Source organism: Nansenia antarctica (assembly GCF_963989245.1).
Source record: "Nansenia antarctica genome assembly, chromosome: 6".
NCBI classification, from domain to species: Eukaryota; Metazoa; Chordata; class Actinopteri; order Argentiniformes; family Microstomatidae; genus Nansenia; species Nansenia antarctica.
In genome coordinates, this window is record NC_137676.1 from 62864774 (window position 1) to 63008952 (window position 144179).

Genomic DNA, 144179 nt, shown 5'->3' on the forward strand with positions numbered 1-144179 from the left:
GGAAGGATGGGTGAGAGAGAGAGGAGGGATGACATGCAGGATATGTCCCCGGCCGGAATCAAACCGGGGACCCTGCGGTTACATGGTCAACACTTAACCCGCTACGCCACCTAAGCGGCCGGAGATCTTTTCCATTCTCTGGTCATGTGTGAGCCGATCAGGTCATGTGTGAGTCTGCCAGGTCAACCACTTGTTTAACAGAAAGGCCATAGTAGGGGGCTGATTCATTTCCCTCGGATGGCCTTTGTCCAGCAGGCCTCAGGGGTATCGTAATTATATTTACCCTTCAAAGCTGGCCTATGTCTTTACTGACCATGATGGCAGGAGGATGAAGTCAGCGGCCCATGAACAAATGTCTTCCTCCAGCACAAAACCATGACAGTGCATCATGCAGAAAGTCATTGATCCCAGATATGATCATCTGTTCTACTGTGATCCGGAAGGTAATAATTGACAGCTTGTCAGAGACAAAAGCAACCCAGGCTTTTTAAATCATCGTTTTAAATCGTCTCGAATAGCTCTTTTTTCATGGGTTGCTCTCTCTCACCCGGGGGCAACGGTTAGCCTTTAGCATAGGGAGGCCAGTAAACGGGAACGTGTGTGTGTGTCTCAGGGGGTCATGTAAAAAGATGAATTTCTGTTTCCTTGCGTAATGGATAATTAAAGTATTCTTCGCTCTAACACTCTCTCTAACACGTCCGAGACCATTTTAAATTGAAGAATGACTCAAATGTGGTATGTAAAACATTTAGCACAAATTAGTTTTCTTTTTTTCATCATTATACTTTTCACAGTGACACTGCACTGAAAAATAAATTACTCAATTACTCCAACCCCTCAACACTTGGAGCGTCACTATAGTCCCTAAATCAATCAAAATCTATAAATCACCTAATAGACTCAATAGAACTGACAGTGAGAAATCAACTACAGCAACACCAGCCACAGATGACAGGGTAGGTCAGAGACCGTCAGGCATACAACGTCCCTGATTGGCCAGGGGCGAGACATATAGTCATGTCTGAGAGCACCAATAGACTGTTAGTCCCTGGAGACTTTCTATAGACGTTCCACCATGCCGAGGAAGCTCGCCTGGAGTGGTTGTGTTCTGATTCTCCCCGACTACGTCTCCATCTGTCAGGCTGCCACACAGACAGTGTAGCTGGTGGCGCTCTCTACAGAGAACGTCGCTGACACATCACATCACAGAGGTAGCACAAAGACGCCAGAACAACTCTTACATCCAGCCCTAACTACAACGGAGGCACTCACTCTCAATGGGAGGAATATTCTCTTCAGAGTATTCTGCACTATTGGCAATAAATGCCTTTAGGTGCTGAATGTGACAGCGTTGTGTGGTTGGAGCCCAGGGACAAAATGTGTTGAGAAACAGCACTTATCAGGAGCTGATAAGAAACATGCGCGGCGTAGGACTGATAACCCCATGCCAAGAATCCAGAATGGTACAACAGTGAAGAGCTCAGGGTTAATTAACAAATGCATGTGAGTCGAGGGTGAGCTCGTCCTGGGGTCATAGATGGCCCTGGGCTAGGGAAGTGGTAATCTCTGGCTCGGTTGGTAGAGCATGGTGCTAACAATGGGGTTCAATTCCCACTGGGACCATATACACTGAAAAATGTATGCACTCACTGCAATGTAAGTCGCTTTGGATAAAAGCGTCAGCTAAATGGCATAAAGTCCAATATTTGGTTCCAGCAGGGCACTTTATGATGGACAGGGCAAAGGGACAGAGACTCAAGCCAACCTTGAGCCTTACCTGTGCTTGTGCCTGGCTCCATCAGTTAGCAATTAATGACAGCTTAACACAGATAAACACAACCAGTGCGAATTGAAGTCTATCCATGAATTGAAGTCTATCCATGAATTGAAGTCTATCCATGAATTGAAGTCTATCCTATCTTGAAGTCTGACCATGTTCAGAGACACCTTTCAGGGTAATGAACAAAATATGTGATTTTGTAATTTGGGTTAAGTACTATTGTCTATGGGGTGAGTAGAGCAACTAGCTGTAAAGTGTAAAGTGTTTAAAGTAGTTAAAACAATAAGACAACTCCAGCACACATGACTCACAAGCAAAGTGTGCAGGTCTTTTATTTCCATTTTAACTCCACTGTACCTAGCAACAACCTTATTTAGATTGCGGTCAATTTAGATTTTAATTCAGACAATGCAAAGAAGTTCATTGAAATTGGATTGGTGACAAATTGAAACAAGAAAAATCCTCAGGGAAAACAAAGGTGCCATCTTCAAACCATTCACCTTGCATCAAGTGATGTTTTTTGACCCAAATGTTTTTTAATTGACTCCCAACCCTCATAGTTATATAATACTACTTACCAGAAGAGTCTGATTGAGAGTTGTCATTCTTCTCAAGGAAGTAGATGGTCACCAGACCGATGCAGGCTCCGGTGAGGATGACGAACAGCAGGATCAGGCTCTTCTCCAGGGTGGAGAGGCCCTTCTTCTTCTGCTGGTCCTCACCCATGCTGATCACAGCGGTGGAGATGCAGCAAATGTGCCAGGTTTCTGGTGCTTCAGCTTCTTATGGTTATTAACTATCTACAATCGTCGGTGTGTGTGTGTGTGTGTGTGTGTGTGTGTGTGTGTGTGTGTGTGTGTGTGTGAGTGTGTGTGTGTGTGTGTACGACCTTTGATAACGTATACCTTTGGACTTACTTTGGATTTTGACAAGCTATGGACATCGCTGTGTGAGATGAGAATCCACGACACTGTCGAGATGAATCATTATTGCAGCGAATGTGAGGACACCGTAACGAGCGTTTGACGATGTTGTTTTACGTTTCCAAATCTTTATGATGTCTTTTTATACAGCTCCAGGGGAGACTAGAGATATGATAGTGTAGGCAACAGATACATTCACCTACAACTTGCCCAGTACAGTATTGGCCCAGGACAGTTCAGAACATTCAGCCTCCTTGGGTTTTTGAAAGGCGCTATATAAATGAAAGTTATTATTATTATTATTATTATTATTATTATTACATCTGCCTTATTCATATGAACACTGCACCCAAATCCCATTTCGAAATATTGAATGCCTCAACTTCTGCAATTAAGTAAAAAGGCGGTCCGTCATACAATGCACTGCAATCATTGTCAAGCTTTCCTAATGGGTTCATGTATCAAGGGAACACTCCTCCTGGTGGGTGTAATTCTTTAATGTAACCCAAGTGCCGATAGCACTTAGCATCAGAGCGATGGATCTGATTAGAGGAGGAGGAATGGACTGGGTCCCTCCAGAGGGACATGTTGTGGAGTTTAATCTAAGTCCCCTGTGAGTTGCCAAACGTGACCTGGCAATCAATTAAGAGTGGAGAGTAAGACTACGGGTCTTTCCCAAGATGCTTTCTTGCATTGCATTACGGGACGTTCTTTTGGCTGACACAATAGAAACAGGCCTCGGATCCTGTCTTTGGATTCAGGGTATCCTTTTTTTCCACACACAGACTCAAATCTGGAATGAGATCCCATATTATATTAGAGCAACAACCTCTATCTCATATTTCAAACAGGCGCATAAACACCATCTGATGGAAGGATACACCTGCAACCACTAATCCAACTCACATATACCATCTTACTCACTCCCGTAAGTCCTCTCCTGTGTAGCTGTTTATGTTTTCCTGTTGTCTTCCTTCTGTAAACCAGGTTTAACTGAGTCAGGCTAGTCTAAATGGAACACATTTGAACATCTGTAAATGTTACTTTTAATCTTTTCCTGTAAGTAAGAAAGAAAGAAAGAGAGAAAGAAAGGGTAGCCATGAAACAGGAGTCTTGGCTAACACTGCTGTAAAGCCTGGACTGTCAATGCCTGTAATATCTGGACTGTAACACCTGCCAGAGAGCCTCATTCTGCGTCCATCAGCTCTTGCACTATTATCAATGGGTAGATAGTGTAGCAAGTGTTATTTACAGGCTCCCATAAACATTAACTGAGGCCCTCATAATAATTTTGAGCAGATTGCATTGAGAACGTGAAGCCTTGACCAGTCATCATAATCATAATCTTTAGATATTAATTTCACCTTACAAGGCATATTAAAGATTAAAGACAGTATGGTGGAGAACAGTAAGAATAGGTGGAACGTGTGATTAGTAATGTACTATTGTACCTGTTATCTGGCGTGGGAATACACTGTGGAGGTATGAGTTGTTATCTGAGGTAGAAGTGAGGCCATCTTGCTTAAAGGGACAGTTCACTCGAAAAATCAAGGTTTGTCAGATAGTTTCAGCACTCAAAAGTGGTCTGATGTTGACAATGAGTCTTTGTCCCACACCATCTGTTGTGTAGATCCAATTACATCCCTAAACTCCAAACAAATGGGAAATATGGATACCATCTGATGTCATCATTTTACCAGATGCCTAGTCCTAACCTCAGAGCGATGGTATGTTACAGTAGGGGGGCATCTCAAAGTTGTTGGAGAGCAGAACAGGGGCATTAATGAAAATGGACAGTAACCCCAACCCAAAGCCCTTTTCATGAATAACCTAAATCTTGTTTCACACGGCCCTAACCTGGCTGGCAGAGGTTAAAAATAACTTTGGTGCAGATTTGCATACAATGTGATATGGGAGGCCCTGAGGTCGAAGCTAATGAGTTGGATGAGGAAGATGTTCAAATTGGGTAAATCTCCACAGAATAAGATGACGAAGTCCTTATCTAATAAAGGGCTTTTGGATTCAGTTCAGCCATATTAAAAAAGAGATACAAACTCGGTCAGTAGTTGCCATTTAAAAACCTCATCTCTCTCAAGAAGATAAGGCATTTTACTGTCCCTCCATTTTGTTTCATTTTCCCTCCATTTCTCTCCCTTTGGGAAGAAGTGAGGTAACGGAAGCCTTTTATCTCTCCACAGGGAGCATTTTAGCATTTAAGACGAGTGTTCAAAAAGTGTTCTTGAATGTAGAATAATAGTAGTTCTGTAACAGAGCCAAATTCTTCAAGACATTCTTCAAAATCTGAATCCTGTTTATTGTTACATCCCATTATACAAGTATAAGAAAGTAAAATCCTTAGGTTTCTGTTCCTCAACATTGCAGCAACAAGAGAAAATGGCAATAGTTATAATTGCGATTTCGAAGAAAAAAAAAAAGTATGAACATATGGTCGGGTGGCGACTTGTTCCCGGTTTCACCAGCTGCAGTCACATATTTGCTTCGTTGCTCCACATTTCACGTCTTGGAGAACCCCACTTCACTACTCCTGGAGAACTGCCACTGAGGAGCCTGCCAAAGTAAGGTATCTGTGAGATGACCCATTAAAAGGCTTTGCAACTCCCAAAGCATCCACCACTCAGTACAATCACCACAGCATGCTAATGCTGCCAACAGAACTCACACACATCTGGAGCTGTGTACTCCACTGCTATGTACTATGTACTCCACTGCTATGTACTATGTACTCCACTGCATACAAAAACACCAGTGACAGAGTATGTTCTGATCCTGGTTCTGGTGGTGGAGTCAGCTAAAACTCAAACAGATCTGGGACCAGATGTGTGTGTGTGTCAGGGGGGGGGGATACTAGGCAGTGTGTGTGTGTGTGTGTGTGTGTCACCTCAATCAGTGTTGTGTTTGTTTTTGAGCCCTCACTCTACCGGGGGACCAATGATTTATGGTCACATCTGTCAGCTATAATAAAGCGGTCTCTAATGAAGCCATGGAAGGTGACCTTCCTGTGTGTGTGTGTGTGTGTGTGTGTGTGTGTGTGTGTGTGTGGGAGAGATAGTACAGGCAGTGATATAGACTCAGAGCCCCACCTATGCTAGAGAAGAGGGGGATGGGGATATGGAAATCAAGTGATACGTAAGGGTGCGCGCGCACACGCATACACACACACACACACACACACACACACACACCGACCTAGGCTAACACTGCACTGCAAACAAATGTAGGCCACCTATTCCACTGGGGCAGGCAGTGGACAAGAGGAAGTGCCTTCCTGTACAACACTGGCTGTTACGTAATGCAACAGTGGGGTAAACACAAGGTTAGCACAGAGAAGCTGCATCTATACACGCAAGACTGGTCTGGTCTGGGAGAGAGATGCTGGGAGAGAAGGGAGGCTTTAGCCACCCTCCTGCTGTCCCTGGCTTATGGTGCTTTTATATGATATCATCATCATCACAGACAGAGAGAGAGAGAGAGAGAGAGAGAGAGAGAGAGAGAGAGGAGGAGGAGGTAGATAGAGAGGCTGGGGGGAGAGGGAGAGAGGGGGGGGGGGTAGGGGAAGAGAGAGCGGGAGAGAGAGAGAGAGAGAGAGAGAGAGAGAGAGAGAGAGAGAAGCAGACATAAATGTGATTCATTACACCAGGCGGAGAGTATCAAGTCTGAGTGTTATAACCATGAAGAAGAGGTCAAGAAGCATGTAAGCCAACATCCCCCACTCCAACTCATGATTACCAACTTAAAACAATCTCCTGATACAATCAGTAAACAGTAATTAACACTCGCCCTGATGATAAGACTGAGTCTGAGTGTGGCTGATGTATGCCGAAAAAGATCAAGAGGAAGAAGAATTATCGGTGATTTTAATGATATGTATCATTGTCATGGTTTGAGGATTCTCTCTGAGCGGCTTAAACTGTAGAAGTTGTGTGTTTATAAAGCTAACTAGGTCAGAGAGGGAAGCTTCACCATTTTTTCAAACCATGTTTCAGAGGGAAAGACTGTATCTGGAGCACGAGTGGGACTCTTGATAAACTGTGGCTCAAAAACATTCAGTCCAAACCCCCTCAAGAGCCCAAAGAAGGATCACAGATAGTGAGTTCAGCTCAGAGAAAGGGGAAGACTATTAACTGTAAAAGGGAAGGATCTATCCACACACACACACACACACACACACACGCGCGCGCACCAATCCATCATACTGTATACCAAGATATAATTGTATCTTTCCACTAGAGCATAATTTTATAATGTAAAGCACACCAACACATTAAAATGTTAATGACAATAAATTACCCAACTGTTTATGAATACAAGTTCTCAGTAGAAGCATGTTTTGGCTCCCTGCCTAATTCATTTCTCTCTCGAAAAATAATCAACAGATATCTGCGAGTCAAATATTCCTGTTTAGGCAGATATTTCCAGTCATCTCACCCTTAACCCTAACCCAGATCCGTCTCCCTACATTTCTTCTGACAAAACACCCGAATTCATTCCCCAACAAACAAAAAATGACCTTTTCAACATCAGTCAGGTATTTCGAAAGACGTTTGTCACGCATTGATGCAGTCATCTATAAAACCACTCCCCAAGCACTCCTAGCCCTGTACTTTGTGAAATCTTTCTACGCATTGCACCACCGTTCCCCTCTAGCTGTACGAGACCAGACTGTACCACCGCTGGGGGACTCCTGGCCTCGTCTGTCCCTGGCCGGGGAGCTCCTAGGGCTGCTATACCACCACCTCTGACTGGGGGGACAGGTGAGGTAGTGAGGGTAGTGGTGGCCCAGTGGATAGTGAGTTGGACTGGTGATCATGAGTTCAAATGGTAAATGCCACAGTTCAAATGCCGCCTGGAAACACCACCACCAGTGTGCCCTTGAGTAAGGCACTTAGCCCTAAGTTACTCCAGGGAGACTGTCTCTGTAATTCTAAATTGTACAAGGTTTCAGCGTTAGCATTATCATTTACCATGTATCCTGTCTGGGGGGGGTTTCCCGGGAGGGCTAGCCTATTTGGAAACACTTTACATGGCAGTTGCTTTTGAACTGACACAGCGTGCTAATTGTGTACTGGGACTACTCTAGACACAACATAGTACATTATTAACATTAACTGCAATAACTAATTAATCACCTAAAATATGCATCAACATGTAGAGTAACTACGGTAACTTGAGCAATTGCAGTTTTACAAAACTCTGTCCAAGAGGAATTTCACATCAATATTACATTGTACCCTTGAATCATTTCACGTTGTCCTGAATATTCAAAGCGACACACGATTTCCTTCGACTGCCTAAGATGATGCATGTGATAAGAATACTGAAACCTGTCTGAATAGGGGAGGGGTGGGGGGGGGGTATACTCATAGTGACAGTGGGAGGCATTATCTCTCTCTCAGAGTCTCAGAGCCATCTCCCTCTCCGTATGACCTGTCATTTTGGATGAATCTCCCCCTGTGTTACCCATCACCTTGGTCCAAATCTCATCTGCACTTCCGAATGAACCAGACACAGCGACACAGGGAGTGAGGGTGACATTAAATATTGAAACACAGCTAATTAAAGCTTGGATGAGGAAGTGGGAATTTAGGCTGAGGGACTGGACCGGTGCTGCAGTGAGCTGTGAGGGTTAGCAATGTAGTTAACTCTGGCACTGTAACAAGTCAATATTGTCTGAAAATGTGATTACTGAGCATTGTCTCGGTTAAATAAATAGACAAAGAGAAGAATGAAGAAAGAACAAAGAAAGACAAAGGATAAGGGTAGGAAGGGAGGGAGGAGTTGGAGGGGGTTGCACTGAGTCTGTACACTGGTGATCCAATTGAATAAATCTCCTCCAAGAGGTCACGAAACAACACAATTGGCTGGGGATGCACTTCATTGTGACACCCCCTTCAATCAGTAACAGATGATTGTCTGGTTGCAGGTTGAATAGCAGGGTGATAGAGAGTATAGTGGTGTGTGTGTGTGTGTGTGTGTGTGTGTGTGTGTGTGTGTGTGTGTGTGTGCGTGTGTGTGTGTAGTAGGGGATGCCTTTGTCTGGAAACAGAATCTCCCAGACACCCGAGCATCCCCACTGTGATCAGAACAGTGGTGAGAGAAGCTATTCTCCGACAACAAGTGAATGATATTTACAGTGACACGCTTGTTGTAAAAATAACAGCACAGTCCTTTGGAATCAGTGCATCACAGTACGGTTTGCTGAAACAGCAGTTTAGCCTGAATCCTCAAACAAATGAGTTTGGCTATTCCTCACGACAATGGTACAGTATACTATGTGGAACCAGATTTACTTGGTCATTTTAAACATTGAATCATTTAATTATTCGTATATATTTATTTTTTTTACTTTAAGTTATAGAAGGAGCCATTTCTAATTCCTTAAAATGATGTCTCTGATTGTAAAATAGATTCCATATTAACATGGACACAAGTAGACAGATCATGAATGCATTTCTTCAGAGTGTCTTCAACTTCACATAGCTGGACTAAGGAATGTGCTTGTTTTTTCCCCCTCAACTGCTGGAATGTTATATGGAATTAATCCGAAAACCCTGAAAATTGTCTTGATATGTTTAGTCTAAACAATAAGTTGGCAATGCTAATGTACTTAATCCGAATAAAACTGAAATCCAGACAGCAAGAAAAAAATAAAAATAAATGTTTGATTCCAAAAATAGTACAGTTTGGCGTTGGCGATTATGAAAATGAACTGGTTTTGATTTTGAAATAAGTCTTTGGTGGCACTTATATTTCCACTGTCTGCAAAATGTTTGATCTGTCTAATTTTGAAGTGATTCCTTTGTCCTAGCTCTGATAAGCATGGGCTTATTTAATAAGGGATTAGGAATGGTAAAGTGCCTTGAATAATTTAGGCAACACACTAATTTGTGCTTTGGTCAATTTCACCACTGTATCAAGGACATCCTTTCGGGAGAAAGCAGCCGTGTCGACACACAGAACATTGACTGACTCATTTGAGCACACTGAACCTCTCCATTACAAAGAGCGCGCACACACACGCACATGCGCACACACTCGCACGCACAACCTCTTTTGTTCCCTTTCTACTGATAACTGAACATGGTCCCTGATGATTTCAGGCTTCCCTCTGCAGCAGTTTCCTGCAGGGTTGTAAAATGAAGGGAGCTTAGTTCAGGCAGGACACTCTAAGTCAGTGCTAGCCGTCTGTCAGCTGATAGATCAGCTGTTTACACCCGACACAATCATGTTACATGGTGATATGGTGGCCTATTTAAGTGATCAGACTACATATCTCTGTGTAGCCTACTTATTGTTGCTGGTACTATTGGTGGTTACTCTGCTAAGAGTGTTGCTGTTGTTTCTGTTTCCCCCACCCCCACCTGCTCTGTCTGTAGCGATCAGGAGGGATTGACAGGTGTATGGGCTCCCTGCCATGTAATACACACACACACACACACACACACACACACACACACACACACACACACACACACACACACCCTAATTGCATAACCATTTTATATTCAATAAATAGTTGAATTACAGTTAATTGATTTAGACACAAGTGTTCCAGACTGAAGATCTCAGTTTTATTACGCTCAATGATTACATAGAAACATAAAGGGGCATTTTACCAGAACCAGATTAAGACAGCTCTGGGACAAAAAAACACAATCAATGGAGATTCTCCAGTGAACATGGCTTTAAGGTTATTAATCCAGGACAAGGTTTAATCTGAGTCTGAGAAACCAGGCCATACACAAAGAAAAACAGGATTAAAAAGAAGAATCCAATGAAAGACACAGGACTGGACTATGGACGCTGGACTATGAAGATGGCAGACAGGTGAAATAATAGATGTGTGATGTACAGATGGAGAGATGATACAGTAGCAAGACATTCATTCTCTCAGTCATTTCCATTCCCTCAGATCAGTCGGTTGGAATATTGTTTGTAAAAAGCCCTTCACAGCTTCTCAAGCACAGTCTGAGGACGGAGCTGTAGGACTGAATGTAGAAAACATTTGATGCATCCCTGCCTGAAACAACTAAGAAACGGTGCTCATTTCATCTTCAAGGAGCGCTGGAAGATATGCCTGATAATAAGGCTGTAAAAGGGATCGTAATAAACAACAACAACACAGACATGTTTCGCTTTACCTTAGTTACTTTTTTAATACAAAACAAAAGAGAACAGAGGTGAAACAGCTAAATGTACACAGGCCCAATGTTGTTGTTTTACGACATACAGAAACGAGCACAGCAGTTTTTTTTCTTTATCAAGACAAAATAAGGACCCATTCAAAATAAAGTCTGCAAAATAAAAAAACAAACAAACAAAAAAAACAATATCCATTATATAAATAGAGGATCAATACACCCTCATATACCAAAATGCAATGACTGCACTGTAAAGTCAACTTAATAGGGTTTTAGTTGCACAAGATTTTTTGCAAAAAGAGAATAATGTATTGACAGTAACATATGTACCCCCAGCTGATCAGTACCATGTGTTGTATAGATCTGGACTTCATAGGTGGGGGGTGGGGGGTTCGTACTGTACTGTGACTGTCAATGAGTGAGTACTAACACACATGCGTTTCACAAGATATTATTGCCATTTTTCATTTTTAAATACTGTTTTAAACTCTTCTCACTCTTTATAATATCATCTATTTCTAAAAATAAGTTAACAGTTGTTCATGTTCAGTTTTTTTTTGCTTTTTGTGTTCTCTCTCTCTCTCTCTTTCTCCCTCTCTTTTTGACCACCATCACTTATCTAAGGGACTTAGATGTAGTGCACAGCGCTGTATACTACGACATTCCATCAGTACGTTTAGGGAAAGCTCCCCATCCGCTGCTTGGCATCAGACCCATCACTAGGGAACAGGGGGGATAGGGACAGATAAACAACTTGGTTTACGGGGGAGGCGGCAGACAGCAGCTGAGCTAACCCTGCATCTCACTCCAACACAGAGGAAGGGGGAGGGCGGGCGCAGCAGTTGGGCCGCCTGACATTTTGCAGCAGTGACCTGATAACGTTCTGCTGCCTCCTCTTGTTTTTCCTGCCCTTTCCCAGGGGCGAGTCTGCCGGTGCTGACTTTTTGATGGAAGCCTGAGCCACGATCTTCTTCTCCTGCTCCTTGATCTTACACTGCAGGTGACTCTGGATGGCGAAGCCCAGGGATTCTGGGTCCACGGAGGCCCCGTAGACCTCCCAGGTCATCCCCTGGTCGTCCCACAGCACGTCGTGCACGCTCTTCACTCTCGGCTTCCCCTCGTCCTCGTCACCCCCCTGTTTCCGATTCGGCTCCAGCTTCTGCTTCTTCGCGGCAGACTTCGCTGGATCCTTTTTGCTTTTTTCCTTTGTGATGCCTGTCAACAAGCCAGACAGCAAAGACTTGGGTTTGGGGTCTTCTGTTTTCCTGGACGTTGCCAGGTCTTTGCTGGGCTGGGTTGAGGAGGCTGCTGGCTGAGAAGGTGCAGCAGTAGCCTTATTGACATCGGATTTGGATTTGGACTTGCTCTCGGTGCTTGCCGAGGGATGAGATTCTAATTGTGAGGAGGAAGCTTTAGCAGCGGGGGGCTTGGCGTGCTGCGTTGGCTGAGCTGGCGTTTCCGATAGCGTAGGTTTCTTGTCCTCTGCTGCACAGGGTTTGCATTGGGGTTTTGCCACCTGCCCTCGATGGTGACTAATGTTAGCGACTTGCTCATTTTGGCTGCATGACTCGATGTTGATCTGGTAGACAGGCTGTAATGGTGATATCCCTTTCTGGATGTTGCATAGCACTGTGCCTGGCTCCTTGGGCTTGGCTCCTAGCCTGGCATCCTGCTGCAAGGCCACCGTAGCCTCTGTATGGAGAACCACCCCAGCGGATTGACTGGAGCACAACCCAGCCTCCAGGGTGAGACTCTCTGGCCCAAGACTAGCGTTGTTGGTAGGGGCAGGGGCCGGGCAGCTGCCCATGTGGATCTGCGAGGGCACCAGTGGACGGACCCCCACCCCATCCATCTGACAGACTACAGCCAGGCTCTCTGCCTCCTCCCTCTGGGCGGCGCAGCCCATGCTGGTCCTCTGCAGGGGAGCTAGCGGAAACAGGCTGGGGCTGGTGGACACAGCCCGGCTGCATACATTAGCCACTGCCTGTACCTCGACGTCCTGGCATTGCTTGCTATGGGTGGGGGTGGCGGTGGGAGTCATGGTGGAGGTCATGGTGGAGGCCTCCCTGTAGAGTTTATGGTGAGGTCTCTGCTTCTCCTCTAAGCCGGGGGCGGTCTGGATCGCTTCATCGACCACCTGTGCCTCGGTGTGGACCTGGGCCAACTGGCTCCGCTGGGCCTGGGGCAATGCGGAGGAGGAGGAGTCCTTCTGTGACGCCTGCGGATGGTGTTTATCTAAGCATAGCTCTTTGTTTTCCGGGGGTTTTAAATCTGTCTCGGGATGAGCAGGACTTGAGGGCTTATTTGATGATTCCTTATGTGTAAGCCCAGCGTCTGCCTTTCGGCTCTTCGACGGAGCCATGGCAGTGGGAATGGCTGGAGTAGAGGCAGTCTCCTTGCTCTGTTCCCGCTGCAACGGCTCTGCCACTTTATATTCCATTTCAGGAGCAGTGGCTTTTGATACCTGCGAGGAGAGCTTTGATTCTGAGGTGGTGGTGTTGGCAGGACTTGATGAGAGCCTCTCGGAGTTATTATTATCAAGCTTTTTTGATTTCAAGGGTAGTGGTGGCGGAGGGTCCTTTGCGGTGGCCCCAGTACCCTCAGCCGCAGTATCATGTTTAGACGCGCGCACTTCAGAGGCGGCATGCTCCAGATCAGAGGCCTGGTTGGGTTTTTGATTATTCGGAACAGCAGTGTTTTTGTTGCCGTCCTTCACCAGTGACTCTTTAGCTGTGGAAGCCCCTGCACTCTTGGCTGTGACTGTGGGCTCTGCACAGCCCTCCCCTGTGCCGCCCGGCCCCTTGTCTCTGCAGTCATTAGTTTTTATGTCAACCTCTGATGATGTAACAGTGGACATCAGGCCGGCCTTATAGATATTCTTCTCCTGCTCAACGGCGGCGGTTAATGCGTTCATATTAGTGTTGTCATTCCTACGGACGGCGCCCGCCTCTCCCACACCTCGACATGGCATCTGCTGCTTCTCTCCTCCAGTCACAAGCTCTGATTTCCCCTGGTCGCCAATGGTAGGGAGGGGGGTGTTGACCTTGGACACCCCACCCCCACCCAGTGGCTCTCCTTGGCCCGCCGTTGGGATCCTAGAGGTGGCGTTGGCGTTAGAGGTGGTCAGGCTGATGTTGTCTTGCGTGTGTTCTGTAGAGATAGGGGCAGAGGTGGGGGTAGAGTGATCCTGGGTGAGGTTCAGGTTGGGGTCCTTGGTCCAGTTGGCGTTAGCCTCCATGTTCCCCAGACTGTCCACCTCAGCCAGCTGAGTCACCATCTGGACTGTAACTGTCCTTTTGGGGTTCGTTCCCATCCTGTATTGTACTCACTTCCCAGCAGACACCTAGCACTTTACGGGATCCAAAGTTGAAAGCTGGTGTGTAGACTCCTAAACACTGTCCATGTGCGTATTTCCCTAAAGTAGGAAAATGGAAATATGTAAATGAGTGGGACATGACATCATCATCATCATCATCATCAAAGAATAAAGGAAGATTATTATTATTAGTTATCTTAACTATATATTTCTTTCTCACAACTGAATGATACATCAAGTCCAGCAAAACTGGAAAAAAAAATAAATACAGAGCAATTGGCCACTGCATTGTCCTTCAGTGAAAAGCACAGACATGTCTGGACATTTCATGTTCCTTCTTGTCACCAAGACAGCTGATAAGAGTGAACAATGAGGCGACACTTTTAAACCATGAGAGTTGAAACAACATATTAAAAAGGCAACAACAAACACCTGCACCTGACACACCTGCGCTTATTCCTGACTCGTCATTCTATTACTATTAGGAGTCTGAGTCTGAAAATACTGCAACTGATTGATAATGAGCAGTAATAACTCCCAAGGTATAAACAATAAGCCCAAAGCAACGTTGACTATCTCTGAGCAGCATCCTTTTTTCGAGTCTCTTGATTCCGAATGCATTTCATTTGTATGTGCCTCGGCGGAAGGCTGTAAATAAATAGATTTGAAATGATGGATCATAAGCAGTCTCTTTAGAGCAGAGTAGATTCATACAGCAAGGCCAAATCGAACATTAACTATGTCAAAATGATGTGGCCCAAAAATAGATCAGAAGACAGTTCCAGCAGACACACAGTCAGACACTTACCAGGCACTTCAACAAGGTCGAGTGATTCAAGGAATTACTCCCCAGGAAAAACTATGTCCAATTTATTTATACAGAGGCTAGAGGTTGACTGCAGCTAAAACAACTAATAATTCTGCCAGTCCCACGTTTAACTGTATATTAAACCATTAGGCACCACAGCCTCACTATGCAAGTCCTCAAGAGATGAGGTGCCATGCAAGAGATGCTACAGGATTGCTGTCGAATTACAGCCACTAGTTAGCGTTCACAAGCCAAAAATGGGGTGCCGAAATAGACAAATACTCTCAAGAAGTTACATAGCTGGACACCTCCCCACTCCCTTGAGGATTTTTTTTTGGGGGGGCCTTAAACTGAAGACTGTGTGGTCTAATGAGATAAGTAATTGATTAACATGATATCATGACTCATGCAGTCAACACTTTGATGTAAAGAATTAGCAACAGAAATCCTGTAGCATCACCGCACACACACACACACACACACACACATCTGCTTAGCCTAAAACACCTGAATTGTGTGTTTGGTAGCCGGTGTTTCTACACCGGCCCAGGGGGCTAATGGTGCCGTTTGTTGTGCAAATAGTGTACAGAACAGGGAGTCATTTTGAAAATATATTTATGAGCCAATTGTTTTCCCAGTATGTCCTCGGTGTGATACCAGCAGTGGTAGGCAGGGAGAGCCCTCTGATAAGACTAATGGATGTGTAGGAAAGAGAGGGAAGGAGAGAATCAACATTGTGCAGTATGTAGACTGGAATAAACACTACTGAATTATGACTAAAGGGTCATTATTGCAACAGCACATCATTTATATAATGTTAACCTGTAGTTGCTGTTCCTGGTGTTCGCTGGTGAGCGGGGGAAAATGAATGAAATGTGCCTATTACAGCATGGCAGCCTCATGCAAACCATGCCCATTCAGATTATGTGTAGACTCGACAACCTCAACCGGAGGTTTGTGCAGTCTGTAGCGTGCAACAGTGCATGTGCTGCATGGCCATGGACCGTAACAAAGCCTCAATTCTCATTATAATAATACTATAATGATAATGATATAATCAACATTCAAATAAAAGACTAATCTACTAAAGATTAATATAGGTTGTGGAAACCGCCAAAAATGTGTCTGATTTGATTGCAGACGGTTATGTGACTAGAATGTGCTTTGATTTCATGAAAGTACACTCAGCTACACAGAAACTACAACTTAGACTGTCTAAGCTTTGAAACAAGAAAATACTAAACAGTGCTTGACCGGTGGCACCCGGGGCGCTTTAAAGTTGTGTGTGTGTGTGTGTGTGTGTGTGTGTGTGTGTGTGTGTGTGTGTGTGTGTGTGAATGTGAGTGTGTTTTTAGAAAAAAAAGAAAGTGCTAGGTTCTGTCAGAGGAAATCAAATTCATCCCCTTCAAGAGTTGGTTTTGGATTTCTTAACCACACCTATGCATTCCACTTAGCAGCAGTGCTGTCGATCGATGGGTACTGTTTTGGAACCCGTCTATGCTGTCATTCACCTTCACCGGATAGCATTTTCCTCGTGAGCCGAAACACTACTGCAAGTAGGGGCGGCTGTGGCTCAGGAGGTACAGCCGGCATCTAATGATCGCACAGTGGTGGTTCGGCGGTTCGATCCCTGGCTGGCCACGTGTAATTTTAAATTTTGCCATTTAGCAGACGCTTTTATCCAAAGCGACTTACAATTACGAATTACAGGGACATTCCCCCTGGAGTAACTGAGGGCTAAGTGCCTTACCCAAGGGCACACTAGTAGTGGTGTGGCTTCAGGCGGGATTTGAACTCACAACCTTCCGATCCCAAGTCCAACTCACTATCCACTAGACCACCACTACACGTGTCACGGTGTCCTTGGGCTAGAGACATTGAAACCCAAGTTGCTCCCAATGAGCATGGTAACTTGCCATCATTGGTGTGTGTGAATGTGTATGAGAATGAGTGAATGACAGGCCATTGTAAAGCGCTTTGGAATAAAGCGCTATATAGGCTAAGTGCAGTCCATTTAGACAGGGCTACAAGTTCAGTCTGTCCAAAAAGCACCCAGACTCCACATGACGCTTACAACTAATAATACTGTATATCATTGGCAGTCTATTGAATCTAAATAGATTTTTTAATACAATCACTTTGAAGTGAAATGAACATTCAGTCCATTACTTTGTGGTGGAACATATTACTGTGTAATGTTAACATTAATGTGTCCCTCCACACAGCAGCTGTACCTACACTCTCAGGCTACAAGATCTCGCTCCGCAGCGAATGCATACTTAGACAGAAAAAATGACTTCCAACACAAATTAATGGATTGAATGTTAATTTGACTTCACAGCTATGATATTAAACATCAAATTAGCTCTGAGGGACTGCCACTGCTTTATTATTAGTTTGTAAGTGTCATGTGAACTGCCCGTCTACTTGCAGTAGCATTGTGGTTCATGAGGAAAAGGCTATCGGGTGAAAGCACCCAAAAAAACTGTATCGATATTGATCGTCAGCACTGCTGGTAGTGTAGAATACATCTGGTATTGGATATGGTTCAGAAGTCCTGATTCAGATGTTTCAGAGGTGTGAAGTGATGGTTCCCTGTTAAGTCGTTCTTCAACGACCAAGATTTTAGCCATCAAGAACTGCAATAACTGCCTTGGCCAGTTGAAATGATGACGACCCTGCACTAGCACAGGTGTGTGCGTGCACACACAATCATATATATATATACACACACACACACACACACACACACACACACGTGTACATAATTGCCTAAACAGACAACATCAATTACGCAGTGTTTCCTTTCACTGTCATTGTGAAATGATCTGTAGTTTTAAGTAAATCAAAAATTAGATGCAAGCTTATCCTGGGGGCAATTCCCTCTGCCTCATGTTGAATCAGGCTGGCAAAATCATTGATGAACCATCATCATTAAATGTGTTCTGCGAATGGAATGATCAAAATAGACCCATTGTGACTATGACAATGCTGGACTCAAAACAGACATTGTAGATATAAATGGGCATGCATTTCTTGAAGATAAGTGGATATTTTAGTACATTTAATACATTTAGTTGTATTGATTGTTGTCTCTGTAACTGCAGAGAAGGGTGATATATACTATGGACTTCCCAGTGCTTCCATCACCCATACGTATGTGTATACTAGGACCAGTGAGCAAATAAATCCTGGTTTGCAATTAGATTACTCTCATTTCTCAGAGAGATAGTAAATCGGTAGAATAAATTATGCCGATAAATCACTGAGACAATAAATAAGGCCTACTAAGATAGATCATTCCCAATCAATACTATATGACACACCAGATAGGATAGAAATTGTGAAAACTTGACAGCATAGTTGCCTGCAAATAAATATGACTTAGGCTAGAAAGGATAAAGGACACTATATCATAGGTACAGTATATAACTATATTACTAATAAATACCAATATTGCCTTTTTTTTGGACGCCATTAGGGCACAATAAGTACATGCTGGCTGATTAGAAAGCATGCGTTTCATATAGAAATAATCATTTGAATCTAACTTTGCAATGACTGCAGGCATGACCATTTCCAGAGGCATGGCATAAGGAATGCTATAGAGCATCTACTCGTTTACAAATGCCTGGTTAGGTTCCATCGGTTCCATTAGGCCCAGTGACACCCGGGGGCCAGTATTCTGCTCTGAACTTGAGCATGCATTCGTAATCACGCAGGGGTCTCTCCACTCCCGGACAAGATGTAATTAAACAACCCAATAATGATCTCTTACCTATATGAAAAGAGATGCAGAGAGAGAGAGAGAGAGAGAGAGAGAGAGAGAGAGAGAGAGAGAGAGAGAGAGAGAGAGAGAGAGAGAGAGAGAGAGAGAGAGAGAGTGGGGAAAAAACCAATAGAATTGACATAATTGCCGAACAACAAGGAAAATGGATGAATATAACGAAAATGTGTCAGGTAACAGAGACACGGCAGCCAGAGAGAGCAGGTCAATTATGATGCCCAGACCATCCCACCCTTATTAGCAGAGATCTACGCTATTCAGGTATATAGGATATGACCTTGCGGACGAATTGATCATCTGGCACACAACATATTTGGATGACACTTTGAAACAAACAATAAACAGTGCTTACCTGATGCTGCGTAGCCGCCGTGTCATACCATGTTGTCGGGTTGATTACTGCGCTATTTAGGCACCGTTAGTTTCACCGTGCAGATGAGGCGCCCGCCGGAATATCAATGAAAGAATTTCAAGCAAGTGTCGCTGACACAAAGCCACGCCTTCTTTTCGGAGCGCGTCGGAATATGGGTCTGATCCGGGGAGGCTAATGATAATTGGGTCAAACACGGGCTATTGATTTCTTTCTCGGAGAGGGTGAACGAAGATTTAAGATTCAAGCAGCCTTACCCCATGACTGAGCGCTGTGACTCACGCTTGTCAGGTCGGGTCCTCCTCTGGCAACTCCAGTTATCATATCAAACTTGCAGCTTTGCGCTTCACCAAAGCGAAGCATTGCGCTTGGAAACCGTTCTCCTCTCCCTCCTCTCTCCGCGCGTTCGGGGTGTCCCCGGGGATATCCTCCACACTGCATTTTGTTTTTGTCGGGTCTGCTGAGTAGAGAAATTATATGGAGTTACAGGAGCATGAATTCACAATGCACCACTTGGGTAGTATCAATGAAACCATCGTCTCAACATTGCAAGAAAAAAAAAATGAATTGGGGCATGATTAGGGCACTGCAGAACTCATGCATATTAGCCTACAACAATTACTGTCTGAATTTGAGCAATCTGTCACACAGAAGACCGTGACTGTCATCGCACTCGCAGGACTGTCTCATTGAGTCAGTGGCAATTCCCTATCCAATGAGAAACATCCGATTTTCATCAGGTTACTGTAGCCTACTTTTATGGCTCCATCTGGCCACCATCACAGGCATGCTGTAGTGATCAGTATACATTGGTTCGTTTACACTGGCTGTGGGTGGAGCTCAACTGCAGCCGACGTTAGACACTACAGACCTATAGGAATAGATTCACAGCCAAGCAAACGGAAAATGATTCAGCATCTACTGTCCTTACATATAACAATTATTTACAGTGGTATTGTAGCATATTTTGACAGCCATATAGAATATTTTAGGAATTACTGGTAGACTATTGGATGTCAAATATCCTCACTTGTCAGTAAAAACACACTGAGGACCCTATCAGGAGCTCTCATTCAATGTCACTTCGACTATGCCGTAACATCATGGTACTATAGAACCACAAAGGCCCATAAAACAAGACTCCAGACAGCCCAAAATAAACTGGTTAGGCTTCTGCTAGGCCTCAACCCTAGGACACATCTAACCGCTGCTCATGTTTTGAGCCTTGATTGGCTACGAGTAGTTGACAGAGTGCAGCAGCTTGCACTGGGCCTGGTCTTCAAGATACGCTACACCACAAAGACACCCAAGTACCTGTCAACATACTTCCAAAAAGTGAACAACGTCCACACATACAATACCAGAGGAAGCTCCACGAACCACGTTCAACCGCGTTGCACCACAAACAAGGGGATAAACTCGTTTGCAAACTATGCAGTAAAAATGTGGAACGCCCTTCCTATAATCTTAAAGGAGTGCAAAACACTGCCCACCTTCAAAACCACTCTCAAAAAACATTTACAGGAGGCTGCAATCCGTAACTGGACCCTCTAAATCAAAAATCAGATTAAAAGACCCGAACTACCCACTGTACATACTTTGTGTTTTGTCCCCCGCCCCCACCTGTGGTGTATGTCCCCACCTGTCCTACCCGCTGTACATACCTAATGTTTTGTTGTATTGTTCTTCCCATGATGGATGTATATTTATCTTGTAGATAGTACTAGTCATTTGTCTGTATTATCTTGTAGATAGTACTAGTTTTTTTTTGTCTGTCTTACATGTAACGATGAATTGAGAATCAAGGACCCCAATTGAAATAAGCCAGTGGCTTTCTTGGGTTTTTATCCTGTTAGTTGACCTTGTATGTAATATGTACTTTCATGTACCTACTTCTGCAAATCTTCTAATAAAGTTTTCAATCAATCAATCAATCAATCAATGTTTTCCCCAGTCCCGCAGCACAGTGTAGGCCCTATACTGTCTGTAAACCATAGAGGATAAACAATTAATGAATCTGAATATATTGTGAGACAGTCCACCATGGGTGGCTTTCCCTGTTGTTGTTGTGTTTATGTTACCGTTATTGTTGATTGGTTACTGTATGTCACATGATCACCCAGAGAGAGAGATAGCTCGTTACCTTGGTTACGTAAACAGGAGTAAAGGGAACAACGCTCATCGGTATGGACAGCAAAGCTGCTGTTCTGTGCCAGAGCTAGTTTTCCCGTCATCTATTAACCTGCCATCTGGGACACAATTAGTTGTATCTTGTATTGTGTATTGTGTTAAGAAGAAGTTCACTAAAGAACCAGAAACGGAGAATCCCTTGTCGTGTGAGTCATTATACCCACGCACATCAGACGGACGAAACACGACAACTGGTGTCTGAAGTAGCGATCATCCGTGAGTACATCCACCTGACAGAGGAAAAGCTAACAGAAGCTAACGGAAGATAATAAAGTTATAAGAGCCAAAGCTAACGGGAGCTAATAGGGGCTAACAGGAGACAGCTAGCTAGCCAGCTGACTGGATTCAGGAGTTACTACAACAACTGGTTGAGTACTGCCACCTGGTGGTGTTTGGGCAGACTGTACTCCCGTTAGACTCAACTAAATTAAGCGGACAATTCCATTAATAAACAACTCAACAAAATCAAAGAGACAATTATATAAATAAACAACTAAATAATACAAAGAGACAACTACATGAATGAGAACAAGACAAGTGGAACAGACAATCCACCGAAAATAAAAGGACAATTACATGAACAGAAAACTCAATAAAATGACAGAGGAACAAGGAGCTACAGTAGGACCTACTGAGCCTGATAGAGCCCCAACATGGCTACAAGCTTTGTTGGATAGCCAAAATCAGCAGACAAAACACCTGCAAATGATGCTAGCCCCCGTACTAACACACATAACAGGAGGAAATCCCGTTACACAGCAAGCCTCACCACCACTTGCTGCTTCCAGTCGAAATGGGGATAAGATCTTACAGCGCCCCACATTGGACAGGCATGCTTCTGAGCCTGAAGCTATACCTTCAGCCTCTTGGGATATACCAGTAAGACCAAAAACTCGTGTTGGTGCCCCCTTTGCAGCTGAGTTGGATGTCATCAATCAGCGCACTCGCAACTTTGGTCCCACCAGGAGGGGCGGCAATGCTGAACCTGACAGTAGATGGAGAGACACTAGAGACTCTGAGAATGAAACCCAACGCTCATTTCCCTATGGTGAGCAGAGACTGAATAGTTCTGGTCACAACAGTCAGCACACTCTGCAAGAAGTGCGTAGACCTAAACTTGCCACATTTGAAGGAAATGATGACTGGGACTCTTTCTTGTTGCCATTTGAGCGCCAGGCCAGGAAGTATGGATGGAGTACTACAGAAAGAGTGGACAGGCTGCATGAATGCTTAAGAGGAGCTGCAATACGATATGTCTGCTCACTGCCAGAACGTACACGGGAGGATTATGCTCTCTTAGTGGAGGAGCTTACTCAGCGCTTTGGGAAAAGAGACCCCCCTACCACAGTAAGGAGAAAGTTGGGAGAACTTCGGCAAGGTAGAGAGGCGTCAGCTGAATTTGCAGAAGAGGTGAGACGCCTCGTCACACTTGCATATCCAGGAGTGGATCTCCAGCTGCAAGATCAACTTGCAACTGATGCCTTTCTTAAAGGTCTAAAAAATCAAAAAGTGGCCTATGAAGTTATGAACCGAGATCCATGCTCCCTTGCAGAGGCTCAAAAGTGTGTAGAGGCTCATGAACACAACTTCAAAGCTACGGTGGGACGTGAAACAGAAATAAAGAACAGAACACGACGCATTTCTTGGGCTGATGATGGAGACATCTGTGAGGACTTTACTCCTACCTCTCGTAGGGTACAGACCCCTCAGTATGTAACTGCTGAACAGTTTGCTACACTAACGGACCAAGTCAAGACCCTCGTACATACAGTAGGGAATCTACAGCTGCAGTTTGAACATCATAAAACTAGAGCAACAACACAACGTCCCCTGTCACTAGAGAGGACACAGAACCATTATCAGGTGCAGCCCGGCCGGATCCGCTCCCAGTCACCAAGCCCAACCCGGGGAGCAGCTGGCCCATGTTATAAATGTGGAGAACAAGGACACTTCAGGAGGGACTGCAGTAGATCGCCGAGCCCAACAGCTGCACGTAACCGCGGTGACAAAGGCCCAGACCAACGGGGGCGGTCAGAAGGGAGACTACATGCAGATCACAAACCACAAGGGCTACAGATTGGCTGCACCAAAAACAAGGGTGAGAGTCTACAGATTCCGGTGACAGTAAACGGCATTCCAACACAGGCTGTGGTGGACACGGGAGCCCAGACAACAGTAATCTCAGAGGAGCTGTATAGGAGTTTCTCTGGAGGTGATCCGACAAGCCTACGTAAGACCTACCTTCTAAATGCGGGAGTTGGAGATGGCATGGAAGCAAAACGTGGACTGAACGTCACCTTTAAAATTGCAGCCAAAACAATCGACTGGGACGTACACGTAGCCCCCATACGTGACTCTGTCCTCATAGGATTGGATCTGATGAAGACTCATGATGTTGTCATCCACACCCGTGGTAAGGTGTTCATCGGTAACGAACTTGTGCCCTCCAAAATAGTACGAGGGGATGGATCAGACTATCATGTTGCCAGAGTGACCCTAGGAGAGACCACCACCATACCACCTACATCTGAATGTGTGGTCTGGGGCGAGGTGGAAGAACCAAGGCCAGGTGTTCCAGCTGTACTAGAGCCTTTGAACATCACAGAAAATGTAGTCTCCGGGAGTGTTGTTACCACTATGGAGAAGCGGGTGCCAGTCCGGCTATGCAACTTCTCGACCAGCAAAGCGGCCCTGCCAAGAGGAGCATGCCTTGGACTCTTAGTTGAAGCTTATCCTGAGGAGCCATCATGTTCACCTGAGCAAAGTGTAGAGCCCATCATAGAGGGAGAGTCAGAGAGTGTGCCATCACTGGTGGTTGGAAGAGTAGCAGCAATCTCTGAGCTACCTGAACATCTCCAAAGCCTGGTTGGTGCTACTAGTGAGGCACTCAGTGAGGAGCAACAAGAACAATTTATCCAACTGCTAGTGACCTACCAATCCCTCTTTGCCAAAAGTGATTCCGACCTGGGTTACATGTCTGCTGTCACACACAAGATTGACACAGGATCGGCTAAGCCTGTGCGCCAGCGAGTGAGAAGGGCACCTCTTGGATTTCAAAGTGAAGAGCAAACACATCTTCAAGACATGCTTAAAGCCGGTGTCGTTACACCATCATCATCGGAGTGGGCCTCTCCGGTCGTCTTAGTACGCAAGAAGGATGGAGGAGTACGGTGGTGCATAGATTACCGCGGCTTGAACAGTCTGACGGTAAAGGACGCATATCCTTTGCCCAAGATTGAAGAGTGTCTTGATGTTCTTGGGGAAGCTACAATGTTCTCAACACTTGACCTTCAGTCTGGCTATTGGCAGATAGCAGTGGATGACCAAGACCGCGGGAAGACAGCATTCATCACCAAATGGGGCCTCTATGAATACACCCGCATGCCATTTGGGCTCTGCAATGCCCCAAGCACCTTTCAGAGGGCAATGGAGCTCGTCCTCAGGGGACTCCAATGGGAAACATTGCTGATCTACCTTGACGACGTCATTGTCATTGGCAGGGGAGTGGATGAAAGCCTGGACCGGCTCGCACAGGTCTTCAAGTGTCTCCACAGCTATGGGTTGAAGCTGAAGCCTTCTAAATGTCACTTGCTTCAAGAGGAAGTTCTCTTCCTGGGCCACATTGTGAGTGGAGATGGGATCTGTCCAAACCCAGCTCTGGTCAAGGATGTACAGCGCTGGGAGCCACCCAACAACCTGAAGGAGCTGCAAGCTTTTCTTGGACTGTGTAACTACTACCGCAAGTTTGTTCCAGCTTTTGCAGAACTGGCAAGCCCTCTCCACAGCCTTTCAAAGAAGGGGGCTACATTCCTGTGGACAAATGAGCACCAAGATGCTTTTACAAAGCTGAAAGAAAAACTGACAACTACACCAGTGCTGGGATACCCCACTGTTGGAGGCAAGTACATTCTAGACACTGATGCCTCGAACCACAGTATTGGAGCTGTTCTGTCACAACTCCAGTGGGGAGAAGAGCGAGTCCTAACATACGCCAGCAGCCATCTTACACCAGCTCAGCAGAGGTACTGTGTTACCAGACGTGAGTTACTTGCTGTCGTCCGCTACACTCGTCAGTTCCGCCACTACCTACTGGGCAAGAAGTTTCTGCTACGAACAGATCATGGCAGTCTCACCTGGCTGTTTCGGTTCAAAAACCCTGAAGGTCAGTTGGCTCGCTGGCTGGAAGAGTTGAGCCAATATGACTTTGACATAGAGCATCGAGCGGGCCGGCAACACTGCAATGCTGATGCCATGTCAAGGCAAACCAGAGAACATTCAGACAAATGTGACTGTTACCAAGCTGGAAAGAACTTGTCTGATCTACCATGTCAAGGATGTAAGTACTGCCGAAGACTTCATGAGCAGTGGACAAGATTTGAAGACGATGTTGATGATGTTGTGCCGCTCGCAGTTAGGAGTATTGAGTCTGGTGAGACCAGTGGTGATAACACTCAGTCGATGGAAACAGATCCACCACATACAACCATGCTGGAGACTCCAGTAGTTAACTGGCTGCAGTCAGTCAGATTGGAAGAGCTTGCCAAACTTCAGAAAGCTGATCCTGTCCTCTCCACCCTCCACACATGGAAAGAATCAGGAACCCTCCCTACTAAAGATCAGGTGATGCTTGAGAGCCCTGCAGTGAGGAAGTTCTGGCTCTGCTGGCCTCAGGTCATGCTGCAGCAAGGAGTTCTCTACTACTCCTGGGAGAGAGTAGGAGCCCAACAACCAACCGTGTTGCTACTAGTTCCAGCTTCCATGCAAAGAGAGGTCCTGCAGGCTTGCCATAATCCTCCTCAATCTGGTCATCTTGGGGAAGCAAAAACACTGGAGCGCTTACGCCAGAGCTATCACTGGTATGGAATGGGTGAAGAAGTCCATCTGTTTGTGAAGAGATGCCAGCACTGCAATGCATGCAAAACTACGGGACCAGTGAAACGAGCCAAGTTGCAAAGCTACCAAGCTGGAGCACCTTTGGACCGTCTCCACGTAGACATCCTCGGGCCATTCCCTGTATCCAGCTCTGGAAACAAGTACATTCTCGTCATAATTGACCAGTTTACTCGATGGGTCGAAGCCTTTGCTGTTCCTGACCAAGGGGCGGAAACAACAGCAAGGAGGCTTGTGTATGACTTTATCGCCCGATTTGGAGCCCCCCTCGAGTTGCACACTGACCAAGGTCGCAATTTTGAGAGTTCCCTGTTCCAGAATGTATGCAAGCTCCTACAGATCACAAAGACAAGGACCACCCCCTACCACCCTGCCTCTAACGGACAGGTGGAAAGGTTCAACAGAACTTTACTCCAGATGATCCGATGCTACGTGGACCAGAACCAAAAGAACTGGGATGAGCATCTGTCACTACTCACCTCAGCCTACCGCAGCTCACGCCATGCAATCACAGGGTTCACACCTAACAGGCTCATGTTTGGCCGAGAAGTTCATCAACCACAGGATATCCAGTCTGGGGCTGCAGAACTCAAATCTGACCGAATGGAGGTAGCAGATTTCCTTCATAACCTGGGAGAAGGACTTAAGGAGGCACAAAGCACAGCGAGGGAGCACCTCCGCACTGCACAAGAACGTCAGAAGAAGATGTATGATGTCCGAGCACGAGAACATTCTTACAGCGTTGGAGATTTGGTGTATGTAAAGGATGACACGAAAAAGAAGGGATTAAGCCCCAAGCTTCAAGCACCTTGGAAGGGCCCCTTGATTGTGGCTGGATGCCGTGGTCCTGTCCTCTACGATATTCAAGGGTTGAAGCGCAGAAAGATAATGCACCATGATCGGCTTAAACCATACAATAGTGAGGTGGTCCCTGCTGGGATAAAACGTCAAAGGAGTCAAGTGCTGCAGCAGTGCCAAGACCCAGCTACACAGCTACCTGAAGAGGATGTCCCGTTGGTACCAGAGCTGCCACTACAGAAAGACAATGATAAAGATCCAGCAGGGGAAGGAGCTTCTCGAGAGTCATGTGATCAAGAGGAGAAACCTCATCTCAAAGCTCCAAGGTGTCAGCAGAAAAAAAGACAAGAGGACACTCCAAAAAATACTGTTAAAACATCTAAGGGACGCATGGTTAATAAGCCAGAGAGATTCAGGAACTAGTTATTGAAAGAGAGACTGTTTAGTTTATCGGCAGATTGGTTACTTCATCCAAGAAGTTTTGCATTATAAAGAAAAAAAAAATGTTTTACTGTAAAAATTGTTTACAAGTAGTTAAGTGTTTTAATTGTTTCACTGTTGTTTAGCTATAGGGCCTACGAGTTTGCAAAGAATGTGATGTAAGTAATCAAATAATTTAGACATGTTCATTGAGTCAACTGTTCTATTCCTAGACATGTTAATGTTAAGTCACCTGTACTGAAGGGACTCAGTACTCTTGGAGGGGGATAGTGTGAGACAGTCCACCATGGGTGGCTTTCCCTGTTGTTGTTGTGTTTATGTTACCGTTATTGTTGATTGGTTACTGTATGTCACATGATCACCCAGAGAGAGAGATAGCTCGTTACCTTGGTTACGTAAACAGGAGTAAAGGGAACAACGCTCATCGGTATGGACAGCAAAGCTGCTGTTCTGTGCCAGAGCTAGTTTTCCCGTCATCTATTAACCTGCCATCTGGGACACAATTAGTTGTATCTTGTATTGTGTATTGTGTTAAGAAGAAGTTCACTAAAGAACCAGAAACGGAGAATCCCTTGTCGTGTGAGTCATTATACCCACGCACATCAGACGGACGAAACACGACAATATCAATGCTGGAATCAGGCCATTCATCTTGATCAAAGGAAATGGGAAGTCCCATGTCTCCCAAACTCATTGTGTAGGCACCACATTCAGTTTCTTATCTAGAATATTTTATTTCTTCTTCTTTTTTTTTTAAATGGGTGGCTGCACTGAAAAAATGGGAAATAGCAGGACTTTGAATTTACAAAAATGAAATCACTATATGCAACACAATTAATTCATATTCCTTTTGTGAACATGGTTTAATCAAGTAGACTTCAATCGTTTATGGAAAATGTTGAATGTACTTGTTTCACTCGCGTTGATTGAACCGGAAATGGGATATTCAAAAGGCGCCAGGAAGTGACGGTGGTCACTCTCGAGCAGAAGGTAAAGACATATCTTTGCCCGCGCACATTTAGGAAGATTCTCTGCAGCCAGCCACTCACGCAGAATTAACGGAGAAAGTAAGTTCATCACACTGTTTTTTGTGCGTGTTCACGTAGGCGACATTCCCACTAGATTGCTCTTTTCGTACAATAGGTAACAGTTACAACAGTCTGTCGAATTGTTCCTGTATGTATAGGCACTTTTTTTTTGCTTTTCAACATGCTAGTTAGCTAGCTACGTTAGTTTCGTTAGCTAGCTATGTTGAATGCACTTATTGTAAGTCACTTTGGATCAAAGCTTCTGATAAATGACTGAAGTAATGCTAGCTGTCCATATATTTTCTGTTGTGCAATAGCTAATGTTATAAAAATGTATAAGCTAGCTAACGTTAGCAGCTAGCTAACTTGTGACCAAGTTACTTCAACCTAGCTAACTCAAAATCGTCATACCACTTGTACAGGGTATCCGCGGTGTCTTGAAAAGTATTAAAAGTTGATAAATCAATTTTGGGAAAATCAAGACCCTTAATAAGTATTAAAAAGTCTTATCACGATTTTATGAGGTCTTGAATTTTGTAGGTATTTTTCTGAATTAGACTCTGTCCAAAGAGTTTGAGTCCTAAAAACTATTAGTAAAAGTTCGTGAATTTATTAGTTTTATTAAAAAACAAAGATGAACCGGAAATTCTGTTGTATGATAGTGGTCTAGTCCAGTGTTTCTCAACCCTCTCCTCGGGGCGCCCCAGCCGCACCACATATTTGATCTGTTCCACCACCAGCTCACCTGATTCCACTAATCAAGTACAAAGCAATTATGGTTTGTACTTGATTAGTTGAATCAGGTGAGCTGGTGGTGGATCAGATCAAATATGTGGAGCGGCTGGGGCGCCCCGAGGAGAGGGTTAAGAAACACTGGTCTAGTCTATTGCAAACTAAACATGTTAAGTTAAAGGTGTCACTGATGTCAACGGTTACAGCTCCAAGTGGCGGTGAGGTCTGGAAAAATATTGACAAGGTCTTTAAAAAGTCTTAGAAAGGTATTGAAATTAACCTCAAGATTCCTGTATATACCCTGGATAAGAATACCAGATAGAAAAGTCTGAGGCCTGGAGCTCATCACCCAGATGATGCACCGATTCGCGGCGTTTGCATCCGAAGCATAGAGGGAAACCATAATTAATTATCCACGATCGTTGCTTAGCAACAAACGGCCAGTAAAAGAAAGTTGACCAAAACAAACGTATGAAACGATAATGATGGGTCTTATCTACACAACATTTCGGATGGAGGTATTATTAGGCAGTGTAAACTTTCCACCTAGGACATAGCCTATAAGGCCTAACTAACATTAGGTGTCACCAAAGTTTTACATGAGAAATGTAACTGTTTTATTGATAACCAGGATAGCCTTTGATGGATCACATCAAGCTTTTAAAATCACTCATCTCTTTCAAAAGATGAAATCCCCTCTTGCTTTGCAGCCTAACATGGGTAAGAAGCAGAATGGAAAGGGGAAGAAGGACACGCAGGAGCCACCAGAGGAGTTTGTTGTAGAGAAGGTGATGGACCAACGCATCGTCAATGGGAAGGTTGAATTCTTTCTCAAATGGAAAGGATTTACAGAGTGAGTACAACCTGGAAGTGCTTCCCTGGTATGGGGCTATGTTTGTAGAATTAAATGTGAATTATTGGCTTGGTGATCTTTTTTTATATATTTCAGTACGGATAACACATGGGAGCCTGAGGAAAACCTTGACTGTCCGGAGCTGATTTCAGCGTTCCTTGAATCTCAGAAGAATGTAGTGGAGAAGCCTGATTCCAACAAAAGGAAGTCCTCCACTGAGGAGCCAGAGACTGAGGAAAACAAAGCTAAGAAGAAGAAGGATACGGTGGGTGTGCTGACTGATCTGCAGCTGTGGTTATCAAGTGGATGTGCATTCAGAGTGAAAAGCCACGGGGCTTTGCCAGGAACCTTGACCCAGAGAGGATCATCGGCGCAACAGACAGCAGTGGTGAACTGATGTTATTGATGAAATGGTGAGTCTCACATGCACAAATGCCGACCTTGTACTTGTTGTCCCCACTCAAATCACACATTCACTCGTATTGCTTTTTGTAGTCACTTTGGAACCCAACTTTGTTTGGAACCCAACTCTACATGGCAATACTTGAAATTGGGGGTGTTCATGATTAACAGTTATTAGATTACGTCTAATGATCGCAAGGTCGGCAGATCGTTGGTTCGAACCCCGGCTGGCTACATGTCGAGGTGTCATGGGCAAGACACTGAACCCCAAATTGCTCCCAATGAGCAGGTCAGCACCTTGCATGGTAGCTTGCCACCATTGGTGTATGAATGGGTGAATGAGAGGCCATTGTAAAGCGCTATGGAATAAGGCGCTTTAAGTCAGTCCATTTACCATTTAGATTAACCGTTGACTAGAAATGTAACCGGTTATTCTTATTGATTGATTTGATTAATTTAGTAAAATAACATTGGCAGATGGTGGTGGGTTGATAAAACCAGAGGTGTAAGTTTGATAATAAAAAAATGTGACTTTCTGCTGGGTTTTTCCCTAACTGAAAAAGGGTCTTAGATGGGGTCAGGGGAGAGTTATGGCTGCTAGGGGGGTTTTAGGACGGCTTTTAAGGCCCATTCCCGATTCCCTTCCCTACGGCTCGTTTTGGAGTGCTGCTCACTTTGGAGCCAAGGCCTCTGAACAGAGCCACAAGGCGTAGGTAGTGGTTGAAATCTTTCCTAATTAAATGGGACAACCCTTCAAGACCCTGATGGGTCATCAGTAGTGTCATAGAAAAACATTGACGTTAGTGATTCATTCACAATTTAAGTTTTACACTATCAATCGATCAAACACGTCAAATCAAGTCATCAAATAACAAATAACAATGCTTCATTATCAGACCATGACAGAATAACAGTGCTCTGTAGGCTATCAACTGTGCTCCTACCGTGCCAGTCTGCACTGATATAGGACAACCGTGCAACAACTTCGTGGCTTTAGTTAAATTCGGGTGTCATATGCCATCAAAGGGGGGAAATACGACATGGAAATATGTCAAAATGCATGACTATCATGCCCAAATCAGCCGTAAAATATGTAACATTAGGTAGATAACGTTAGTAGACACGGAGCGCAGTTTTAGTTTAATAAGTGCAATAGCCTCATATGCCATCAAAGGGGGGAAATGCGACATGAAATGTTAAAATGCACCACTATCATGCACAAAACATGTAACGTCAGATAGATAACATTAGACACAGAGCGCAGATTTATTTTTATGGAGTTCTAAAATCCGATATGACAGGAACGCTGGAGAAACAGCCGCTGTCCATGTTATTAGTCAGCTACATGATATAACCCATCAATAATATGGCATAATAACAACTGTTCGGATTAGATTGCGTGTTTTGGTTCAAGAAGTGCCATAGCTATAGCTTCATGCCATCGAAGGGGGAAAATGCGACATGGAAAAATAGTTGTGCTTGTTATAAAGAAAAGGTCTATAATACATTGAAAGGACATTAAACTAAGATAATAATATAGTTAGTGTTGTTCCGATACCATTTTTTGATCCCGATACCGATACCGATACCTGACCGTGCAGTACTTGCCGATACCGAGTACCGATCCGATACCGGTTTTTGAAAAGGAAAAAAAAAAAAATAATAAAATAAAAATTTTGGAGCCGCATACTCACCTCGATGTAAAATTATTGCTAACACTTAGTCTGGCACTGCTCAAAACCTTTGTAAAACAGGAAAAAATACCAACAGAGAGTGAATACTATAGAACTTTTTTTTATTGTCTACCTGGTATGGTGACAAGAAAATCAACCCCTTATAAAACCTGAAATGTGGCTCTCACAGATGCCAATCAGTGCAATATCCATTTAAGATATAAAACAGTCGTAGTAGTAGTGCAACAGCAAGTGAACATTTACAAACAAAATAACTTTAGTACTTAAAAAAAAAAAAAAAAAAAAAAAAAAAAAATCGGATTTTTTTTTTGTTAGTACTCGCCGATACCGATACCAGCATTTTTGTGCGTATCGGTGGCCATGCCGATACTAGTATCGGTATCGGAACAACACTAAATATAGTTATCATTTTTCAAATCTTTATTAACAAGTAATTACAGAGAAACTAATGACTGAATTTGTGGTTGTCTTCCACATTGCCTAGAGCAAAATCTGATTTCTGATGATTCGCAAGGCATCCTGGGAGGTCGGGCCATGGCTCTGAATGTAGTCTTGTCATGAAAAATCTCCAAACAGAGCCATACTCTAAATGAAAACAAGAATTGGGACACCCCTACACGTGAACGTTCAAAACTGAGCCGAAGGGGTGTAATGGGATTGGCCCTAAATGGTCGATTCTGGTGGCTCGTAATGAATACTGGACATTAATCACAGACAATTTGATTGCCATTAAGTTGGCTGGTATACAGGCTATATGGTTTTACATCCATACTATAGAATTACTAAAACTGAATCATAACCCATCCCTGCGTACTCCCTGCCTTTTGAAGTCCTCCTTACTATGCACTTCCAACTTTTGTTTACACTTATGTGAATCTGCCTTTTTATTAGGGACATTTTCAGAAATGTCTTAAATAAATATGCTTCTGTCCTTGCTAGTTTGTAAGCTTTGGGTTGCCATGGAAATGAGAGCATGACTGACATGATGGAAGTTTATCAAACTTGCTGTTAAAGGTCTATAATTAGTATGAGTCCTGAGCTATTCTTTTTCTCCCTCTGCTCTACAGGAAGAGCTCAGACAAGGCTGATCTGGTTCCGGCCCGTGAGGCAAACACTCGCTGTCCTCAGGTGGTCATATCCTTCTATGAGGAGAGGCTCACCTGGCCCTCCTGTCCTGAGGATGAGTCACAGTAGCACCCCATCACCTGACAAATGTCACATTGAGGCTAAATCTTCTCCGCGACCACCATCTTGTCTTGTTGAGAGTTCGCTGGCCGTGTTTTCTTTCTCAATTCCTTGCTTAGGATTGCCTCATAATCCATAACCTCCTTTCTTGTTTTTGTCTCCTTCCATTGTTATATAAATATATTTCAATTTGAATTAATAAAAGTTCTTGAATTCGGGGTAATTTAAAGCTGACTCAGGAGCTCTGTTGTTAAGCTGTCATCGCTTGTGGTTTGCCACCGGAAGCCCCTCTTGAAGACCTCTTGACCAGCCGTCTATCCGTCGTGTGCATGCTGAACAGCAGATGTAGATGAAGTCGTAATTGACTGCTGGTCAGGCATTCATTAGCCGAGAGATACATGTTCCTACGAGCGTCCTGACACACACACACACACACACACACACACACACATCTCAAAACTACTACTACTACTACTACTACTACTACTACTACTAGAATAGAATAGACTTTATTGTCCTTGTACAGTTGCCTATACAATGAAATTGTAGTGGTTCTTCTGAAGGTGCAAAGACAGAAAACATATTCACATATTCACAAACATATACACAAATAACATATCACAAATATTACACACTAGACAATTAAAAAGCGAAAATGCTATAAAACAAGCTAAGAGACAATGAGGACCGTGGTGTCAAGTGCAAATAAAGACAACAATCTTAAGAAAATAAAAACAACTATAAAAGCAAGCTAAAAGACATGAGGTCAGTGTCTACTACTACTACTGCTACTACTACTACTACTACTACTACTACTACTACTACTGATAATAATAATAATAATAACAACAACAATAATAATAATTATTATTATTATTCTTATAATAGGAGGAGAATGAAATGGAACAGAAAAGAAAATGGAACCCAATGAATCAGACCATCTGTCATTTTGGGTCTAAGTAACATACAGTACGCCTAGTTGTGAAGTACTACTTTATTGTCAAAGCCTTAAACATGTTGATTCACAGCCTGAGTTACCACACAACCAAATAGATTTTTTCAGAACAGTTAAAATGCTGACTATGTGAAGGAATGGAAGGAACAAACCAGGTAATTATTGAAATCGACTGACAGTCCTAATCTGAATCCATCAATGATGTGGATATATGAGTTATTTGATGCTCGTTAGGATATTTCATCTGGCACAGACGCTACACATTCTCAAAAGCACATGAAGGAAGAATTGGTCCTTTGATGGGATTAGGATACAGATGTGGTGGGTATAGGAGACTATGTACTTCAGTGTGCACTTATCTGAGTCGACACTGAGACTGCTGTACCTTTGTATTGGGTAATTGTGTAGGTTTTACCTCTGACCTTAAAAGTGCCCAAGGGAGGTGGTGAGGGAGAAACAGAGCCCTGAGCTATCTGGTACAAGCCCTAATTACTGCCAACTCACCTCAACAAGAATGTGGTTATTATGGGCTATTGGTGCACACAGCACGTTAATGGTGTGACTAGCATCACAAGATAGATAAAGACTTGCATAGGTTTTGTATATTGTGCCAAGTTTAATAAAAAACATTTTAAGGAATGACATATTAATGCACATTTTTATTTGGTTTTGCAAGTTAGAGTTTAGCTCATCAGATACAGTACATTGCAATTATTCAAGTAGGGATGAACAACCTTATTCTCGTGTTGGTAAGATATTTTCCATACTTAGAGTATGTAACATCTGCATCCTCTTGTGGTTTGTATAGAAAATACATTTGATTAAGGAAAAAAATACAACTGTAACATGAACTGCAATTGCACTGTGCACTGTTACACACCTGATCCCACTCAACAAATCAAATCAATAGTTTAGTGGGGCAGTCCCACTCTCGTATCTTTCATTTTTACTGGATAGACATATTGAAGAAAGACAGGGTATGTCAGCAGGGCATGGGCTGGATTTGAAACTATGCCAACATGGGCAGATGCACTGTAGGCCATGGTGCTAGACCACTGGACAACCATAAAGGCTAGTTGATCAGTTTGCACACCCTGTAGGTCTAATATTGAGGACCACTTTACACTTAGAACACATTTTGGTACAGCACTACAGTACAGATTTAGGGAATTACTACTGCCCCTTGACACTGAAAAGCATGCCCTTCAACACATTGATTTTGCTTATGCCAATAACTTGTAAAGATGAAAATGTGACTGGTTGTGCATGGTGTACTTCATGATTTACTGAGTGTTGTTTCAATAAGGCTTGTTGACGAGGACTCCATGCGAATGCTAGGTCCTGTCCTCATTCAATGTCATTTTGATTATGCTGGTACTTCATGGTTTGGGGGCTTTTCTAAACTACTGAATAATAAGCTCTAGATAGCCCAGAATAAGTTGATAAGGCCAGTCAGGTACGCACATAGAGCTGCTTTCAGAAGCTTACCTGGCCGCCTGTTGAGGCGAGGCTGTCCTAGATCAGGTTTGGTTTGGTTTATAGGATTATTTATGTATTTGGCTAATTACTTTCCCCATGTCAGAGATGCACACGACCACAACACCAGAGCTGGACCAACCCAAAGCCAAATAATTGTACTCTTGTTCCCTAGCCCCCCCCCCCCAAGTTCTATTCCAACCTCAGTAAATGACCTTCTACACGATTTCAACTTAAAGATCACAAAAAACATTGATGATATTGCACCCATTAGATCCAAATGCATCTCTGGTAAGCAAAAAGCTCCCTGGAGAACTGCCCCATCTGTAAAGACCCAAAAAAGAGAATGTCGTAAAGCAGAGCGCAGATGGAGAAAAACTAACCTTCAAGTCCACTATGATAAAGAGAATCTTCAAAACTATAACTTAGAAATAAGAAGCACCAGGCAATCATTTTTCTCTAAGATCATAAACATCAATAATGCCTGCATCCTTTTCAGAACTGTTGACAGACTAACAAATCCCCCAACACCCATTGCTCAGGAATTTCACTCGACTAGTAAATGCAATGAGCTTGCATCCTTTTTTAACAATAATGCGCGTGTGTGTGTGTGTGTGTGTGTGTGTGTGTGTGTGTGTGTGTGTGTGTGTGTGCGTACATGTTCGGGAGGATGGCACATTCCTGTATTCAGAGCAGCCTTTACCCATAAAAACAACATTCTCACTATTCAGATTCAAAAAAGTTAAAAACGGGCTTGTGAGTTGTGTGCCCCTGTGATTGAATCCTCCTGCTGATTTGTAAACTATAAATAATTCAACAGAAGTGGTTATTCTCTATTATATGTTATATCTCTTACTTTCCATTCTTCCATTATCTGCTTTGACAATTTTGAGTGATATTGCCATACTGAGGACCACAATAGAAATAGTTTTGGGATGTAATTAGATAGATAGGTAGATAGATAAGTATCCCCGGGGGGAAATTAAGAATTGTGTAATATCCTCTATGGTTTTATTCATCTCATGTAGGCTATGCTGTGTATTAGGATGTGTCTTCTGTATGAAACGGTCAAATAAAAATTAAAGAGTTGAATGCCTACTTTTGGGCTCGAACAAAAGCACCATGTGGGTCTCCCGATACCAACCACCATTAATACACTCTCTCAGATAAGACTCGGATAACATAAGACTCGGATAACATTTGAATGACAACACATGAGACTATAGAAAGGGTTAGTGAGGTGAGGTATCAATCAGTATTGCCCGGCCTGGTACCACAATATTATGCAAATATGACCTTTTTCAGACAGTGGGGTAAGTCTATGTGATGACCTGTCTCTCTATCTGTGATGATGAACTAACTGTATTCAGTGTCTGATCACCCCCCAGCCCGGGCAGTAGGTGGCGGTATACCAACAGTTGCGGAGACACTAGTGGCGGAAAGTCCAATCTCACAGAAGAAGCGCTTCGAGATCTCAATGCTTTTTGGGTTAGCAACAGAAACATCCTTTCTTGCTTTACAAACTGGACATTGGGCATTCTGTCTATCCTAGGCAAAGTATAAAAAAACAACTAAAAAACAGATAAGGACGTCTTCTCTTTGGCATCTTCTCTCAAATAAAGGAGACACTTCTGACAAACACCAGCTGTTTGCTCGAGGTAAATATTGTTGCCAACCTGTTGTGACAGGTAGCTAGCTAACAGTGAGCTAGCCAGCCAGCCAGCCAGCCAGCCACACAGACAAGGGGAGCTAGTTAGCTAGACGTGGCTAGCCAGACCCATGCCTCTCTCACTCCATAGCTACTAGGCTTTTATTGATAACTGGAGCTTATTCGCTAACGTCATTTGTAGACAAAAATGATTGACCTAACACTGTTAGTGTGTTAGCTCCAATGGTTTTTCCTAGCTAACAATAATTAGGCTAACAATAGTTAGTACAACATATAGTTGAACTAGTTGAATACAATACAATTGACAGCTACACGGTTAGACATCTGTTGAATGCAGGCAGTTGGTTGATCAAATATGTTCTGCTCCTTGCCTATCAGATAACATTGTGATAAAATTGTGTTTTTGTTTAATAACAAGCCACTTGCCACTGTCCTTCTGTCTTTTGGATGACATGATTATTAAACTATGTAAGGCTATAGGCTACAGCAGCTAACATTTGCTTGTCACTGCCAGCTGCCAAACAATAGCAGCTTGTTTCCTTGCCAAACAAAAGCCCATCTGATTAAGGCACCTTGCCTGCCACTGTACAAGCAGCTAGCTGGCTCCAAATAGCAGTATGATCAGTTTCAGAGTTCTTATTATCACCTATTCTGCTGTTATATTTGCTGTAAGTTATACAGTAACAGTGACTGTTTTCAGGGACTTGAGCAAACAGACAGTATTTGATATAGGAGACATGGGGCCGGTTTCACAGACAAGGCTTAAGCCTAACCCTAGACTAAAAAACATCTTCAATGGAGATTTTACATTGAAACGTGTGATTTAGTCCAGGACTAGGCTTCAGCCTTGTGAAACTGGCCTATAGTTCTTAATCAACCACTCCTATTGAATGACTAACGATTCGTATTTGGGAAGTCTTGGCAGTGTGTGTTTAAACAGATGGCTTGGACATCATTGGCACAGTGACTGTCTTCATCTGTCTCTGCCAGTTTCATTAACACTGAAAGAGCTGTTGTCCTAGGTGTTCTGTCTATTGCGTCTTAATGGAGGACAAATGCAGAGTCTTCTCTGGAGTTCAGGGGGGTCCCGTACTGAATGGACGTTGTTTAGTCAGTTAAGTCAGTTTAGCAGCTCAGACATGGTCAACAACTGTCAAACCTTTCTTGAATAGATGGCTTCAGATAGATAGATACTTTACTGATCCCCAAGGGGAAATTAAGGTGTTACAGCAGCTGACACCACCAACAACAACAACTAAATAAAGTGACTAGAATAAAATAAACATCTGAAACATTATATACAGTAACAACAGTCCAGTATGATTGGACATCCCCCCCAGCCTGACTCTTATCACCCAAATCGAGCCAGCTGGAGGAGGAGTTGTGTCTTATTGCGGCAGGCTTATTAAAATAGGTATTTGTAACCCAATAGGTTTTCTATTCAGGAACTGTCTGCTGACCTGTCTTGTCTTATTCCTGTTGTTTTGTGATTAGAACATGCTGGGGTGTATCTGGCAGTACTTCTACACGTCCTTCCTTAGGTACTGGCTGAAGTGGTTCATCAGACATGCGACGGGGAAATGCGAGCTGCAGAGGATATGCGCCCAGTACAAGCCTGGGGCCTCCAGGACAACAAGAGCGGGTGAGAAGTGGACGGTTGCTTCCTCTCCGGAAGTGTGCATGTGTGTTGTGTGGTGCACTTTCTCCCCGTCACTTGCATTGAAAAGCATAGGCTTTGGTTTCCGCTACCCTATCTAGCCTATACCAGTGCAAGGTTGCACAAGTGAACACATTAGGAAAAGGGTGGAGAAACAGGACGTAGTACCTAGGCCTAATTCAAGCCTTATTTGTCGCCATCGCTGTGCAATATGAGCTCCTTTGGAACCTTTTTAACCTTTCAATTGTTTTGTCCCCTAATTCAGAGTACTCCCTCCGATCCTCAAAAAATAAGGTAAGCAATCACTACTTATAGCCTTTCTCCAGACATTTTCGCACCCTTATCTGGTTGGTCATGCTCAACATATCTTGGCTTAGCGTGTAGGACGAGGTCAGTCAGTTATCAAACATTGTATTTTTTTTTATTTTTTCGTTCTGGTCCCAGCTAAGCACATTCCAATAACAGGGCTATCTGTAGAAAACCCTGGGAAGTAATGAATCATTTCTATAGAGGGATTGGGTAGCTTTGGATGAAGCAGTCATGTAACATGTAGCTCATCATTTTTGACACACTTTCCTCCTCTCTGTCCCTCCTCCCACCACCCGTGTCTCTCTCTCCCTCTCCCTCTCTCCGTACCTCCAGGTCTTAAGAGCGGCCGTGAACGTCGAGGAGGAGGGTGGTGTGGAGGAGTGTGTGGATCGAATAATAAAGGAGAAGAATGCCAAAGCGCAGAGAGATCCCACGTAAGTCTTCAAGAGACGACAGACCATTCCCACCACCAGTTTCACCATTCACTTAAATACATTCCACTGGTTATTTCGTTTTTTGAAAATATTTTTAATGTCTGCCTTGTGCATGTCTCTTTGGTCCTAGGTTTAAGATGAATCTCCACATATGTCTACTACAAATAACAGGATACGGGAAGCTGTTCACCTCCGTGGAAGAGTTAAGGAAGGAGGTTTATGACTCGGATAAAGTACAGCATGAGGATATGCTCTTGAAGGTACCACGGCTGTTTAATGTCCTTCTTATGAATCTATGCATTTTGAGAGACCATTTAGTTTATAGGAGAGCGGGAGGTCCACTCTCCTCTTGTATTTGTATGTTTATTCAAAAGTTCCGGACGATTGAGAGTGAAGGATGTAAGGATCGTAGTATAGAAAGTGGCGAAATCAAGACTTATGGTAAAAACACACCGCAAGCGTTAACTTCAGCAGCGCGTGTACGTTTCATTACGGCGCCCATGTTAATGGGTTAGAGCAGCCATACCGTGGCATGCCATCTAGAGCAGCGGTTCCCAACCTTTTAGGACTCACGGCCCACTTTACAGATCTCTCCAGTATTCGCGGCCCACTCTGCAGCGCGCAAAGCATGAAACGCGCACGAGCGCTCCAAACAACGACGTGGCAAAAAAATAAATAGCGGTTAAACCATTAAAGCCGAGCGGCAATGTTTTATATAGCAGGTGATCAAATACCAAGATCGTAAATGTTGTATGTGTTCAATACGACCAAACATCCTTGTGTGTGGGCAACTCCCGACTAGGGTTGCCAGATGGGCTCGGGTTTTTTTGGTGAAATTAGCGGTTTTAGACTGTGGTTAGGGTGGAAAATGTCGATCCCATCTGGCAACCCTGTTCGCGAGTCCGGGATGGAATGTAGCCAATCAAGAAGCGAGCTGACTTCTTCTTTTCGGATGGAAATATCGGCGGCACACCACACACAATACGATCAAGGCTGTTCAATCCAAGATTTTTTAATCTTTTTAAAATTAAAACGTTTTTGTAACAAAAAAACGTCAATAAAACAATTTTTTTGCCCATGATTTGGCGGCCCACTTGCAGTACTCTCGCGGACCACCAGTGGGCCGCGGCCCATAGGTTGGGAACCGCTGATCTAGAGATTAGAACTTGCCTATTTTCTTCGCATGCCATGAATGTGTGTGTCAAGTATGAGGGTTTCTTAACTGGTGTGTTTACCTCCGACTCCCCAGTTGTGGGACCTGTTGATGCCAACAACCAAACTGGAGTCCAGGGTCACCAAACAGTGGGGTGACATTGGTTTCCAAGGTGATGACCCCAAGACTGACTTCAGGGGAATGGGCATGTTAGGCCTCACCAACCTCGTGTGAGTTAACTTCTTCTCTAGTAACATAACATTACATGATACTAAATGATTCACTTACTTAGAGAAATGTATTTGTTGGAAGTCACTTTGGATAAAGGTGTCTGCTAAATATAAAAAATGTAATGTATGTAACGTTGGAAGTTAATGTTTTGCACAATGTTTAATTGTGTTTATTCAATTGTTTCTATTCTGTTTATTGCAGTTTCTTCAGTGAGAACTACACTGAGGAGGCTCGCCAGGTGCTATCCCACGCTAACCATCCTAAACTGGGGTAAGCCTTAGTTCCACAGTTGATCGGACATTTTAACTCTGGATCGCGTTCATCAGCTACGGTGTCACGCAACATTGTCATTTCCTTGCCCACTACCAGCCAATCACAAGGATCATCATCGCAACCGGTCTCAAACGTCAACGTATAAACGACGGGTGAGGTTTTGACTCAAACTTCCTGTCCCCACTCGTTAACGGATGTCCTATATTCCAGATACTCTTATGCCATCGTGGGGATCAACCTGACTGAGATGGCCTACAGTTTACTGAAGAGTGGCGTTCTGAAGCCCCACTTCTACAACGCCGCCCCGCGGAGTCCCCAAATGCAGCACTTTCATCAGCTCTACTGTGAGTGAATGAGAATCAGAATCCTTCTTCGAGCATTATGAGTGCCAATGGCCCCTGGCCCCAGATATAGGGGTGTATGTCCACCAGGGGAGGCTGTTGAAGGTAGAAACAGGAGGACAGGCTCATTGTGATGCGTGGAATGGAATGAGGAATGATACCAAAGTGTGTCTTCATTCCATTCCATGCGTTACGATGAGCCCACCCTCCAGTTTCTACCTCCAACAGCCTCCCCTGGTGGACATACACCCCTACAACTCATTACAGCTGTTGCGAATCAGGCATCAGTAAACCTACAACCGTCACAGCTGTTTGTGTCTATTCAGCAAGCACAGGCAAGCTAAGCTATCGGCATTCTGAACTGTGTGGAAGAAATTGAGAATGTGAGATATTCATTCAATGTGTCATTTCTGTCATGGTGCCTGAGAGAGAGGGCGGTCCGTTCTCACCTGCGTCTGGCTTCTGTCTTTGTACCGGCAGCGTAGGATAACCTTTCGTTCAGTGTTTTAGTTTTTGGTTCAAAGTTGAGGTCAAAACTATATAGAAACATAATAACTTGTACAGGGGACAGCTGCCCCGCGTTTCACGTCCATAGTTGTCCAAATCGCACTTTCCATTTGCCAAACAAAAGGCTATAATCCCCAGCCTCATGGCAGGTGGGTGTCCAGGCCAGACTGAATAGAGAACCAGAGCCACGCCCATCCCCTTTTTATAAACTCAGACAGGAAGTACCTACCTCCTGACAGGATGTTACTTCTGAGCAAACACTGCCCCTCTGCTCCACTGTGCTGCTGCTTCTGCTGTTGCCATGGATACAACCCCTTAAACCCTCATTCTCCTGTCACCTCCTCAGGTTACCTGGTGTACGAGTTTGATAAATTCTGGGTGGAGGAGGAACCGGAGAGCATCATGGAGTTCAACCACTACAGGGAAAAGTTCCACGACAAAGTCAAGAACCAGCTGCTGGATCCTCACGTTGCCCTCACGTTGACGGTCAACTCCAAGAAGTAACGGACCGAGCAAGGGAATCGTCTGGGACCACCTCGACGCGACAGTGTTCTTCCAACCTTTCCAAACCGACATTGAACTTAATCCCTTTTTTGTTTGTTTTATCTTTAGACCCAATCAACACACTTGGATTTGTTTTCCTTTTACAGAGACAGAAGCTTCTAGAAGCTTTAGAACAGTAGAACCAGAGACTTGAACCCTATACCTCAAACTATAATGACCATTCCAAACTCTCAATAAATGTCAATAAAGGTGAAATGAGAAAGAAGGTTACCGTCGTGGTTTGTACCGTAGTTGACGGTGTGTGCACTTTTCAGTGGACCAGGGAAAGGAATTGCACACTAGAGTTGTGGAGAGTAATATTAAAACTAGCTGGTGATTAGGTTTGGACTTATTTAACAATGTCAAGAGCTATCTCGCATGTATGTATTTATATATAACAATGCCTACTCGTTCTCATATTTGTACCTCTGCTCAGGAATTCAATATTTATGTCCAGAGAAAGAGAGAAACATTTTATAGGATTAATCAAATAAGGAATACTTTGTTGTTGTCATGTCTGATTCTCAATTGTGTTGTACCCACAGACGATGGAAGCTCTGTGCATGTTTTAATGCGTTTTAATGGATACCATCATTGTCATCACTGCATTTCAATAGCAGGTAGCGCTTCGATCATAATGGTTGTATAGTTACCACTGGTTCTGTATCCCACTTCTCCACCCTTCTCCTGAACCAATGTATGTATGCAATTGCGCCCTTCCCCAACATGGATTTAAAAGCATAGGATTGGACAAAGCATGGGCCCTTAAACCAATCAATTCCCTTTTAAATCCCCCCCCGTGGGGGGAGTGCCCAAGTACATACTTCAGGATAAGGTTGTGGAAATGGGACATACACTTGTACGGTTTTGTGTGCACTAAAGCTGACTTTGTAGTGTCTTTGTCTGTTATTTATACAGTATGCAGTGTTCTGCTTTTGAAGATGATTTGTAATTTTTGTAGACCCAATACAGATTCCTATATAATGACTGACAACATGCCCAATGTTAATAAATTGAACCTCTGGTGTGAAGTTTTGAGGTGTGTGTGTGTGTGTGTGTGTGTGTGTGTGTGTGTGTGTGTGTGTGTACGTACGTACGTACAACAAACACAGACAAATAAAGCAAGTGTCTAATGTATAGTTCAATGTATATCATATACATAAATATATGTCTTTTTATTAAGCATTTTAACATGTTAAGTATGTAAACATGTACATCTCTTATTAAGTTGTTTTTTGAGGGTCATTTGTACAATAAGGAAAAGCAACTATACTGTATCATACATAAGGTCAGACAGAATTGCTGAAAAGGACCTGGGCAGCCCAGTCAAAAATAAATATAAAATCCCATTTTCTCCAATACAGCATAAATATGTTCAGCATAAACCACATCCACACTCCTTTTTTAAACAAAGGATAATACGTTATCGCATTTAGACAGCTGAACACAAATTATTTCCACCTTCACTCAGAACAGAACAACATTGTGGGTTGGTGATCAGTGTCCTTCTCATCCCAGTCAGGATGGCTTGTTCCACAGTCCACTCCTTCACTGTAAAGAATCTTCTTTGCTACTGACAGTCTAACTGGTCTCCTCATACCAGTCTAACTGGTCTCATACTTCTTCTTAGAGGCCATCATGGCCCTCTTGAGCTGCTCGAACGACACAAACATCACCACGTTCCAGGAGCCCAGCCTCAGGAAGGACGGCACAAACCTACAGGGAGCAGGAGAGGACAAAGTACATGTGAGTTGGCCTCCTTCGGAATTGAGCCCCTTCAAAAATGTCTTTAGCCTGGCCAATTACAGATTACAAAAGGAGTACATTTTTAAAGAACAGGTCCTTTGAGAAAACAGAAAAACTGCAACATATGCTACAAAGTTATTGATGTGAATCCTAAAATGTGAAATAAAACTATCTATCCAGCTGCTTCCGTATTGCATCAGTAGGTACAAAGGCACGTTAGTACAGTGTGAGAGGGTGTGGGTGTGTGTGTGTGTGTGTGTGAGAGAGAGAGGGTGTGTGTGAGAAAGAGAGGGTGTGTATGTGTGAGTGTGTGTGTGTGTCCTCACCCTTTGTAGAAGGCTGTGGGACCCTCTTTAGTGGCCATGGTCCAGGCACAGTTAATGGCACTCTTATACTGGCCCGGTGGTGAGTTCATGTACCGCGTCTTCACCACGTCCACCGGAGAGGCAATCACCGTGGTTACGAACCCAGCGCCGAACGCAGACACAAAATGACACGGAAAGTTGTCTGAGAGGGAAAGCAAAGACATTTTGCATTAAACATTAAACATTGTGACAAAGATATCCAATTTCAAAGTCATAAACCAGATAAATACAGCACTAAGTTAATATTCAATGGTAACGCCATGAAAATACATTACGCCTATGTTCTTAGGCCGTAGCATATGAGGAAGCATATCTCTTTTTTACTGTACACCGCTGTCTTGTGAATGGTGCAATAAAACATTAAGATAACTTTAGATAAATGTGGCATTCACTGACAAGACAGCAAGGTGTTCCAGTATGACATTCTGTTATCATGGTTACCAGTACAAAAGAGCAAGAGGGTGTGTGAAAATCTGTCCAATCAGCTGTCTGTTTGCGATAGTGTGTGTGTGTGTGTGTGTGTGTGTGTGTGTGTGTGTGTGTGTGTGTCCTCACTCACCGGACAAGAGGTTGTGTTTGAGGATGGCCTCCTTGATGAGGTCATAGGTCACCAGCTCTGTGCAGTTGACCAGTGCGTTCCTGGTGATGTTGGGTAGCGTGCCTGAGGTAAACAAGTGGGCAGGTTGCTTAGTAACACTAATCAGCATTCTACACCTTCTAGTGTATACTAGTATTGTCATTCCCAATCCCCAGAGATATTAGAAAAATCAACAACATCCCAATGAGCCAACTTCATGTCGCCCGCAGATGCACTCACAGTCTGTCTCACAGTGTCAGAACATTGCAGCATCTGTCCCCATATCTTTTCTCAGTATACACCAACGACTGTAAAAGTAACCACCCAAGCAACCATATTATAAAATATGCTGACAACACTGCAATTCTAAGTCTCCTTGATAAAGATACAGACCCCTCGGTGCTCCATGATGAGATTAACATATTCACTAAATGGTGCGACAGCAACCATCTCATCTTAAACCTCACCAAAACTCAGGAGGTTGTGTTAGACCCAAGGCAGGTAACTGACCATGAGCCTGTGGTCGTTAAAGACCAAACAATCATCCAGGTGCCCTCTTATAAGTACTTAGGTATTCAATTAGACAACCATCTCTGCTGGAATACACACTTAGACAGCTTATGTAACAAACTACAGCAGAGGCTTTATCACCTGAGGCGACTCAGACTTTATTGGGTGAGAAAGCAGAATGAGAATTTTCTATCAGTCCATTGTTGAAAGTGTAATCAGATATGGAATAATTGTGTGGTTTGGCAACTTAACTGTACAACAAAAAAACAGACTAGTCAGCATTCACAAAACAGCCATGAAAATTGTAGGTGAAAGAGACTATGTGATCCTAAATAAACTATATGAAAAAACTGTCCTGGACAAGGCTAATAAGATCATCGCAGACCCCCAACATCCGCTCTCCACAGAATACGAAGTTCTCCCCCTAGGTAGAAGGCTTCGCATGCCAAGATGTAATTATAAGCTCTTAAAACTATAATTTGTCCCATTCTCCATTAAAAACTAATCAATTCGCTCAAGCAGAAACGATGATTAGGACATGATCACCAGCACCTGCACTTTATCTTAGACACCACTTGAAGGGCCATGTGCAATATTAGAAAACACCACTTGAAGGGTTATGTGTAATATATATTTATACCAAATGATGCCATGTCCAGGTGGAAACTGCTGCCAATGTCACTCAATGTTTGTTGCTGTCCTGTTGTTTACTTTGCCTACTGTATGTTGTATGTATCGTCTCTGTTGCACTTGAAGCATGAAAGTACCATGCCCAAGGCAAGTTTCCCCTCGGGGACAATAAAGTATAATCAATCAATCAATCAATCTGCTCCAAGCCTCCAGTGCATTTCAGTGTATGCAGCTTATAGATAATGTTCTATCTATTCATGTCTCCGTATGCAGCTTGGAAGTAAACATTCTAGGGACCTCGCAACCAAAAGGTCATTGACGTTCCAGAGAACTTAAGTGTGTGTATGTGCGCTCGTGTGTGCGTGTGTGTGTGTATGTATGTGTGTCCAAACATACCTTTCCAGAGTCCTCGGAGGCCCTCGTGGTTGAAGATGTGTTTGTAGGCCTGCATGGTGCCTTTGTAGCGGCGTTCCACCCCGTTCAGGCTCACCTGGGCCTGGAAACGAACCTTCACCACGTCTGTGGGCTGGGCGAAGGACACGGCCATGGCCCCCGTGGTGCAGCCGGCCAAGATACGCACCCCTATGCTTGCATCTGAGGACAGGGGAGATGGGGGGGGGGGGGGGCAAAGGCAGAGTTAGGGGAGGCAAACACACAGGGGTAGTAGGGGGGTAGAGGGGGCAGAGAGCAGTCAGAGAACAAGGCAAGGGTTAGCGCAGCCTACACAAGGTTTATTATGTTGCTTTTGCACTGATTCAGGTACAGTATAGGTAAGCTTCTAACCTTCTCCAGAGATTAATAATAACATATTGATATGCGTCACATACGACAGTACAGTATATTCGCTTTTTATAGTAATTTATTTATATTCACTATACCTTATACTGTAATCAAATCAAATCAGTTTTATTTGTATAGCTAATTTCTCACAAAATTTTTTTGTGACCCAATGCGCTTCACAGAGAGCAAAGAAGATAAAGCACTAAGATGGATATTTAAAACCACATGATGACAGAACATGCAAGCAGGCAAAGGCAAAAAACCTGCACACTGTGCATCCAGGAAAATTCCCTTGCAGCCCTCTACTCATAGAGCGACTACCTCCAGTTTGCCTACCAGCACACAGCAGCGGCCCCCGAACCCCCCCCCCCCCCCGGCGCCCAGCCGCCCCACACACCTGGCCCACCCCACCACCAGCACACCCGACCCAACCAACCAAGCACAGACCACAATTGCCCTGCACTTGACTAGCTGAACCAGGTGCGCCGGTGGCGCAACAGACCAAACACGCTGAGTGGCCGGGGGCCCCCCCCCGAGGAGAGGACCACCGGCGCACAGCAAGCAAGCAAGGGGGAAAAACCTGTACACTGTGCATCCAGGAAAATTCCCCTGCAGCCCTCTACTCATAGAGTGACTACCTCCAGTTTGCTTATCAGCGTACACACTGTCCCCAAGTCAATAAAGTCATTTCCTTGGTTGACACCCAGCTGAATTCATCTGGCTCATGCCGGCCACTGGCCACCAGTAATATCATTTTGCACCATGCCCCTATTTGCAGGTTAGATGCCAAACTACATTTCATTGTCTCAGTACTCGTACTCTGTGTAATGGCAATAAAGTTTAATCTAATCTAATCTAATCTCATCTCATCTAATCTAATCTAATCTAATCTAAATAAGAGCATTAGCTCGTAGCATCCCTCTCTCTCTCTCTCTCTCATGTAGTCACTTACTCTCTTTGCCGCCGGTGTAGAAGTTCTTGACGTTGTCGTAGAGGCCGATCCTGATGGAGGCGAAGCAGGCTTGTCTCTGCAGGCCCGCCACCAGACCGTTGTAGAGGGACCGCGGCCCCTCTGTCCGTATCATGGTAGTCATGGTCCCAAACACCCCCTTGTAGCGGATCCCCTTCATAGCCTCCGACGTCTTCTCACCCTGGATCTGGGGGGTCACACAACAGGATGTGTTCAACACGGAACCTACAAGATGTCACAACGTTATGGTGAGAATTCTAGTTTTTCAAGACTAAATATAGAAGCAAAGTACCCGCAAGTAACCACAATAGCCAACTGTCCAGCAGTTCTGGGAGCAATCATGAAAGCCACAATGTAATTCATAAAAGAAAAACACAAATTTGACAGTAAACTTGGAGTCTGTCATACACATCTGTCCTGTACAGCAGGCAGGAGGGTAGCAGCTAGGTAGCAGTCCTACAGAGTAGGCAGATAGGGTAGCTTACACTTTAACTGTCCCTCCTGAGACATCTACTACCCCCTGTACTGCTTCTCCTGAGACATCTACTACCCCCTGTACTGCTTCTCCTGAGACATCTACTACCCCCTGTACTGCTTCTCCTGAGACATCTACTACCCCCTGTACTGCTTCTCCTGAGACATCTACTACCCCCTGTACTGCTTCTCCTGAGACATCTACTACCCCCTGTACTGCTTCTCCTGAGACATCTACTACCCCCCCTGTACTGTTTCACCTGTGTCATTTTTTTTTTTTTTAAGATTTAAAAAAATGGCCCCTTGATTGAGCATAGATTACTTTTTCCTGCTATGACTGATGGACAGGGGATTCACATACCTTGTCAAATGTATTTGTTGCAAGTCGCTTTGGAATAAGGTGTCTGCTAAATGGCAAAAATGTAAATGTAAAAATGTAGCTGTCTTACAAAGTAGGCAGACAGGGTGGTAGCTAGGGAGGTACCTGCAGTCTGACTTTGGCCGTGTCCAGGGGGAAGGTGACGAGGTCAGCGATGCAGGCTGCTGCCCCGGCGCTCATCATTTTCACCCCCAGGGGAGGGGGCACGTCGGACGGCTTCAGGCCCACCATGGTGCCCTCTGTAGAGGGAGAGAGAGAGAGATACATGTAGGGGGAGGGGGGTGGGAGAGAGAGAGAGGGCAGTTAGCTCCTCCACATCCTACCTCAACATCCCAAGGTTCTCACACCATATATGGGCTGCTGAAGTTTAGGGAAAGATCAATTAAGGGAGAATTACTCAATGTACAATAAATCTATGAATATAAATGTATTATATGCAACAATGAACACCTTATCTCAGGGAAGAACATCACCAGTTTAAAGAGGCATCAATATGATGTGCATCAATACAGATTCATTACAACAACCAATACAATCAACCACATAACATAAATGAAAGGCAGTTATTCCTGTTACTTACAGTGTAAAATCCAAGGGATAGAATTCCTGCAGGATTCTTGCTACTGTAGTGGTTGGTTTATCGCTGGATCAGAGAGGTTCCAGTTTATAATCCCGGGGGAGCCTAACTGAAGAGAAAGGAGCCTTGCATCTCTTTCTGTATTTATATGATTTTGTGCTGACTTTTTTATGACACCCCTCAAAGAGAGGCGTAAACTGTGTACCAAAGCACGGGCCGAATCAAAGTCCACGGACTGTCAGGGAAGTCAATGTCCAATGCATCACTTACCCCACACAACAGCAGACATTTGGGGAGAACACACCACATTCAGATTATGCTCTAATGTCCGTATTACAACAGACAGATAATAAAATATCCGTCCAAGTGCAGAGTTACAACATGTTTCCAAGATTGCTGTGACTACCAGCATGCCAGTAGGCCATCTACAGTACTGTCACAATACCCTACCCAATATTGAGTAACTGAACTATGTTAAATGGTCAAGGTTGCTCATACTGTATATTCTACTAATCACAATGGATAGTGCATTTGGGGATAACCCCTAGGTCTATCTCTTTCTGTACAGGAGCAGTAGGTAAGAGGGTTTGCTTGGATATAATCATATACTCATTTACTTAATTAATCACCTAGAAACCTTAGAAATGGCCTACCGACAGGGGTTTTACACACAACAGGGAAATAATGTTACTCCGTGGTGAGCGGCAGCCAATGGCAGTTAGGGTGTGGAGGACAGGGCTGAGGGTCGCAGATTGTGATTGGCTCACTGACAGACTCATGTGTCTGCAGTGTCCCTGGCACAGCTGTTCCTAACATGATTTACAGGCAAGGTCATTTCTGTGTGTTTAGCTGAAGTTTCTCAAATAAATTCTCAAAGATTATACGTCAACATGCTATATAAGGATAGCATACGAATGACATGATAATGTTGTCCAACGTAGCCTGGGTCGATAGTAAGGTTGCCCGGGGTGGGAGGGTAGTGACGTGAACTAGTGACTAAAGGTCGATGGAAGACCGATAAGAGAGTTGCCTCACTGGTGGTTTTATCCCTCTCCAGCCCGGTTATGTAGAAGCGGCGCCCCTCGTTGTGTAATAAGCCCCCCTTTGCTCATCCAGATTCAGAAACTCCTGCTGCTGAGAGACTCAGAGCGTCACACTCAGCTCATATAGCTGAATCTCGCCTCACCTCCCATCTCAAAGTCTGTAGGTTCTTTTACAAATAAAGGTTGAATCAAAATAAAAAATCTCCCTCAAAACGCATCGGTGAAGGACATCTCTGAGGTCCCTCCCGCTTCTCGCTTTGGACCTTCTCCTCCAATCCACTTTGAGGAATCGAGGAAGGAGTTTGACACTTGGCTGCATACGCACGGTGGGGAGAAACGTGCAGTTGGGTCTCAAAAGGAGCATCCAAGGTTCATTGTGAAACCATCGAACTGCTGTTGTTGTTGAGGTGGAGAAAAGGAGAAGACAATAGGTCAGATGTTGGTCTACATATGACCTATTAATGGGGACAAAAACAGATGTTACAAGATTGTGAGACAACAGTTTAAAACAAAAGAAGAAGAAAACAGGGCAGTGGGTACATATCTGCACGAACGACACTTATCCAACACCATCTACGACAGGATCTGACTTGAAGTCAACTCCGAACTATCCTACATGTGCACATGCATAGCAAAAGACAAGTGATTGCACACAGGCACGAGCTGGGGAAGGAATGGTCCCAAAATAACTCAATAGACACCTGATCATATCACACATTCCTACTCATCATTTGAAGTAGTGCTAGATGGTTAAAGAGCTTGGACAGATGAATCCTTCATCATTTAAGGGGGGACATGACGATGCTTTTTCTGGCACAGAGATAAGACTTTGTTTGCGTAATCACTGTGTGAGTGAGGGAGGGAGGTCAGCAAATGACGTCCTAATAAACCAGTTACAGCTAGAAATCAGCTGTCTCTTCATTCAGCCTGGATCATTACTATGTCTGGATGACTCTGGATAGGAGACCCAGTTGGAAGGCACACTCCCAAGGCAAGCTCTGATTGGTTGTAGTCAGACACCCCCCCCCCCAGGGGGCCACCCCCAGCCAATAAGGGAAGAGAGAGAGAGAGAGAGAGAGAGAGAGAGAGAGAGAGAGAGAGAGAGAGAGAGAGAGAGAGAGAGAGAGAGAGAAAGAGAAAGAGAGAGAGAGAGAGGTGTAGAGAGAGAGAGTGGTGTAGAGAGAAGAGAGAGAGCAGTGTAGAGATAAAGGTGTACTGAGAGAGAGAGGTTCGAGAGAGACAGAGAGAGAGAGAGCATGCATCTGAGGGAGATATCACCAAACACCGATATTTATTGTGACAAAGTCTGATTCTTCTTTTACAAGTCTCCCACTAAGGATGTCACACTCTGTGCCCCACTGTCAGATGAAGGCAGATGCCAGGATCTACTGTACGCTGTACCCCATACCCCTCTCATACCTGACAGACACCAGACCCCTGTACCCACTAAGCCTCTCACACCTGACACACACACCAGACCCCTGTACCCCATACCCCTCTCACACCTGACAGACACACCAGACCTCTGTACCCACTAACCCTCTCACACCTGACAGACACACCAGACCTCTGTACCCACTAACCCTCTCACACCTGACAAACACACCAGACTCCTGTACCCACTAACCCTCTCACACCTGACAGACACACCAGACTCCTGGGCACCAGCACAGCAGCAGAGGTAGCACAGCACACAACCCATCAATCTACATTATTAAAGGAAAGTCCTGATTCCACTGATTCACAATAACCATGACCTGATAACCAACCAGAGAAAACGTCACCCACTGCAACACAAACGTCACACACTGCCTGCAACATTGCAGACTGTGAAACGAGGAGGTGAACATTCCCAATTGCACCACCAAGGGGAGCTGTGTCTTCATCCTGACAGCACAGGTATGAGCATTGATGCCATTGAATCAAATGTATAAAGACACTTTGAGGCATTTCTATTATGTAGCATAGGATGGTTTCCTCTATACTTTTAATTAGTTGAAGTGGTACACGACACTTAAAAAATCAGGAGCCATGTACAACAGGACACTTAAAACCATTCACGTCGCAAAAATAAAAACAGCAGCAATACAAATATACAGAGCAAAAAGGTAAAAACTTTTTTTTGTTTTTTGTTTTTTAAAGAACAACTTGTGGTTTGTGCAGAGGAGACAATTGGAACATGAGTGTCAGAAAGGCAAGCAGAACACATGCAAGTGGAGGGATAAATAAAAGACAAAATTGTAAACTTTCTTTCTTTCTTTCAGATAAAATAAAATAAAGTGCGGGTGCTCTTTTAGTTCAAGAGACGGTGAGCAGAAACGTCCAGTAATGTTAGCTACCACACATAAAACCTGTGAAGGGTTAAAACGTAGTGACTTTGAAGAAGTAGTAGTATCTCGTGTCAGAAACGGTTTCCACCACCTCATCGAGTTGTGTACTTCTAGTCCAGTGCAAAGTGTGGGTTGTCCCGAAACACCCTCATCTACTTCCTAATTCTCACACGGTAATTTAAGATGTAGGCGAAGAGGTGCTACCTGACTGACCCATTAAGATTCTAGTGTGAATTACCGGCTAACAGACTAGCAGCAGTTAACCTAGAGATTTACCAGAGCAGGGTCATTTGGTGAATTAGCCGCTAACGTGTTAGCGCTGAGAGAACCTTTATGAAATGTTCGTCTACCAATGATTAGTCCTCAGAGACTGGGATTAGCCTACTCCAGAGCTCGGTTGGATGGATCTGTATAGAGACCAAAACACCATGATACATAGTCTTACTGGATTAGAGATAATTAGTAGCATGTACGTATACTCAATCTTATTATAAAGGACAGTAAGCTCAGCTATTACATGTACAGTTACACCACAGCTCTGCCTGAGTCCCTTTAAGAGGTCAACATTCCATACCCCTGTTTGTCCTTCCTGGTTGCGTCCTGGTTGGCTGGGCAGAATCCTCTCATCGCTAATAATAAAACGAGGTCGTTCACACATCTGATAAAATACGTAGCTAATAGCAAGTTTTTTTAAAGTACATACAGTATCGTACACAAACAGACGACGACCTGATTCCCACAGACTGCCATCCTGTTTCCCTCCCCACGGCCCCAAAAAGTGGATAAGACATTTTTTTACACGTTGTACTTATACATAACAGATAGTTAACTGTGTTTTCCAGTTGCAAACAGCCTAGCCATAGCACCAGAGTCTCTGTATAAAGTATCTCTGTGTTTCCATTGAGGTGCAGTTACCCAGACAGGGAAATCTCATAGTCACTGACAGACAGCAGGGGGCGCCCTACTTTCCTCACATTCTTGGCGTTGGTGATACGAGCCTCCACCTCCGCCGGCTTCTCGAAGTAGAGCACCAGGGCGTGCTCGGTGAGCACGGAGGCCAGGAACTGCTCGAAGGTGATGGCCCAGTCCTTATCTATGCTGGTGCTATGGGGGAGACCGCCTCCGCCGTGGGGCCCACCTCCACCCCGGGGCCCGTTCCCACCTCCACCACGGGGACCGTCGCCGCCGCTGCGCACCAGGACGGTGTCGTCGGCGATGTCCTCGCACTGCAGCTTGTCGTCGAGCTCGTGGGAGCCGGCGCTGAGCACCGAGTAGGACGACATCGATGTGTCGTCTTTGGTCTCGTCGTCCGAAATCAACATGGCCGACGAGGTGCCCGTGTCTTTAGGGGACGAGTCCTCCAGTTTAATATCTTCCATGGAAGGCAGCTGTTTGCCTTCTCCGTCTCCCTTCTCTGGGCCGCACGGACTGGGCTGGCTCTCCTCCGGGCCCCCAGAGAGACAGCCGTCCCCCTGGCCCCTCTGGTTGGTGGGTTTGGTGTCCCTGGCCTCTTCCTCTGGGTCCTGGTCCCCCTCCTGGTCCTGGTCCTGGTCCTTGCCCGGGGGGCAGCAGAAGAGCTTGCCCACCTCGCCCATCTCCAGCAGCAGGCTGGTGACGGTGGCTGTGGCGTGGTACAGCTCCTGCTCCTGAGGGTCCTCGCTGAACATGTTGTAGAGGGTCTTACACAGCTCAATGAACTGGCTCTGTGAGAGAGAGAGAGAGAGAGAGAGAGAGAGAGAGAGAGAGAGAGAGAGAGAGAGAGAGAGAGAGAAAGAGAAAAGAAAGAGAGAGAGAGAGTGTTTACTAAGACTAAGATATAATCCTCTCCTTGCACAACCTGCTGACGTTCTGTTGATTTTCAACACCTTGTATGGCCCGCCAGCCAAGAAAAAGGATAGAACCCCCCGTTTCCCTTTGGGTCAGGGTACCAGAACCAGCAGAGCGGTCGTAGCGGTCCTTACCTGGTTGAGTTTGGGCAGGTCCTTCATGTTCTCCAGCTTGGACCTGGTCTCCTGGTTCCACAGTCGTAGGTAATGACGGTAGTCTGGAGTGTGGATCTTCTTTACTGTAACAACAACAATAACAACAACATTTACATTTTACACTTTTATCCAGTAAGAAATAGTCCTTGTAAAAGCAGCAAAGAAAATCTCTGTTTTTGTAGTTCTGTTCTTCAAGTCACTGGTGATTCCTGAGATAGTGAGTGTGTGTGTGTGTGTGTGTGTGTGTGTGTGTGTGTGTGTGTGTGTGTGTGTGTGTGTGTGTGTGTGTGTGTGTGTGTCTATGTGTGTCTGTGCACGCATGCACCTTGGACAATCTATCCGTTTCACAAATTTAGCGTGACTTTCATCACGGGCTGTACTCAAAGGCATTTTCATTAGTTAGATTCATTTGCCTCCGAATAGCCTAATGGTAGTTTCACGCAATCGAAACTCAATCAATTGGCTACACCATTACATTTCTCCTCTTCGCTTTGGGATTTGAAAACGTCAACAAGAAGATTGTAATCTCCAACATTTAACAGTGTTATCTGGCTTAATAGACTACAGTGAGTTTTGATCTTAAAAGTAGGGTTGTTTGAGTATGTAAGGAGCAGGGAGCGATAACCACGGACACTACTGGAGCATCTTTTTAGCAAAACAAACCTTTGTCAGTCTTGAACGTAACCCTGACGAAGCCATCGTCCTTCTCGCTCTTGCACTTAGGATCATGCCCTAGAGGGAGGGAGAGAGGGCAAAGGTCAGAGGTCATGGTCCAAGGACCCCAATTGAAATAAGCCAGTGGCTTTCTTGGGTTTTTATCCTGTTAGTTGACCTTGTATGTAATATGTACTGTCATGTACCTACTTCTGCAAATCTTCTAATAAAGTTTTCAATCAATCAATCAATGGTCAAAGGTGAAAGGGCAACTGTGTGACTGAAATGGATATGTGTAGGAAAGGACTGTGAGTGAGTGAGTGAATGAGTGAGTGAGCGAGTGAGCGAGTGAGCGAGTGAGCGAACGAGCATGCGTGTGTGTGTATGTATGTGTGTGTGTCTGTCTTGTGACCTTACCATTGGATGTTTCGGGGGTGATGTCCTCAAAGAAGTACTGGGTGGCCTCGAAGGCCGAGTCTGGCTCCTCCTGTTCAGGGATCACCTCTGGAGGGCGCAAGAGAGCGTGATCATCACGTCTGAGTCGTCTCAATGTGTATTATCATTTTATAGAAGTATATTATTACCTCTCATAAGAGGTTTTTAACAATTGACAAAACAATTAACAAAACTCTGGAAACTGGGTTACTGGCCCAGGGACAATGTTTTGATTCAAGTTGCCAGGCAACGGCATACCGCAAAACCACAGGATTTTGAGAATCAAAACAAGCTTTTCAGTTCCCTCTACATTCACTCAAGCGGAGGCTTATCTTCTGACTGGGGGCTCGAGACTCGATTTAAAGCAGCCAAACATGCTGGCTTCCCTCTCAGGGGAGAGCACACATACACACACACACACACACACAGACAGACACAAGACAAGGGGAGTCTTGAGAAGGGAAGCGTTGGTGCTCTATATGACCAGTCAAGCGAGTCAGAGAGAACAAAACAAGTCAAACAAGCTATCCTCTCTCGTTTCTGCTTTTCTGTACGACGGGTCTTTCCTGCGCAGTAGCTCAACTCTTCCCCCTACCCACCCACCCACCCACCCACCCACACACCATACTGTATATTTCCTTCTAGTCTCTCGGTCTCATCTGACCAGTTCACACACGCACACACAGACACACAGACACAGACACAGAGACAGAGACAGAGACAGAGACAGAGACAGAGACAGAGACAGAGACAGAGACAGAGACAGAGACACAGACACAGACACAGACACACACACACTTACCAGGTATCACGTGCATTTTATACAGGAGTTTCAGTTTCTCAATCAGGTCCCCATGACACAAAACACCTGAAACACACATCACAGACCTCATCATTCCACACACACTGGTACCTCCAGGCAGAACCATCAGACTACAGAGGCTCTCTTCTGGACACTGATGTGTTGTCTTACGTGTTGTAAGGGTTAATCCACAAACCACAAAGTGGTTCATCCACTTATGATGAACACTTCATTTGCAGACAAATGCCCACTGTAGACAATTGCTTGTCATCCCCAAGCACACCCCATATATATGGTCTATGTAAACCTTAAGCTCATGGCCACTTTACTACTGAACTATCTATTATTACTAGTTGCACCACTAGTGTATCATGTCTTACCTGTACTATTGTGACTTTTATCTTGTATTATGGCTATTGCCTTATTGTCTGCAAATTGTCTGGATACTGCTAACTACAGTATATCCTGTCATATTTTTTTCACTTATGTTCTGTACTACTGTCACTTTTTAATATTTTCTTCATCTTGAATTATGCCTAATGTCTTGTGCTGCAATGCCAGGAACCGAAGCCTAAGAAGTTTACTCTCTTATACTTGTGTAATGTGACATAACAATGAACATTGAATCCACAATGAAGCATTGTGAGTAGCTACAAAGGACCAAAGAGGTGAGAGGTCAAGTCACAGACGCTTGAAAGGTCATCATGACATGAATCACAGATACTCATTCTTATGACAATCACAAGGTACAAAAAGGCGCACGCCCACACAGACAGTGTATTTTTGTTCCTTTTGATCGGATTATCCGTCGCACGCACACACACACACACGCACACGCACACGCACACACACACACACACACCCCTCCTTCCAAACTCCCCCACTCACTCAGTCCGTTGATGAACTCCCTGAAGTTGATGAGCTGGTGTCCTTTGTGGTCGAGCAGCCTGAAGAAGCGCAGGGCCAGGCTGTCGGAGTGGACGCCGCAGGCCCAGGGGAAGAGCAGCGTGAACAGCCCCTTGAACTGCTCCAGGTCGATGCGGTACTGCTCCAGGTAGGGCAGGCTGGGGTCGTGGCGCTCCGTGGGCGCACTGGTGCCTCCCCAGTAGCAGCTGGTTAAGTGCTCCGCCTGGAGTGGGGGGGGGGGGGGGGGCAGGAGGAGGGGGGGGGGGGGGGGGGGGGGGGGGGGCAGGAGGAGGGGGGGGGGGGTGGGGGGGCAGGAGGAGGAGGAAAGACATTGAGCCAAGAATGTGTTGGATTGACGTACCAGAGGGTATGTCTTGTATTGCTACCACATCATTTCTCAGTATATACCTGGTCTGTGCTGTGCCTGCTGTAAAGCTCTAAAGTTCCAGTTTTGGGTTTTTTCCTAATCCAAAGGGCAAAGAGATTCTGAAACAAAGTGGACTGACACGGATCTTTATCGTATCAACATGACGTGTTGTGACAATCACCTACGTCACATCTGACCTCGTTGACACCGGGCTTCTCCAGTTCAGAAGTGGAAAACCGTTGCAGGAAGTAGCTACACAAAGAGGGTGGAAACCCCGTTTGAAACGAGTGACGCCTCGCGACCAAACCATTCAAATGCCTTCCAGCAACAACGCAAAATAGTCCTACCCGGTCGGAAAAGGCAAAACAAGCAACATTCTGTGTGTGTGTGTGTGTGTGTGGGGGGGGGGGGGGGGTTCTTAGCATTGTAACATCCAATGACATCGCGAGCACATTCTCCCATCGCTCTGTCCAGTTCAATCCAAGCCTGACCGGCTGCTCAAAAAATCCTCCTGACCTCCAAAAGAGGCGTGAGAACAACATGATTTGGAGGTATGGCTACGCGAGACGGCATCTTATGTAACGACTTTTGTTTAAGCATGTGACGTCGATCATGGGGAACAATTTCACTCTTAAATTGTTATTATCATCATCATGATAAAGCATTCCCCTGGATCATTAGAACACATCTATCCTGACCATGTCTTTTAACAGGGCTGGGCAGTAAGCATATGTTGGCTTAATGGGATGCCAATAGATAAAGGGAGAGAGAGCGAAAGAGAGAGAGAGAGCGAAAGAGAGAGAGAGAGAGAGAGAGAGAGAGAGAGAGAGAGAGAGAGAGAGAGAGAGAGAGAGAGAGAGAGAGAAAGCGAGGGAGATAGAGGGAGCAAAGTGCTGTTGCCAGGGTTTTATCTCAGTGTGACTCTACGGATATCCACTGCCTGCTTGAATTACAGCCAATAATTCAGTGTTGCCGTGGCAGCAGGGCACTCCGCGAGAACTGTGAGAAACGAGAGACCTCGCCAAAAGACAGAGCCTGGCTGAGTAAAGGCCCCTCCTCTGCAACCCGTTGGCTATTGGCCACTTTGGCTGTCGCTCACCTTGAACAGGACGTAGAGCTCCTCCAGTTCATCAATGCTGAAGGCGGTCTCTGTCACGATGGTTCTGACCTGAGGGGAAGGAGAGAGGCTCTCACCAGTGTCTACACCCAGACTCATAAAAAACGAATCTAATGATTCCCAAATGAAAACAGCTCTTATATCAAGACCATCGGCTGTAAAAACACTACACAATGACTCTGTATGGCGCTGGTAGATGGTGTATGAAAGCATGGTGGCGTTGAGAGTGTGTGAGGGGAGGGTCTTTACCACATTGCGTTTGGTGGTGTCCTCGATGGTCTGGATCACCCTCAGTCTCTGTTTGAAGCGCATCTGTTCAATCACGTCTGCCCGGATGGAGCCAAACTTCTGCTCAGCGGGAGAGAGAGAGAAAGAGCAAGAGAGAGGGAGGGAGGGAGAGAAAGAAAGTTAGAGAGATAGATAGAGAAAGAGAGGAGGGGGGAGAGAGAAAGAGAGGGGGGAGAGAGAGAGAGAAAGATAGAGAGAGATAGAGAGAGAGAAGAGAAGGGGGGGGGGGGAGAAAGAGAGACAGGGAGATGGAGGGTATAGAAAGAGATAGAGAAAGAAAGCGGGAGAGATAGGGGGGGGGAAGAGGTTATTCTGGGTTACCCATTAGTCTAATATCGGTCAACACAGCGTTTCTCCAGTTCACGGATTAGCATCAGCAGGAAGAGCGGTTGAGGGGACGCGGGCGCAGAGCCAGGTAAACAGACCCCTGCATAATACATGGAGGCATCACAAACACGATGTAGGAAGTATTCCAACAGTGCTCTGACACAGCACTCTACGGTGTGGCCACAGAAGGGCTGGCACCGGTTTACATCAGAAAAGACAAACATGATCCTATTAGGGGACGGACGGACGGACGGACGGACAGATGGATGGACAGACAGATAAAAAAGACAGCCAGGCAGAAAGGTGGGCAGACAGACAGACGGACGTCCGGACAGACAGACACGCAGACAGACGGAGGGACAGACCCACCTCGTAGGAGCTGCGGACCAGCTTGAAGATGTCCACCTCGGGGTGGGGCTCGCCGTCGTCCGTCAGCAGGGAGTGGAGGTGGGGGATGGGGGGCAGGGTGCTGTCCTTATTGGTCACACTGTCCAGGTACCTACACACACACACACACACACACACACACACACACACACACACACACACACAATCAGACAAGACTCTGTATATAATAATACATTATGTATTATAGGACAGATATAACATATAGGAACATATATAGTATTATATGCATGCAGTACATACAGTAAAGTATATAATACATCATATATTATAGAACAGGTACTGCATATTTATGAGAGAATGGAATCTGCTTTATTGACACTTCATATTCCAAGTGCTGTATTGAAGTCCCAGCTGTATACACACACACGCACGCGCACACACACACACACACACACATACACTCTCACACACACACACACACACACACACACACACACACACACACACACACACACACACACTCGCCCGCCCACCTGCCGAGCACGGTCAAAGCCTCCCCGTCGTCCTTGCAGCAGAGCAGCTGGTGGATGTTGGCGTGCAGCACGGACAGCGCCAGCTGGAAGATGACCTTGATGCCCTCGTAGAAGAAGCAGTCCACCACCACCACGGCACTCTCGAAGGGCATGACGCTGAGGAACACGGTGAGGAACCAGGACAGGGAGATGGTGGAGATCACCCCCAGGTCCTGCATGCAGTCGTACAGCTGGGGCACGTACTCCCTGGCCAGCTCCTCAAACACACCCTGGTCCACCAGAGCTCCTGTGGAGAGGAGAGAGGCGGTGGGGGGGGGGGGGGAAATTAGCTTTTCCTTTGATGAGCGTTGCCATCTTCAAAGAACACAACATTAGCAGGCACTTCTCCAGTAAGCATGCTAACTATGCTAGCAACTTGCTATCTGCACAAGAAAGAGAAAAGAGGGTTGCCACATTGGCTGCAAATTGACAAGCCTGCCAGAACATTATTCGTTCGACAATCCACCGTTCCAACTCAACTAAGGTCGAGTGACATGCTGCTGTCTCACAGAATCACAAAGCATAGCAAGCCTTTTTCAGAGGGCGAATTTGTGAAGGAATGCATGGTGGAGGCTGCTTAGCTGGTCACCCCGGACAGTGAAGCCCATTTTGAGAACATTAGCCTGTCACGGAGATCAGTTACACGGAGGGTGGAATCTTAGTTCCCAGTTGGAGAGGAAAGTGACAGATTTCAAAGTATTTTTCACTTGCGCTGGACTACAGTATGGACATTAAGGACACTACACAACAACTGTTTGTCTTTATCAGAGGGATAAACGAGAACTTTGAAATTACATAGGAATTTCTTTCCATGGAATCATGAAAAGGGACTACTACGGGACAAGACTTATTCAACAGCGTTTCTGCTTGCCTCAAACGACAGAATTGGTCATGGGATAAATTGGTAAATGTCACTACCGATGGTTCTCCAAATCTTACGGGCAAAAACGTGGGCCTTTTGAAGAGAATTCAGGACATAGTGAGAGAGGTGTCGCCGCACTCTGAGGGAACTTTCTTGCATTGCATTATCCACCAAGAATCTCTGGGTAAATCTGTACTTGGACTGGAGCATGTTCTTTGAGTGGTTGTGAAACTGGTAAACTTTGTCAGAGCTAGAGGACTCAATCACTGTAAATTCATTCAACTGTTAGAGGACACTGACGCAGAGCATGGTGACTTACTTTATCATTCAAACGTTTGCTGGTTAAGTCAAGGGAGAGTATTTAAACGGGTGCGAGATTTGAGAGAGGAGATTGGCATGTTTATGGACAGTGTAGGTAAAGCTTTTAGGTTTTCCCCAAACTGCATGATGGCTGCACGACTTTGCATTTGCCATAGACATTAACGTAAAACTACAGGGGGGAAAATGTGTTTGTGCATGAACTGTACAACCACGTGAAGGCATTCAGAGCCAAGCTGGTGTTGTTCACCAGGCAGTTAAGAGACATGTCATTCATTCCTTTTCCGACACTGGCTTCTGTGGAGGTGTCACCACCCAGCGCAGTGAGATACAGCGGCTGTACATACTGTCAGACTTGCAAAACATACTGTCAGGCTTGCAAGTTTACGCAACGCTTCTCTGACAACGCCAAGATTGAAGATTCACTGGAACTTGTGTCACGCGCCCTTTCTCATGATTATGAGAAAGCACCACCGAACATGCAGCTGGAGCTTATTGATCTCCAGTGTGACACGACACTCCGGGAGGAAACCATCACTCTGTCCAGGTTCTATGCCTCATTGAGTGAAACACAGTTAGCTCACACGCGACGGCTGGATCAGAGTAGGTTGGTGCTGTTTGGCTCCACACACACACACACACACACACACACACACACACACTCACACACAGACACACAGACACACGTACCTACGACCCTGGTGTTGTAGTAGTCAGGCAGCATCCTCTCACACAGCGCCACCAGCAGCCAGAAGGCCTCCTCCTCCTTGGCGTACAGCAGCAGCACTGACGTCACGATGTTCATCGCCTGGAGGGGACGGGAACCTAGATTAGGGTACTCCCAGGAGCAGTCAGGACAGAGATAGAAGTGGCACACGGTGCGTGCGTCTGTCTGTCTGTCTGTCTGATTATGTCTGTGTGTGTGTGTGTGTGTGTGTGTCTGAGAATCTATGTGCGTGTTTCTGAGAATGTATGTTTGTGAGTGTGTGTGTGCATCTGACAATATATAAATGTGTGTGTGTGTGTGTGTGTGTGTGTGTGTGTGTGTGTGTGTGTGTGCGTGTGTACCTGGCAGTAGCCTATGTTGGGGTTTCTGAAGGCGTAGGCGGTGAGCACCCTCCGCAGGGCGGCGATGCCCATCTCGTTCTGGAAGGCCGGGTGCTCGGGCAGCGAGCGGTGCAGGTCCCTCTCGATCTCCTCGGTTGCCAGATTGTACTTCCCCATCGACTTCTCCACCAGGTCCTCGTAGTAGCCCGGGTGGGTCGCCATCTCGTTGATTGCCCCTGAGGAGAGACGGAGTAACCACCGTTAAATAAACCACTCTGGTGTACGTCTCGTTATGGACGTGTCTGTTTTTTTTTTGTCGTTCGAGTTTTCTTTTCATGTCAAAGTAGTCCACGTTAAAAGCTATTAGAACCGTAATAATACGTTTTACAGCAAAGTCCTACAATTGTAATGGATCCGATGCCATTCTGAATAACGTTTCTCGTTTATATTCACTCTGGCAACCTGGGGTCTCACGCCATTACGACGGCGTTCAATTTCAAACTCGACACTATTTGTGTGAACTGTGGGAGGCAGCACGCAGTCATACATAATACATGGTTCTTCTCTCCTTTCTTGCCTCAGGCAGACTCCCTAACAGTGAGGACCTTTCTGTATTTTCTTTTATTATTGTGTACTTTGTTTCATCTCTTCAGGCTAAAGATTTACTGTCTCTCCTAAAGACCTCCTCATCTCCTCTATCCCCCCCCCCCCCCATATGGTTTCTCTCCTATAAATATTATTATAAATAATAATAATAATAATTATTATTATTATTATTATTATTATTAAAAAAAATAAAATAAAAGGGAAAAGTAATTATTCCTTCTTCTAGCATTGTAACTGCCAATGGCCCCTAGTTTTGGCATAGATTACTTTTGTATGATTACTGATGGAGAGATGATTCACTTACAACAAATACAAATACATTTGTCTATGTGAGTCACTTTGGATAAAGGCCCCTGCTAAATGCCAAACATTTAAATGTAGGCAGCCATTAATGGGCACACCATTGCAACACAGGCCTAAAGGCCAATGCACACGGCGTTGCGATTTTGTCGCACGACAACATTCGATTCTCAATTCACACCAATGAATGAATGAATGTGAATGGAGAATCGAATGTTGTCGTGCGACAATATCGCATCGCACGCCGTGTGCATTGTCTCATTGGGTCTCATTCAAAACAATGGAATCGAATTTGGCGGTGCAACAAATTCGCACGCCGTGTGCATTGGGCTTAACCATTCAAAAGAGTGTGGGGGGGGTGGGGTTCTTTTCAAATAGAGTACAGCAACCCCCAGGGGAAGAAGAGCCTATTGAACCAGTCTCTCTCAACAAAAAATAAACACTCTTCTGGTTCAGTCAAACACACACGACGGAGACAAGTACTACAGTCAGACTGTGTCCTACCACAGCGAGAGTACAGGGGACCGAGAACCAGCACTCCAACTCTCTATCCATGTCAGCTAGTGGGCACACACGACAGAGACAGCTAACTCGTTAACAGACTCTAATGCCTCCAGGAAGTGCAGGTGTGTGTGCAGCACACAAGGACACTCCCGGACATCACTGACAACAATGGAAGGTACAATAAGTCAATAAAGGAGTGGAACGGTTTAGAACAGATAGATAGATATACAGACAGACAGACAGACAGACAGACAGACTACACAGGTGGAGAGATAAGCACTAGCGGTTAGCTCGGTCGTGTGGCGAGGCCTGTTGACGAGATAGGAGGCGGGCTGAAATAAACCAAACTGTTTTGCATACTACAGATTGAGTCTGAAAAGAAGCGTCCACACACCGAGCTGTTTAGCATATTGCGAAAGCATGTTGACACGCTCTTCTGTGACTTTTACAGTTCTTCTGGCTTAGGTATAGAAATATGTCATCGCAAAGGCCACAGAGTGCATCTCTAAACTCCAAACCAACTCCTACACAAACACTTTCTATGTGTGGTCTTAAGTGTGTGTGTGTGCGTGTGAGTGTGAGTGTGAGTGTGAGTGTGAGTGTGAGTGTGAGTGTGAGTGTGAGTGTGAGTGTGAGTGTGCGTGTGCGTGTGCGTGTGTGCATGCGGTAGGTAGTGAAAGTGGAGCAGAGTGCAAGCTTAGCTAGAGGTTCACTGCTGTTTCACCAGATGGGAATGGTCTGCCAAGGCCAAACTAATGAATTTTTTAATGAAGGCTTTAGTTTATTTTTCATTGCATAACCCCAATGCACTTAGAAAAGCCCAGCTAATATTGGGACTGTCGATACTGAGAATTCAGTTTAATAGTACACTATTCACTGCTCAAACAAATGTGTGCGTGTGCGTGCACAAACTGCATAAATGCATAAACTACAATGGTCAGAGGACGATGCAAAGTTGTTGTTGAGTACATCTCTGAGGATAACTATGACGTCCATGTTTTTACATCATAGGTTTTTCACCTGTGGTAAGTATACTATCTGTGGGTTTCGCTACACGCTCTTGTACGTGTCTGTGTGAGCGTGTGGAGTGTGTGAGTGTGTGTGTGTGTGTGTGTGTGTGTGTGTGTGTGTGTGTGTGTGTGTGTGTGCAGCATGAAGGAACTGGTAAGTATGGTATGAGCAAGTAGCAAATTATTTTCTAACACTTCTCCTGACGTTCAACCCCTCCCCGCCCACTCCGCCCCCAAGTCTATTAGCTTCCTTAGTTACAACCAAATAATCCATTAAAATAAACCATTAAAGAACAATTACACTACACGCAACAACATAGGATAGCAACTTACACGCAACCATGTGAGATATAGATAACATGCAGGGGAAAATATTTCGCTGTATTTTTGATGGAATACATGGAAAAGGTGGATGTTCGTTCTGTGCAGGAGTCAGGCTAATTATTGTTATTATAATTGTTTATCTTTGTCTTAAGGTTGTTAAATTCAAAAAAACTAAAAAACATTTATAATAATTGGCTATTGAATTTTCTCATCCAACAGACAGCTTTGCTGTACATTTCATGTCCTGGCCCGTGTTGAATGTGGAGTGTGAGTATAAAGGTGGTGGCATAAAGGTACAGTGTTCCCACACCTTCTGAAACATCAAATTCAAGCACATTTCAAGGACTTTCAAGCACCTTTCAAGCACTTTTCAAGGACTCAATTCCCTCAAATTCAAGGACCCAACACAGCATAGTTTGAGACAGAACCAAAACATTTTTGAATAAAAAAAAATTTGAGAGAGAGAGAGAGAGGGGGGAGGGATTCAAGCACTTCCAATGACCTTCCAATGTCTATTTTCAAAAACGTTTAAGACCTTGATTTCTTTTTCTCAAATTCACAAACTTTCAAGGATTTCTAGGACCCGTGGGAACCCTGTAGGTACATAGGTAGGTGTGTGTGTGTGTGTGTATGTGTATGTGTGTGTGTGCGTGCGTGCGTATTCTCACCAGAGAATAGCAGCCACATCTCTCCCCTCATATTTTCAGGGATTCCCTTCAGCACCAGGTCCTTGGTCTTCTCTGTGCGGTACATACACACGCCCTGACCGTACTCTGTGAAGTGGTTCTTCCACGCCTGCTCCTTCAGAAACTCCTTCGCCTGAAGACAGAGAGGCAGAGAAATACAAACATTTGAAGAGACTTTCATGCCAATAAAAAAGAAAGAGAGAAAGAGAGAGAGATTACCAAACATCTATATTTATTGTGACAAAGTCTGATTCTTCTGTTACAAAAGAAAGTGAGAGTGTGTGTGATATTTCTGTACTGAATGTTTTCTGCCCTAACTGAGCTGTTTGACAACAAAATTTCCCCATTGGGGACAATAAAGGTTTTCAATCAATCAATCAATAGAGGGAAAGTGAGCATGAAATTACAAGCACAGAAACTATTATTCCAATTTTCCTTTCGAAGAGGCAAGAGGAATTTCATTAGGGTTTGTTTACTTCAATTAACTCTGGTCCACACGCACACATGCACACACACACACGTACACACACACGCACACAGGCACACACACACACACGTACACACACGTACACACACACACACACACACACTTCATCAGCAGCTCAGTACAAGCTTTTGAACTTTATCACTTTGCTGACATCCTGATGGAGGTGAAGGCAGGGAACAGAACAGAGAGTGCAAGCCAAGCATTGTTTCCTATCAAGGTAGAGGCTGACTCCCATGTGTGTGTTTGGGAGTTAGTGAGGAGCCTGGCCTGGTTTGAGGATCTGAGAGGAGTTGCAAACAGTTAGTGCTTCCCTGTAGCTTGATATACTGTACGGACACACACACACACTCACACACACACACACACACACACACACACAAACTTAAGTTCATGCTCTACAGTCCATCGAGTTCCACAAACAGTGTTTCCCTTCAGACCCACATTGTACCTTTCAGTACATCTGAGGACCGTATCTGTAACCCTTACATGACCGTGTCTGACCGTGTGTGAGCGTACCAGTTTGGGGTTGAACTCCTCGGGCGAGCGGCGGCGGTACATGGTCATGAGGGCCTGCGTGGCGGTGGGCACGCTGTTGTCGTTGAGGTTGAACTGGCGCTCGCTCTCGCCCTCCGAGCCCAGGCTGCGCTGGGAACTGCTGGAGAGGAGGGAGCCCTGAGAGTACACCTGGAGGAGAGAGGGAGGGAGGGAGAGAGGGAGGGAGGGAGAGAGGGAGAGAGAGAGAGAGAAGGTGGGAGGAGTGGGGGGGAAGAGAGAGACAGAAAGAAAGAAAGAAAGAAAGAAAGAAAGAAAGAAAGAAAGAGAGAGCGATGAGTAGGCGGGAGAGAGAGGAGTGGTGGGGGAGAGAGAGAGAGAGAGGTGGGGGGGAAGAGAGAGAAAGAGAGTGAGTGAAAAACTGGTTTAGGATCATAGGACGAGCCACGAATGCTGCGTGTGTTACAGAGTTTCAACAGAGCTGTCGTGGGGACTGCAGGAGAGTCGAGGACCCTGCGACCCTGCAACCCTGCAACCCGGCACACACAGGGGAGGAAAGGTCCAGACACATGCCAATGATGTACACTTTATTAGGAACACTATATACTCACACTGGGTACACTGCCTTCACTCTCAAAACAGCCTCAATTCAAGAAGGTGTACAGGAGTTCCTAATAAGGTGTTTAGTGAGTGTATACATTATGTTCAGGGGTGCACATAACTTTTTGGGGCCAGTGCTCAGAGGAGCACCTAGGGATGCTGCTTGGTGCTCCCCGAGCTCGCGAGTCACGACCCGTCCCACAGGATGGATAAAAAAGGGATACATGGATATATTATTAGCAAAACGACATTTATTCATAAATAAAGATGAACGACCAAATTATTGTGTGCAAAACAAAAGAAACAAATGCAAAATCAAATGACTGCTCTTTAAGAATGAAAGTCTGTCCGACTCCTTTAAACACAATGAAATCAACTGACATCTCTTTAAGCACTAACTGAATGTCTGTTCTTTAAACACACTGAAATAAACTGACATCTCTTTAAGCACTAACTGAATGTCTGTTCTTTAAACACACTGATATAAACGGACATCTCTTTAAGCACTGCTCTGTTCTGTAAACACTGAAATCAACTTTTCCACATAAAAAAAAAAAAAAAAAAAGAGCTGTTGGTGCGCAAGAGCGCCTTCATGCGGCTGATCTGCCGCGCAGCATGCATTTTGGCGACGCATGCGCACTGGCGCACCAGTTATGTGCACCCCTGATTATGTTATAGTCAGTGTATGAATATACTGGATGCATGTCCCTGCACAGCTGTGTGACAAAGATGGACAGAGGAGCGTTTGGTTCTGGTGCTAAAATCACATCAGCGAAGATGTAAGGGGAGGCTGGTGGAGGTAGAAATTGGAGGACGGGCTCATTGTAACGCATTGGAATGGAATGAGGAACGGTATCAAACAGGCGTGAGGCGTTCCATGCATTACAATGAGCCCTCCTCCGATTTCTACCTCCACCAGCCTCCACTGATGTAGATTGCCCAGAGGTGCTTCTCCTCTCTCTCCTCTGCTTCTCTCTCTCCTCTGCTTCTCTCTCTCTCTCTCTCCCCCCCCCTCTCTCTCTCTCTCCCCCTCCCTCTCCCTCCCTCTCTCTCCCTCCCTCCCTCCCTCACCTCGTCATCTGAGCTGTTGAGGCTGCCCGTGGTCTCTCTCTCCAGGTAGATCTTGGAGGTCGTCTGCTGCAGGAAGTCAGAGATCCTCTGGACCAGGAAGTCGCGGTCCTTCAGGTTGGCGAACAGGAAGGTCATCCTGTTCTTGGTGCTGATGGACAGTGGTCTGGGCAGCACGTTGGAGCTGTCCGCCTTCTCCACGATGGTCACCTGGGCCGACACACGCACACGCACCACACACACACACCACACATGCACACCACACACACACCACACACACACATCACACACACACCACACACACAGTTTCAACCAAACTTCAACCAAACTTATGCGAGTAAGAGTAAACAAATGTATGCGAGTATTTCTAATCTCCTATTCAACACCATTATAGTTCTATTCCTAATAAAAGTGTTAGGTAGTATTAAATGTATAACAGTATACCAAATGTATAGTCATTTATGTTTATCAATGTTTTTGTAGATCAATTGAGTAATATAATATTTGTCATAACCCCCTGGTTTATACATCTGGTACCAAACATCACAAGCTCGAGGGTGCCCCTATGTGCACCTACTTGCACTTCACACTGTCTGCTCCACCAGTGATTGAGGTTGTGTGCATGTGAATGTGTGTGTGTGTGTGTGTGTGTGTGTGTGTGTGTGCGCGTGCGGATGTGTGTGTGCGTGTGTGTGTGTGCGTGTGTGCATGTGTGCGTGCGTCTGAGTTTAAGATGGCTGACGAGGATACGATGTGACATCAGTGCAGAGTGGAGGATTCCTGAGCACCGTGACGAAGTGTGTGTGTGTGTGTGTGTGTGTGTGTGTGTGTGTGTGTGTGTGTGTGTGTGTGTGTGTGTGTGTGTGTGCGTGCGTGAGACTAAAGCAGACTGGGAACGACAGCCCTCCACCTGAGTGTTGCTGCTCTTTTTCCCTCCCCTGCAAGCCCCTTTGAGCATGAAAAACACGCACGCATGCACACACACGTCCCTACAGAATACAGAATAAGTGCCCTAGCAGTAGTCCCCTCACCGCCCCCCCAGTCTAGCCCTACAGCCCCACCTCTCTGAGGGGGATGATGAGGCTGCACAGGATCTCCTCCTTGCTGGTGAAGCAGATGTAGTTGGTGGAGACGAACATCTGGCCCAGGATGTGCATCTTGTTGAAGGGGGTCCACAGGGTGCAGTCCGTGTGCCCGTCCAGCTTCTCGTCCTTGGGCAGGCGGAACAGCGCCCGGTAGCGCTCGCTCTTAGCCCTGGCGTCCAGGTCCCTGAGGGCAGGAATCAACAAAACAGCAAGTTAGATAGTTGTTGACAACAGCAGTCGGTGAACATGTTTGTTCCGTTTAGAACAGTGACAGTTTACCTTTTCCTATGCAATTTGAAATGAAGCAGGCTGCCTTTTGATCCTATATTTAGATATTCTATGACAACTACAACAAACTACAGTGTAGTTTTAGAGCATGGAAAACATCAGAACATAACGTATAATGGCGAGAAGAAAAGGCCGTCATCTAAACAGCTACTTGAGATCACCGGAGGAAAAGCATTTCTCTCAGAAGTAGAAAACATAAATGTTGGAGGCATATGTCCAGCGCAGCTAAAACAGGCCGGGGTACAATGCTGCTGAGCGGACTGAACTTGGCATCCCTTGTGGCTCTTTTAATAGCTTGGCCGACAGCCACATTTTTATGCTTCAAACTACACTTTTAGTGTTGTAATCCATAACTCGTTACTGGCCGACTTTTACTAGGTAATTACCTTTGCGACACCTAAGCTTGCGTCATTGTCCGAGGTTGTAAACCTACTGCCCTCAGCCACAGATCCCAGCCCTCTCAGCCGTATCTTCACATGGACGCCCTATACAATTTGCTGGTTAAAATGGAGCGGTCATGCATTCATATTCTTGGTCTCAAGGTGCTTTTTACGATTCCACATTGTATTCCGGAGTACATTGAACTATATTGATGCGAAGAGACACTAGCAGTCTACTTCAATAAAATGAAAATATCCCCCCAGTTCTCTAAGGGCTGAGGATACTATATCAACAGCTTGTTTGTTTTATAGACTGTAGCCATTACGCAATAAGGCTGAACAACTCCCCCTCTGGCTGGCTCGATTGGTGTGATCAGAGTCAGGTGGGAGGATGTTAAATCCTATTATAAGGTTTTCAGATGTCTATTAGGTCTATCTTTATTTTATTTTATTCTATTTTCGACTTTTTGTATTATTTATTTTAGTCTACTATACGATTAATCACTTTATTTTGTGGTTTGTGGTCTGAGCTGCTGTAACGCCTGAATTTCCTCTCAGGGATCAATAAAGTATCTACCTATCTATCTATCTATCTATCTATTATGTGGCCTTTTCACCAAAGATCGCCGTTAACGGCTGCATCATAATCAACCACAGCAACCCAGCCTGTGATGTGGACGCCCCACTGGGCCTCCACTACCAGGTCAGCCTACTTGAGTTTAGCACCAGGCCCCCCTCAACAACGGTATCAACCTCACCTCAATTAAACTCCTCTCGACTCTTGATAGTGGACAGGTTATTTGACGGACTGATTCACAAAACTCCCCCCGATACACAACAAACTTAGGGAAGCCTCACTGACCAATCCTCCAGAGAGTAGACAGGTTCTTCTGCGCCGTAGTAACAAAGCCCCCCCCCCCACACACACACACACACACACACACACACACACACACACACACACACACTTCCTCCTCCAAACCCAACCCAAACCTCACCTCTTGAGCGCCGACACCTTCTTGGGGGACTTCCTCTTGAGCTTGGGCAGCGAGCGGTCCTGCTCGAAGCCCTTGTTGTCCAGCAGCTGGCGCATGGCGATGTTGGCCAGCTGCTCCATCAGCTTGAAGGTCTCGTTGATGTTGAGGAAGACGGAAAAGACGTACTCGCTGTCCCGCGTGCTCACCTTCGGACAGACACATTCAGTTCAGCTACTCTGGGAGGACGGGAGAGTGAGCACGAACTATAACTACACCTCTTTATTGTAAAAACCTACACATTCCGGATTTGTTTTGCATAAATGACGAGGCTTCATTTTGTAGCCAATCAAAGTATTGTTGGTAGGCAAACACCACATAAAACACTTGGCACTCTAGGTGGTGAGTGTTCTGGAATTATTTGGCAGTTGTCAGTGCTCACCTTGACCATGTCAGGCAGAAGGAGGGTGGCACTTTTCTCACACTGGGTGATGTCAGCCCAGCGGTTCACCAGCTTGACTGAGGTGGGGGGGGTAAGAGTGGGAGGGGGAGAGGGCGTGGGGAGAGATGGGGGTGGAGAGAGAGAGAGAGGGTGATTGAGAAGGAGAATACGAGGAAGGAGAAGAAAGAGTGAAGGCAGAAAGAGGAGGAGGGGAGGAGAGGGGGGGAGTGAAAGAAGGAAATAGCGAGGAAAGTGAAGCAGGAGCAGGCGGAGGAGGGCAAATAGTGGGTGAGATTAGAGGCGACGGAAAGCAAGCAAGGGAGAGATAAGAATGGGGAGAGGGAGAGAGACCAGTTGAAATATACATCTTAAACTATCTTAAAAATGCAACCCAAAAAGACTTCAAAGACGTGCCCCAGTTCTGGGTCTTCAGAGGGGGGTTTTGGAGTGCAGAGTGCAGACTGCAACGTTTAATAGAACATATGAACACATCTCTATACTTTTGAAGGGAACTTCTGCAGGGGCATTTTGCTCGAATTATGATTAGAATAATAATAATTAAGCCCTTTCCTGGGAAATCAAAGAGAGTTTCAGAAATGTTGGGTGTGTATCTGAGTAGAGTTAATATTTGGTGGTGTGTTTGTTGATGGTGTAATCTATTGTGGCATGCGCGGGCGTGCGTGCATAAGTGCATATATGCGTGTGTACGATCACGTGTGCATCTTTGTGCCAGCGGTCCCTGCCCTCTTTGCACAGCATGTAGGAGTAGAGACATAGTCAGGTGGTGTGTGTGTGTGTGTGTGTGTGTGTGTGTGTGTGTGTGTGTGTGTGTGTGTGTGCGGAAGGGGGGAGCGCATGCGTGTGTGGGGGTTTGCGAGTGTGTGTGTGTGTGGCCTTACCCTCTTTGCCCAGCATGTAGGAGTAGAAGCAGAGGTGGTTGATGCTGAGGTAGAGCCAGCCCTGGCGTGGCACCTTGCCCTTCCAGTAGCTGCAGGAGTAGTAGTTGACCAGCTTCTCCTCCTCCGGCATGCCAAACAGCTTACGGAACTTGGCCATGGCCTCCTTGAACTTGTCCGTGTCGTCGTCCTCCTTGACGTCATGGTTCTTGTTGTACTCTGCGATGATGCCCTTCGATGAGGGGGAAGGAGAGACAAGAAGAAGGGATGATCGAGAGAGAGAGAGAGAGAGAGAGAATTAGTTTTTAGTCGTATGAGGGGGGGATGGAGAGAGTGACTAGAAGTGAGAGATGGGGATTCATGTTTCTTTCACTCAACCCATAATAAGAGCTGCAATAGTTGAATTAGGGTTAGGCTGAGAGAGACGGAGAGGGAGAGGGAGAGAGAGTGACAGAGAGAGACAAAGAGTGGGAGAGGGAGAGAGAGGGAGAGACAGAGAAAGAGAGAGGGAGAGAGGGAGAGAGGAAGAGAGAATATAGAGAGAATGTATCAGAGAAAGGACAGAGGTAATCTTTTATTCCTGGAATGGCCGACAGTAAATCACATCTGTCTGGTTCTCTTAATCTGTTTATTCTGTAAGAAACCCAAACCAATTACTCACATGAACCAGAGGGTGTATGTGTGTGTGTGTGTGTGTGTGTGTGTGTGTGTGTGTGTAGTTCTACAATCCTGCATGCATGTCTGTGTGTGCGCGTGCGTGTGAGTGCTTGTAAATCATCAATCAATCAAACTTTAATTATACATCGAATGCAACTCCATGTGCTGAACATAAAATGTTTGTGTGTGTGTGCGTGTGTGTGTGTGTGTGTCTGTGTCTGTGTGTGTGTGTGTGCGTGTGTGTGTGTGTGTGTGTGTGTGTCCTGCCAGCTGTCTGCCCTTGTGTTAGGGCTACTGGAGTAACAGGGTGTCTTACTGCAGATTTGCCTCCAGCAGTGGTTATGTTGGCATCTTGACTGTACCAGTTTGACTGCATGCTTGGAAAGCACTGGATTCTTCAGCATTCAGTTCTCATAACATACCATAACATATTTTGACGATATATGTCAAAATATGATCTTCAAAAACACTGACCAAAGCCAAAACAAAGTGAACCATTTCTCCAAACACCCCATGCATATACTCACGCATACACGCACACACACACACATGCACGCAGACGCACACACGTGAAGTCACCTGAACTTTGCCCTTGACGAAGGTGGTGATGTCGTTCTCGTTGTCGAAGATGGAGAGAGTCTGCAGGAGGTTCTGCTCCAGCCACTCCCAGTGTTCTGTGATCTCCTTACGAGAGGTCCCTGGGAGAGGGGGAGGGAGAGAGGGGAGGAGGGAGAGAGGGGAGAGGGGGAGGGGAGGAGGGAGAGAGGGGAGGAGGGAGAAAGGAGAGAGGGGAGGAGGGAGAAAGGAGAGGGGGAGGGAGAGGGGGGAGGAGGGAGAGAGGAGAGAGGAAGGGCAGGAGAGAGGGGAGGAGAGAGAGAAGACAAGCTGGTGAGGGCAGGTCACACACTCACTGCTTCCTGTCCCAGTGATTCTACTTCCCTCATGTCATCCAGGAACATTGCATCATACTATACTATTACTGTATACCCTTCCCAAGCTCACTCATATGGCATACTAATCTTCACCCAGAGGTGTGCATTTTGTCACTCCCCCTCATATTATTCAATTGTCACTTGGTTTTGTTGTTGTTGTTTGTGGTGTGAGCTGCTGTAACACCTGAAATTCCCCTTAGGGATCAATAAAGTACGATCTCTCTATCTCCATTTAAAAGCATTGGATTGGTGCAAGTGTGGCTGGGTGGAGAACAGGAGTTCAGGCTAGTAGTATGTGATTTAGGTTTCACTCATAGGCAGGGTAGTAGTGTGTGATTTAGGATTCACTCATAGGCAGGGTAGTAGTGTGTGATTTAGGATTCACTCATAGGCAGGGTAGTAGTGTGTGATTTAGGATTCACTCATAGGCAGGGTAGTAGTGTGTGATTTAGGATTCACTCATAGGCAGGGTAGTAGTGTGTGATTTAGGATTCACTCATAGGCAGGGTAGTAGTATGTGAATTAGGATTCACTCATAGACAGGGTAGTAGTGTGGGATTTAGGATTCACTCATAGGCAGGGTAGTAGTATGTGATTTAGGATTCAGTCGTAGGCAGTCTGAGCACAGAGACGACAGTAACAAGCTCTTCAGCCGGCCAATTAGACCTAATCTAGACAGCCACAACTCACAAACATTATACCCTGCCCACGGTCTCCTCTCCGCCTGGACAATTTACTGCCAGACATCTCTATGGCTACGGGCTACGGCAGGCTAATGGGCTAATTAGCCATCAGACGTAGTACTGTGAATAAGAGACAAACATTGTTCAATATTGTAGCCTTAAAAAAGATAACAAACGACGTGTCTATGAGCTATCCTCTGGGATGGAATACACATATCTGTTGATGCATTGGGTTATTTTCAAGCCCCCCAAAAATGAAATTCAAACCATTAAAACACTATCCATTGGGATAGCATTTAATTCTTTGTGGCTTGAAAATAATACAATGCATAGCTTCTCCAGGTAAAGCTACGTTCAGAGCCATGTTGATATAGATAGAGCTCGAGCTACTTAGCAAATAGCCGTAGCATGAGTGGAATCTGAGAAGGGAAGGGGGGGGGGGGGGGGGGCAGAGCCTGCAAGCACAGAAACCACAGCGCAGTGTGCTCTAATGTAGCTACTGTGAGTGCTGCTCATCCTCCATCATTCTCCCCGGCAGATAGCCCGGCGTGGAACATGTTTTCCCTGCATTAGAGTGGTCTGCTGCTGGCAGACTGATCTATCACTGTGTGTGTGTGTGTGTGTGTGTGTGTGTGAGTGTGTGTGTGAGGATAGAGGACAGGGAGGGGAGGGAGCGGTTGCCATTTCAAAGGGCAGCCATCCTGAGTCCTCTCTCTGGGCTTCCATTTCTGAGAAGCAGAGGCTCTTCAAACCCTCAGTATTCTTATCTTATTCTTTCCTCTGTCAATATAGGAGGACAAAGCTAACACCCACACACACACACACACACACACACACACACACACACACACACACACACACACAGACAGACAGACACACACACACACACACACCTAATCTACCCTCTCTGACATCCCTCCTTTAACCCCTGGATTAAGCTACAGACTGCTGAGTTCCATTGTGTGATGCTTCAGTGAGCGGAGAGATGGATTTCGGAGTCTATGAGAACCAGACCCTGGTCCTCATTACCGCTGTGTTTCTGACGCTGTGACATCTCCAATTACTACACCATCTTGTAGAGAATAATAAATCATCTTCCATTTCGCCATCCTTTGTGTGTGTGTGCGTGTGTGTGTGTGTGTGTGTGTGTGTGTGTGCGTGTGTGTGTGTGTCATCAGTCTAAATTTAGGCATTTGTGATCTTGTGTTGTTGAGTCAAATTAGCACTATGCAGGAGAGATGACATTGTATAGCTGACACTCTGGGGTGCTGAAGGCGTGAAAGGATGATTTGGGTTTTCAGTCAGTAAGACAGTATCTTATCGGGGGTTGACAGCTATTAGTAGCCTAGTCTATTGGCTTTTTCATAAGCTCAGTAGCTTAATAGAGGACATTCAGGCATGTTACATCTACATTAGCATTTTTGGCATTTAGCAGACGCCTTTATCCAAAGCAACTTACAACAAATACATTTCTCTAAGTAAGTGAATCATCTATCCATCAGTCATCGCAAGTCATACTAATCTATGCCAGGGCCACGGGCCATTGGCAGTCACAATGCTAGAAAGCTTTTTTTCTATATATATATATATATAATTTACAATAGAGAAACTGCACAGGGTGGTAGAGATTGCAAACGTTATAGACAGATTGTGGACATGTAACATCACTGTGCGAGTGAGGTCAGTGTATGTAGCGTGAAATGGCAAACCAAGCTACTTTAGCTAATGAGCCAAAAATATTGATTCCGGGTGTCTGTTTCCCAGACATCCCCTTTAAGACCATTGGGGCATGATGTCATGACTGGGGTTTGGAAGCCAACAGGGGGATAAGCAGGATGTGAGGACATCATGCAGGAAACATACAGTGGGCAACATGTGTATGTGCATGTGTGTGTGTGTGTGTGTGTGTGTGTGTGTGTGTGTGTGTGTGTGTGACAGTATCTACAGTCCATACCATGGGCGATGAGCCAGTAGACTAGGGAGTCAGGCGTCTGGTAGAGGATCCTGTACGGAGCCACGCGTGCGCTGGAGTCCAGGACCACATCCAGAGTCCCCACCAGCAGACCTGTGGGAAGGGCCGGGAATACCGTGGTTAGGGCGGAAAAGAGGACGGGAACACCTGGGAATATCATGACCAGATCATACACAACAAAAGCATTGGGGATATTGTGAATATTGAGGAATGCACCTATGGCCGTTGAAGGATACAAGACAAAACTGTAAACTAACAGACTCTAGGGCAATTATTTCTCTTGTCCCTGCAATGTCGAGGAACTGAAACCTAAGAATTTTACTCTTGTATAAACTTGAGTGAACTTGAAAGAGATGTAACAATACACTTGAAACTTGATCAGCTACGAGGAAGAGAATCCTGAGGGCTAGTCAGGAGGGTAGAACGTTCCAGGACGTTTGCGTAGACAGGTGCTGTGTAGAACAGGCATGCGTGTCTACTGTGTAGTCACGTCAGGTCAACACAGCGCATTTCTGCAACGCTGTGAACGTTTCATCTCACTTCATCTACACTCCTCGTTGTCTGAGAAAGGGAGGTGATACATTTTGGCCTGATGGGCAGGAGCTGTGGTGTTGGTGGATGTATCCACGTTCGGTATTGTGTGTGCGTGCGTGCGTGTGTGTGTGTGCTGTCGTCCTGGGTGTAGCCATCCAGCCTGCCAACCAAACGTCCCTACGGTATAATAAAGATTGACTTGAATTTCGGCCTGATAAACAGCAGCTGTGGCTTTCATCCCTGACTCAGTGCTGTGTTGGGGGGAAGTGAGACGGAGTACAGATCAGGTTTCCTCTGTGTAACCAATCGATCAGGAGCGAAGGTGAGGCTAAAGTCACCTGGGAGAGAGGACGACTCTCTCCTCTAATTGAATGAACGAAGCACGGAGAGAGGGATGGACAGATAATGGACTGCCGTTACACCCGCATGATGACAGCCGAAAGAAAGCGACGTCTCCTCACCTACGCAAGCGGAGTGACGTTTTTTAACCAAAAGTGGGCACATACTTTTTTTCTGGCCTCACTCACTTTGCATATTTCACAACAAGCAGTTTTACTAGTGTCTGTCTCAAGTTTGAAGTAATTCCAGGTCAGTCAGGCGACGCTGCACGTGTCTGGCAAGTTGTTTACGACAGTTTGTTTCATAAATGGCATTAAATCGGTCGTCTCCGATTCCCGAACCCTGGCTAATATCGGCCCAATGCCGATGGTCAGTAACGGAATGGTGCATCTGTAATAGCTGGTGTCACCTTAGGCTGACGAATACAAGGATATAGTGTTGCCTTTCTTCTGACAAACACATTGCTGGGGCCGCAAAAACAAAAGAAGCCTTGTTGAGTTTCATACTTTGTGGCAAGGTTAAACCTGTCGGTCCTGTATGGAGTCGTCTTAGTTTGCTGAGGTTTAACACAGGAAGTTGGAGGTGTTATGTACAACAGAAGAGACCAGTGAAGAAGTAGTATGGGGAGAGCCACGATGAGTGTTCAAGATATTTAGTCTTCAGTTCAAGAATCTTGGATACTTGCCCCGATGCCATAATACAGGCTTTTAAAATAATAATGTAATCTATCCCTATAACAATAAACATCATAAGTAGACTTTGTTTTTATCCAAGATCTTTCTCCTCAAGAGAATTATCCCCTAACATGATACAACACAGCGAGTGAACATGAGGCATGTGGTGCATGTGTATGAGTTAGATGAGGGAAGACCTATGACCTGAATTTACCCCTTTAATCCATATTGGGAACTCAAGAGAAACCACACTGTTGTCCATGTGACCATGTCCCTTTATGTTTTCCTCTACTTTGACAGACACACACACAGACACACACAGACACACACAGACACAGACAGACACACACAGACACACACAGACACAGACACAGACAGAGACAGAGACACACACACACATACAAAGGGCTGAAAGCGGATAGCCTACAGAACTAAAGAAAAACAAGATGTACGGAAATTTAGCTGCAGTGATGTGATGAGAAATGCTTCCTTTGTTGTGGGAGGGAGGGGGAGGGAGGAAGGGTGGAAAAACCACTGTGAGTTCATACAGTACAGCTACAGCGGTGGAGAACTGGTCACATGATGCTTTGTGTTGTTATAGGCCTAGACTGAGAAGCAAGGTCAGAATCAGGGCCTTCTATTGTCACTAGAAAAGCTGCATTCTCCGTTCGGCTGGGTAGTTTTTCTTTTTGTAACCTTTTTTGTTAGAGTGGGGGGAAACTAAATAAATGTTCGCATCCGTTTCTATTCTTTCCCTCTGCATCATGCGTTTGGTAAAGTCACTGTTGTTGGGCCTATTTTATCTCCCCTAGCTCTGACAGCGAACCCCATTGCCCCCCCCCCCAGACGTAAGATCAATAATGTTTCAGATAACAGGAACCTGATCCAGGCTTTGATGAAAGGCCATACATGTCGACTTTGTCCGTCTTCCCCTGTAACCAACAGCTCAGAAGTTCAGTGTTTCCTTGTCAGTAGACAGAGCGGCTGGATAAGACAGGCGCTAAAGCAGGAGGTGATTGGGTAGTGAGGGGGTTAAGGACAAAGGTTAAATGGGTAGAGACAGAGAACAGGTGAAGTCTAGGCCAAGTATCTAGGACATGTATATATACAATTTTGTTGAGTTATGAAATTGTGAAACATTGGAACATGACTTCTTGACCCATGCTGACCCTACAATGTCATTGGTCAATGTGCCGTCATCCGACATTTCACAAACTGATTTTTTTAAGTCTGATGACCTCGGTCTGATTTAGAGGAACTGCAACACCACAACTGGTACCTCAAAGAGCGCTGCCCCTGTAAATGACATTTAGGTTTTTTTTATGTTTCGGAGCGTGAACAGCGAACACACCCCTGACGCGGGCAGGACCAGCACGGCCAGGCTCGCTGCTCCCTCTCCTCTCAGCGCCAACTGGCACACCGCCGGTCCGCTCAGCATTTACATAACAATGACATCATCCCCAGCCACACCACTACACGCTTTGTGTTGCTACAGTCAGGCTTCTCAGACAGAAACAAAAGGCTGAGAATCTGAGTCGTTTTAGGGTCTCATTTTCAGTTACTGGCCTGGCAATCGTTTTTGGAGCTAACTTTCAGTTTAGTAATTAAAGAGAACTACAATTAAAGGTTGCCTTTTTGCTCCTGGGCCAATGCACTGATATGAGAATTTGGGCCTGGTCCCCTCCTGGTCCAAGACGGTACTGCGCTGGCTGACAGCGAGGAGAGACACTGACACTGGTTGACACTGAGACACACGTCGCTCAGCAGGGGAAGGAAAACACTGCCTAGTTCCACATCCACTGTGAGAGCTGGTTTAAATGACAGATGTACCAGAGAACGCTCCCGGATTCAGTAACCTCAACTATGCGCTAGCTCTCTGAACATAACCGGGCTAATGCGCAGGTCTTCCACGCAGGAGAACAGGGATTGAACCCCTGATCAGTCCAAGGTTTGGACGGACTCTAGCCTCAACAGGGACTCTAGCCTCAACAGAACGTAGTCTATCATTGACTTTCTAACTGACCCATTTCTCTTAACACACAGTCTTATTGTATCTGTTCTTAAGAATTAAGGAAGCGCCATTCCCAATGATGGGAGGTTGTTCCGATTGTCATGGTTGTAATGATAAATTAAACATTGGCAAGTAGACTGAATCCAGGTCAGACTGAATGAGACTACAGTGTCCTGAGAGAGAGATAGAGAAAGAGAGAGAGAGAGAGTGAGAGAGAGAGAGAGAGAGAGAGAGTGAGAGAGAGAGAGAGTGAGAGAGAGAGAGAGAAAGAGAGAGAGAGAGAGAAATGTTGAGAGAGAGAACAAAACAGAGACAGACAGAGAGAGATAAAGAGAGCGAAAGAGAGACAGACAGACAGCCAGAGAGAGAGATACATGGCATCAGTGTCCTCAGCCACTAATTCTCTGCGATGTGGACCTCCTGTTGTTGCCTATCTAGGGTGGAGTGAACGAGGAAGGAGGAAAAGGAGGAGAGAGGAAGGACACCAGAGATGATTCAGCATGAATAAGTGTGACTCTCTCTGTCATGTGTCTCTGTGGCATCCAGACATTAGTCGGAGTATGCCCGTATCACCAGCCATTTTAAGCTCTGTGTGTTTGTGTGTGCCTGTGTGTGTGTGTGCCTGTGCTTGTGTGTGTGTGTGTGTGTGTGTGTGTGTGTGTGTGTGTGTGTGTGTGTGTGTGTGTGTGTGTGTGTGTGTGTGCGCGTGTGTGTGTGCTGCTGTATCACTAACACTCAGTTGTATTGATTGGAACTGTTAGTGCTCCCAAGTGCCAGAGTCAGTCTTCTCTGTATGGGGAGCTAGGACTACGTAGGCCGGCTTCATAATGTCATTACTGAAGGAACTAAAGCACATAATCAATAATGATCTTTTCTATAAATCTATAATGGACAAACAGTTGTCTAACGTTAGGGATGCTGATCAATATAGTCGACTACATTTGGTGAATATAATATATATATAATAATAATTATTATTATTATTATTAAGAAATGGGGAATTCAGTGTACAGTACACCCTATAGGCCTATGGGTAAATGAAATGAACACAAAAATAATGCCAGTATTCTACATACAATTCACACCAACATGAAGATGACACTATTGCGCGTTACCATACCATGCCACCGTGTTCAACCAGACATGGACCCATTCAAACATGCACCTGCATTTGTGTAGTATCGGGGTCACGTGTCTCTATTCATTCATGCCATACAGACGACCACTGTCGCCTAACCTACCTAACCCTGGTCATTGACACCTGTCCCTCTCTTACACACCACCCCACCACCCCCCCCCCAAAAAAATCAATTTTAACAAAAATGGAGATAGAACCTTATCATTCTAAGCTCACAATCTGTGCGCATACATAATGTCAATCAACGGAGAGTGGCCAGGGACAATCATATGGCCTTGCGTGTATCACAGAGTAAAACCGTTTCATGATTCTCAGACATAATATGCGGGCATCTGTTCTCGCTCACCGGCTAGCCCTCCTCCTCCGTCCCCGTGGCCCTTCCGTTTCTGGAGGATGAAATAAGGGTTCGCCCGCTCGGTTATCCACAGAGCTCCGGCTGAAAGCACCTCTTCGGGGTTGACCCACATCTTCCCCGTTTGGTTCGTTAAAAGCACATCCAATCCAGCTGATTCACGGTGCAGGCGCCTGTCTGTCTGTTGAACTGGAATTGCTGATTGTGTCCGTCCCCAAAAAATCCTAAAAGATCATCTAAAAAGGCCAACTCGGTGGGGTGAATAGTACGACAACGGTCTTCTGTCTCCGCTAAAACCCAGATAGGACAAAGACACTATTCGATGATCACCAAGCGTAGTGGATTAAGACACGCGAACTGAACTGAAGGTTCGAGCTCAGATCGGTGCCGCAAACTTCCACGCACGGCCGCGGGCACCGAGGTGATCAGATTCCAGCCGTGCACGTCGATTAGCCTATGCCACAAATGGTAACCGACTCATTCTGCAGACCTCGAATAGGAGGAACACCAGTGGCATTAAAAAACACTAGTGTTTAAAAGCAGAACAACCGAATCTTAGAACCGATGTCTGCAGGTTCGCAAGGATGGAGGAGAGAGAGAGAGACGGTTCAGTTCGGTCTTTGTTGTTCAGGTGCGATTCTCTGCCTGTCGCCGACGCTTAACTCGTTGAACGACCGACTGTTATCAACACGAGCGATGGTCCGACAACAAATGATCAGTGTCACCGCGCATGTTGTTGTCTCTTCGTTGTTTTCTAAACACCATAATATAAATGCTGCTGGCTTCCAAATCGAACAATTATTCAATACAACCTATAGTCTATCTCTCTCTCTCTCTAGCGCCGCTGCCGCACAGACGCGCAGTACAGTATCAACAACGCGCGTCATGGACTGGCCACATCCTTACGTCACCTTTGTGGGAGGTGGATGGATGCATGATAAAGGTGTCAGAGAAAGTATGAATGAAAGTGTTTGACATGGTAGAATAATATGTTTAATAACCTAGGCTAGGAACATGGTTATGAATACATTTTAAATGCCTTTTCTTAATATTTGGCCTCGGGCTGTATTTGCGTAAACATAGCCTACTATCTGGTGCCAAATAGTTTAGAAATGTTGATACCCAATATAATCAATCTGCTTCATCTATACTTCATTTGATTTGTACAAATAAACCAGTTTGTAGTTTGTATTTTCATTTTCTAATCATGGTTGAAATGATTCATGAACAGCGTCATACTGTAGCCTACTCTACCAACTTTCTTGATACAGGGGATTTCTTTTAAACTTTCAAAGCCTTTTTTCAAATGTCAGAAACCTGAAACTGGGGCACATTAGTAGCCTAAAATTCCAAGTTAGTCAGACGAGTATTCGTAAGGATGGGACGCAAACAAATCCAGTGTCAGTTTCAAATGAGTAAATGCATCAGTTCCTTAAACTGAGAAACACAAAACAGAGAAACACAAAACAGAGAAACACAAAATCCTACCACCAGTACAGTGTCAACAAAATGTCAGTGCTAACATACTATAGGGGTTTATTGAGATGGAAAGAGATGACTATTCCACCATGTAACTGTATCAGCTGTATGTGGTGAGCTATGGTACAGGCCTATAGATCAGTGGGTAGGTCTATACTTAGACAGCAGTGCTGTTTATTCTGCGTGGGCTAGCGCTGAGCTGTTTAACTGCCTGCGCTTCAGGTTTCACAACTGGGACCATGACTTGAGGTCTTTGATATGCTTTCCCTTCGAGAGACCACATTGGGTTTCAGAGCTGCAGAGGCGTCAACGGTGTAGGTGTATGTGTTGTTTTCGTGTGGTTTGGACTTAGGAGGCAGAAGTTCAAAGATGTGTGCTTTGTCTTCCCCTCCATCTGCTCAACCATAACCACAGGTAGGGGGGCATGTGTCAGACAGTGTTATACAGTCTATACACTGGAGACAGTTTCACCCACAGACATAGATATACACTGTGTGTGTGTGTGTGTGTGTGTGTGTGTGTGTGTGTGTGTGTGTGTGTGTGTGTGTGTGTGTGTGTGTGTGTGTGTGTGTGTGTGTGTGTGTGTGTGTGTGTGTGTGTGTGTGTGTGTGTGTGTGTGTGTGTGTGTGTGTGTGTGTGTGTGTGTGTGTGTGTGTGTGTGTGTGTGTGTGTGTGTGTGTGTGTGTGTGTGTGTGTGTGTGTGTGTGTGTGTGTGTGTGTGTGTGTGTGTGTGTGTGTGTGTGTGTGTGTGTGTGTGTGTGTGTGTGTGTGTGTGTGTGTGTGTGTGTGTGTGTGTGTGTGTGTGTGTGTGTGTGTGTGTGTGTGTGTGTGTGTGTGTGCATCCGTCTGTCTCTGTGTGTGTGTGTGTGTGTGTGTGTGTGTGTGTGTGTGTGTGTCACACTGATCCTCTCATATCAAAACAACAGAGGGACCACCATACAGAAAAATCAAAGATGAAAAAATATCCTTTTTCTCTTAGACACTACTTACACTGTTCTCATTTCTTGAATATATCCTCTACACACAGTTGAAAAAGTCCCTGTAATGTATTTCTTTCCCTCCTCTGTTTCTCATCAACAAAACTTTTTGACACTCAGTTCCTGTGGTGACACAAGTTCTCTTGACAATGAGTTGGATTGTTTTCTGGTTTTGGCAGCGAGTCATCTGGGGATTGGGGATTTTTATGCCTCTCAGGCTCTTCCCCGTCGCGTTAAGCTTCCTTCTTGGTTGAGTTGGTCCTGAAGAGCTGCTTTCTGCTTGGCTAGAGGGCCTTCTCCTCGGTCCCAGTCCTCGCCTGGAAGCAAGAGCTAAAAGCAGCTCTCCATAGGAAGCCTTGTTCCATAACCATGCCTCGGAATCTCATCAGACCAGTCGAAAAAGTGCCTGAAATACATTTGAATAACTTTGAGTGTTTTGCTTGGGCCTGTCTGGAGTGCCAAACGGCCAAGGTTTGCATTTGTATGACCGTTCCATTGGTCCCCAATCTCACTCAAACTCAGTCAAACTCTAGCCAAGTTCAGTATTTGTCTGAAATTATGTCAAATACTATTTGAATCCATGTATCACATCTCCATTCTGGATGCAGCCGTCTTCCCTTTATTAAAATAACAGAAGCAGAGCGTTATAGTTCCCATTCTATAAAAATGTGTCCTTTCCTTCCCCTGTCACAGGCATAAACACAGACATCAAGATCTATAAACTATACATTGTAAAATAAATAAAAATACATTTAAATTGTGTTGGGTTGGTCTCATTGCAACTCCATTGGTTTAAGATTAATCTTGGTCCAGGTAATCACAACTGAATGCTTGTGTTGTTTTGGAGGACAGTCGAACACTTAGTATGGGTCTATGACAGGAAAGGATTATTTAGATGAAAACTGCTCTAATTTTTACATTTTACCCATTTAGCAGACACTTTTATCTAAAGCGACTTACAATTAGAGATTACAGGGACATTGTCCCTGGAGTAATTTAGGGCTAAGTGCCTTACTCAAGGGCTCACTAGTGGTGGTATTCCCAGGTGGGATTTCAGATTTCGGACCTCTGATCACCAGACCAATTCACTCTCCACTCTAATCCCACTACCCCTCTAATGTCTGAAACCACAAATAACCTTAACTGACAACTGTAGTTTTTGTGATGCGCTTTGACAAATTTCCCTAAAAGTCACATAAAGTCTCAAACTGCCACTTTATAAAAGTTAGCAACTGCAGCAGCTAAGAGGCTGCTAGAGATTATATAAACAACTTATTTCACTATCTGTTTACTGTGGTAAAGCATCTGAGTGCCAGTGTCATACTGTATGCTATTGTGCTATATAATCTCTGCACTGCGGGTTTGATTGAATACAGCCCATAGGCTGAATCACCTCAAGGTCTGGTATGTCCCTATTTTTTCAGACCAAGGTTTTTTTTCTTCAGATGTTTTCCTCAGGCTTATTCTTTTTAAATACAACTGAAATACAAATGGCAAATGACACAAACCGCCAGACTAGGAAGTTACAAAAGATACCCTGTTATGAGAAACAAACCCTTTCATGGGATCACATGAATCTGCTTGATGATCTGTGGATGCTCACAACCATCTGCACAAAGACATATCCTAGAAATGTGAAAACAGATTTTGAAAAAATAAAATACAAGTAGGCCTACATGTACAGAAGACACAGACACCCCATCTAGTCCTAATTTGTCTCAGATTTACACTAGGTCATTCTGTACTGAGTTGGTAACTGAGTTTAAATCACCTATTAATTCAAAATAAAATAAACCAATATCAGTAAAAACACTACTACTACTAAGTATTTGGTAGGTTTCTACCTATACTTCTTACTTTGGGCCGTTAACTTTCATTGTAGTAATTCTGTTACCAATTTGATAACATAATGACCAGTTTGAATCACTTATCCAGCAAAAAATCAGTGAAAAAAAACACTTTGTGTGTGTGTGTGTGTTTGTGTGTGTCTGTACAGCAACTGCACAGCGTGTGACTATTTCGGAACCTAATAATAGGTATAGTTATGTGCAGTAAGTGACCCTAGAGATCTTCTGTTGATAGATTGATCTTATGAAGCACAAAGATTCAGTGTTTTTCGATATGTAACTTCAAATGTGTTAATCCATCCGAGAGGTCAGTCCGTGAAGCAGTCTTTTTTCTTGTAAACCCAGAGACAATCATGCAACTGTATTCATGTGACGGCCTCTAGACACTAGTTATGACTCCTCCAACTTCCTCATCACACAGCCTCAGCAGGACCAGATTCTCTGGCATGATATACTTCATACTTCCAAACAATAACAGCACCTCCCAGAACGCATGTAGAGAACACTATCATGGACATTCTTAATATATATACACACACAGACACACATATTATTTGGGGGATAGCACCTCCCACCCCTCAATGTGCATGCCATTTAGCTGACGCTTTTATCCAAAGCGACTCACTCTGCAGTGAGTGCATATTGTCAGTATATGGTCCCAGCGGGAATCAAACCCACAACCATAAGGTTGTCAGCACCATGCTCTCTACCAACTGAGCCACATCTAGACAGGTTCTCGGCTCTGTTGAGGTGAAGTTAATATATGCCATTTAGCTGACTGGGTAATGATTCTTAAACTTACCGAAGCTGAACCCTTTCTGCAAAACAAAATATGAGTGTTGATATTAGTTGACCGAGGTCTATACTTGAATATTAATGAGGTTTGATGTTTTTAGAAACATCTTTAACTGAAGTTCATGTTTAGTTAATAGGCTACATGTATTAGGGCTTACATTCACAGTGTAAGTGGATGAGGTTCCTGACGCTCCAGGGACTAATTATAGCAGCCCTGCCTCCCCCTGCTGCTCAGACAGCAGACAGCGCTGCCTGCACCAACGTCACTGGCACACACACATACATGGATGCACACACACACTCACGCACGCACACACACACACTCATGCGCGCAAAGACACATACTCACGCGCGCAAAGACACACACTCACGCACGCAAACACACACACTCACGCGCACAAAAACACTCACACTCACACTCACACTCACACTCACACTCACGCACGCACTCACGCACGCACGCACGCACACACACACACACACACACACACACACACACACACACTCTCACACACACACACACACTTCATAGAGTCTGATACTTTTTCTATTTTTTACATGTATGCTCACATTAATTGACTTTAGTGCACTCTATTGGTCAAATGCAGAACTACAAGTAGCATTAATAGTGGGGCTGTAATAGCACTACCAGTCTTTAACCACCAGAGGACAATGTGTACTTGATATTTTGCTCAATTCCAAACTCTTCCAAGTTCCTCTGCAACATGTGTCTTGATACTATCACATTGAGGCCTTTGTAATTTCTAACATCTATGATTCCTAAAGATGCAAGTATTATCAGTACCTGCCCCCATACTCCTGGACCTCTCTGCATGTCAAAACATGTAGGCCACAGTCAGATGTTTCTCCAAAGAGGTTGAGATAATCCATATAAAACAAAACACATACGTTTATGAGGTGATGTTTTGACACATGATTGAGTTACGGGCTGTTTGATCTTCCAATAAGAACACGAGATGAGAACCCCTTTGAAGCAGGCATGACATCGCCCTAGATCCAGACCAGAACTGCACTGGTCTAAAGCTGGACCTGTTGGTCCATCAAAATAACTGGGTCAGGCTCTGGAACCTGCTGTCGACATGGGCCTCGTCTGCAGAACATATAACGGGCGTGTATTTGGCGCAATGAACCGTTCACATTGTGCAGATAGAAATGTAAAGTGTATACTTGACATGACTCCCTCGTCTACATGGTCGACACTCATGCCTGCTCTATAACTTTCTGTTACAGTAGCCTATACCCTCCTCAACAGGCCCCAGACCCTCACACGAGACAGGAAATACACGCCTGTACTGCCGATGTAGGTAATGACATTCACAGCAGTGTTCCAATATACAGTACATAGTCCTACGTCAATGTTAAGCAGTTACTTTTTCGATTGGAAATGTCCTTCTCCTCCCATGGGCCTCCAAAAAACGAATAACAGCCCATATCTAGCTGGTCCTTCCTTCCAGAGGGCCAGTAACTTACTGTATTACTAGTGATTACCTAGTGTCTAGCCCCATCGCTTTTGCCCTGTGAGGTGTCCTTGGGTGTTTTGAAAGGCTCCATACAAATAAAATGTATTATTATTATTATTATCATCAGCACCAGCATATCATGACCTCCAACCTGCCACCTAGGTACACTGATACTGTAGCTACAAGGATGAAATCAGCCCTCCCAAACAATCTGGATAGAATGACATCAACTTTGTTCCATGAATATGGAACAGGCCGGGAACAACAACAGAGAGAGACTCCATGAGCTGGCAGAGAGAGATGGCAGAGAGAGATGGCAGGCTCTGAAGAGATGGAAGGTGCGGACAAGGCTCGGTTCAGCATCAGAACATGAAAAGATGACAGGCTCTGAAGACATGGAAAGAGCGGACACGGTTGGACAAAGGGTGGGGGTTGCCCTCTGAACTTTCAGAACAGTGTACAGCAGCGCTTAATGACATATATTTAATATAACAACAAATTAATATATACATACACACTCTATATCTATAAATTCATACACACGCTATATATCTAAATCTATACTACACACAAATTAATCACAGACCAGCCAGGTAGGATGCAATCTAGGAGAGTGCAGGGCCAGAGATGCCCAGTTCTGAGAGGGTGGAGAGAAGGATCGGGTGGTTTACTGTGTCGAAGGCAGCAGACAGGTTCGGAGAAGTGGAGAACAATTTTAGGGGCAGAGGATTGGATTTTGGAATGGTAGTAGGAAGCTTTAGCAGCTGATGCAGAGGAGGTGTAGTTGAGGAGGAGAGAGAGATAAGGGTTTAGCTCATCAAGGAGGTCAGTTTTTCTCCATTCCCACTCAGCTGCCCGGAGCCCTATTCTCCAAGCTTGCAGGGTTTCAGAGAGCTACGGAGGGCATGGAGAGGATTGTGCTGGCCACAATGTGATGAGGAGTGAGTGGACAGGAGGGTGGAGGACGCTATTAACAATTTGTATGAATGTAATAAAAGAATAACCAGACCAGTTCCACCGCGTTTGGAAAAACTTGCAATCAAATTTATTGTACCTCACAATCATTGACTCGTCAAACACGTGCAACATGGTTCTACAACAGCATACCAACACTGCTGAACACAGGGGTTTATATACATATTCCTCTATATAACAAAATAGCAAATACTGTACTAATACTTCCCCTAAAACCCACAACTGGTAGAGATAGATAAAGAGAGTGTACTCTTATAATAAATTATATTATACTGTATATAATACTCATGTATAAAGCGACAATTAAGTCATTGTGTGCATCATTTCCCAAGACTGTATAGCCCTCTTTCTTAAAAAACTACAACATGGTCGGATCCTGACAACCATATTTTAAAGACGTTTCATGTCGTTTAGGCTACCGTATCTTCCCCCTCTCCCTCGTGTGATAAAGTGCATTCTGGGAAGGTGTGTAGTGAACATTGAAGGGTTGAAGAAAGGGTTGAAGAAAGAAAGACAAATAAAAGCATTTGGAAAACAAAGGCGAACAAGAAACAGTGAGTTATTCTATTACAAATACCTGAAGTAAGAATGATATTAATTACAACTGGGGTCAAACATCTACTGAAAGGTTTTAACAAGTACATTAATTAACCATGAATGGAAGCACACTCAGGTTTCTTTGTGTACATGGTGAAATGTCCTCTTCATTACAGACCATGTACTGTCTGTCTGTCCACCGACAGAAAAGGACAGATGGAACTTTCCAGAAATTAAGACAATTACAAACAACTGAACAAGCAAGAAAGCAATTAAAGGCTTTTTCCTCTGTCTTAATGACTTCATACGACTAACCTCAGATCTGCACATGCAGCACTATCAACACCCGTCGGGTAACTCAAAGGCAAATGCTTCCTCCCAAGCTTAATTGCTCCGTCTTATCTCCTCTCTGTGCAATACAAACAAATGGGCAGATGCAGTGTGTGTGTGTGTGTGTGTGTGTACTATATCTGTGTGTGTACTGTATCTGTGTGTGAGTGTGTGTGTGTGCACATGCGTTTCTGTACTGTATCTATCTGTGTGTGTGTGTGTGTGTGTGCGTGTACTGTATCTGTGTGTGAGTGTGTGTGTGCACATGCGTTTCTGTACTGTATCTATCTGTGTGTGTGTGTGTGTGTGTGTGTGTGTATGTGGTGTGCTGAAGAGGGAAAAGCAATGCTGTAAGGTGTTTCTCTGGGTTCTAGGTGCTGTCTAATCATCCCACTCCACCCAACATCTGTGGGGTTTTGCAGAGTGGCTTACCAGCCAGAACTCTGTCTTTTAATAGATCACGAGTACTAAGGGATGCCAGGAGTCATGGTGATGGATGACGCACTCTCAGAACACCTCCATATCGACCGGACACAAGATGCAGAGGCAGTGGAAAGTTATATTGGAGCATGTCTTAGAGCAGGTTGTGCTTTAAACGTTTCTGTTGAATGCCTGTAGACTTGCCCCCTTTGCAATCAATTCATGAAATACACGTTCATAACCATTTGATAAAATAAAATGCTGTAAAAATGCTGTAATACTATTGCAACCTGCAGACGTAGCACCTGTCTTTCGCTGTGATATGCAACCTGAATTTGCACTGGTATCTTATGAGAGTGAGTGGTCAACTTAGAGAGGTAATCCCTTCAACCGTAAGAGGTTATCCCCACAACTATAAGAGGTTATCACCACAACCGTTCTGTGGAACTGGACGACCACAGAATCCATCAACGCAGGGCAGAGTGTGACATCAACGGTTCGGACATTATCTGTTTCCAACTACCACCTCCTCTGTCATCAACAATGATAGACAAGAGTAGCTTAGTCAAAAGCTCCAGACACAGAAAACTAAAAGAAAGAGGGGGGAGGGGGAGGGGGGGATAGCATTGACATTATAAATCATTATAGATGTGCACTGTACAACTGCTAACAGTCAAACTAAGCTAGAAAGTAATCAGTAGGAGGATGTTACAGTAGAGTACCATATAACACATAAGCTTTGGTTAGAGATCGTAACATTCTTCCATACATTCTGTAACCCTTCACTGATCTGAAGCGTGTACAGGGAGTACTACAGTATATGATGCTGATGTGCTTTGTGACATCACAGAGTTCCAGGTGGCAAAAGGAAAAGCGATTGGACGAACAACATAAGCGTACTTCATCAGTTGCTCAACGGAAATGTTGGCACATGGGCATGGCCTTGTGCTTTTTCATGCTGTACATACAGACTATTGAGACACAGAGAAGCAAATCCAAGCTGTACATTGTTTAACACTGTCTGTTGGGGGAGATTGGTCTGTTTCAACAAGTAGAGGCTTGGGGTACCATTCCTCATTCTTTTCCACGCATTACAATGGACCTGTCCTGTGTTGACAACTTTGAAGGACGCAAAAGAAAGCAGAGAGGAATTAAACTTAAATTAAAAGACAACCTTTTTGACACCCAGATAAGGAAGAGTAGAACTATTGGAAAGGAGGGGGGGGGAATAAACGTAACAGTGTCATCAGGGGACTGTTTTAACCCAGCAACTACTCTCCCATCTCAATTACTCCTGTAAACATTTGCCTCAATTTTCTATCTTTCTTTTATATTCTTACAAAAATAAACTTTTTTTCCCATACATAAATAAATGCTGTTAGTTAAACTTTCGCTTCTCTTTCCAATACTTTGATTTACACAAAGAAAGATCGGCCATTTCACATGCATCTCATTGTTAACAAAAGGACTGAGACGTTCAAACTATCCTCAAGGTGCCATCTGTATACATTCAGTTCAGGTAATCTACACATCAAAATGTTATCTCTATCTATGAACATCTTCAATGTGCTATTGACCATCAAACCAGCAATGGGTATGTTCTTGGACACACAGACAGACTCTTGACTATAAAAAATCATCCCTGCTATCTCTCATTTCTATTCCAGCACTGGGTTGACTAGTTTAGAAAAAAGAAGCAAATAACTATACAAAACAACAACAAAAAACATTAAAGAGCTTGGCACAGAGAAGATATGTATAACTTTTTCCACACATGTAAGTCACAGAGGATGTCACCATATGCTATTGGGTGGCCTGATCAGTAGCTGACACACTGGGTGGAATTCACCATCTGTTCCTCATTAACAGTGAGCCATCATCACTACAGTTTGCTTTAGCGGGTTGGAAATGGCCTGTAGCTGACTGACATCACTAGAAAGCTCTGTGTCTGTGGTGAGTTAGTATTATGATTGTCAACATGTGGGGTCAGGTAAAATTACCTCTTATTTGGTTATATACTCCCCACACACAACACAAGTAACAGTACTTCAGAAAACATGTACAGGGGTTGTGTACCAAATGTGGGAAGATGAAACTGTAGTGACAACCTGTAAAATAAGGACAGTCAGTGATGCCTTTTGACATTCTGAAATTCAGAAACACTTGGAAAGTAAACATGAAACAAAAAGTGTTGGTGAAAGTGAAAACAAAAAATAAACTTAAAAAAAAGCATTTCTCGAAAAGGATATTGGGACAAAATGTCAGCTTCAAGTTTACCACAAGTGTAACAACATTTGGAAGTTTGTAGTTGGACAGGATGCTGGTTAAGAACACGCATATAAACCGCTTTTGACACTCAAAGCAAAGAATGCTGTCATTAGAGGCTGTATATTGACTGTAGCAATGACAAATAAAGTCCATTCCATTCCGTATAGAGATAGATAGTCATAACTAGATGTGAAGACGACATGTGTTTCATTCTGGAATACATTGGCAGTGATCTCGTAGAAAGAAAATCAAAAACAGTCACTTTTCCACAGAGTCAAGGAACTGACCAGCAACATGGAGACAACAACTCTGTTAAACTAGTATAGGTCCTATCCAGGAGCCAAGTACGAGGGCTGTGATTGGCTGCCTTGTTTCCATGGTAGCCAAGCTATGGTGGAGTGGAGCGGAACAAGGCCGTGACTGTAAACAGACATAAAAACAGACACACACATTTCCAAGTGAAGCAGAGAGGAACCGTTGTTTGTCGTGGTAGATGAGGCAGTAGGGACAGAAATGGGTGTCGCGCTGCTATGGGTTCTATTGCTTGGTTGTCTCTTTCCTTTTTTTTTTAAGCCGCTCCCGCCCGAGGAACCCAGATGCTCTCTGGGAAACCCAGACACCTTCAGTCCCGTCGTTGCTTGTCTCCATGGCGACTTGAGCTTCCTGCTTGGCTGGGATTGGCTCAGGACTTGACCTCGTTGCTGTCCTGCTCGACGGAGAGCTCCACGTCGGACATGCCCACCTCCACCGCCATGATGAGGGAGGCGTCTGACGAGTCGCTGCTCAGCTGGTGCTCACCTATAGAGACGAGAAAGGTGCAACTGGTCAGCACAGACGCTGTGGACAGTTTAGCTTAGCTTATCATTTCGTGGACAGTCCCCATTAATTAACTGTGCAGTAAAAGGAGCAGCTTTAGCCTACATGGCAACTCCATGCTGTAGTCACCGGCAAGTTGTCAGTAGGCAGTTGTCAGTTGTAAGGGGACACAGGGATACAGCAGTGAGCAGGGAAAGACACAAAATGTTTTCGTTTTTTTTATGGTTCCTATGCAATGTAAGCTCGCTCAATGTCACTTGAAGACCACAGACAGCCTGCACTGCATGCCCTCGGATATACAACAGAAAACGCCGACACAGAGAAAATGAAGAGACCGGAAAAACAACCAGAGAAGTGTAGGAGAGGAGACCACCGATCTACCTCCGTCTTCCACCTCCCACACGCTCACGCACAGCTCTCTCCTGTCCCATCTCTCCGTGGAATGTCAGGCGGTGACTTGCATCGCTGTTAGCACGTTAGCGCAGTGACAGAACAGCCCACGTAATTCCCCAGTACGCTCTTGGCTAATTACCGGCTGTGGAACAACACAAGCTCTCTGGTTGACATCAGCGTGACAACTGTAGGGGTGGGCATCGGCGATCGATAATTGATCGATAAGGATCTTGGTCGATCACAAAATAAAACATTTGGTCGATCACAAAAAAAAAAAAAACATTTTTTTTTTTTTTTGTGATCGACCAAATGTTTTATTTTGTGATCGACCAAGATCCTTATCGATCAATTATCGATCGTCGATGCCCACCCCTAGTGACAAGAGAACAAAACACCTTGCATGCACGTACAAACACAGACACAGACACAGACACAGACGACAGACACAGACACAGACACAGACACAGACACAGACACAGACGACACACGACACACGCACACTTTTGCAGCTGAATGGCTTGTTATGACCGCAGGACAATGAGCCAAATCCGCCATTCCTTTCACCATAACAAACACCGCTTGCAAAACCCCTGGCCTGACACTAATAACATGCCAACACGGGCCAAAATGGAGACACACGTTCACAGCAAACAGCACAGGAAGGCAGCACAGATAAACAGCATCGTCTAGGACGGAAGAAGAGAACGGAAAGACACTCATATGCAAGTGTTACATCCTAGCAGTGGCTCCCTTCCACTCGTGGTTCTCTAAAAGGCAAGCCAGGGCTTGGAGGGAGAGGCAGACGGGGAGTCCGAGGATCTGTCCTGAAAGGCTCCGGCAGAGCAGCAGGAGAGCAGACTATAAGTGATTGGCCGCTGCACCGCGGCACGCACAGACACAGACACACACACACACACAGACACACACACACACACGCACACGCACACGCACACGCACATGCACACACACACACGCACACACACACACACACACACACACACACACACACACACACACACACAAAGTGATGCCAGCTGCTATTCAGAGGCACAGGGACTGGTGAGAGGAAGATAGATAGAGCTCGGAGAGGGGGAGAGAGGAATTGTTAGTGAGAGAGAAGGAGAGAGAGAGAGCACCCATGTAACCATGACAACCGCCCTTCAGATGGCTCAGTTGATGGCCGTCCGGTGGGGGGTCAGCAATCACAGGAACCAGGCCCCCCCTCCGACATATACACACACGCGCACACACACACACACACACACACACACACACACGTCCCTACCACTTCCCCCTAGCTCCAGGCCCGGGTCCAGTATGAGGGAGAGTTACATAAAAGCAGGGCTGACAGCACCCGGCCAGGAGCCTCTGAAAACAGCACCCAAAAAAAATGACATCGCTAGACGACGTCCAACTGAAAAGACAACGAGCACTCGCTATGACTCAGCTACTTCAGGCAGCAACGTCCTGTGTGACACGTACGAACGAACAGGTCTGTTGCTTTTCACTTACATGACAGTTACAATGCTAGAAGGAAGATTTATTTTTAATTTTTCCTTTTAACACTTTTTTTAACTGTACAGGGGGTAGTGGCAATGAGGAGGTCTTTAAGTCTTCCACCATAACTTATTCTCTCACATAAAAGTAAGACACAAGATACAGTTTGTTGCTTTCGGATGCATGCTTTCCCTGGGGGGATTGAGGCCTAAAACAACATGTCATCAACCTTCTCCCCCCCTCCCTTGTCTCTCCAAGCAAGTCACTCAACAGACTGTGAGCAGAGCAACAGTGTCACGGGCCAGGGCCTTGTCTCCTGCCATGACAGATTCCCCAGTGATGTGATGTCATCCCACGGAGCAGATGACAGGTTGTTATACTGCTCACTGCAGCGAGCCTAGCAGAGCCGGTGACAGACCGCGATAACGCTAATGTGGCGCCTCGTGACAAATAGCCGAGCGTAGCCCCCACATTGGCGTCCCGTAAGGAAACGACTCAGCCAGATTGGAGCTCCATTCTGTGCAACCGACAAATCACTCCCCTCTGACAGGGCAGCTTAACCTATTCGAGGAGCTTAAAACACAGGGTTGGACTGGGGAATCAGAATCAGATCAGAATTGCTTTTATTACTATCTAATGTGCGGGTAAACAGAGTAAAATCCTTAGGTTCAGGTTCTTCGACATCGGCATTGCAGCAGAATACAAAATCAACAAGAATAGAATAAAGTAAAATAAGTAAAGGTAATTAATAATCATTTAAAAAGTAGAATAAAGTGATAACGTGATGGTAGCTGTGCTACAGCGGGACCAGTCGTACTGCAGTAGAACAGTAGTGCAAAATGCTGTGCAGGTTACAATGAGATGAAATGTAATATCATACACTACAGCATGCAATAACAAAGTTCAGATATGATACGTACAGGGGATGACGTGTTTTGAAACGCTGTCGCTGCTGTCTGAACTGTGAAAGCTTACACTGAACACAGGTTAGGGGTGACAGAGACGGGGAGGCTGGAGGGGGACAAGCTGAGCACGGTTGAGAGACAACCATGTACACTCCCCAAAAAAGAGGGGGGGGGACACAGACTGGTATTCATGGACGAGAAAGAAGTCAGCTAGTGTTATGGGAGGGAGAGGGCTGAAAAGCACCCTCTCGAGGGACTATCTCCCCAGGTTTCAGATGTTTGGAAGGGGGCATTGCAGCTGATGGCATCCGGGCGTTTCACGGGTCTTTAAAGCGGAGCCTTAGGGAAGCTAATAAGACACTGTCACAAAGGCAGCATTAAGTCGGTACCTGGCACAGACTTCCTCTGAGAAACGGTTTGGTTGGTAGCCTCGCTAAGCGTGGGCGGAATCTCAGAGAGGTGGACAGGAAGTGGGCCCGTGCCAATGTCAACACACTCCAGTGCCACTCTGCAGGCCGAGGGGCCCGCCGCACACGCACACACACACACACACACACACACGCACACACGCACGCACGCACGCACACAGGCACACACAAACACACAAATGCACACACAAACAGGCACACACAAACAGGTACACAAATACAAACAGGCACACACGTCGTGCACACCAACAAGTACATGCACGGGCACATGCACGGGCACACGCCCACACAAACACAAACAAGTCATAAATAGCTAATAAATACCATGTGCGAACCAGCTGCTGGCAAACATGCTAACGCTCTGGCCCAGGGCATAGGTTTTAGCATTAGCCAGCACGCCATTAGGCGCTAGCATTACAACATACTATGCTCCTATATAAACCATGCCATTGCAACTGGGTTAGCTCGTGACTTCCAACAAAAGGGAGCACTATTCTTTCCCTCCAGCACTGCCCAGGGGGGTATGAATCGGGGACCACTCAAAACAGGTGACGGCTGGCCTAGTTCTTGGCCGCGGGCTAAACCCTCCTCGTGCACAGGTCCAACCGACTGAGTGAACAAGTGAAGAACCAGGACATTATGCACTCTGGTCGGAGAGAGCCACTGGACTCTGTTCTGGAACAGACAGAGGTGGCAGTGTGGGCTCCCTCTCTTCAGCGTACAGTGCTGCATTATATCCCACTATAGCATAGCTCCCAGCATAAGAAGGACCATAGAGAGGTGTTGGAAGCGGCACAGTGCAGTGTGTCATGTCCGAGAGGTTCAGGGAGAAGGACACTGGGTTAGTGTATCACAGTTGGGTGTTGTCGCTGAGACGGAGAATGTGTGGTGGGAGAGGATTACAGTGGAGGATGCTGTGGTGGTGTAATGTGTTGTTTGAGATTAAGAGTCAGCGGTGAAGGAGGTGTGTGTGTGTGTGTGTGTGTGTGTGTGTGTGCGTATATCGCTCTCTGTACTCACTGCTGGCCATGTGGTGGCTCTCCCCAGCCTGTGGTAGGCTGGCAGTGTCGTAGTAGTCCTGCGGCAGGCCTATCGTCCTCACCATGGGGTCCAGCACCACCGAACTCTCGTTCACCGTGACCTCACTGGCCCCTGTGACGGGGTTGGTGGGCGGCCCTCCCACCGAGTCATAGTCGGGGGGGATATCGTCCGAGCAGTCGGCGTTGGGCTGAAGAAACACACAAGTATGACAGTGAATCCTCTGGGTAAAATCCTTTCAGCTACAACGAAGACGGAAGAGAAAGGATGAAAGGACAACAGTAGGATGAATATTATTCACAATGATACATTTTTGGATAGTGTTAGTTTACCGACTTTGATTTTAGCTGTGGGTGGTGGTGGTGGTGGTGGCCTAGTGGATAGTGAGCTGGACTTGTGAAGGTCATAAGTTCAAATCCCACCTGGGAACACCATCACTAGTGTGCCCTTGAGTAAGGCACTTAGCCCTGAGTTACTCCAGGGAGACTTTGGATAAAAGCGTCTGCTAAATGGTTAAAATGTCTGTCACGGGTTCACACTCCCGGAATAAGAAAACCTCCTCACCGGTATTCCCAGCGCTTTGAGGATGTTCATTTTACACATGGGACACGTCCGGTGGTCCTGAAGCCAGGGGTCCACGCAGCTTTTATGGAAGACATGCCTGACAATGACACATACAGACACAGACAGACCCGCGCGCGCACACACACACACACACACACACACACACACACACACACACACACACACACACACACACACACACACACACACACACTTATTCATTGTGTTCTTCATAACCTCTTATTTACAAATTCTGATGTAGCTTCTTTGAGTATGACTGGCTGAATCACCATTTGAGTATAATTGTCTGCCTTCATTCTAAATACTGTAAAATTACCAGAAGAAAATGTGCACAATGCTGTCTTACCTGCATGGCAATATCCTAACAACATCATTAGCCTTATAGCCCTCGATGCACACTGCACAGTTGTCAAAGTCTGACTCCGTTTCCTGGAACACCAAACACACATTGGCTATCTCAACCTGTGTTTTTTAATTTCCTGGATGATCAAAAATAAGGGATAAAATGCCATGCTAACTTGTGTACCAAAAAAAGAATGAGTCATTCTCGTCAAAGCTGAGGTTCCTTCCAGCAGAGGTTAGCGTCAGATAAAAGACCGGAAAACCTTTAAAAACCCCATTAAAAAGGTTACAAAAAATCAAGGTCGTACAAGTACTTTTACAAACACTTAAACTGAAGTTTTCAAGATGAGGCAAACATTTCAACTGACCTTCGGAATCTCTCGAACAAGACCTCAATAAATCAGAAAGTCAGACAATTTGAAAAGTTGGTGTTCGCATAACTGCTAAGTGTTTCCATAACTGCTTGGACGACCGTGATTCTGTGAGGTGGTGTGGGTGACTTCTAGCTATCAGATTTGAGAGTGAACTTCCAACTTTAGATAAATTGATTCAACTTCATGAGTTCATCTAAGTATCTTACATCTTTTAATGGTACCACAGATGCATGGGCTTATAAGACAGCAGATACAGTAGTACATCTTGCCAGCATAGATAGATATCGGTAGTTAAAAACAGAAAAAGGAATACATCTGCATATTTATACAGTATAACGCCAACAGATGCAGAATATGATTGACTGAAATGTGGACAGACAGTAGTGTAACAGCTGAAGGAATGAGCGTCTGGATGCGGCTCCAGGTTGAAGTGTAGATGGGGGAGGGGGGACATGGCTTAAAGGCTTTAGGTTGGAGTTGGGCTGTGTGTGTGTGTGTGTGTGTGTGTGTGTGTGTGTGTGTGTGTGTGTGTTTGCGTGTGTCACTGTGTTCCAAGTTGGATGTGGCTCCAGAGAGTTGGATGCGGCCCTACCTTGTCTCCTTTCCTGATGGTCCGTACTTGGAGCTTGCTGATGGCCTTCTTGGCTGCATCTCCAAGGCGTCTCTGCAGAGGATCACAGAACCAAAAAAAACAACACCAGTGAGAACCTGATCTAGCAACCTACAGCCAACCTAGCAACCCACTACCCACAACAGACAACAGGAACAACACATGCCGTGTATTCATAACTGCACTGACAAGAAATGGACACGGTTCGGTTTGATCATTTCCTCGTAATCCAATGTCCTCATCTGACCTGTGGAACATGTTACACTTTAACCATTTGGCAGATGCTCTTATCCAAAGCGACTTACAATTAGAGTCTCCCTGGAGTAACTTAGGGTTAAGTGTCTTACTCAAGAGCACACTAGTGGTGGTGTTCCCAGGTGGGATATGAACTCATGACCTTCTGATCACCAGTCCAACTCACTATCCACTGACTAGGCCACCACTACCCCCATGTTAATGTTTGGGTAGATCAGGGCCGGATGTATAACTATAATCTGTTACGTTTGCTGTGTAACAGGATGAATATTCACTCAGGGTTGTTGACATGGTGGCTGTCATATGGCTAGGCTGATAATTAACCCCTTGTTTTCAGTAGACACAATTGGGCTGTCTTGCAAGGGTGCATGAGATGTGCAAGGGTATTAATGTAGAGAGGAGAAGAGAAAGAGAAAGAGAAGGAGAGAGGGAGGGATGGGGATAGATGGATAGAAACATAGAGAGCAAAATATACTGTATATGAATGACAGATGAGAAGAAGAAAGAAGGCTACTTCTCTCAATCTACAGAAGACATAGATGTTCTGTTCTCTTTATTAGAAACAGTATTTTGAGCTCAACCGAGTGCAAACACGCAGGTTGATGCTTGAGTTATTCAACTTAACTTCACCATAATAGAACTCCAGGTAAAAACAAGCAAACAATAGTCGCCACAGCAGACGTCGGTCGCCCTCGCAACCCAGGTTGCGCCGTTGGATCGGGGGGGGGCTGTGATGTAACGATCACAAGACGTCACAGGGATGTCAGGGGTGGTCGTCCGTAACCGTTGTGTCAACAGGAGCCAGTGAAAACGGCTGGCGCTAGTGTTTGCACACCGGGCCTAAGTGGTGTAGCGCAGGCTTGGGTGACGGTTGGGCGACTCGCTGTGTTTACACTAACTTAACCCATCTGTCAGGCTAATTAGAGCTTCCTCCCCACCCCCTCCTCGGCTCAGTGGACCACACCAGGTGGCAACAGGCAGAGGCTGGTTCTGAGACTTTCGGAACATAGCCCGATACAGCCATCAATAACACATTATAATGATGAATATAATATATTACACATTGGTCGCTTTGAGCTGCGTGTTCCACACAGTCTCAAGGTTCATGTCGTTGCTTGAGTGGCTTGAGCGACTGTCGGCACGGTAACAGTACCTGGTTGCGGTCTCGGGCGTTGGCGTAACGGAACCTCTGGATGTAGTAGAAGACCAGCCAGGCCAGAGAGATGATCATGAGCACGATGAAGGAGATGGACACGAACACCACCGACGTCCGGCTCACGTACTTCTGGAGGTTCCGCGTTCCGATGGTGATGTGTAAGGTGACGGTGATGTTCCGCTCCAGGAGGGCGATGATCTCACGACCTTTAGGCTCCGGTATCATGACGGCCACCACGTCTCCTGTACCTGTGGACGGACACGGACACACACACATTTTTCATATATATCATATACATTCACTTTACATTCATGTTTCAGACACGAGCAGTAAAAGTAGGCTTATCTGCAGTCAAACTACAGTACACATGGTCATCTACCCCGGCCTTTCAAAACTAACTGATGATATGTTGTAGTTCGGTGGTAAGAAAATGCTCCTCAAGTAGTAGGAGCATTAATGTGGTAAAACTTCCCATGACCACCACCATCAAATCCTCCATCACAAATGGCAACAGCTCTGTCACTTCATGACGAGGCAGTCAACATTAACATGCATTCAGATATTCATCCGTTCTAATCAGTTTTGCAAATCCACCCTCACAGACGTCCTGGAGTCCAAAGCGTCACTGCAGACTGAGTCTGGCTATAAATAAACCCTACATTCACACAACGCTCTGTACAACAATGAGTAATTAGCAACGATAGCCTAGCCTAGCCTACAGGGAGTTCAGAGAGAACAAGAGGCGAACAAAACCCTACATTCCGTGTCTGGGTGAGAGGCCTGGTAGCCAGGCACCAGCACAGCTCTCTGACTAACACGCATTCCAATCGGCCAATCAGCAATTAGGTCAGTCAGGTCCAACTGTCACCGGAATGGTTTGATCGGTAACTTGGCAACAGTTGGTGTGGCTGACCTCATGGAGCTGGGGTCAGGCAGAGTATAATGCTGCCTTCGCTGACATCGATAATCTGAAGAGCTTCTTCTCTTTATACCAGAGTTCATTCAACCCTGTCGTTTCGATGTGTTTTAGATGTCCCTTCGGTTTGGTGTTAGATCATATTGTTTGTATTGTTTATATTGTTTAGTATTCTTTTTTGTTGTGAAGCATTTTGACTCATTGAACGTGTGTCTGATAGGTTCATTTGTTTCAATACTAAAATCAGTTTGTTGAGTACAGTACCTAAAACAACCAATCAGACATAATTTCATGAGAAAGTCCTTCGGTTGACAACATATTAAACACAGTTAACAAAAAAAGGAAATTTAAATAAATAAATAAATAAATAACAGTGATCATGCGTACGTATAGTGTAAATGTGCCAATTCCTGAAAACCCACCCCGTGCAGCGACACGCCATCCTTTGTCCTGTATTTGGTAGTGAGAATGTTGGCAAGGCTAATGACGCACGACATGTCACTACGGCCCTTCTAACCAGCTAGTACTTTCAGGATATTCAAATCCAACAAATAATACCTTGGAACAATTCACCTGAGGAATTCATTCAACATGGCTGCCATTCATAATATTAAGCAAGCTAAATAGCCAGAGAGGGCAAGAGTGACCTATGTTCTACCTGACACACTTCAAACCTACTTGAGGCCAGGGGAGATGGAAGAGAGGGTGATAGATAGGGAGCTCTGAATAACCTATCAGAGGTGGCTGAGTGGTTTCGAAACACAAAACAGCAGATAGCTGGTCTGGACTCTCCACTCTCGAGTCGACCACACTGAGGGTGGGAGTTGCTCACTGTCAATACAACAGCCTTGATATGGTTACATCACATCCTCCCTATTGCTTCCTGACAGGAGCGACTCTGTGGAGCCACTAAGGGCTAGAGGGGGAGAAGCCTCCTGGGTGTCTCTATCCATCTATCAGTCAGTCTAAAGAGGCTCATTCACACTGCCCCCTCGCCACCACTGCCACCGCCGCCGCCCGGGCAGCCAGCCAGTCACAGGGCATTGTGGGATAGTCTCTCACGCCGGGCAGGGGGGGGGGGGTCTGTGGGAGCGCGGCCAAGGCCATTATATCACAGTACCCTGGGGTGAACCTGCCAGGGGTAGGGGTGGAGATGGGGAGAGAGAGAGAGAGAGAGAGAGAGTCTATATTACGGTACCCTGGGGTGAACCTGCCAGAGAGAGGGATGGATAGAGAAAGAGAGGAGGTGAAAGAGAGAGAACTGGTGCCTGGCTAGTGGCTACTCAATATCCTGGCAGAAGGGTGGAAAAAACAATGTTTTACAAGAAATGTGTCTGAAAAAGATTTACCACAGAGAAATGTGGATTCACTGTGTCAACCCACCCCACGTGAATCCCAGGTGTAAAAAGAACATCCATGAAATCAACATCCGTGCTTTCATGGAAACAGCATGCATGCCGACTGCCGAGGTTATGCTAATACCCTATGGCTGGGTTGCATGACTCACATCTGACTGGGTCTCACTACCGTGGTAAAAATAGCACAAGGTGAGAAGGGCCGGTCAAAGGAGAGAGAGAAGAGAAAACAAAGGAAAGAGATAGGCTACATAAAATAAGAGAGAAATAATCTAATTACATTCTCTGTTCTGTCCGTCATCGAGGTCGCACATGCGTGCATGTGTGTGTGTGCACCACCGCCAGAGTTTAATGGATAATAACAGATCAATTATATAGAGAATCTATTAGGCTACAGTATCAATATTATCCTGCCAAACCTGCACTACCAACATTTCTCCTCATAATGGTCTTGAGATTCAAGGACTTGGAATTGTCTATATAGAGCTCTACTGGCAAAGACAGCATGCAGATAGACTGAAGATAACTGAGAGCTCGCAATAGGACAACATCATTGGGTTATAGTGCACTGTGGTATTCCACGTGATCCCCCCCAGTACATTGTTTGCCTGGCACACGCATGGTGGCACACGCATGGTAGCACACACACACACACACACACACACACACACACACACACACACACACACACACACACACAATAATCCAGTTGGCTGAGTGTCCACAGTTAGCAGCAGCAGGCAGCAGTCGTGGCCTTACATAAGGGAGGCTTGCTCTGAGTGTTTGGAGCAGAGCTTCTAATGCAATCACCGTCTCAACCGCCGGTACAAAAACAAGGCCTTGTGCATTGTAAACAGATCTCACGGCCGAGGTAATACTATTATGCTACCCGCTTAGCTCAACACCCCTCCACGCTGTCAAAATACTCAACAGCTTCCCTGAAAAACTAAAACAAAAAAATACATTATGATTATGCAAACGCAAAGCCTTTTACACCCCCCAAATTATTCATGGCATGAGGACAGAGGTGGGAAGGAGCAAGAAGGACGAAGGCTGAATCCAAACACGAGGTCTACATGTCAAACATCTGACAAGGTCTCAACGGTTCATCCTCTTTAATAACCTTTGGGGCCAATCCTCAGCATTAACAATAGACACCCCTCACTAACCTACTGTATGACACAGGTGAGGGAATACAGTGTTGTAGGCTAGTTCACTGTTTTGTAAAGCTGCTTTTGCAAGCAAGACATGCTTCAGCTTTTTAAGGATGAGGTCTTAAGTCGTGCACAGTCTTCAGACTCAAGGGTTTAACCGAGGAGACCATCTGGGGGGCTTGGGGGAATTATATTCAACTAGTCAGATATGAGACAGACCTTTTCAAAGACATTCCACAGGGAGCAAAATACAGATTCAAGAAAAAAAAGCCAACACGGCAATGCAACAATTAGGTGATTCTTTTTTTTCATATTAAATCAATCCACGAGGGTGATAGTAAATAAAAAAAGGTAATTCAAGATCGCGCGGTGAGCCTATCGGCTCTTATTTCTGCGTTCTGCTCTCTGTGAAGCAATCAGGTGACAATGGACAGAAGTAGCAGCTTCTATAAATGAAAGGTATAATATCGACCCAGGCTGACCTGGAACCAAAAGCCAAAAGCTCTCTGTTCTCCGTACACACTCTGCCAAGAAGGTGCATCCCGGGGGACATACAAAGAGATACAGAGGGAGGGAGGGAGAGAGACAGAGACAGAGACAGAGAGATAAAGAGAGAGAGAGAGAGAGAGAGAGATAAAGAGAGAGAGAGAGAGAGAGAGAGAGAGAGAGAGAGAGAGAGAGAGATAAAGAGAGAGAGAGAGAGAGAGAGAGAGAGAGAGAGAGAGAGAGAGAGACAGAGAGAGAGAGAGAGAAAACAGCCAGGTTGTCTGTTTTTTAAAGGGGCTCTAACCCGTTTAGTGCTGAGCATTGACTTTTGCTAGTGGCCCTGAGGGCTGCAGCAGCGGAGGCAAGCTGCCTGGTTGATAATGGAGAGGCCTCTGATCAGCACACAGCTCACACACACATTACACAGACAACCACTCTACCATCAACAACCCAGTGATAACTTCCCAGCTAACATTAGCATTCAATTGCTAGGCCTACTGTATATTAGGCCAATATTATTGCTCCTTGCCATATACGGTACACTGATTATAAGTCACCTGGACGAGACCACATTATGCTAAAATGAAGTATGTGCATAACAACCAAAGATACTTTGAGCTTATGTTGCACAAAGAAGTTGCATTCGAATTTATGACCAATTGTAAACTAACTAGACTCGAGACAGCATTTAAGGCATACTGACATAATGATTATGTAGCCATGACGATTAGCATAGCCAAGATGGCCGACAACTGCCTACGAGGGAAGTTCCCTAAAAGGTAGAGAGAAAGCCACAACATTCCATTCAGTCAGGGCCGAATAACATCAGCTTGTCTGAGAGACCCGGCTCCTCCTCTCCATATAAAACCCTGCTTCTGAATGTCAACTCTTTCATAAACATCACAGCTGTGATAGGATTCGTGGGTGTCATGATGTCCACACAGACCTCAGCGTGTTCCCATACAAGAAGGGGGGGTCTGTATCCTTTGTCAGAAGCAGGGGCGGAATTAAGATACCTCTGAGTGATTCTTGGCACTGGCAACCTCCCTGGCTGCTCTACCTCTCTTTCTCTCGCTCAGTCGCTCTCTCCATGTCTTTCAGTCCCCTGTTCACTCATCATCACATCCCCTTTCATCCCTCCATCTATCTATCTATCGCCCTCTTCTGTCGCCACCACCACTCCTTTGTCATCATTGTGCCCCCCCCCCCCGCCTTCTCAAACGTCTGTCTTTCTGCCAGTCTCTCAGTCTCTCTTCTCTCCTTATCTCCATCTGCGTGCCCCCCCCACACACACACACACACCTCCTCCTTCCTTTTCTCTCTCTCTCCCTCTCTCTCTGTCTGTTCATTTCAGAGCCCAGTGTTTGAGTCGTGGCTGGAGGCAGGCCAGCGGGCCCAGAAATAGCACGGTTCTCTTTTCATCTTTTCAGACGGTGCCCAGGGAGAGGAGCCGTGCCCTCACAGCAGGCAAGGGACGTGGGCAGAGAAGACGTCCCTCCTGAGCTTAGGCAGGCAGGGACACAGCGGTTGGTCTCAGAGAACTCCCTGGGGGGGGGGATGCAACCCCCCCCCCCGCGCGCACACTTCCCACCGTCAGTCTGAGGCGTCCGTCACAGCAGTCTCTCTTCACTTCCTCATTATGAGGCAGCAGACAACACCCCCCCCCTCCCAACCTACACTCCCTGAAGACTGTGTGACATTCTGGGAATGTAGCTTCCCGAGCTCTGTCAAGAGACAGGGGCCGCAGTGGTGAATGTGAGGGAAAAAATAACTCGAGAGAACATAATCCACCGTGGTCCCCCCCCCATGGTTGTTCATCCGTCTGTTCACCTGGCCAATAACAACCACAGGCTAGTCTCATTAAAGTACGGACGGCCCCACCCTATAAGCATGTTTCCACAGAGTCACTCGAAAACTCATCCAATCAAAGCCTTTGATTGAGTAGACACCAATTATCAGCGTATAGAATAGTGTCTTGGTTCAGTTACTCAAGTTGCAACACGACTAGGCTGAGTAACAACTGGTGCTTGGAGTGAATGAAGCCAATCCATCTTCAGTGGCAAGCAACCCTGTGTGCAGAACTCAAACAGCCAGCTACAAAGTCTTTTTGGAGGAGGTATGAGAGGGTTGCAAGCCGGGTAGTCTAATGGAGTTTGGCAGTCTGGTGACAGGCTGGTAGGATAGGCACTGCCTGTCAGCTCATTCTGGGGGGGTGGCTGGAGTGGGGAGTTGGGGTTGTTTGCGGACTCTAGTTGGCCACTCTGGACTCTCACAGTCTTGTGGATGTAGACACCTCAGAGTGGTGTAGAAGCTCGATGTTTCTCCCAATGTTGTTACTTTGCCTTGTAGATGAGACTTGATGAATTAGGGACAAGGACGTGAAGAGGACCCCCCTGCTCCTGTCACCCATGTTGAGGCTGACTGGAAAGACAGCATTTCACTACAGTGGAAGATATACAATTATGTTTTCAAAGGCTTTTTACTTACTTCAGTACTGGACACAGGCTAGACAGACACACCTCACCGACTAGCGTTGGATAACATACTAAACTGTTTAAAAGGATAGTTCACAGAATGTTAATGATTTGTTTTCCCACTACTGGTACACAGACGTCAACTATTATGTAAAATAATAAAATAAAATAAAAAACTTTTAAGGGTCAAACTAGGCCTATACATTTAAAATGCTCATTGGAAGTGCATGGAATAACTGACTCTGAAAGACTCACATAGAGCCACATCCCCTGGCCCATCTTAAATATGCCAGACCACTAATAAACTGTGATCGTCCCTTAAGCACCCATAAAAAAATGTTGTCATGGTAACTGACTCCCTGTAGACATTATGTTAGGTTCAACAGAGCTGACTCAATCATGTATGTGTATGCCTTGTTGTGTTTTCATTACCATAAAAACAACATCAGGGCTTTTAAGCTCGTGTTTCAAAAGAGAAGCAAGGGTAGATGAACTATGGCCTATAAAATAATATATAGGCTTTATATTGCGTATGCCTTTTTTTTAATATTAGTCTCTATACATCTGTATACCCCATACTGTACATAGCTACCTCTGTACATAGCTTACTGTTATCCATCATTTGCATATAGGCCTACCTCTTAACTACCGTACTTGCCATACTGTACCTATCACTTATCACTGTCATGTTTTGCACTATCACTATTTGCACTTCTGGTTAGATGCTGAACTGCATTTCGATGTCTGGTAGTACTTGTACTCTGCAATGACAATAAAGTTGAATCTAATCTAATCTAATCTAATACAGACACAGACACACATATCCTTTATGTTGACAGGAGCTGCACGATAATCGTTTGCCATCTGGACCGCTCGCAAAGTGGGATTCCAGCTTTACAATCCAAATATGGCATTCATGAGAGAGGAAATATGAGCTGTGCTAAAAACCCTTCTCCTATGAATATTTATAAACACCTACATCAAAATCCTCCTCCTCTTTGTATTTGGTTTCCGCACAGCTTACATTTACATTTGAGATATTTAGCAGACGCCTTCATACAGCGACTTACAACAAGTACATTTGTCTAAGTAAGTGAATCATCTATACATCAGTCATCATTAGAGAAACAAATCTATGCCAAAGGACCAGGGGCCATTGGCAGTTACAATGCTAGAAGAAATAAGAATTACTTCTCTTTTCTTCTTTCTTTTAGAGGAGAAACACAGAAAGAGAGCGAGAGAAGGAGGGAGAGGAGGGAAAGAAGGCCTCTACTGGTTTCTCTGCAGCGGACCACTGACATGGCAGGGGTCATGCGCCATGGCAACCGTGACACAACCTTTGACACAGTTCAGTGGAACACCATGTCAGACACAGTCAGGGAGTCAGCCGAGCTAGACAAGTCATGACCGGAACGAGAACAACACTGGCATTTCTATGCTGTACACGCGTTGGCATCTAGCCTTGAGAGAGAAAAACATGCATGTCAAAAGGTCTCTCCGGGAGCCTGTTGTAGGCGTAGACATAGCGTGTGGTTGTGTGTTCATGGACAACATTAGTCTAGGTAGTCTATAGACATGGATGACTGTTAAGGCTAGGCCTATTAATATTCATGCATTATAGAAACATTGTGAACATCGCATTCATTATCCCCAATGCCACACAAGTGTGCAATACTAGTAGTCTTCTGTCTGTAGTCAAAAAGATAACACAAAACGTCCTAATATAAGGAAATTACCGTAGGTGTCATAAAAAGTAAATATATAGCCTATATATATATATATTTGAATTATATCAAATGATATCACTCCCTCTGGCTGGTAAGTCATTGTAGTTAGTTACTGAAAATAACATTGGTGAAGGGTCCCTTTAAGGCATACATGGCTATGCCTTCACTCTTTCCATGCATTTATAAGTACAGGCCCATGACATCCTTCCTTCTGCAAAAGAACATTCAAACCCCCCACAAAGGATGAACTGCACGAAGGACACCTTTCTTTGTAGTTCATTGATAACCATCATCGTACCAGTTATATGAGCAAGAAAGCCCTTGATGTTACGTGGTAAGAGAGACTAGTCATGGGAGATAATCATGGTGGAGTCAGTGTGCATCCTAAAATGCAAGTTTGACTATCTTGCAACAACCATTGCGGAACGAAAACAAAACAATGACAGGTTCTGCACGCTGTCAACAAGTCTTTCTCACAGAGACACAGCCTCACTACACATGTATAGCCTAAAGTGGCATCAACTACATAAGAGCATGATGCATTTCGTGAGCTTAGAATGATAAGGTTCTATCTCCGTTTAGAATGATAAGGTTCTATCTCCGTTTAGAATGATAAGGTTCTATCTCCGTTTAGAATGATAAGGTTCTATCTCCGTTTAGAATGATAAGGTTCTATCTCCGTTTAGGGCAGTTCAGAGATATTGAGCGTCAAAGTTTTTACATTCCATTATGTTCTGTGAGATGGAACCTTTGTATTTTATGAATTACTAACTCAAAAATGTCAACATTTTAAAAATAACACCACACAGGCATTAATAAACACATAATGGATCAGATTATGTTAAAAAAAACAATTTTGACCAAAAATTGAGATAGAACCTTATAATTCTAACGTCACGATTTGCTCCCTGAAACGGTGGGGCTCTTACCTGGATGGGGCATGGTGATCGTGTCGTTGGCGTTCCCGGAGCCCACGTTATAAACGACCACCGCAGAAGCGTTGTGACTCGCGGCGTGGCGAATCTTCTCTGGAAAAGTACAATTCCCCGCCGCGATCAACGCCACCCAAGGGGTGTCCCTTCGAGAAGAAGGGATGATGGGGAATCTGACGTTCGGGTCGCACGCTTGTCTGTCGTGCAGGAGGAGAGAGGAGGGCATCAGCACCGGCCCCCGAGCCTCCCTCTTCGGGGAGTGCTCGCCGTAGCGGCCGCACTCGCTCTTCTCTGTCCTGATCTCGGACGTCGCGGGGTCCAGATAGGTGATGTTGACGAACGCCGTGTACCATTCCTCTTTCTCCGCCACCGTCACGTCCAGGCACAGGCACAGATGCACGAAACAGAAGGAGAGCAGCCACGTCGAGAGAGCGAGACTGCGGCAGGCTAGAATAAGGGACATCATGGCCATGGTTGCCCCCGACGATAGTGAGTCTCTGCCGCCGTGCTAAGCTCACCTGCCTCCCGCTGTGAAAGCTGAGGCTCTCCCCCCCCCTCTCTTTCCAGACCTCGATTTCAGGGTCTGCTTTACAAAAGCGGAGCAAACCCCAACAGGTAATTTCTGGTTTCACAACTGAACACACCTCCAGAATATCTACTAGTCGTCAACGGATTTATTTGTTGTAGAGTTTAGTTTTGTAGTCGTGCTCCACCAACCATGCCGATGTTGTTGTCTGTCAGCCACAGTGTTAAACTCACCGCCTGCTGGTTGTTTGCAGGGCTAGGGGTTCACGTCCAGCCCGAACGGGGAAACACATGTGACTTGGGCGGGGATCACGAAGATTGCCGAAAACGGCCGAACTGCTGTTTGGTTCAACCCACTTTGGCTCAACCCTCTAGTCCCCATGCCCATGATGATGTGCCGAATTCTCTCACTACGATTTCAATACAATAGTTTACAGTAATACATTGATGTATTATATTATTTCATAATAACAGAGATAGTTCAGGATGATAACAACCTTTTCAGTGCATTTTTTATTGTTTGCATTATGTTATTAAAGCACAATGTGTTTTATGGTAAAGCATTATGAGTGGTGTGTGTGTGCAGGGTGCTCGTGAGTTGTGTATTTTGGGGAGGCTCGTGTATGGGGGGGCCTCACACAAAGGAGTAGCCTAGTGCCACTGACCACCTTAATCCGCCACTGGTAATGTCACTGGAGAGTGGGGATGGAGGAAAAACTCTTTAAAAAGATAAGAGTGCCCCACACCCCATGTAAGAGATGAATAGTGTAGTGGAAAACAAGAACAAACTGCTTAATTCTATTGTGATTACAAGCAAATAAGGGGGCAAAACACAATAGTTTACTGCCATCGGCTGGCACATATTTGTCATTTCTCCATGCCTCAAACTCACCCCACACGTCAAATCCTGAAAGGTTTGACAGGTTTGACAGGTTTACTGTCATCTGCTGGTACAGCGATAATTCACTGTCTCTTGTATTCACATCAGAAACACAGTGATGGAGCGCAAAACTTTATTATTGCAAAATACACAATTGATAGACTTGAACACTAAATATGAATCATCATTAAATAATGTATGACATTGGAATCATATTTTAGGAGAACACTGAACTCGTAGTGTTACACACTGCATAGGTTTGGAACTGAGGTAGGAACTGACGGGCGGCTTAAACACATTTCTGCCCGGAATAGAATGAAGTAGAACTCAAACTGCTGGACAACTTCCTGTTGTAGCTGAGCCACTGCCATCAAACGGTTGCTGCTTCATCTTCTGGTAAAATTCACTTATTTAGATGATTAAATGGTGATAAAAGTCCTCGTGTGTTTTAGCAATGTGTCTCATCGTTGTTGTAATGTTGTGTTGCGTGCCATTGGCGCTTATTGTCGCATGTAATTCATCTTAAATGAGCTTAAATAGCACAGTCATGTGTGATCATTTACCTCACATATTGACATTTAGTAAAGGGTAAAATTACTGTTAACTGCCACATGATTGTTATGCTCATTAATTTAGTGCGGTATATATTTATGTTATTTATATTTAGGTATTCATAGGCAATTTGTTTGTTGTCATTTATTTAGAGTGGAAGGTATAGCCCTATAATATATTGTACATTCTTGTATTTTGCATTTGTAATGTGTCTTTACTTATACGATCTCAGGTACGTTTTCACACGTTTCAACAAAAAAACACAACCAACTCTTGAGCAGTGTGCAGGCGACTAGCGCAGTTGGTTTCAGCGTCGTACTGATAACGTTAAGGTCGCGGGTTCGATCCCCATACTGGCCACTACTTTAGGGGCGGCTCAGGAGGGAGAGCCGGCGTATGATGATCGCAAGGTCTGTGGTGTCCACGTGTCCTTGCTCAAATTCCCAATGAGTGGGCCGGCCGCCTTGCATGGTAGCTTGCACATCCCTAGCGCAAGATTTCCTAGGTAAAGACAGCGTTTTTACGTCCATGTTGCCATTTCAGAAGATCGTGGTCAGTTTATCCAAATGTCCTTTTAGGAGTCATTTAATGTGCTGAATTGCAATTGACTAATCTCTCCTTGTCCATGTCTGTTTGCTTGATTGTCCAGACGACCTCAACTGTGTCCTGAAAGATGCCCAAGAAGAAGACAGGCGCCCGTAAGAAGGCCGAGAGCCGGAAGGAACGGGAGAAACAGACTAGAGCGAACAGGGACCATGTTGACGTGGCAAAACAACCCTGCAATCAGGCCATGGTATGCAATGGAACCAATGATGTATATAATTAAATACATATAGGTACATGGGAATGTACAGGTTTGAAACCCCTATAATAACATCATTGTAGGCATGATGTCAAATGATTTGTGATGTAAGGAGCTGCATAATGATAAACTGTTTGTTTGCTATCCATGTAATGTTTGTATATAAGTGACAATTCCACATATTGATGTTTTGCAGGAATGTGACAAATGTCAAAGGTAAGCAACTTCCAACCTATATCCTATTCATCATGATGAAACCTGTCAATACATAAAAATAAAAAATAAAAAAAAAGAAGTATTGTACACTATGTATATCAGCTGCCAATCTTCAGATGAAGGCTTTGATCCGACAAATGTATTCCCCTGTTTCAATGGTCCCCTCATAGACGACAGAAGAACAGGGCTTTCTGCTACTTCTGCGGCAATGTGCAGAAGTTACCCATGTGTGCCCAATGTGGTGAGTGATCTTCAACCTGTTGTGTGGTATGTAATTTCTCTGAAGCTCTTTCCAACCATGTGTGATGTCAAGCTGTGGTGTGATTCTGTCCTGTTTCCCCTCTCAAGGCAAAACCAAATGCATGAAGTCATCAGACTGTGTCATCAGGCATCCAGGGATCCATAGCACTGGGATGGCCATGGTGGTAAGAGCTGTAGAAGAACTTTGACAAACATAGTTTCCCCATTCATATATATGTTACGGTACATGTGGGAACACGGTACATGTGGGAAAACTAGGGTTAGGGTTGGGTACTAGGGTGCTACGGTTAAGGTTACGGTTAGGGTTAGGGATAGGGATAGGGATAGGATTAGGGTTAGGGATAGGGATGCCAGCATGTACCAAATCGACGTAGCACCTAACCCTAACCCTAGTATTCCCACATGTACCGTATTCCCACATGTACCGTAACATATACACTCAGTGAGCACTGTATTAGGAACGCTATACTAATACTGGGTAGGGCCTCCCTTTTCTCAAAACGGTCTCAATTCATGGTTTAGTAAACAAACAACAGGCATTGATTCCACAAGATGTTGGCGGTATGTGACACTGCTCCATTTACTCTACTAGGTACAGATAGGCACTGGGCCCTCAATGACTGCAGGGAGATTGTCCCTGTATTCTCTAATTGTAAATCGCTTTGGATAAAAGCTCAATTAAAAAGATGTAACTAAAATGTAGGTATGGATATCTGTAGTCATTGTTTTACTGTTGGTAGACCCCTGGTGATGTTCACACGGGGATGGGAATTAAATTAAGCTAGTCCAAGGCTAGTCATTTTCAAAGCTGAATAGTGAAAAGTGTGACCAAACGTGGCCCTCTGGGCCAGTGAGATTTTGTATGTTCCAATTGCAAAAGAACAGCTACTGTAGAGAGCTGTACATTTATAGGAAATAAAAACTGTAGCATTTTTTGCCGTTTAATGTTTTGGACAGAAGGCTAGTAGAAATCGCAGTGTACTAGCCCGTCTGGTCAGTGCCCAACCTCCTTAAATTCCATTCTTGTGTTTCCATGTCGTGAAATGTGCTTTTTTTTTTTTACCACAAAGGGAGCGGTGTGTGACTTCTGTGAGGCCTGGGTCTGCCATGGGAGGAAGTGCCTGAGTACCCACGCCTGCGTGTGTCCCCTCACTGATGCTGACTGCATCGAGTGTGAACGATGTGTATGGGACCATGGTAAATAATGAGATTTACTATTGACTGTGTTTTCTATTGCGTGAAACTGAATTAAGAACTGTTTATTTGCGTTTCTTATAAAAGTGCACCAAATTACTGGTCACTCCCTTGTGTTCCTGAGTAATTCTTCCCCTTTTTTCTTATCTGGAACAGGGGGAAGGGTATACCGTTGCTCTTTCTGTTCCAACTTCCTGTGCGAGGACGACCAGTTTGAGCACCAAGCCAGCTGTCAGGTCCTGGAGGCGGAGACTTACAAATGTGAGTCTTGTCATTGGTATTTTTCACCTGTCACTCACCCATGTTGTTGCAGTTGATTGGCAGATTTCCATGACAGCTTTCACACCGTGACCTGTTGATGGGAATTGATAAGATGTTATTGATACCGATTCCATTATCAATTCTGCTTGTCAGTTCGATTCCTTCCTTTCTGTGTGAAAAAAATTATAATTAGGCCTACACAGGTTTTCAGCGTCAACGCAGCTGTTGAACACAGCGTATAACATCTTAACATAACATTTGAACAAATAATTTAAAATAATAATACAAATTAAAAAAAACTGGAAGGTGTCGCTATAGTTCTTGAGAGCGATAGCACCAGCAGGTAATAAGTCAGAAGAGTTCAGTCAGGGGCGCTTAGGTGGCGTAGCGGGTTAAGCGCTGACCATGTAACCGCAGGGTCCCCGGTTCGATTCCGGCCGGGGACATATCCTGCATGTCATCCCTCCTCTCTCTCACCCATCCTTCCTGTCTAAATCTTCACTGTAACTGTCAATAAAGATGAAAAATATGAGTGGGACTGCCCCACTCAGAAAAAATAACTTTAAAAAAAAAAAAGAGTTCAGTCAGATTTGTACATGCATGGAGAGCAGACATAAATAAAGAGCTAGCACTGGTAGCATAAAGGCATGCCGTCAACATTGGCTCTGTCGGCAGAGTAATGCCAGATGTCCTCTCTAGCATGCTTTTTATCTACAAGCTGGGGCCGGCCAGCATCGACACGAGGCTTCCATCCTTCTCTTACCTGCGATTGTTTAGCATTGTTTCCCTGCCACCCACGCCCACTATGCGTGCACAGCACACTGCCCCTCACCCCTTGTGAGCGCATAGACAAATTACACTTAGAAGATAATATTGTACTAAGCATTTTACTTTGTACCCGTACATTGGATGTAATGAAAGCAATTCTGATTCTGATAATATGCCGCACTGCTCAAAGTAAATACAAGGTCAGGCATTTATGGTTTATAAAAACTAAATGTTTTTAGTATTCGGTTGTTAAGTCGTGACGTGTTTCCGGGTCCAAAGTTGGCTGAGGCGCTGTCTTCGAAATGCCTCAGTAATAATAATAATTCATTATATTTATATAGCGCTTTTCCGAGGCTCAAAGACGCTGACAAATATAGGAAAAACGGGAAAGTGCTGTGTCCCTTGTTGTATGAATAGATCCGAGTCTAAAAACGATTGAACTGTCATTCTACCGCTGTAGAATTTCATTTAATTGAACATGTTTATTGTTTTATCTTCCTGTGTTTAATTGTAGCAATCTTCCTGTGTTTAATTGTAGCACTCTGAGATTTCCTATGTAAAGTGCTTTTATAAATAAAATGTATTATTATTATTATTAGTAGTAGTAGTACACTGGTATTATGGTGCAGGGAATTTCTGGTTTGGACCCGGAAATTGCTAAACGTCACGTTTGACGTCAGACTTAACAACCGAACAGACCCGTTTTCAAAGCAGGGTGTGGTGATACTTTGGTAGAACCAGTACATCGTGCAACACTATACACAATACATTGCAGTTGGAAGAGCAACATATTTACTCTCACAGACTGTAATACCCACTAGGCCTACTTAGGTTAGATTATAGAATGCAAAAGACATTTGCTAACCGTATATGTTGTGTTTTATTACGTTGTAATTAGGGCTGGGTATTGCCACTGATTTCCCAAAACGATTCGATTCCGATTCACAGCTTTCGATTCGATTCACGATTCGATTCGATTCCGATTCGATCTAGTTACAATATACATTTTTTGCTTGAATATGAAAGAGATTCTCCGAACTAATGCTATAAATGGTTCAAGGAACCCTATAACATGTAGCATTGTTAAACATATCAATGAATTGACTCCAAAGCAGTTACATGAATGTACTTTTTATTTACATATGACTTTGCTTTTGTCCAGCTCATCTCTATAGTCACATTTTTTAAATCCAAAATGCACCCAGACATCTGACTTTAAGCCTGGTGGTGACTTGAGTGTCCCTGCCATCGCCATGTTTTTAGATTTTAGTGTTGAGACCTCACGTTGCATGAGATATGATAAATTCTTGTAGCGCGAGATCTGGCCACGAGATCTCGTTGCGGGTTGAAGCTGCAAGCAAAAAAAAAAAAAAAAATGATCGATCTCGGGATTTATGAATCGATAATCGCTCATTTAATGAAGATCGATTCAGAATCGGGAAATCGATTTTTTGAACCCAGCCCTAGTTGTAATGTTGTATGTGTATCATGGACGGTTGTAAACTGTCTATGCAGGGCTCCCTTGTAAAAGAGAACTTGGTCTCAATTGGACTCCCTGCTAAAAGGTTAAATAAATATATCTTCCCTTTTCCATAACAGGTGTTTCCTGCAACAGACTGGGACAGCACTCCTGCCTGCGCTGCAAGGTGTTGTATATCTGTACATCCTCCCACTGGTTTGGGTCATGTTAAACCATGAACCAGGCTGAGGTCAGGCCACTGTTATGTCCTGCAATGCGCTTGTGATAAAACTGCTTTACTAAAAAAAATAATGATACGATGATACAAATGTGGCGACCTTACCAGTGTCTCAGCTGAGCAGTTGTTTATACAACAGCAGCAAAAGCCTATTATGATGCAGTACTTTTGGTGCATGCAGTCCAATAGTCTTTCCTCTATTCCCCCTCCTCAAATCACGTTGGAGGAGAAGATCCAAGGTCCTTCCCCTTTTTCGGTCTTCTCCTCCAATGCTTTTTGAGAAGGAAGGTGAAGGGAGTCGGTTGTGACCCCAATAGTCTGTCCTCACATCCTCTTGTCTCTCTCCCCCAGGCTTGTTACTGTGACGATCATGTCAAGAGTAAAGTGTTTAAACAAGAGAAGGGGAAGAACCTGCCCTGTCCCAAGTGTGGCCATGAGACCCAGGAGACCAAAGACCTCAGCATGTCCAGTGAGTCAAAACAAACAACTAAGAATAACTCAAAGTCAGACTTGTTGTGTAACTTACTTCGCCCAAATTTCTCGACAGTTGTTTCCAACCCTCAAACCCCCCACATTCGAATGTCCTTTTGATAGTTCTGTACATGCACTGACCACTGTGGCGTCAGAGCTCACACCTGTGTTCACCTGTCCTCACCTGTTCCCTTCCTGCAGCCCGCTCCCATAAGTTCGGCCGGCAGGGCGGCGCTGACGAGGATTCCTCTGGATACGGGGGGTTCGGAGCGTCGGGATACGACTCGTACTGGAAGAATGTGGCCTCCTCAGGAGGAGGAGGAGGAGGAGACGAGGAGGAGGATGAGGATGACGAGGATGAGGATGATGAAGATGATGATGAGGAGGAGGAGGAGGAAGATGACGACGATGATGATGAGGAAGAGGAGAAGAAGGAGGAGGAAGTTTCAGGTTCCATGGCCGGTCTGAAGCTAGATGGGACCCCTGTAGCTACGGAGGCTCAGTAAATCAAATGTGCTGGCTCCTACCTCCCCTCTATCCCCCTCTCCTCTATTCCCACTCTTCTCTATTCCCCCTCTCCTCTATCCTCTGTTTGGGGAGGGACCACAAGGGGGGGGGGGGCGGGGTTAGTATACAGGAGATTGTGTGCAACTGTAATACTTCAAGTGATAGTTCACCACTCGCTAGTTCTGTATTGAATTGATTGAATTAACTGTATTGAATGTTTTCTGTACCTTGCAGTTATTTTATGGACAAGTACTGGCAGCGATCCATCATTTCATCATGGTACAATGCTATATTTTCGGCGAACATTAGCTATGGCCATTCACGGATCCTACTCTGCAGCTAATACGTTTTATGCAAATAAAGTCATGGGTCAGAAAGGCTCATGCAGGAAGTAACTTTGAGAACTCCAGAAAGATTTTCACCACTCAGCATTGATTGCATTGGAAATGGCCTATAGTTGCAGTATATATTTCATTATCATGTTGCATTGTGATAGATAAGTGAAGAATGATGGCTTGTCGTATCCGAATGCACGGCCATTATTCAACCAGGTCTCACTTAATGAGACTGACATGGGAGAATGAAGGCTAAATGTAATAATGTACCTACAAACGATGCATTTGTATACGTGATGAAATGTATACAACACGGTCATTTCTTTTCTGGTCATTTCTTTTGTTTCCCCCATATCAATTGGAAAAAGAAAAAAAATGTTATGTTTTTAAAAAAGTTATGGTCTATTTTGTTAAAACAAAACCTGATGGACTCAAATAAATATCTTAATCATATCCTTTTGTGCTTTGACTGCGAAAGTATTTGAATTCAGGTATATTGTTTACATTTATATTTTTGGCATTTAGCAAACACGTGACTTACTTAGATTAATATTAGATTCAAGTATTGAATCAAATATTAAATGAACTTGGAAAAAACTTACACAAGGCTGGAGGCTATTTACATACAAAATGTTAAGCTAATGGTGAACCACATAGCCTTAAAAGGAATGTCCTCAAATCTGAGGTATGAATTAGACAATTGCATGCTTAAACTGAACAACCATGGCTTTAAAATACATCAAAGCTTAATAAATGAATGGCATGTTTAAAAGCTGCTCAAAGGGTTAGAAGACTATGAAGCGAGGTACAATGAAAAATATGGGTAAAAACTTTAGTAAAAAAATAACTGCAGAACTAAAAGCACTTACTGGATGCACTAGGCACAAAAAAGACCCCAAATACAACTATTGCTAGAGCAAAAAATGTTTACATGCTCAGCAAGGAGTCCAGCAGCAAAGGTCTTGCTGGGGGGGGGGGGGTGTCCCAGTCTTTTATATATTGGCCCTGACAGTGAAGCCCATTGGTTGAAGGCCAGATTGGATGCATTGATTGGGTTAGACTAGAGGGATGACAGTTAAACACTTAAACATGTGTGAGGATACGTAAGGCGTTTTGTGACAGAACTTTCACTTTCATTCATGAAATTCACCCCGTCTGTGTTACTGTTTACACAAGTACAATCACAGTGTGACAGTCAGATGGAGCATTCGGTAAACAACAACAGCAAGGTAATGCATCAGTTGAGTTAAAGAAAACAAACTCTTACCTTTGATGACAGAACATGAGCAGTGTTTACCAGTACCTCCACCGTTCTGTTCGTGAAAAAAAAAAAAAAAAGTGTGGGAATAAAGAAACTGTTTTCAATTCAGTTGAAGTAGTTACAGCGGCAGCTGTGGCAATAACAGTTGTATTGTGTTGTTGTTGCTCAAGACTGTAAAACATGTAGGCCTGCAAAAATTGCGCAGCAGCACGGCAGGAGGAGACGTGACATGGTGTTGAAGACATGTGTTGGAGCTCCCTCTTGTGGTAAAAACCTGCAACTGTTTTCCCCTTGTTATTCCTGTCAGCTTGGTTTTCTTCTGGGGAGTCGTTGTCCTCCTCCTCCTCCTCCTCTTCCTCCTCTTCTCTTCATCTTGACCTAAAGAAACCTTTTTGTGTCTAAATGTGTTCATGTGATTGTGATACTATTAACTTTCCCCCGTGCAGCCATCCACACATAGCATTTTAATGCATATTTATACCTTTTTAAATCTCTTTCAGACTCCACTGGTCTGGTCAGCAGCATGGGAGTTCAGCGCTCAGCCCGGCGGCGGTGGCGGTGGCGGTGGCAATGATGACACAAGCCCACCTAATGGTGAGGGAACTGGGTCATCATGGGAAATGCGGTCCCTGGCCCTCACAGCCACAGTCACAGATGCCCGAATGGTGAAAAACCTGAGGTGACCAACAGTAATTCAATTAGCCGTGATAGTAAGGGGGAGCATAGAGGCACAGGGCAGACACACACACACACACACGCACACACACTCACACGCACACACACTCACACACTCACAGACACACACACACACACACACACACACACACACACACACACACACACACACACACACACACACACACGCCCTGCCACTTCTGTCTACGATTCCAACCCCAGTCCCTATGGTTAGGCTATATTTCCCAAGATGCGTCTTATGTAATCCCACTTCGAAGACCTGTCTCAAAATGATCTTGTTCCAAGCGACGTGGGAGTTCCAAGTATGTCTCAAGGAAACGGACACCTTCGTGGAAAGTCCACAGTGGGCTCAAGAAGACGATGCCCCGCGGTGCGCCATTACGCACCTTTACGCACGGCCCTATGTTTTACGCACACACACACATGTTTGCTTCAATGTTCCTTTCTTGTGAGACATCTAGCATGTTCTTGGTGAAATAATAAATAACGTAAATATGGTGAAGGTAGACAATAGGTTGTATGATTATCAAAGTTAGCGGGTTTATTTGCAATATGCATGCATACTATTATTTCTGTTTTGTAAACTGTGACAAGAGGATTTTAGACCTATCATTTCATCAACGTATCGTGTAGGCGAATTGGAAGTCGTTGTCTGGGAAATGCCGAATCGCATTCTAGTGTTTGGATTTAAGAAGCTTCTGACAGAGGACGTCACGCAGACGCACCTTCTTTAGTTCTGACAAACTCTCAAACATTCAGTTCTTCTTTGCGAGACAACCAAGACACAGCTTTACGGATAACTTCATTGCAAACAGTTTGTATTTGTATTCGTTTTTCGACAACTATATCAGAAATTTGACATCATGGAAGACGACATCTTTTCAGGTGAGAATGATGAAATTATTATTTTAATTAAGGTCTAAAAATTATATATTTTATTGAAAATATAAGTCTGAGTCGAAATGGAATATTGATTGATTGATTGATTGATTGTACTTTATTGTCCCCGAGGGGAAATTTGTCTTGGGCATGGTACTTTCATGCTTCAAGTGCAACAGTGACGATACATACAACATACAGTAGACAAAGTAAACAACAGGACAGCAACAAACATTGAGTGACATTGGCAGCAGTTTCCACCTGGACATGGCATCATTTGGTATATATATATATATATCAGTGAAAGTCTATAATTAAGCAATGTCACACGAGAGGGAGTGTGTTATACTGAATATATACTGAAGCACGGCTGTGATTCGGTCGTAGGTACGAGGCCGCAGTTTATTTAAAAATAAACAAAAAATTGTTCCGCAACTGAACTTCAAATGGACTGTTGCCTAGTAACCTGAACACAAACATGTCGTCTAATTAACGGTAATTTAGTAGAACATCTGTGCGGCGGAGTGATACATATAGTTAAAAGTCCCAGTGCTGTTACTGTATATCGTAACTCATGAAATGCCTCTTGTCCAATCAAATTACTTGGTCGGAACTAACTGTTGTATAAAAGAAGCCAAGATCACTGTTCACTGTTTTTGTCATTACCTATCAACTTAAACATACCAAGTACATCAAGTAAAACATTTTTTGTGAGAGTCATAAATGACAATACTAGTGTAGTTTTTAATGACTGAAGAATTCCAATGTTTGGGTTTTTTTGTGAGTAAAAAAATGCTGTACTTCTGCTGTAAATCTAATTTACAATGGTTTTCTTTTTAGAGTCATATAAGAGGGTGATGCAACTCAATTCCCTCAAAGAGCCTGACAGCGATAACATCACTCAGTGCTATGCTGAAATACTGGGAGGGAAGAAGTTCTGTTCTAGTACCAGCCTGCTGCCTTCTGGCGAGCACCTCAAGCCAGCTTCAGTGGCTCAGGTCACCACCTCAATCCAGCCTGGAGCCTCAGGTGAGGCAGGCCTTGACAGCATGGTGTGGGAGCCCATGGTGAAAATGGTCCACCTTGGTGAGGACCTCAAGCCTGTGGTCGTGGTTGACACCAGCCTGCTCCAGGCAAGTGAGGACCTCAAGTGCAGCCAGCCTGCAGCCGACATAATGGAGGACGACATCTTTTCAGGTGAGAATGATGACATTATTATTTTAATTAAGGTCTAAAAATTATATATTTTATTGAAAATATAAGTCTGAGTCGAAATGGAATATCAGTGAAAGTCTATAATTAAGCAATGTCACACGAGAGGGAGTGTGTTATACTGAATATCAGCACGGCTGTGATTCGGTCGTAGGTAGGCCTACGAGGCCGCAGGCCGAGTACCGAAGATGATCACAGCCGTGCTGATATTCAGTATAACAGCACGACTTCGAGTGTGATATTGCTTTTATACAACAGTTCTACAGCGCGATTTATTAGTTAACAGTAATAAGCGACAACAGATTATGATTTGTTTGTTTATTTAATCATAAAAATAAACAAAAAATAGTTCCGCAACTGAACTTCAAATGGACTGTTGCCTAGTAACCTGAACACAAACATGTCGTCTAATTAACAGTCATTTAGTAGAACATCTGTGCGGCGGAGTGATACATATAGTTAAAAGTCCCAGTGCTGTTACTGTATATCGTAACTCATAAAATGCCTCTTGTCCAATGAAATTACTTGGTCGGAACTAACTGTTGTATAAAAGAAGCCAAGATCACTGTTCACTGTTTTTGTCATTACCTATCAACTTAAACATACCAAGTACATCAAGTCAAAAAAAAAGTTGTGAGAGTCATAAATGACAATACTAGTGTAGTTTTTAATGACTGAAGAATTCCAATGTTTGGTTTTTTTTGTGAGTAAAAAAATGCTGTACTTCTGCTGTAAATCTAATTTACAATGGTTTTCTTTTTAGAGTCATATAAGAGAATGATGCTACTCAATTCCCTCAAAGAGCCTGACGAATACAGCGAATACATCTGTCAGTGCTATGCTGAAATACTGGGAGGAAAGAAGTATTTCTATGCCCCAGCAGTCTGTGAGGACTTCCTATACTGGATGGATGACTGTTCCCCCGCCTCACCCCCCACTCTGGATGACTGTTCCCCAGCCTCACCCCCCACTCTGGATGACTGTTCCCCAGCCCCACCCCCCACTCTGGATGACTGTTCCCCCGCCTCACCCCCTACTCTGGATGACTGTTCCCCCGCCTCACCCCCCACTCTGGATGACTGTTCCCCCGCCTCACCCCCCACTCTGGATGACTGTTCCCCAGCCTCACCCCCCACTCTGGATGACTGTTCCCCAGCCTCACCCCCCACTCTGGATGACTGTTCCCCCGCCTCACCCCCCACTCTGGATGACTGTTCCCCAGCCTCACCCCCCACTCTGGATGACTGTTCCCCCGCCTCACCCCCCACTCTGGATGACTGTTCCCCCGCCTCACCCCCCACTCTGGATGACTGTTCCCCAGCCTCACCCCCCACTCTGGATGACTGTTCCCCAGCCTCACCCCCCACTCTGGATGACTGTTCCCCAGCCTCACCCCCCACTCTGGATGACTGTTCCCCCGCCTCACCCCCCACTCTGGATGACTGTTCCCCCGCCTCACCCCCCACTCTGGATGACTGTTCCCCCGCCTCACCCCCCACTCTGGATGACTGTTCCCCCGCCTCACCCCCCACTCTGGATGACTGTTCCCCAGCCTCACCCCCCACTCTGGATGACTGTTCCCCAGCCTCACCCCCCACTCTGGATGACTGTTCCCCAGCCTCACCCCCCACTCTGGATGACTGTTCCCCCGCCTCACCCCCTACTCTGGATGACTGTTCCCCAGCCTCACCCCCCACTCTGGAGGCCAACCTGCTCACTGCTGGCCAGGCAGCCCTTGACAGCATGGTGTGGGAGACGAAGATGACCGTGGATTCTGCTGAGTTTCAACTCCTCCTAGCGATGGGAGAGGAGTATGAACAGTTCCGGTCTGGTACCAGCCTGCTGCCTTCTGGCGAGCACCTCAAGCCAGCTTCAGTGGCTCAGGTGACCACCTCCATCCAGCCTGGAGCCTCAGGTGAGGCAGGCCTTGACAGCATGGTGTGGGAGCCAATGGTGAAAATGGTCCACCTTGGTGAGGACCTCAAGCCTGTGGTCGTGGTTGACACCAGCCTGCTCCAGGCAAGTGAGGACCTCAAGTGCAGCCAGCCTGCAGCCGACATAATGGAGGACGACATCTTTTCAGGTGAGAATGATGACATTATTATTTTAATTAAGGTCTAAAAATTATATATTTTATTGAAAATATAAGTCTGAGTCGAAATGGAATATCAGTGAAAGTCTATAATTAAGCAATGTCACACGAGAGGGAGTGTGTTATACTGAATATCAGCACGGCTGTGATTCGGTCGTAGGTAGGCCTACGAGGCCGCAGGCCGAGTACCGAAGATGATCACAGCCGTGCTGATATTCAGTATAACAGCACGACTTCGAGTGTGATATTGCTGTTATACAACAGTTCTACAGCGCGATTTATTAGTTAACAGTAATAAGCGACAACAGATTATGATTTGTTTGTTTATTTAATCATAAAAATAAACAAAAAATAGTTCCGCAACTGAACTTCAAATGGACTGTTGCCTAGTAACCTGAACACAAACATGTCGTCTAATTAACGGTCATTTAGTAGAACATCTGTGCGGCGGAGTGATACATATAGTTAAAAGTCCCAGTGCTGTTACTGTATATCGTAACTCATGAAATGCCTCTTGTCCAATCAAATTACTTGGTCGGAACTAACTGTTGTATAAAAGAAGCCAAGATCACTGTTCACTGTTTTTGTCATTACCTATCAACTTAAACATACCAAGTACATCAAGTAAAACATTTTTTGTGAGAGTCATAAATGACAATACTAGTGTAGTTTTTAATGACTGAAGAATTCCAATGTTTGGTTTTTTTTGTGAGTAAAAAAATGCTGTACTTCTGCTGTAAATCTAATTTACAATGGTTTTCTTTTTAGAGTCATATAAGAGAATGATGCTACTCAATTCCCTCAAAGAGCCTGACGAATACAGCGAATACACCCGTCAGTGCTATGCTGAAATACTGGGAGGAAAGAAGTATTTCTATGCCCCAGCAGTCTGTGAGGACTTCCTATACTGGATGGATGACTGTTCCCCCGCCTCACCCCCCACTCTGGATGACTGTTCCCCCGCCTCACCCCCCACTCTGGATGAATGTTCCCCCGCCTCACCCCCCACTCTGGATGACTGTTCCCCTGCCTCACCCCCCACTCTGGATGACTGTACCCCAGCCTCACCCCCCACTCTGGATGACTGTTCCCCAGCCTCACCCCCTACTCTGGATGACTATTCCCCCGCCTCACCCCCCACTCTGGATGACTGTTCCCCAGCCTCACCCCCCACTCTGGATGACTGTTCCCCCGCCTCACCCCCCACTCTGGATGACTGTTCCCCAGCCTCACCCCCCACTCTGGATGACTGTTCCCCCGCCTCACCCCCCACTCTGGATGACTGTTCCCCAGCCTCACCCCCCACTCTGGATGACTGTTCCCCCGCCTCACCCCCCACTCTGGATGACTGTTCCCCAGCCTCACCCCCCACTCTGGAGGCCAACCTGCTCACTGCTGGCCAGGCAGCCCTTGACAGCATGGTGTGGGAGACGAAGATGACCGTGGATTCTGCTGAGTTTCAACTCCTCCTAGCGATGGGAGAGGAGTATGAACAGTTCCGGTCTGGTACCAGCCTGCTGCCTTCTGGCGAGCACCTCAAGCCAGCTTCAGTGGCTCAGGTGACCACCTCCATCCAGCCTGGAGCCTCAGGTGAGGCAGGCCTTGACAGCATGGTGTGGGAGCCCATGGTGAAAATGGTCCACCTTGGTGAGGACCTCAAGCATGTGGTCGTGGTTGACACCAGCCTGCTCCAGGCAAGTGAGGACCTCAAGTGCAGCCAGCCTGCAGCCGACATAATGGAGGACGACATCTTTTCAGGTGAGAATGATGACATTATTATTTTAATTAAGGTCTAAAAATTATATATTTTATTGAAAATATAAGTCTGAGTCGAAATGGAATATCAGTGAAAGTCTATAATTAAGCAATGTCACACGAGAGGGAGTGTGTTATACTGAATATCAGCACGGCTGTGATTCGGTCGTAGGTAGGCCTACGAGGCCGCAGGCCGAGTACCGAAGATGATCACAGCCGTGCTGATATTCAGTATAACAGCACGACTTCGAGTGTGATATTGCTTTTATACAACAGTTCTACAGCGCGATTTATTAGTTAACAGTTATAAGCGACAACAGATTATGATTTGTTTGTTTATTTAATCATAAAAATAAACAAAAAATAGTTCCGCAACTGAACTTCAAATGGACTGTTGCCTAGTAACCTGAACACAAACATGTCGTCTAATTAACGGTCATTTAGTAGAACATCTGTGCGGCGGAGTGATACATATAGTTAAAAGTCCCAATGCTGTTACTGTATATCGTAACTCATGAAATGCCTCTTGTCCAATCAAATTACTTGGTCGGAACTAACTGTTGTATAAAAGAAGCCAAGATCACTGTTCACTGTTTTTGTCATTACCTATCAACTTAAACATACCAAGTACATCAAGTCAAAAAAAAAGTTGTGAGAGTCATAAATGACAATACTAGTGTAGTTTTTAATGACTGAAGAATTCCAATGTTTGGGTTTTTTGGTGAGTAAAAAAATGCTGTACTTCTGCTGTAAATCTAATTTACAATGGTTTTCTTTTTAGAGTCATATAAGAGGGTGATGCAACTCAATTCCCTCAAAGAGCCTGACAGCGATAACATCGCTCAGTGCTATGCTGAAATACTGGGAGGGAAGAAGTTCTGTTCTAGTACCAGCCTGCTGCCTTCTGGCGAGCACCTCAAGCCAGCTTCAGTGGCTCAGGTCACCACCTCAATCCAGCCTGGAGCCTCAGGTGAGGCAGGCCTTGACAGCATGGTGTGGGAGCCCATGGTGAAAATGGTCCACCTTGGTGAGGACCTCAAGCCTGTGGTCGTGGTTGACACCAGCCTGCTCCAGGCAAGTGAGGACCTCAAGTGCAGCCAGCCTGCAGCCGACATAATGGAGGACGACATCTTTTCAGGTGAGAATGATGACATTATTATTTTAATTAAGGTCTAAAAATTATATATTTTATTGAAAATATAAGTCTGAGTCGAAATGGAATATCAGTGAAAGTCTATAATTAAGCAATGTCACACGAGAGGGAGTGTGTTATACTGAATATCAGCACGGCTGTGATTCGGTCGTAGGTAGGCCTACGAGGCCGCAGGCCGAGTACCGAAGATGATCACAGCCGTGCTGATATTCAGTATAACAGCACGACTTCGAGTGTGATATTGCTTTTATACAACAGTTCTACAGCGCGATTTATTAGTTAACAGTAATAAGCGACAACAGATTATGATTTGTTTGTTTATTTAATCATAAAAATAAACAAAAAATAGTTCCGCAACTGAACTTCAAATGGACTGTTGCCTAGTAACCTGAACACAAACATGTCGTCTAATTAACGGTCATTTAGTAGAACATCTGTGCGGCGGAGTGATACATATAGTTAAAAGTCCCAGTGCTGTTACTGTATATCGTAACTCATGAAATGCCTCTTGTCCAATCAAATTACTTAGTCGGAACTAACTGTTGTATAAAAGAAGCCAAGATCACTGTTCACTGTTTTTGTCATTACCTATCAACTTAAACATACCAAGTACATCAAGTAAAAAAAAAATTGTGAGAGTCATAAATGACAATACTAGTGTAGTTTTTAATGACTGAAGAATTCCAATGTTTGGTTTTTTTTGTGAGTAAAAAAATGCTGTACTTCTGCTGTAAATCTAATTTACAATGGTTTTCTTTTTAGAGTCATATAAGAGAATGATGCTACTCAATTCCCTCAAAGAGCCTGACGAATACAGCGAATACACCCGTCAGTGCTATGCTGAAATACTGGGAGGAAAGAAGTATTTCTATGCCCCAGCAGTCTGTGAGGACTTCCTATACTGGATGGATGACTGTTCCCCCGCCTCACCCCCCACTCTGGATGACTGTTCCCCAGCCTCACCCCCCACACTGGATGACTGTTCCCCCGCCTCACCCCCCACTCTGGATGACTGTTCCCCCGCCTCACCCCCCACTCTGGATGACTGTTCCCCAGCCTCACCCCCCACTCTGGATGACTGTTCCCCAGCCTCACCCCCTACTCTGGATGAATGTTCCCCAGCCTCACCCCCTACTCTGGATGACTGTTCCCCCGCCTCAGCCCCTACTCTGGATGACTGTTCCCCAGCCCCACCCCCCACTCTGGATGACTGTTCCCCCTCACCCCCCACTCTGGATGACTGTTCCCCAGCCTCACCCCCCACTCTGGATGACTGTTCCCCAGCCTCACCCCCCACTCTGGATGACTGTTCCCCAGCCTCACCCCCTACTCTGGATGACTGTTCCCCAGCCTCACCCCCCACTCTGGATGACTGTTCCCCCGCCTCACCCCCCACTCTGGATGACTGTTCCCCAGCCTCACCCCCCACTCTGGATGACTGTTCCCCAGCCTCACCCCCCACTCTGGATGACTGTTCCCCCGCCTCACCCCCCACTCTGGATGACTGTTCCCCCGCCTCACCCCCCACTCTGGATGACTGTTCCCCAGCCTCACCCCCCACTCTGGATGACTGTTCCCCAGCCTCACCCCCCACTCTGGATGACTGTTCCCCAGCCTCACCCCCCACTCTGGATGACTGTTCCCCAGCCCCACCCCGCACTCTGGATGACTGTTCCCCAGCCTCACCCCCCACTCTGGATGACTGTTCCCCCGCCTCACCCCCTACTCTGGATGACTGTTCCCCAGCCTCACCCCCCACTCTGGATGACTGTTCCCCCGCCTCACCCCCTACTCTGGATGACTGTTCCCCCGCCTCACCCCCCACTCTGGATGACTGTTCCCCAGCCCCACCCCCCACTCTGGATGACTGTTCCCCAGCCTCACCCGCCTCACCCCCCACTCTGGATGACTGTTCCCCAGCCTCACCCGCCTCACCACCCACTCTGGATGACTGTTCCCCAGCCCCACCCCCCACTCTGGATGACTGTTCCCCAGCCTCACCCCCCACTCTGGATGACTGTTCCCCAGCCTCACCCCCTACTCTGGATGACTGTTCCCCAGCCTCACCCCCCACTCTGGATGACTGTTCCCCAGCCTCACCCCCCACTCTGGATGACTGTTCCCCAGCCTCACCCCCCACTCTGGATGACTGTTCCCCAGCCTCACCCCCCACTCTGGAGGCCAACCTGCTCACTGCTGGCCAGGCAGCCCTTGACAGCATGGTGTGGGAGACGAAGATGACCGTGGATTCTGCTGAGTTTCAACTCCTCCTAGCGATGGGAGAGGAGTATGAACAGTTCCGGTCTGGTACCAGCCTGCTGCCTTCTGGCGAGCACCTCAAGCCAGCTTCAGTGGCTCAGGTGACCACCTCCATCCAGCCTGGAGCCTCAGGTGAGGCAGGCCTTGACAGCATGGTGTGGGAGCCCATGGTGAAAATGGTCCACCCTGGTGAGGACCTCAAGCCTGTGGTCGTGGTTGACACCAGCCTGCTCCAGGCAAGTGAGGACCTCAAGTGCAGCCAGCCTGCAGCCGACATAATGGAGGACGACATCTTTTCAGGTGAGAATGATGACATTATTATTTTAATTAAGGTCTAAAAATTATATATTTTATTGAAAATATAAGTCTGAGTCGAAATGGAATATCAGTGAAAGTCTATAATTAAGCAATGTCACACGAGAGGGAGTGTGTTATACTGAATATCAGCACGGCTGTGATTCGGTCGTAGGTAGGCCTACGAGGCCGCAGGCCGAGTACCGAAGATGATCACAGCCGTGCTGATATTCAGTATAACAGCACGACTTCGAGTGTGATATTGCTTTTATACAACAGTTCTACAGCGCGATTTATTAGTTAACAGTTATAAGCGACAACAGATTATGATTTGTTTGTTTATTTAATCATAAAAATAAACAAAAAATAGTTCCGCAACTGAACTTCAAATGGACTGTTGCCTAGTAACCTGAACACAAACATGTCGTCTAATTAACGGTCATTTAGTAGAACATCTGTGCGGCGGAGTGATACATATAGTTAAAAGTCCCAGTGCTGTTACTGTATATCGTAACTCATGAAATGCCTCTTGTCCAATCAAATTACTTGGTCGGAACTAACTGTTGTATAAAAGAAGCCAAGATCACTGTTCACTGTTTTTGTCATTACCTATCAACTTAAACATACCAAGTACATCAAGTCAAAAAAAAAGTTGTGAGAGTCATAAATGACAATACTAGTGTAGTTTTTAATGACTGAAGAATTCCAATGTTTGGGTTTTTTGGTGAGTAAAAAAATGCTGTACTTCTGCTGTAAATCTAATTTACAATGGTTTTCTTTTTAGAGTCATATAAGAGAATGATGCAACTCAATTCCCTCAAAGAGCCTGACAGCGATAACATCACTCAGTGCTATGCTGAAATACTGGGAGGGAAGAAGTTCTGTTCTAGTACCAGCCTGCTGCCTTCTGGCGAGCACCTCAAGCCAGCTTCAGTGGCTCAGGTCACCACCTCAATCCAGCCTGGAGCCTCAGGTGACGCAGGCCTTGACAGCATGGTGTGGGAGCCCATGGTGAAAATGGTCCACCTTGGTGAGGACCTCAAGCCTGTGGTCGTGGTTGACACCAGCCTGCTCCAGGCAAGTGAGGACCTCAAGTGCAGCCAGCCTGCAGCCGACATAATGGAGGACGACATCTTTTCAGGTGAGAATGATGACATTATTATTTTAATTAAGGTCTAAAAATTATATATTTGATTGAAAATATAAGTCTGAGTCGAAATGGAATATCAGTGAAAGTCTATAATTAAGCAATGTCACACGAGAGGGAGTGTGTTATACTGAATATCAGCACGGCTGTGATTCGGTCGTAGGTAGGCCTACGAGGCCGCAGGCCGAGTACCGAAGATGATCACAGCCGTGCTGATATTCAGTATAACAGCACGACTTCGAGTGTGATATTGCTTTTATACAACAGTTCTACAGCGCGATTTATTAGTTAACAGTAATAAGCGACAACAGATTATGATTTGTTTGTTTATTTAATCATAAAAATAAACAAAAAATAGTTCCGCAACTGAACTTCAAATGGACTGTTGCCTAGTAACCTGAACACAAACATGTCGTCTAATTAACGGTCATTTAGTAGAACATCTGTGCGGCGGAGTGATACATATAGTTAAAAGTCCCAGTGCTGTTACTGTATATCGTAACTCATGAAATGCCTCTTGTCCAATCAAATTACTTAGTCGGAACTAACTGTTGTATAAAAGAAGCCAAGATCACTGTTCACTGTTTTTGTCATTACCTATCAACTTAAACATACCAAGTACATCAAGTAAAAAAAAAATTGTGAGAGTCATAAATGACAATACTAGTGTAGTTTTTAATGACTGAAGAATTCCAATGTTTGGTTTTTTTTGTGAGTAAAAAAATGCTGTACTTCTGCTGTAAATCTAATTTACAATGGTTTTCTTTTTAGAGTCATATAAGAGAATGATGCTACTCAATTCCCTCAAAGAGCCTGACGAATACAGCGAATACACCCGTCAGTGCTATGCTGAAATACTGGGAGGAAAGAAGTATTTCTATGCCCCAGCAGTCTGTGAGGACTTCCTATACTGGATGGATGACTGTTCCCCCGCCTCACCCCCCACTCTGGATGACTGTTCCCCAGCCTCACCCCCCACACTGGATGACTGTTCCCCCGCCTCACCCCCCACTCTGGATGACTGTTCCCCCGCCTCACCCCCCACTCTGGATGACTGTTCCCCAGCCTCACCCCCCACTCTGGATGACTGTTCCCCAGCCTCACCCCCTACTCTGGATGAATGTTCCCCAGCCTCACCCCCTACTCTGGATGACTGTTCCCCCGCCTCAGCCCCTACTCTGGATGACTGTTCCCCAGCCCCACCCCCCACTCTGGATGACTGTTCCCCAGCCTCACCCCCCACTCTGGATGACTGTTCCCCAGCCTCACCCCCCACTCTGGATGACTGTTCCCCCGCCTCACCCCCCACTCTGGATGACTGTTCCCCAGCCTCACCCCCCACTCTGGATGACTGTTCCCCAGCCTAACCCCCCACTCTGGATGACTGTTCCCCCGCCTCACCCCCCACTCTGGATGACTGTTCCCCCGCCTCACCCCCCACTCTGGATGACTGTTCCCCAGCCTCACCCCCCACTCTGGATGACTGTTCCCCAGCCTCACCCCCCACTCTGGATGACTGTTCCCCCGCCTCACCCCCCACTCTGGATGACTGTTCCCCCGCCTCACCCCCCACTCTGGATGACTGTTCCCCAGCCTCACCCCCCACTCTGGATGACTGTTCCCCCGCCTCACCCCCCACTCTGGATGACTGTTCCCCAGCCTCACCCCCCACTCTGTCCACTCAGCCTCACCCCCAGCCCACGTTTTATGCAAATAAAGTCATGGGTCAGAAAGGCTCATGCAGGAAGTAACTTTGAGAACTCCAGAAAGATTTTCACCACTCAGCATTGATTGCATTGGAAATGGCCTATAGTTGCAGTATATATTTCATTATCATGTTGCATTGTGATAGATAAGTGAAGAATGATGGCTTGTCGTATCCGAATGCACGGCCATTATTCAACCAGGTCTCACTTAATGAGACTGACATGGGAGAATGAAGGCTAAATGTAATAATGTACCTACAAACGATGCATTTGTATACGTGATGAAATGTATACAACACGGTCATTTCTTTTCTGGTCATTTCTTTTGTTTCCCCCATATCAATTGGAAAAAGAAAAAAAATGTTATGTTTTTAAAAAAGTTATGGTCTATTTTGTTAAAACAAAACCTGATGGACTCAAATAAATATCTTAATCATATCCTTTTGTGCTTTGACTGCGAAAGTATTTGAATTCAGGTATATTGTTTACATTTATATTTTTGGCATTTAGCAAACACGTGACTTACTTAGATTAATATTAGATTCAAGTATTGAATCAAATATTAAATGAACTTGGAAAAAACTTACACAAGGCTGGAGGCTATTTACATACAAAATGTTAAGCTAATGGTGAACCACATAGCCTTAAAAGGAATGTCCTCAAATCTGAGGTATGAATTAGACAATTGCATGCTTAAACTGAACAACCATGGCTTTAAAATACATCAAAGCTTAATAAATGAATGGCATGTTTAAAAGCTGCTCAAAGGGTTAGAAGACTATGAAGCGAGGTACAATGAAAAATATGGGTAAAAACTTTAGTAAAAAAATAACTGCAGAACTAAAAGCACTTACTGGATGCACTAGGCACAAAAAAGACCCCAAATACAACTATTGCTAGAGCAAAAAATGTTTACATGCTCAGCAAGGAGTCCAGCAGCAAAGGTCTTGCTGGGGGGGGGGGGGGTGTCCCAGTCTTTTATATATTGGCCCTGACAGTGAAGCCCATTGGTTGAAGGCCAGATTGGATGCATTGATTGGGTTAGACTAGAGGGATGACAGTTAAACACTTAAACATGTGTGAGGATACGTAAGGCGTTTTGTGACAGAACTTTCACTTTCATTCATGAAATTCACCCCGTCTGTGTTACTGTTTACACAAGTACAATCACAGTGTGACAGTCAGATGGAGCATTCGGTAAACAACAACAGCAAGGTAATGCATCAGTTGAGTTAAAGAAAACAAACTCTTACCTTTGATGACAGAACATGAGCAGTGTTTACCAGTACCTCCACCGTTCTGTTCGTGAAAAAAAAAAAAAAAAGTGTGGGAATAAAGAAACTGTTTTCAATTCAGTTGAAGTAGTTACAGCGGCAGCTGTGGCAATAACAGTTGTATTGTGTTGTTGTTGCTCAAGACTGTAAAACATGTAGGCCTGCAAAAATTGCGCAGCAGCACGGCAGGAGGAGACGTGACATGGTGTTGAAGACATGTGTTGGAGCTCCCTCTTGTGGTAAAAACCTGCAACTGTTTTCCCCTTGTTATTCCTGTCAGCTTGGTTTTCTTCTGGGGAGTCGTTGTCCTCCTCCTCCTCCTCCTCTTCCTCCTCTTCTCTTCATCTTGACCTAAAGAAACCTTTTTGTGTCTAAATGTGTTCATGTGATTGTGATACTATTAACTTTCCCCCGTGCAGCCATCCACACATAGCATTTTAATGCATATTTATACCTTTTTAAATCTCTTTCAGACTCCACTGGTCTGGTCAGCAGCATGGGAGTTCAGCGCTCAGCCCGGCGGCGGTGGCGGTGGCGGTGGCAATGATGACACAAGCCCACCTAATGGTGAGGGAACTGGGTCATCATGGGAAATGCGGTCCCTGGCCCTCACAGCCACAGTCACAGATGCCCGAATGGTGAAAAACCTGAGGTGACCAACAGTAATTCAATTAGCCGTGATAGTAAGGGGGAGCATAGAGGCACAGGGCAGACACACACACACACACACGCACACACACTCACACGCACACACACTCACACACTCACAGACACACACACACACACACACACACACACACACACACACGCACACACACACACACACACACACACACACACACACACACACTCACACACTCACAGACACACACACACACACACACACACACACACACACACACACACGCACACACACACACACACACACACACACACACACACACACACACACACACACACACACACGCCCTGCCACTTCTGTCTACGATTCCAACCCCAGTCCCTATGGTTAGGCTATATTTCCCAAGATGCGTCTTATGTAATCCCACTTCGAAGACCTGTCTCAAAATGATCTTGTTCCAAGCGACGTGGGAGTTCCAAGTATGTCTCAAGGAAACGGACACCTTCGTGGAAAGTCCACAGTGGGCTCAAGAAGACGATGCCCCGCGGTGCGCCATTACGCACCTTTACGCACGGCCCTATGTTTTACGCACACACACATGTTTGCTTCAATGTTCCTTTCTTGTGAGACATCTAGCATGTTCTTGGTGAAATAATAAATAACGTAAATATGGTGAAGGTAGACAATAGGTTGTATGATTATCAAAGTTAGCGGGTTTATTTGCAATATGCATGCATACTATTATTTCTGTTTTGTAAACTGTGACAAGAGGATTTTAGACCTATCATTTCATCAACGTATCGTGTAGGCGAATTGGAAGTCGTTGTCTGGGAAATGCCGAATCGCATTCTAGTGTTTGGATTTAAGAAGCTTCTGACAGAGGACGTCACGCAGACGCACCTTCTTTAGTTCTGACAAACTCTCAAACATTCAGTTCTTCTTTGCGAGACAACCAAGACACAGCTTTACGGATAACTTCATTGCAAACAGTTTGTATTTGTATTCGTTTTTCGACAACTATATCAGAAATTTGACATCATGGAAGACGACATCTTTTCAGGTGAGAATGATGAAATTATTATTTTAATTAAGGTCTAAAAATTATATATTTTATTGAAAATATAAGTCTGAGTCGAAATGGAATATTGATTGATTGATTGATTGATTGTACTTTATTGTCCCCGAGGGGAAATTTGTCTTGGGCATGGTACTTTCATGCTTCAAGTGCAACAGTGACGATACATACAACATACAGTAGACAAAGTAAACAACAGGACAGCAACAAACATTGAGTGACATTGGCAGCAGTTTCCACCTGGACATGGCATCATTTGGTATATATATATATATATCAGTGAAAGTCTATAATTAAGCAATGTCACACGAGAGGGAGTGTGTTATACTGAATATATACTGAAGCACGGCTGTGATTCGGTCGTAGGTACGAGGCCGCAGTTTATTTAAAAATAAACAAAAAATTGTTCCGCAACTGAACTTCAAATGGACTGTTGCCTAGTAACCTGAACACAAACATGTCGTCTAATTAACGGTAATTTAGTAGAACATCTGTGCGGCGGAGTGATACATATAGTTAAAAGTCCCAGTGCTGTTACTGTATATCGTAACTCATGAAATGCCTCTTGTCCAATCAAATTACTTGGTCGGAACTAACTGTTGTATAAAAGAAGCCAAGATCACTGTTCACTGTTTTTGTCATTACCTATCAACTTAAACATACCAAGTACATCAAGTAAAACATTTTTTGTGAGAGTCATAAATGACAATACTAGTGTAGTTTTTAATGACTGAAGAATTCCAATGTTTGGGTTTTTTTGAGAGTAAAAAAATGCTGTACTTCTGCTGTAAATCTAATTTACAATGGTTTTCTTTTTAGAGTCATATAAGAGGGTGATGCAACTCAATTCCCTCAAAGAGCCTGACAGCGATAACATCACTCAGTGCTATGCTGAAATACTGGGAGGGAAGAAGTTCTGTTCTAGTACCAGCCTGCTGCCTTCTGGCGAGCACCTCAAGCCAGCTTCAGTGGCTCAGGTGACCACCTCAATCCAGCCTGGAGCCTCAGGTGAGGCAGGCCTTGACAGCATGGTGTGGGAGCCCATGGTGAAAATGGTCCACCTTGGTGAGGACCTCAAGCCTGTGGTCGTGGTTGACACCAGCCTGCTCCAGGCAAGTGAGGACCTCAAGTGCAGCCAGCCTGCAGCCGACATAATGGAGGACGACATCTTTTCAGGTGAGAATGATGACATTATTATTTTAATTAAGGTCTAAAAATTATATATTTTATTGAAAATATAAGTCTGAGTCGAAATGGAATATCAGTGAAAGTCTATAATTAAGCAATGTCACACGAGAGGGAGTGTGTTATACTGAATATCAGCACGGCTGTGATTCGGTCGTAGGTAGGCCTACGAGGCCACAGGCCGAGTACCGAAGATGATCACAGCCGTGCTGATATTCAGTATAACAGCACGACTTCGAGTGTGATATTGCTTTTATACAACAGTTCTACAGCGCGATTTATTAGTTAACAGTAATAAGCGACAACAGATTATGATTTGTTTGTTTATTTAATCATAAAAATAAACAAAAAATAGTTCCGCAACTGAACTTCAAATGGACTGTTGCCTAGTAACCTGAACACAAACATGTCGTCTAATTAACAGTCATTTAGTAGAACATCTGTGCGGCGGAGTGATACATATAGTTAAAAGTCCCAGTGCTGTTACTGTATATCGTAACTCATGAAATGCCTCTTGTCCAATCAAATTACTTGGTCGGAACTAACTGTTGTATAAAAGAAGCCAAGATCACTGTTCACTGTTTTTGTCATTACCTATCAACTTAAACATACCAAGTACATCAAGTCAAAAAAAAAGTTGTGAGAGTCATAAATGACAATACTAGTGTAGTTTTTAATGACTGAAGAATTCCAATGTTTGGTTTTTTTTGTGAGTAAAAAAATGCTGTACTTCTGCTGTAAATCTAATTTACAATGGTTTTCTTTTTAGAGTCATATAAGAGAATGATGCTACTCAATTCCCTCAAAGAGCCTGACGAATACAGCGAATACATCCGTCAGTGCTATGCTGAAATACTGGGAGGAAAGAAGTATTTCTATGCCCCAGCAGTCTGTGAGGACTTCCTATACTGGATGGATGACTGTTCCCCCGCCTCACCCCCCACTCTGGATGACTGTTCCCCAGCCTCACCCCCCACTCTGGATGACTGTTCCCCAGCCCCACCCCCCACTCTGGATGACTGTTCCCCCGCCTCACCCCCTACTCTGGATGACTGTTCCCCCGCCTCACCCCCCACTCTGGATGACTGTTCCCCCGCCTCACCCCCCACTCTGGATGACTGTTCCCCAGCCTCACCCCCTACTCTGGATGACTGTTCCCCAGCCTCACCCCCCACTCTGGATGACTGTTCCCCAGCCTCACCCCCCACTCTGGATGACTGTTCCCCCGCCTCACCCCCCACTCTGGATGACTGTTCCCCAGCCTCACCCCCCACTCTGGATGACTGTTCCCCCGCCTCACCCCCCACTCTGGATGACTGTTCCCCCGCCTCACCCCCCACTCTGGATGACTGTTCCCCAGCCTCACCCCCCACTCTGGATGACTGTTCCCCAGCCTCACCCCCCACTCTGGATGACTGTTCCCCAGCCTCACCCCCCACTCTGGATGACTGTTCCCCCGCCTCACCCCCTACTCTGGATGACTGTTCCCCAGCCTCACCCCCCACTCTGGAGGCCAACCTGCTCACTGCTGGCCAGGCAGCCCTTGACAGCATGGTGTGGGAGACGAAGATGACCGTGGATTCTGCTGAGTTTCAACTCCTCCTAGCGATGGGAGAGGAGTATGAACAGTTCCGGTCTGGTACCAGCCTGCTGCCTTCTGGCGAGCACCTCAAGCCAGCTTCAGTGGCTCAGGTGACCACCTCCATCCAGCCTGGAGCCTCAGGTGAGGCAGGCCTTGACAGCATGGTGTGGGAGCCAATGGTGAAAATGGTCCACCTTGGTGAGGACCTCAAGCCTGTGGTCGTGGTTGACACCAGCCTGCTCCAGGCAAGTGAGGACCTCAAGTGCAGCCAGCCTGCAGCCGACATAATGGAGGACGACATCTTTTCAGGTGAGAATGATGACATTATTATTTTAATTAAGGTCTAAAAATTATATATTTTATTGAAAATATAAGTCTGAGTCGAAATGGAATATCAGTGAAAGTCTATAATTAAGCAATGTCACACGAGAGGGAGTGTGTTATACTGAATATCAGCACGGCTGTGATTCGGTCGTAGGTAGGCCTACGAGGCCGCAGGCCGAGTACCGAAGATGATCACAGCCGTGCTGATATTCAGTATAACAGCACGACTTCGAGTGTGATATTGCTGTTATACAACAGTTCTACAGCGCGATTTATTAGTTAACAGTAATAAGCGACAACAGATTATGATTTGTTTGTTTATTTAATCATAAAAATAAACAAAAAATAGTTCCGCAACTGAACTTCAAATGGACTGTTGCCTAGTAACCTGAACACAAACATGTCGTCTAATTAACGGTCATTTAGTAGAACATCTGTGCGGCGGAGTGATACATATAGTTAAAAGTCCCAGTGCTGTTACTGTATATCGTAACTCATGAAATGCCTCTTGTCCAATCAAATTACTTGGTCGGAACTAACTGTTGTATAAAAGAAGCCAAGATCACTGTTCACTGTTTTTGTCATTACCTATCAACTTAAACATACCAAGTACATCAAGTAAAAAAAAAAGTTGTGAGAGTCATAAATGACAATACTAGTGTAGTTTTTAATGACTGAAGAATTCCAATGTTTGTTTGTTTTTGTGAGTAAAAAAATGCTGTACTTCTGCTGTAAATCTAATTTACAATGGTTTTCTTTTTAGAGTCATATAAGAGAATGATGCTACTCAATTCCCTCAAAGAGCCTGACGAATACAGCGAATACACCCGTCAGTGCTATGCTGAAATACTGGGAGGAAAGAAGTATTTCTATGCCCCAGCAGTCTGTGAGGACTTCCTATACTGGATGGATGACTGTTCCCCCGCCTCACCCCCCACTCTGGATGACTGTTCCCCCGCCTCACCCCCCACTCTGGATGAATGTTCCCCCGCCTCACCCCCCACTCTGGATGACTGTTCCCCTGCCTCACCCCCCACTCTGGATGACTGTTCCCCAGCCTCACCCCCCACTCTGGATGACTGTTCCCCAGCCTCACCCCCTACTCTGGATGACTGTTCCCCCGCCTCACCCCCCACTCTGGATGACTGTTCCCCAGCCTCACCCCCCACTCTGGATGACTGTTCCCCCGCCTCACCCCCCACTCTGGATGACTGTTCCCCAGCCTCACCCCCCACTCTGGATGACTGTTCCCCCGCCTCACCCCCCACTCTGGATGACTGTTCCCCAGCCTCACCCCCCACTCTGGATGACTGTTCCCCCGCCTCACCCCCCACTCTGGATGACTGTTCCCCAGCCTCACCCCCCACTCTGGAGGCCAACCTGCTCACTGCTGGCCAGGCAGCCCTTGACAGCATGGTGTGGGAGACGAAGATGACCGTGGATTCTGCTGAGTTTCAACTCCTCCTAGCGATGGGAGAGGAGTATGAACAGTTCCGGTCTGGTACCAGCCTGCTGCCTTCTGGCGAGCACCTCAAGCCAGCTTCAGTGGCTCAGGTGACCACCTCCATCCAGCCTGGAGCCTCAGGTGAGGCAGGCCTTGACAGCATGGTGTGGGAGCCCATGGTGAAAATGGTCCACCTTGGTGAGGACCTCAAGCATGTGGTCGTGGTTGACACCAGCCTGCTCCAGGCAAGTGAGGACCTCAAGTGCAGCCAGCCTGCAGCCGACATAATGGAGGACGACATCTTTTCAGGTGAGAATGATGACATTATTATTTTAATTAAGGTCTAAAAATTATATATTTTATTGAAAATATAAGTCTGAGTCGAAATGGAATATCAGTGAAAGTCTATAATTAAGCAATGTCACACGAGAGGGAGTGTGTTATACTGAATATCAGCACGGCTGTGATTCGGTCGTAGGTAGGCCTACGAGGCCGCAGGCCGAGTACCGAAGATGATCACAGCCGTGCTGATATTCAGTATAACAGCACGACTTCGAGTGTGATATTGCTTTTATACAACAGTTCTACAGCGCGATTTATTAGTTAACAGTTATAAGCGACAACAGATTATGATTTGTTTGTTTATTTAATCATAAAAATAAACAAAAAATAGTTCCGCAACTGAACTTCAAATGGACTGTTGCCTAGTAACCTGAACACAAACATGTCGTCTAATTAACGGTCATTTAGTAGAACATCTGTGCGGCGGAGTGATACATATAGTTAAAAGTCCCAGTGCTGTTACTGTATATCGTAACTCATGAAATGCCTCTTGTCCAATCAAATTACTTGGTCGGAACTAACTGTTGTATAAAAGAAGCCAAGATCACTGTTCACTGTTTTTGTCATTACCTATCAACTTAAACATACCAAGTACATCAAGTCAAAAAAAAAGTTGTGAGAGTCATAAATGACAATACTAGTGTAGTTTTTAATGACTGAAGAATTCCAATGTTTGGGTTTTTTGGTGAGTAAAAAAATGCTGTACTTCTGCTGTAAATCTAATTTACAATGGTTTTCTTTTTAGAGTCATATAAGAGGGTGATGCAACTCAATTCCCTCAAAGAGCCTGACAGCGATAACATCGCTCAGTGCTATGCTGAAATACTGGGAGGGAAGAAGTTCTGTTCTAGTACCAGCCTGCTGCCTTCTGGCGAGCACCTCAAGCCAGCTTCAGTGGCTCAGGTCACCACCTCAATCCAGCCTGGAGCCTCAGGTGACGCAGGCCTTGACAGCATGGTGTGGGAGCCCATGGTGAAAATGGTCCACCTTGGTGAGGACCTCAAGCCTGTGGTCGTGGTTGACACCAGCCTGCTCCAGGCAAGTGAGGACCTCAAGTGCAGCCAGCCTGCAGCCGACATAATGGAGGACGACATCTTTTCAGGTGAGAATGATGACATTATTATTTTAATTAAGGTCTAAAAATTATATATTTTATTGAAAATATAAGTCTGAGTCGAAATGGAATATCAGTGAAAGTCTATAATTAAGCAATGTCACACGAGAGGGAGTGTGTTATACTGAATATCAGCACGGCTGTGATTCGGTCGTAGGTAGGCCTACGAGGCCGCAGGCCGAGTACCGAAGATGATCACAGCCGTGCTGATATTCAGTATAACAGCACGACTTCGAGTGTGATATTGCTTTTATACAACAGTTCTACAGCGCGATTTATTAGTTAACAGTAATAAGCGACAACAGATTATGATTTGTTTGTTTATTTAATCATAAAAATAAACAAAAAATAGTTCCGCAACTGAACTTCAAATGGACTGTTGCCTAGTAACCTGAACACAAACATGTCGTCTAATTAACGGTCATTTAGTAGAACATCTGTGCGGCGGAGTGATACATATAGTTAAAAGTCCCAGTGCTGTTACTGTATATCGTAACTCATGAAATGCCTCTTGTCCAATCAAATTACTTAGTCGGAACTAACTGTTGTATAAAAGAAGCCAAGATCACTGTTCACTGTTTTTGTCATTACCTATCAACTTAAACATACCAAGTACATCAAGTAAAAAAAAAATTGTGAGAGTCATAAATGACAATACTAGTGTAGTTTTTAATGACTGAAGAATTCCAATGTTTGGTTTTTTTTGTGAGTAAAAAAATGCTGTACTTCTGCTGTAAATCTAATTTACAATGGTTTTCTTTTTAGAGTCATATAAGAGAATGATGCTACTCAATTCCCTCAAAGAGCCTGACGAATACAGCGAATACACCCGTCAGTGCTATGCTGAAATACTGGGAGGAAAGAAGTATTTCTATGCCCCAGCAGTCTGTGAGGACTTCCTATACTGGATGGATGACTGTTCCCCCGCCTCACCCCCCACTCTGGATGACTGTTCCCCAGCCTCACCCCCCACACTGGATGACTGTTCCCCCGCCTCA

At 45.1% G+C, this 144179-nt stretch overlaps 6 protein-coding genes across 6 annotated transcripts; 3 read left to right on the forward strand and 3 right to left on the reverse strand.

Moving 5' to 3' along the window:
- Positions 1 to 28453: 28453 nt before the first annotated feature.
- Positions 28454 to 33365, forward strand: LOC308159820 (chromobox protein homolog 3-like; the record flags this gene model as incomplete). Its single annotated transcript, XM_080533636.1, has 5 exons — positions 28454 to 28529; positions 29909 to 30075; positions 30172 to 30340; positions 30394 to 30488; positions 33239 to 33365. The coding sequence occupies exons 2-5, from the start codon at positions 29909 to 29911 to the stop codon at positions 33363 to 33365; spliced, it is 558 nt and encodes a 185-aa protein (XP_080389762.1). The 5' UTR covers positions 28454 to 28529.
- A 3916-nt stretch (positions 33366 to 37281) lies between these two features.
- On the forward strand, positions 37282 to 43008 carry elmod2 (ELMO/CED-12 domain containing 2). The gene is made up of 9 exons (XM_080534089.1): positions 37282 to 37445; positions 38951 to 39098; positions 39379 to 39407; positions 39756 to 39856; positions 39987 to 40116; positions 41106 to 41239; positions 41442 to 41510; positions 41724 to 41857; positions 42708 to 43008. Exons 2-9 carry the CDS (start codon positions 38954 to 38956, stop codon positions 42863 to 42865), a joined length of 900 nt encoding a protein of 299 aa, XP_080390215.1. The 5' UTR covers positions 37282 to 37445; positions 38951 to 38953; the 3' UTR covers positions 42866 to 43008.
- Positions 43009 to 44049: 1041 nt separating this feature from the next.
- Positions 44050 to 50021, reverse strand: ucp1 (uncoupling protein 1). Its single transcript, XM_080534088.1, has 7 exons — positions 49916 to 50021; positions 49441 to 49574; positions 48465 to 48669; positions 47129 to 47326; positions 45575 to 45676; positions 44977 to 45157; positions 44050 to 44620 (listed from the first exon to the last, which is right to left on the reverse strand). The coding sequence occupies exons 2-7, from the start codon at positions 49564 to 49566 to the stop codon at positions 44509 to 44511; spliced, it is 924 nt and encodes a 307-aa protein (XP_080390214.1). The 5' UTR covers positions 49567 to 49574; positions 49916 to 50021; the 3' UTR covers positions 44050 to 44508.
- Positions 50022 to 54196: 4175 nt separating this feature from the next.
- Positions 54197 to 82859, reverse strand: tbc1d9 (TBC1 domain family, member 9 (with GRAM domain); the record flags this gene model as incomplete). Its single annotated transcript, XM_080533191.1, has 22 exons — positions 54197 to 54988; positions 55247 to 55350; positions 55931 to 55999; positions 56339 to 56425; positions 57159 to 57224; positions 58047 to 58287; positions 59531 to 59599; positions 59798 to 59896; positions 60533 to 60662; positions 61045 to 61330; positions 62954 to 63071; positions 63332 to 63546; positions 66723 to 66873; positions 67744 to 67911; positions 69391 to 69597; positions 70449 to 70656; positions 72139 to 72323; positions 72557 to 72633; positions 73456 to 73684; positions 74689 to 74807; positions 77679 to 77789; positions 82739 to 82859. The coding sequence occupies 22 exons, from the start codon at positions 82857 to 82859 to the stop codon at positions 54197 to 54199; spliced, it is 3852 nt and encodes a 1283-aa protein (XP_080389317.1).
- An 11459-nt stretch (positions 82860 to 94318) lies between these two features.
- On the reverse strand, positions 94319 to 111768 carry rnf150a (ring finger protein 150a; the record flags this gene model as incomplete). Its single annotated transcript, XM_080533986.1, has 7 exons — positions 94319 to 94651; positions 98913 to 99120; positions 99495 to 99591; positions 99862 to 99944; positions 100824 to 100895; positions 102250 to 102500; positions 111294 to 111768. The coding sequence occupies 7 exons, from the start codon at positions 111766 to 111768 to the stop codon at positions 94536 to 94538; spliced, it is 1302 nt and encodes a 433-aa protein (XP_080390112.1). The 3' UTR covers positions 94319 to 94535.
- A 1272-nt stretch (positions 111769 to 113040) lies between these two features.
- Positions 113041 to 120161, forward strand: znf330 (zinc finger protein 330). Its single transcript, XM_080533995.1, has 10 exons — positions 113041 to 113097; positions 113903 to 114046; positions 114252 to 114271; positions 114442 to 114512; positions 114620 to 114696; positions 115603 to 115729; positions 115883 to 115987; positions 118355 to 118401; positions 118804 to 118921; positions 119125 to 120161. The coding sequence occupies exons 2-10, from the start codon at positions 113927 to 113929 to the stop codon at positions 119427 to 119429; spliced, it is 990 nt and encodes a 329-aa protein (XP_080390121.1). The 5' UTR covers positions 113041 to 113097; positions 113903 to 113926; the 3' UTR covers positions 119430 to 120161.
- The last annotated feature ends 24018 nt before the right edge of the window (positions 120162 to 144179 follow it).

Excerpts from the sequence above, each read along its gene's own strand:
- elmod2 (XM_080534089.1), top strand. The coding sequence starts at position 38,954 with ATGCTGGGGTGTATCTGGCAGTACTTCTACACGTCCTTCCTTAGGTAC. Across the intron at positions 41,240-41,441 it reads TTAGGCCTCACCAACCTCGT|TTTCTTCAGTGAGAACTACA; the intron begins GTGAGTTAACTT and ends TGTTTATTGCAG. Across the intron at positions 41,858-42,707 it reads GCACTTTCATCAGCTCTACT|GTTACCTGGTGTACGAGTTT; the intron begins GTGAGTGAATGA and ends TCACCTCCTCAG.
- ucp1 (XM_080534088.1), bottom strand. The coding sequence starts at position 49,566 with ATGGTGGGCCTGAAGCCGTCCGACGTGCCCCCTCCCCTGGGGGTGAAA. Across the intron at positions 48,670-49,440 it reads CGGCCAAAGTCAGACTGCAG|ATCCAGGGTGAGAAGACGTC; the intron begins GTACCTCCCTAG and ends GTGACCCCCCAG. Across the intron at positions 47,327-48,464 it reads CTACACCGGCGGCAAAGAGA|ATGCAAGCATAGGGGTGCGT; the intron begins GTAAGTGACTAC and ends CCCTGTCCTCAG.
- znf330 (XM_080533995.1), top strand. The coding sequence starts at position 113,927 with ATGCCCAAGAAGAAGACAGGCGCCCGTAAGAAGGCCGAGAGCCGGAAG. Across the intron at positions 114,513-114,619 it reads ACCCATGTGTGCCCAATGTG|GCAAAACCAAATGCATGAAG; the intron begins GTGAGTGATCTT and ends TCCCCTCTCAAG. Across the intron at positions 115,988-118,354 it reads GGAGGCGGAGACTTACAAAT|GTGTTTCCTGCAACAGACTG; the intron begins GTGAGTCTTGTC and ends TTTCCATAACAG.